Source organism: Aythya marila (assembly GCF_965140915.1).
Source record: "Aythya marila genome assembly, chromosome: 3".
NCBI lineage: Eukaryota > Metazoa > Chordata > Aves > Anseriformes > Anatidae > Aythya > Aythya marila.
The window spans coordinates 22,554,529-22,698,707 of record NC_139044.1 but is presented as its reverse complement, the minus strand read 5'-3'; the positions used below and the strand labels follow the sequence as shown (position 1 = coordinate 22,698,707).

The following is a 144,179-nucleotide window of genomic DNA, read 5'->3' as shown; positions in this document are numbered from 1 at the left end:
GCAGAGTGCGAGGCGCAGAGTGCGAGGCGCAGAGTGCGAGGCGCAGAGTGCGAGGCGCAGAGTGCGAGGCGCAGAGTGCGAGGCGCAGAGTGCGAGGCGCAGAGTGCGAGGCGCAGAGTGCGAGGCGCAGAGTGCGAGGCGCAGAGTGCGAGGCGCAGAGTGCGAGGCGCAGAGTGCGAGGCGCAGAGTGCGAGGCGCAGAGTGCGAGGCGCAGAGTGCGAGGCGCAGAGTGCGAGGCGCAGAGTGCGAGGCGCAGAGTGCGAGGCGCAGAGTGCGAGGCGCAGAGTGCGAGGCGCAGAGTGCGAGGCGCAGAGTGCGAGGCGCAGAGTGCGAGGCGCAGAGTGCGAGGCGCAGAGTGCGAGGCGCAGAGTGCGAGGCGCAGAGTGCGAGGCGCAGAGTGCGAGGCGCAGAGTGCGAGGCGCAGAGTGCGAGGCGCAGAGTGCGAGGCGCAGAGTGCGAGGCGCAGAGTGCGAGGCGCAGAGTGCGAGGCGCAGAGTGCGAGGCGCAGAGTGCGAGGCGCAGAGTGCGAGGCGCAGAGTGCGAGGCGCAGAGTGCGAGGCGCAGAGTGCGAGGCGCAGAGTGCGAGGCGCAGAGTGCGAGGCGCAGAGTGCGAGGCGCAGAGTGCGAGGCGCAGAGTGCGAGGCGCAGAGTGCGAGGCGCAGAGTGCGAGGCGCAGAGTGCGAGGCGCAGAGTGCGAGGCGCAGAGTGCGAGGCGCAGAGTGCGAGGCGCAGAGTGCGAGGCGCAGAGTGCGAGGCGCAGAGTGCGAGGCGCAGAGTGCGAGGCGCAGAGTGCGAGGCGCAGAGTGCGAGGCGCAGAGTGCGAGGCGCAGAGTGCGAGGCGCAGAGTGCGAGGCGCAGAGTGCGAGGCGCAGAGTGCGAGGCGCAGAGTGCGAGGCGCAGAGTGCGAGGCGCAGAGTGCGAGGCGCAGAGTGCGAGGCGCAGAGTGCGAGGCGCAGAGTGCGAGGCGCAGAGTGCGAGGCGCAGAGTGCGAGGCGCAGAGTGCGAGGCGCAGAGTGCGAGGCGCAGAGTGCGAGGCGCAGAGTGCGAGGCGCAGAGTGCGAGGCGCAGAGTGCGAGGCGCAGAGTGCGAGGCGCAGAGTGCGAGGCGCAGAGTGCGAGGCGCAGAGTGCGAGGCGCAGAGTGCGAGGCGCAGAGTGCGAGGCGCAGAGTGCGAGGCGCAGAGTGCGAGGCGCAGAGTGCGAGGCGCAGAGTGCGAGGCGCAGAGTGCGAGGCGCAGAGTGCGAGGCGCAGAGTGCGAGGCGCAGAGTGCGAGGCGCAGAGTGCGAGGCGCAGAGTGCGAGGCGCAGAGTGCGAGGCGCAGAGTGCGAGGCGCAGAGTGCGAGGCGCAGAGTGCGAGGCGCAGAGTGCGAGGCGCAGAGTGCGAGGCGCAGAGTGCGAGGCGCAGAGTGCGAGGCGCAGAGTGCGAGGCGCAGAGTGCGAGGCGCAGAGTGCGAGGCGCAGAGTGCGAGGCGCAGAGTGCGAGGCGCAGAGTGCGAGGCGCAGAGTGCGAGGCGCAGAGTGCGAGGCGCAGAGTGCGAGGCGCAGAGTGCGAGGCGCAGAGTGCGAGGCGCAGAGTGCGAGGCGCAGAGTGCGAGGCGCAGAGTGCGAGGCGCAGAGTGCGAGGCGCAGAGTGCGAGGCGCAGAGTGCGAGGCGCAGAGTGCGAGGCGCAGAGTGCGAGGCGCAGAGTGCGAGGCGCAGAGTGCGAGGCGCAGAGTGCGAGGCGCAGAGTGCGAGGCGCAGAGTGCGAGGCGCAGAGTGCGAGGCGCAGAGTGCGAGGCGCAGAGTGCGAGGCGCAGAGTGCGAGGCGCAGAGTGCGAGGCGCAGAGTGCGAGGCGCAGAGTGCGAGGCGCAGAGTGCGAGGCGCAGAGTGCGAGGCGCAGAGTGCGAGGCGCAGAGTGCGAGGCGCAGAGTGCGAGGCGCAGAGTGCGAGGCGCAGAGTGCGAGGCGCAGAGTGCGAGGCGCAGAGTGCGAGGCGCAGAGTGCGAGGCGCAGAGTGCGAGGCGCAGAGTGCGAGGCGCAGAGTGCGAGGCGCAGAGTGCGAGGCGCAGAGTGCGAGGCGCAGAGTGCGAGGCGCAGAGTGCGAGGCGCAGAGTGCGAGGCGCAGAGTGCGAGGCGCAGAGTGCGAGGCGCAGAGTGCGAGGCGCAGAGTGCGAGGCGCAGAGTGCGAGGCGCAGAGTGCGAGGCGCAGAGTGCGAGGCGCAGAGTGCGAGGCGCAGAGTGCGAGGCGCAGAGTGCGAGGCGCAGAGTGCGAGGCGCAGAGTGCGAGGCGCAGAGTGCGAGGCGCAGAGTGCGAGGCGCAGAGTGCGAGGCGCAGAGTGCGAGGCGCAGAGTGCGAGGCGCAGAGTGCGAGGCGCAGAGTGCGAGGCGCAGAGTGCGAGGCGCAGAGTGCGAGGCGCAGAGTGCGAGGCGCAGAGTGCGAGGCGCAGAGTGCGAGGCGCAGAGTGCGAGGCGCAGAGTGCGAGGCGCAGAGTGCGAGGCGCAGAGTGCGAGGCGCAGAGTGCGAGGCGCAGAGTGCGAGGCGCAGAGTGCGAGGCGCAGAGTGCGAGGCGCAGAGTGCGAGGCGCAGAGTGCGAGGCGCAGAGTGCGAGGCGCAGAGTGCGAGGCGCAGAGTGCGAGGCGCAGAGTGCGAGGCGCAGAGTGCGAGGCGCAGAGTGCGAGGCGCAGAGTGCGAGGCGCAGAGTGCGAGGCGCAGAGTGCGAGGCGCAGAGTGCGAGGCGCAGAGTGCGAGGCGCAGAGTGCGAGGCGCAGAGTGCGAGGCGCAGAGTGCGAGGCGCAGAGTGCGAGGCGCAGAGTGCGAGGCGCAGAGTGCGAGGCGCAGAGTGCGAGGCGCAGAGTGCGAGGCGCAGAGTGCGAGGCGCAGAGTGCGAGGCGCAGAGTGCGAGGCGCAGAGTGCGAGGCGCAGAGTGCGAGGCGCAGAGTGCGAGGCGCAGAGTGCGAGGCGCAGAGTGCGAGGCGCAGAGTGCGAGGCGCAGAGTGCGAGGCGCAGAGTGCGAGGCGCAGAGTGCGAGGCGCAGAGTGCGAGGCGCAGAGTGCGAGGCGCAGAGTGCGAGGCGCAGAGTGCGAGGCGCAGAGTGCGAGGCGCAGAGTGCGAGGCGCAGAGTGCGAGGCGCAGAGTGCGAGGCGCAGAGTGCGAGGCGCAGAGTGCGAGGCGCAGAGTGCGAGGCGCAGAGTGCGAGGCGCAGAGTGCGAGGCGCAGAGTGCGAGGCGCAGAGTGCGAGGCGCAGAGTGCGAGGCGCAGAGTGCGAGGCGCAGAGTGCGAGGCGCAGAGTGCGAGGCGCAGAGTGCGAGGCGCAGAGTGCGAGGCGCAGAGTGCGAGGCGCAGAGTGCGAGGCGCAGAGTGCGAGGCGCAGAGTGCGAGGCGCAGAGTGCGAGGCGCAGAGTGCGAGGCGCAGAGTGCGAGGCGCAGAGTGCGAGGCGCAGAGTGCGAGGCGCAGAGTGCGAGGCGCAGAGTGCGAGGCGCAGAGTGCGAGGCGCAGAGTGCGAGGCGCAGAGTGCGAGGCGCAGAGTGCGAGGCGCAGAGTGCGAGGCGCAGAGTGCGAGGCGCAGAGTGCGAGGCGCAGAGTGCGAGGCGCAGAGTGCGAGGCGCAGAGTGCGAGGCGCAGAGTGCGAGGCGCAGAGTGCGAGGCGCAGAGTGCGAGGCGCAGAGTGCGAGGCGCAGAGTGCGAGGCGCAGAGTGCGAGGCGCAGAGTGCGAGGCGCAGAGTGCGAGGCGCAGAGTGCGAGGCGCAGAGTGCGAGGCGCAGAGTGCGAGGCGCAGAGTGCGAGGCGCAGAGTGCGAGGCGCAGAGTGCGAGGCGCAGAGTGCGAGGCGCAGAGTGCGAGGCGCAGAGTGCGAGGCGCAGAGTGCGAGGCGCAGAGTGCGAGGCGCAGAGTGCGAGGCGCAGAGTGCGAGGCGCAGAGTGCGAGGCGCAGAGTGCGAGGCGCAGAGTGCGAGGCGCAGAGTGCGAGGCGCAGAGTGCGAGGCGCAGAGTGCGAGGCGCAGAGTGCGAGGCGCAGAGTGCGAGGCGCAGAGTGCGAGGCGCAGAGTGCGAGGCGCAGAGTGCGAGGCGCAGAGTGCGAGGCGCAGAGTGCGAGGCGCAGAGTGCGAGGCGCAGAGTGCGAGGCGCAGAGTGCGAGGCGCAGAGTGCGAGGCGCAGAGTGCGAGGCGCAGAGTGCGAGGCGCAGAGTGCGAGGCGCAGAGTGCGAGGCGCAGAGTGCGAGGCGCAGAGTGCGAGGCGCAGAGTGCGAGGCGCAGAGTGCGAGGCGCAGAGTGCGAGGCGCAGAGTGCGAGGCGCAGAGTGCGAGGCGCAGAGTGCGAGGCGCAGAGTGCGAGGCGCAGAGTGCGAGGCGCAGAGTGCGAGGCGCAGAGTGCGAGGCGCAGAGTGCGAGGCGCAGAGTGCGAGGCGCAGAGTGCGAGGCGCAGAGTGCGAGGCGCAGAGTGCGAGGCGCAGAGTGCGAGGCGCAGAGTGCGAGGCGCAGAGTGCGAGGCGCAGAGTGCGAGGCGCAGAGTGCGAGGCGCAGAGTGCGAGGCGCAGAGTGCGAGGCGCAGAGTGCGAGGCGCAGAGTGCGAGGCGCAGAGTGCGAGGCGCAGAGTGCGAGGCGCAGAGTGCGAGGCGCAGAGTGCGAGGCGCAGAGTGCGAGGCGCAGAGTGCGAGGCGCAGAGTGCGAGGCGCAGAGTGCGAGGCGCAGAGTGCGAGGCGCAGAGTGCGAGGCGCAGAGTGCGAGGCGCAGAGTGCGAGGCGCAGAGTGCGAGGCGCAGAGTGCGAGGCGCAGAGTGCGAGGCGCAGAGTGCGAGGCGCAGAGTGCGAGGCGCAGAGTGCGAGGCGCAGAGTGCGAGGCGCAGAGTGCGAGGCGCAGAGTGCGAGGCGCAGAGTGCGAGGCGCAGAGTGCGAGGCGCAGAGTGCGAGGCGCAGAGTGCGAGGCGCAGAGTGCGAGGCGCAGAGTGCGAGGCGCAGAGTGCGAGGCGCAGAGTGCGAGGCGCAGAGTGCGAGGCGCAGAGTGCGAGGCGCAGAGTGCGAGGCGCAGAGTGCGAGGCGCAGAGTGCGAGGCGCAGAGTGCGAGGCGCAGAGTGCGAGGCGCAGAGTGCGAGGCGCAGAGTGCGAGGCGCAGAGTGCGAGGCGCAGAGTGCGAGGCGCAGAGTGCGAGGCGCAGAGTGCGAGGCGCAGAGTGCGAGGCGCAGAGTGCGAGGCGCAGAGTGCGAGGCGCAGAGTGCGAGGCGCAGAGTGCGAGGCGCAGAGTGCGAGGCGCAGAGTGCGAGGCGCAGAGTGCGAGGCGCAGAGTGCGAGGCGCAGAGTGCGAGGCGCAGAGTGCGAGGCGCAGAGTGCGAGGCGCAGAGTGCGAGGCGCAGAGTGCGAGGCGCAGAGTGCGAGGCGCAGAGTGCGAGGCGCAGAGTGCGAGGCGCAGAGTGCGAGGCGCAGAGTGCGAGGCGCAGAGTGCGAGGCGCAGAGTGCGAGGCGCAGAGTGCGAGGCGCAGAGTGCGAGGCGCAGAGTGCGAGGCGCAGAGTGCGAGGCGCAGAGTGCGAGGCGCAGAGTGCGAGGCGCAGAGTGCGAGGCGCAGAGTGCGAGGCGCAGAGTGCGAGGCGCAGAGTGCGAGGCGCAGAGTGCGAGGCGCAGAGTGCGAGGCGCAGAGTGCGAGGCGCAGAGTGCGAGGCGCAGAGTGCGAGGCGCAGAGTGCGAGGCGCAGAGTGCGAGGCGCAGAGTGCGAGGCGCAGAGTGCGAGGCGCAGAGTGCGAGGCGCAGAGTGCGAGGCGCAGAGTGCGAGGCGCAGAGTGCGAGGCGCAGAGTGCGAGGCGCAGAGTGCGAGGCGCAGAGTGCGAGGCGCAGAGTGCGAGGCGCAGAGTGCGAGGCGCAGAGTGCGAGGCGCAGAGTGCGAGGCGCAGAGTGCGAGGCGCAGAGTGCGAGGCGCAGAGTGCGAGGCGCAGAGTGCGAGGCGCAGAGTGCGAGGCGCAGAGTGCGAGGCGCAGAGTGCGAGGCGCAGAGTGCGAGGCGCAGAGTGCGAGGCGCAGAGTGCGAGGCGCAGAGTGCGAGGCGCAGAGTGCGAGGCGCAGAGTGCGAGGCGCAGAGTGCGAGGCGCAGAGTGCGAGGCGCAGAGTGCGAGGCGCAGAGTGCGAGGCGCAGAGTGCGAGGCGCAGAGTGCGAGGCGCAGAGTGCGAGGCGCAGAGTGCGAGGCGCAGAGTGCGAGGCGCAGAGTGCGAGGCGCAGAGTGCGAGGCGCAGAGTGCGAGGCGCAGAGTGCGAGGCGCAGAGTGCGAGGCGCAGAGTGCGAGGCGCAGAGTGCGAGGCGCAGAGTGCGAGGCGCAGAGTGCGAGGCGCAGAGTGCGAGGCGCAGAGTGCGAGGCGCAGAGTGCGAGGCGCAGAGTGCGAGGCGCAGAGTGCGAGGCGCAGAGTGCGAGGCGCAGAGTGCGAGGCGCAGAGTGCGAGGCGCAGAGTGCGAGGCGCAGAGTGCGAGGCGCAGAGTGCGAGGCGCAGAGTGCGAGGCGCAGAGTGCGAGGCGCAGAGTGCGAGGCGCAGAGTGCGAGGCGCAGAGTGCGAGGCGCAGAGTGCGAGGCGCAGAGTGCGAGGCGCAGAGTGCGAGGCGCAGAGTGCGAGGCGCAGAGTGCGAGGCGCAGAGTGCGAGGCGCAGAGTGCGAGGCGCAGAGTGCGAGGCGCAGAGTGCGAGGCGCAGAGTGCGAGGCGCAGAGTGCGAGGCGCAGAGTGCGAGGCGCAGAGTGCGAGGCGCAGAGTGCGAGGCGCAGAGTGCGAGGCGCAGAGTGCGAGGCGCAGAGTGCGAGGCGCAGAGTGCGAGGCGCAGAGTGCGAGGCGCAGAGTGCGAGGCGCAGAGTGCGAGGCGCAGAGTGCGAGGCGCAGAGTGCGAGGCGCAGAGTGCGAGGCGCAGAGTGCGAGGCGCAGAGTGCGAGGCGCAGAGTGCGAGGCGCAGAGTGCGAGGCGCAGAGTGCGAGGCGCAGAGTGCGAGGCGCAGAGTGCGAGGCGCAGAGTGCGAGGCGCAGAGTGCGAGGCGCAGAGTGCGAGGCGCAGAGTGCGAGGCGCAGAGTGCGAGGCGCAGAGTGCGAGGCGCAGAGTGCGAGGCGCAGAGTGCGAGGCGCAGAGTGCGAGGCGCAGAGTGCGAGGCGCAGAGTGCGAGGCGCAGAGTGCGAGGCGCAGAGTGCGAGGCGCAGAGTGCGAGGCGCAGAGTGCGAGGCGCAGAGTGCGAGGCGCAGAGTGCGAGGCGCAGAGTGCGAGGCGCAGAGTGCGAGGCGCAGAGTGCGAGGCGCAGAGTGCGAGGCGCAGAGTGCGAGGCGCAGAGTGCGAGGCGCAGAGTGCGAGGCGCAGAGTGCGAGGCGCAGAGTGCGAGGCGCAGAGTGCGAGGCGCAGAGTGCGAGGCGCAGAGTGCGAGGCGCAGAGTGCGAGGCGCAGAGTGCGAGGCGCAGAGTGCGAGGCGCAGAGTGCGAGGCGCAGAGTGCGAGGCGCAGAGTGCGAGGCGCAGAGTGCGAGGCGCAGAGTGCGAGGCGCAGAGTGCGAGGCGCAGAGTGCGAGGCGCAGAGTGCGAGGCGCAGAGTGCGAGGCGCAGAGTGCGAGGCGCAGAGTGCGAGGCGCAGAGTGCGAGGCGCAGAGTGCGAGGCGCAGAGTGCGAGGCGCAGAGTGCGAGGCGCAGAGTGCGAGGCGCAGAGTGCGAGGCGCAGAGTGCGAGGCGCAGAGTGCGAGGCGCAGAGTGCGAGGCGCAGAGTGCGAGGCGCAGAGTGCGAGGCGCAGAGTGCGAGGCGCAGAGTGCGAGGCGCAGAGTGCGAGGCGCAGAGTGCGAGGCGCAGAGTGCGAGGCGCAGAGTGCGAGGCGCAGAGTGCGAGGCGCAGAGTGCGAGGCGCAGAGTGCGAGGCGCAGAGTGCGAGGCGCAGAGTGCGAGGCGCAGAGTGCGAGGCGCAGAGTGCGAGGCGCAGAGTGCGAGGCGCAGAGTGCGAGGCGCAGAGTGCGAGGCGCAGAGTGCGAGGCGCAGAGTGCGAGGCGCAGAGTGCGAGGCGCAGAGTGCGAGGCGCAGAGTGCGAGGCGCAGAGTGCGAGGCGCAGAGTGCGAGGCGCAGAGTGCGAGGCGCAGAGTGCGAGGCGCAGAGTGCGAGGCGCAGAGTGCGAGGCGCAGAGTGCGAGGCGCAGAGTGCGAGGCGCAGAGTGCGAGGCGCAGAGTGCGAGGCGCAGAGTGCGAGGCGCAGAGTGCGAGGCGCAGAGTGCGAGGCGCAGAGTGCGAGGCGCAGAGTGCGAGGCGCAGAGTGCGAGGCGCAGAGTGCGAGGCGCAGAGTGCGAGGCGCAGAGTGCGAGGCGCAGAGTGCGAGGCGCAGAGTGCGAGGCGCAGAGTGCGAGGCGCAGAGTGCGAGGCGCAGAGTGCGAGGCGCAGAGTGCGAGGCGCAGAGTGCGAGGCGCAGAGTGCGAGGCGCAGAGTGCGAGGCGCAGAGTGCGAGGCGCAGAGTGCGAGGCGCAGAGTGCGAGGCGCAGAGTGCGAGGCGCAGAGTGCGAGGCGCAGAGTGCGAGGCGCAGAGTGCGAGGCGCAGAGTGCGAGGCGCAGAGTGCGAGGCGCAGAGTGCGAGGCGCAGAGTGCGAGGCGCAGAGTGCGAGGCGCAGAGTGCGAGGCGCAGAGTGCGAGGCGCAGAGTGCGAGGCGCAGAGTGCGAGGCGCAGAGTGCGAGGCGCAGAGTGCGAGGCGCAGAGTGCGAGGCGCAGAGTGCGAGGCGCAGAGTGCGAGGCGCAGAGTGCGAGGCGCAGAGTGCGAGGCGCAGAGTGCGAGGCGCAGAGTGCGAGGCGCAGAGTGCGAGGCGCAGAGTGCGAGGCGCAGAGTGCGAGGCGCAGAGTGCGAGGCGCAGAGTGCGAGGCGCAGAGTGCGAGGCGCAGAGTGCGAGGCGCAGAGTGCGAGGCGCAGAGTGCGAGGCGCAGAGTGCGAGGCGCAGAGTGCGAGGCGCAGAGTGCGAGGCGCAGAGTGCGAGGCGCAGAGTGCGAGGCGCAGAGTGCGAGGCGCAGAGTGCGAGGCGCAGAGTGCGAGGCGCAGAGTGCGAGGCGCAGAGTGCGAGGCGCAGAGTGCGAGGCGCAGAGTGCGAGGCGCAGAGTGCGAGGCGCAGAGTGCGAGGCGCAGAGTGCGAGGCGCAGAGTGCGAGGCGCAGAGTGCGAGGCGCAGAGTGCGAGGCGCAGAGTGCGAGGCGCAGAGTGCGAGGCGCAGAGTGCGAGGCGCAGAGTGCGAGGCGCAGAGTGCGAGGCGCAGAGTGCGAGGCGCAGAGTGCGAGGCGCAGAGTGCGAGGCGCAGAGTGCGAGGCGCAGAGTGCGAGGCGCAGAGTGCGAGGCGCAGAGTGCGAGGCGCAGAGTGCGAGGCGCAGAGTGCGAGGCGCAGAGTGCGAGGCGCAGAGTGCGAGGCGCAGAGTGCGAGGCGCAGAGTGCGAGGCGCAGAGTGCGAGGCGCAGAGTGCGAGGCGCAGAGTGCGAGGCGCAGAGTGCGAGGCGCAGAGTGCGAGGCGCAGAGTGCGAGGCGCAGAGTGCGAGGCGCAGAGTGCGAGGCGCAGAGTGCGAGGCGCAGAGTGCGAGGCGCAGAGTGCGAGGCGCAGAGTGCGAGGCGCAGAGTGCGAGGCGCAGAGTGCGAGGCGCAGAGTGCGAGGCGCAGAGTGCGAGGCGCAGAGTGCGAGGCGCAGAGTGCGAGGCGCAGAGTGCGAGGCGCAGAGTGCGAGGCGCAGAGTGCGAGGCGCAGAGTGCGAGGCGCAGAGTGCGAGGCGCAGAGTGCGAGGCGCAGAGTGCGAGGCGCAGAGTGCGAGGCGCAGAGTGCGAGGCGCAGAGTGCGAGGCGCAGAGTGCGAGGCGCAGAGTGCGAGGCGCAGAGTGCGAGGCGCAGAGTGCGAGGCGCAGAGTGCGAGGCGCAGAGTGCGAGGCGCAGAGTGCGAGGCGCAGAGTGCGAGGCGCAGAGTGCGAGGCGCAGAGTGCGAGGCGCAGAGTGCGAGGCGCAGAGTGCGAGGCGCAGAGTGCGAGGCGCAGAGTGCGAGGCGCAGAGTGCGAGGCGCAGAGTGCGAGGCGCAGAGTGCGAGGCGCAGAGTGCGAGGCGCAGAGTGCGAGGCGCAGAGTGCGAGGCGCAGAGTGCGAGGCGCAGAGTGCGAGGCGCAGAGTGCGAGGCGCAGAGTGCGAGGCGCAGAGTGCGAGGCGCAGAGTGCGAGGCGCAGAGTGCGAGGCGCAGAGTGCGAGGCGCAGAGTGCGAGGCGCAGAGTGCGAGGCGCAGAGTGCGAGGCGCAGAGTGCGAGGCGCAGAGTGCGAGGCGCAGAGTGCGAGGCGCAGAGTGCGAGGCGCAGAGTGCGAGGCGCAGAGTGCGAGGCGCAGAGTGCGAGGCGCAGAGTGCGAGGCGCAGAGTGCGAGGCGCAGAGTGCGAGGCGCAGAGTGCGAGGCGCAGAGTGCGAGGCGCAGAGTGCGAGGCGCAGAGTGCGAGGCGCAGAGTGCGAGGCGCAGAGTGCGAGGCGCAGAGTGCGAGGCGCAGAGTGCGAGGCGCAGAGTGCGAGGCGCAGAGTGCGAGGCGCAGAGTGCGAGGCGCAGAGTGCGAGGCGCAGAGTGCGAGGCGCAGAGTGCGAGGCGCAGAGTGCGAGGCGCAGAGTGCGAGGCGCAGAGTGCGAGGCGCAGAGTGCGAGGCGCAGAGTGCGAGGCGCAGAGTGCGAGGCGCAGAGTGCGAGGCGCAGAGTGCGAGGCGCAGAGTGCGAGGCGCAGAGTGCGAGGCGCAGAGTGCGAGGCGCAGAGTGCGAGGCGCAGAGTGCGAGGCGCAGAGTGCGAGGCGCAGAGTGCGAGGCGCAGAGTGCGAGGCGCAGAGTGCGAGGCGCAGAGTGCGAGGCGCAGAGTGCGAGGCGCAGAGTGCGAGGCGCAGAGTGCGAGGCGCAGAGTGCGAGGCGCAGAGTGCGAGGCGCAGAGTGCGAGGCGCAGAGTGCGAGGCGCAGAGTGCGAGGCGCAGAGTGCGAGGCGCAGAGTGCGAGGCGCAGAGTGCGAGGCGCAGAGTGCGAGGCGCTTCCCAGCATGATGTCTTCTGCGGAGGTTTGCAAAGGAGTTTCTGTGCTTGCAGGGGTACGTTACTTTAGTTTTGTGGCAATGCAATTGAGTTTTGGAAATTGTCTTGCCCTTTTCTACATCCTTCCTGCATCCAGAGGAGGAGCTGTGAAGATTAACGTCACAAATCTCTTATGTAGATCATAAACCCCACAAAGTTAAGGTAGTTGTTCATCTTGGACAGGGTACGTTTGAATCCAAAACTCATCTTTAGGATAGAAGCAAGCTCTTTATTAAGCCCTTTCTGTTAATAGGAACGTGAGTCTTTCTGCCTGGAGCACAATTCAACAGAGCAGTCAACCAGTTCTTTAGCTTTGAAGGTGCTGAAATGGACCCTGGGTTAAAAAGAACCGGTTCCCAGCCTGCCTCGAAAGGCTTACGCTTAGTGCTAAAATGTGAGTTTCCTTTCTGGTACGTGAACATCCTAGCCTTAAGAGTTTCAGTACTCAGTCGCGGTCCCCAGACTCTCGTGTTTTGAGAGGGATCGTACTCCCCTTACCTAATGTGGGAATCCCGTCTTTGTGCCTCAAGGGTCAATGGTGTAAGGCACTTAGAAATCATTGCGGATTGTGGTTGTTGTCAATTGCCACGGAAATTAAGGCCGTGCAAGTACCTTCTACCCCTTCTTCTTCGCTTTCATTTGTTGTCCGGTTACTACACAATATTACCCATTTGGTGAGGTGTCCTAAAAAAAAAAAAAAAAAAAAGCATTACGTCCTAATGTTAACAACTCCTTGTTTTTCCTTTCTCTAGGTCTGCCAGTAGCTGACAAGGTAGAAAGATGACCTCTTCTCTTTCATTCTTGTGAAGTTAGAGGCAGTGCCCATTTAAACTGTGGCTGAGGCTCTGCGATGGTGCAAGTCTATCTTACTCCTTCAAATTCAGTGATGCTGCCGGAGTTTTCAGTAATGAACTTTGAAGGATTCAACCACTCCAAAGCTTTTGGACAGTGGCAATTATCTGAAAACATTGCTACAGGTTTATCTTCTTCGTCTACGTTTGTTTGCTCTCTCCATCTCATTCAAAGCAGTCAGGACTGGTTTGCTTCCCCCTTCTCTGGAAATTTGCACTAGGAACCATTGTTAGAATCAGAATCCTGATCTGAGAGCACGATGAAAAATGTTGCACTCCAACTTGGACATTGGAGAGGAAAATGTTCATGTATACGTCAGTATGGTACTCAGACAGCTGCTTACACCTTTTAGCTTTTAAACCTGAGAAGCAACAGGTAGTTTCTACGTTGCCCTCGGGGATAGTGTACTCTTTTGTACTTTGCTTCTATACAAACAGCTCAAAATTTTAAAGTCATGTTGTCGCTCATACCACCAAACAACCTTGCACGGCATTGCACGTTCCCCCCCAGATAGATCTTGCCCTGAATGCGTGACCAGACAAGGAAATAATGCCGGCACGTGAAACGAACTCGTAAATACATCTCTTTTTGGCTCGTTTTGTTTTGTTTTGATGCTTTGTGGGGCTTAGCTGTACTTCAGTGAGAAGAATGTCTTCTGGTGTGAACTGAAATTATACCTCTATGCCACAATGTCCCTCTCTTTTTTTTTTTTATTTTTTTTTTTTGGGGGGGTGGGGGGGGGGTAGGGAGGGGAGAGGAGGGTGTTGATAATTCCTTGTGGCCACCTGAAGGAGTTGCAAAATAATAAAATTTAGGTGAAGGAAAAGTTCCTTCTCTTAATTCTTGTCGTCGTTGTTTTTCTTTTCCATCTGGTCATAAAATGAAGGTCCCATTTTCTGGCTTTTGGCAGAGTGCAAGCGTGCTGAAACCGTTCACGTTACACAGACTGTATTTGTCTGAAATGATAATATCATACCTATAGTCTGCTGCAGGCTCAAAAGCAGCCTATGCTTCCTGGACCGTTTTATGCCTTTGCTTTTGTTACTACGCCCTTGTAAGTCTTCAACAGGGAAATGAAATTACCCTATAGAGAAGAAACACCATCCAGAAGAAACTTCAGGTGCTAGGGCCTGAATCTTCACTGAAACCAAAGGCAGGTATCTTACTGACGTGAAGAAAGGGGCTTCAATCTATCCTGGTTTGTTTACTCCTGAAGGAGCGTGAAAGAGATGCATGTCCTTGTCTCTGAAGAGGAGGTGAAGGAACAGCTAGTGCAAGGAACACAAAATTCAGTTATGCCGAACTAACAGGTGGTTGTATCCCAGCTTGGAGACTGCAACACAGAATCACCTAGGTTGGAAGAGACCTCCAAGATCATGTAGTCCAAGCTCTGACATAACACTAACCAGTCCTCCACTAAGCCGTATCCCTAAGCTCCACACCTAAACATCTTTTAAAGACCTCCAGGGATGGTGACTCGACCACTCCCCTGGGCAGCCCGGTCCAATGCCTAACGACCCGTTTGGTGAAGAAGTTTTTCCTAACATCCAGCCTACACCTCCCCTGGTGCAACTTTAGCCCGTTCCCCCTCGTCCGATCACCAGGCACATGTGAGAACAGACCAACCTCCACCTCGCTACAGCCTCCTTTAAGGTATCTGTAGAGTGCGATAAGGTCGCCCCTGAGCCTCCCCTTCTCCAGAGCGAACAAGCCCAGCTCCCTCAGCCGCTCCTCATAAGACTTGTTCTCCAGATCCCTCACCAGCTTTGTTGCCCTTCCCTGGACTCACTGGAGCCTCTCAATATCCTTCTTGTAGCGAGGGGCCCAAAACTGAACATAGTACTTGGGGTGCGGCCTCACCAGAGCCAAGTACAGGGGCACAATGGCTTCCTTAGTCCTGCTGGCCACGCCGTTTCTTGTACGAGCCAGGATGCTGTTGGCCTTCTTGGCCACCTGAGCACGCTGCTGGCTCATATTCAGTCGACTATCCACCATCACTCCCAGGTCCTTCTCTGCCAGGCAGCTTTCTAACCACTCAGATGGCTTTTCCAACCATCTTCAAACTTCCAGATCTAGAGGAACGCTTTGGCTGCAGCCTAAAAGCCACGTGCACGTAAGCTGCCGCAAGCCAGCCGACCTTCTTCCCATGACCTGCCAGGAAACAGCAATGTAGGCACGTAGCCAAATTAAAGCCAAAACTTGCAGCCCAGTCCTTGACCTGAATAGTGAGTGAGGATCCGGAGCCTGGCATTTATGCGTGATAGCTTCTACGCAGCCGAAGTAAATACACCCCGGGTGCCCTGAGCTGGAGGACCACGATGGTGGGAACGATCAACTCCCAACCGACCCTGAACGTGTGCGCGATTTGCTGCTCCACCTGGACCTATACAAGTCCGTGGGACCGGGTGGGATTCATCCCAGGGTGCTTAAGGAGCTGGCTGACGCCATCGCGGGACCTCTCTCAATTATTTTTCAATGATCTTGTGAATCTGGAGAGGTCCCAGTGGACTGGAAGCTGGCAAATGTCGTACCAATTTTCAAGAAGGGCAAGAAAGTAGACCGTGGCAACTACAGGCCTGTCAGGCTCACATCAGCGCCTGGTAAAATTCTGGAGAAGATGATCCTTGAAGTTCTTGAAGCGCACCTGGGGGACAACGCAGTCATTGGTCCCAGCCAACATGGGTTCATGAGGGGTAGGTCCTGCCTAACAAATCTGAATTCCTTTTATGATAAGATCACCCATCTAGTTGATCAAGGGAAACCAGCTGACGTGATCTTTTTGGACTTGAGCAAAGCTTTTGACACGGTTTCCCGTGCGATCCTACTGGACAAAATGTCCAGCATACAACTCAACAAACACGTCATACGGTGGGTGAGCAATTGGCTGACAGGCAGGGCTCAAGGGCTTGTGGTAAACGGGGCCACATCAGGCTGGCGCATGGTCACTAGTGGGGTCCCTCAAGGCTCCACTTTAGGGCCGGTCCTCTTCACGGATTTTATAAACAATTTAGATGTAGGACTAGAAGGTGTTTTGAGCAAATTTGCTGATGGCACCAAACTTGGAGGCGTTGTAGACTCAGATGAGGGTGGAAAGGCCTCGCAGAGAGATCTGGGCAGATTGGAGAGCTGGGTGATCACCAACCGCATGAAGATTAACAAGAGCATGTGCCGGGTCCTGCACCTGGGACAGGGCAACCCTGGCTATTCGTACCGACTGGGTGACGAGATGCTGGAGAGCAGCCCCGCAGAGAGGGATCCGGGGGCGGTGGTTGACAGCAAGTTGAACATGAGCCAGCAGTGTGCCCTGGCAGCCAGGGGGGCCAACCATATCCTGGGGTGCATCAAGCACGGCATTGCTGGTCGATCGAGGGAAGTGATTGTCCCGCTCTACTCTGCGCTGGTGCGGCCTCACTTCGAGTACTGCATGAAGTTCTGGGCAGCACAGTACAAGAAGGACATTAAACTGCTGGAGAGTGTCGAGAGGAGGGCGACGAAGATGGTGAAGGGCCTAGAGGGGAAGCCGGATGAGGAGCGGCTGAGGTCACTGGGCCTCTTCAGCCTGGGGAAGGGGAGGCTGAGGGGGGACCTCATTGCAGCGTACAGCTTCCTCGCGTGGAGGAGTGCAGAGGCAGGTGCTGACCTATTCTCCGTAATCACCAGTGATAGGACCCACGGGAACGGTGTTAAGCTGAGGCAGGGAAGGTTTAGGCTGGACGTCAGCAAGAGGTTCTTCACCGAGAGGAGGGTGGTCGCACACCGGAACAGGCTCCCCAGGGAACTAGTCACTGCACCAAGCCTGTCTGAATTTAAGAAGCAATTGGACCGTGCACTTAGTCACGTGGTCTAAACTTTTGGGTAGACCTGTGCGGTGCCAGGAGTTGGACTTGATGATCCTTATGGGTCCCTTCCAGCTCAGGATATTCTATGATTCTATAAATAGTGTAGTCAGAGGTCACGGGGCTAGATTTAGAAAAGTCCTGCATAAAGAAGGGATCTCAGAGAAGAAAATGTAAATAACATTAATATCAAGAAAAGGAATTCTGATTGCTAAATTCTTTATCTGTCATGACTAGACAGATGAAAATCTACGATGGCAAGTTTGCCTTTAAGGTCATTTTCTTTTTTATTCATTTCTTTTATTTATTTGTATTGATTTTTTTAACAGGCTCTGTACTAATTTTGCTCACAGAATGACTAACAGAAATATGACCCTTGTGCACCTTTTGTAGTTAATTCATTAGGTCAGCTGTAACCACTAAGCCCCTTGTCAGGTTATTTCTACTAGCAATAAGGAGCAATAGACCTTAAAACTTTGAAGCCAGGTAGACGAGCTTATTCCACAAGGTCTCTTGGCTCCACCCTTGTTAAGTGAAACCTGCCAGGTGTGGGTCATTTGACCTTTGCTATATAGGAAGCCTGAGGACTTGTGGGGGGAATTGCCTCCCCAGGGGAGACTGAGGCTTGGGTAGCCTGGGGTGTTTTCCTCTCGTGGTGAATTGGTCTCCGTGTTCCCTACTAGGCTGCTTTTCCTTCATGTTTTCTGCCCTCTCTGTGAAATAGTTTTAGAGACTCTATGAGCTAGTTACGTTGGTGGTGCCTTCTTCAGAAAAACCCTGGTGGCACTCTTTCACTGCGAAGCAACTTTGGAAGTGACTGGAGTTCAGGAGACAGCAGGTAAGTGTTCCTGGGTTCTGTGGTTGTTACTGCTGAGGAGTTTGAGTACTTCCTTCACCTTGTCTGTTTTCTGTGAAATTACTTAGGTGGATTCTAAGCTCCCTTCCAAGCACTGGAAGAAAAAAAACAAACAAAAAAAAGGCCTCACAAGCCCAAGTGCACACAGGTCAGCCTGACGTTGAAGAAGGTTCTTAAGTATTTGGAAGACTGACAAACGGGCTGTGTGAACAAGGTGCCTTAATGTGAATGCAGATTTGGCCTTGTGGTAAGTAGAAAGAGGTTGGGATGGATACTGGTGGAAAGATTGCTACTTTGACTAAGTGGAAATCATGAGAATGTGCTGTTGTTCATAAAAGAAACACTGTTTTCACAAGATGCAGGCCAAAAGCAGCATGAGGAAAGTCTGTCGTCTTCCCTTCAGGCCTGGGTCTCAGCTGGGGACTGCTTCCTGAACAGGTCCAGCACCTTAAAGAGAATTGCACTTCGTCCCAAGCTCTATGAACCCGAGTCTCAGCTATCACGGGTAAGCGTCTTTCTGGTCCCCAGCCCTTTTGCTTCGAGATGGCATCCTGAAGAAGCTGCTCCAATACTTTTCCAGGGACTGAGGTGAGACACTACCTGTTGTTTCCCAGATCTTTCTTCCTATTCTTTTTGATGACGGGGGTCATATTGGCTATCATCCAGTCTGATCGTCTTTCTCCTCCTGGTCTGGAGACCTGTAGTAGGCCCACACTGCTGTGTCTCCCATACCAGCCCACCCCTTGATTCGTATTGACAAGTTCTCCACTTGTCCATCACCCTTTCTCAGCTGGAGCTGGGTACACTAATTGCTCCCTCACATAAAGGGCAACCCCACCCCCTCCCTTCCCCAGCCTGTCTCTCCTAAAGAGGACGTAGCCCTCCATGATTGCGTTCTAGTCATGCGAGCTGTCCCACCACGTCTCAGTGATCCCAACGAGACTGTGGCCCTGCGACTGAACACAGATCTTGAGCTCATCCTGTTTATTTCCCATGCTCTGTGCACTGCTGTACAGGCACTTTAGGGAAGCAGCAGGTACAGTTATCCTGGGGGCTGCAAGAAGAAGATACTGGACGGGCAATTGGGAACACTACGTTCTCTGAGGAGCCCTCAGACAATCCTATGGAAGAGCTCAGAAGTTTTTCCCTGTCTTCAACAGTGGCAGTAGTGTGAAACGTGTTCATCTGATTTGTGTCAATATGGAACAATGCTAGGGCCGCAAGGTATGATGAATGTGACCTTCTGTCCTACAGACCCTTGTATAACCACAAGTCTAAGAAAAACAGAGTGGTTTATGTATATAGTTCTTGTATCTTGCAGAGGGATGTTTTAGCAATTCGTGTCAATAGAGAGCTTGAAGGGAAATGTATTTGTAGGCTTTTCCTTGAAGTCTCTGATATCTGGGGGGATTTTTGTGGAAAAGGTGGTAATGTCTGTGCAGAAGATGGAAGGCTGAGTGCTTCAGCTGTTTTCCTGAAGTTCCGTGGATTTTTGATTTGAACAGTGCTCATTAATAATCTGAAATAGTAAAGTTTGTATGTGGGAAGAAGCGTTTAATCCCAGAGAACTGGGATGTTTGGGAAGAAGATTAGGAAAAGATAGTAAAAACCCGTAGTAAAAAGGTTTGCATGGAAACTGAAACGAAGGACAGTAACTAGTAAGGAATAGTAATAAATAAATAAAAGGGAATGGGAAATCAGGGAAATGAGTAATATCCAAAACAAAGATGTCTTAAAGAAAACCTCCTTGGGTGCATGTTGGTACATTGGAAGGATATTGTTAGAACTGGGGGCACAGAAAGCAAGAGGACTTTCACTAAGTATTGCAATCAATGGTGGCCAATGTATAAACTAAATGGCCACTTCATGGATCAATCAACTATAACACTATCTTGCAATTAATGTTGTTTTTGAGGAGAGAAGGAAAATAGGATGAAATGTGTTATACTGATATGTTGTTCCAGCATCTTAGAGGGAAAAGGAGTGGAACTAAGTTGGCCCCTGACTGAGCCTTTGGTGTTGGCATGAGAAAAGTACAGGCTGGAGAAAGATAAAGGAAGGGTTTAAAGAGTTGTTGAAGGTGTTAAAGGTGTGGCATGTAGTATTTAACAGAGCTGTTTGAAGTTGAATGAGCAGGGAAAGAGTATGTAGGAGTGTTAATAGTTCTGCCTCCACAGGAGGCTGTGATCTCAAAATCACTGGTGTGAGCCCTTTGGGGCAGAGGGACCATGATGGGTGTGAGAGAGTTGTCATGGACACAGAAAAACAACGAACTCTTAAAACATCCTGAGTTTATGAGTGAGCTCAGATTGCCAATGGGACCGCTCAGAGAACTGTTGACAATTCCATTCCCCTGACCGACCCCACACTGAGACTATAGTCACCGCGGAAATAATGAACGGTAAGTACCAAAATCTGGTTAAATTGGGAATTGAGAATCTGTTCCAACAAGATCCAAAAGAAACCCCTGTGGAAGTTTTGGACCGACTCTGAAATGCAATGGAAAACAAAACAAAGCAAACAAAACTGGAGAAAAGTAGGGGCTAAGTTAGAACAGGGAAAATGGACACTGCCAGACAGGCAAGAGATATTGCCAAAAGCTTATGCGAAGCAAATATCGGGACGTTTACATGCACAAACACATTGGGGTACAAAGGCGTTAAGTGATCATTTACTTAAACAATTTGGTTGCATTGGGATTTTGAAATAGCGAAGTAAATTGTACAAAGTTGCTTAACTTGTCAGAAGATAAATAAGAAAGTGTTTCGACAAGCAGCCACGGGAGGGAGAAAAAACAGCTTATAGGCCTTTTGAGAAAGTACAAGTTGATTTAACTGAACTGCCTAAGGTAGGGAGGATAAAATATCTATTGGTAATAGTAGATCATTTAACACAATGGGTAGAAGCTTATCCCGTAGCACGAGCTACAGCAAAAATGGTGGTAAAAATTCTATCAGAACACCTGATACCTAGATATGGGATAATCCAGTACATTGATTCTGATCAGGGCACACACCTTACTTCTACAATAATAAAATTATTATGTCAATCATTAGGTATTCAGTGGGAATACTGTACTCTGTAGCACCCACAAAGTTCAGGGAAAGTAGAAAAGACTGAATCAAACAATAAAACAACAATTGACTAAATTAACCATCGAGACACAAATGCCCTGGATGAGATGCTTACCATTGACACTTTTAAACATAAGAACTAAACCACACAGTGAGACTGAATTATCACCATATGAAATGTTATATGGTATGCCTTATTCTCAAGGGATGACTCTAGGGAACAATGTAGTTGAGGATCGTAGCATCCAGAAATGTATAATTACTATTGGAAGGAGACTACAAGAGCTAAGAGAAATTGGAATGATGGCTCAAACACCACCTTGAGGATTTGCCATTCGTAAAATACAACCAGGAGACAAGGTCTTAATAAACACCTGGAGGGAAGAATCACTGAACCCCCGACAGGAGGGATCGTACCTTGTTTTCCTTACTACCTCACAGCAGAAAGGGGTTGGACCCACGCATCCAGAATAAAAGGACCAGTAACTACTGAAACTTGGAGGGTTGTGTCCACTCCTGGGGCACTGAAACTCAAGCTACAGAAGAACTAATATTCTGGCAATGAGGCTCTGCATGAATTAAGGATGCCAAATAAAGGGGACAAGCGTAAAGGGAGAGAAGGGAGAAGGCAAGACCGTGGCAGGACCCTCCACTGTGGTGTGTATGGTCTACCGAGGGAGGCAACCCCTATGGGTATTGACTGCTGAGTGAGAGGGCCTCGACCAGATTTCTCCCACACTAAGATCGTGTTGTCCCAAGAAAATAACATAAGAACTTTTTTTTTTTTTTTTTTTTTTTAAACGCATATAAAATTGTGATTCGTTTTCCAGGAGCTGGATCACCCTGACAGGCTGAACAGGAACACAAGCCCAAATCGACCCTGAAAATGGGCCCAACCCCTTGATTGAAGATGTTTGCTTATCATGATCCAGCTATGTGGGCAGAAGATGGATCCTGGGGCTATAGGACCCCAATATATATATACTTAATAGAATAATTAGGTTACAAGCTGTAATAGAAATAGTTGTAAATAAAACCGGAGATGCACTTGGATTAATTGCAAAGCAAAATACTAAGATGAGAACTGCTTTGTGTCAAAATAGCGTAGCTTTGGATTATTTGCTAGCACAAGAAGGAGAAGTCTGTGGAAAACTTAACCTTAGTAATTGCTGTTTAGAGATTGATGAGGGTGCTTCTTCCTAGCAGCTGGTAGAATGCTATGTTCTGGCTTAGGATGAGAAGAGTGCTGATAATATGCTGATGTTTTAATTGTTGCAGAGCAGTGCTTACACCAAGCCAAGGACGTTTCAGCTTCTCACTCTCTCCTGCCAGCAGGCAAGCTGGGGATGCAAGAACTGGGAGGAGGGCTGGACTGCTTGGGGTTAGGCTGGGCATCGGAGAGCGGGTGGTGAGCAATTGCATTGTGCATCACTTCTTTCGTACACATTATTACTAGTAGTACTATTATATTCATTATTGTCATTATTATTATTTTCTTGTCTTTATCTCAACTCACAGGCTTCACTTTCCCGTTTCTCTCTCCCATCCCAGAGAAGGAGGGGGGGAGGTGAGCGAACAGCCGTGTGTTGATTAGCTGCCCGCTGGGTTAAACCACAACAGAAAGAAAAGTTGTAAATAAACTTGTAAAAGAAATGAAGAAAACTGCATGTCCCAGCTCAAATTTGGAATGGAATTGATCTAAGAGGATGATGGGAGGGGGCTTTATGGGTGGTGATTGGCTTGCTAAAATAAGGATGGTTGTATTGGGGATATGTGGAGGATTGTTAATAATTCCATGTTTAACACCTTGTATTACCAGACTAATGCACTCGGTTATAAAAAGAATGCAAACATTTGTGGTACCTGTTGACCCAGAACCAGGGAAAGAGAAAACCCATTGCCTGATGACAATAAAAACAAAGATCCAAAATTGGTATCAATTGGTATCAACTCGGCAAGCATTGACTTGATTGGAAAGGAAAACACGAATCAATGCCATGAAAAAGGAGATGGGGGGTTGTGAAATGCGTTCATCTGATTCACGTCAATATGGAACAATGCTAGGGCCGCAAGGTATGATGAATGTGGCCTTCTGTCCTACAGACCCTTGTATAACCATGTGTCTAAGAAAAACAGAGTGGTTTATGTATATAGTTCTTGTACCTTGCAAAGGAATGTTTTAGCAATTCGTGTCAATAGAGAGCTTGAAGGGAAATGTAGTTTGTAGGCTTTTCCTTGAAGTGTCTGATATCTGGGGGGAGGGGGGGGGGTCAGAATAGCTGCTAACTATTATGACTATTGCATGGGACACTACGCAAGTCTCTGGTACCTGGCCGGGAGACTAAGGAGACGGGGGAAGCTGAAGAACGACTAAAAGACAAAGCTTGCAGGGGGCGCTGCACGAGTCTCTGACATACAGCCAAGTTGGACAAAAGAGAAGGACAAGAGGGAGGAAGACTATGAGCCTTCAGCACGAGAGACCCCCCCAGAGGGACCACTGGGGACTGATACGCAAGCTCCAGTAGGAGGGTTTGGATTCCAGAAACTAATTATAATAACCCTGGTTGTTTTAGAAGCAGTAATGAATATGTATTAGCCTAGGAGCATAATAATCAGCTGCTTGATGTAACTGGAGTGCGTCTGGGTGGAGCAGAGTCTCCCGGCGCACCCAGCACTGTTTGCTTACCTCTATTCCTTTAATAAATTGTAAACTTTGATTATAGTCCTATTTTGAAGACTGAGCCATTCATAACAGCAGTGAGGACTTCCCCCAGCCCTTCTCTGTCACCTTTAGCTCCTTTCCCTTCCCCCATCAAACCTAGTTTAAAGCCCTGGTAATCAGCCAGAGAGCTTGCTCCCCAACACACTTGCACCCTACTTGCCCAGTCCTGGTCCCCAGATTTTGGGGACAAGAACAAAGCCTGGGAGGAAGACTATGAGCCTTCAGCACGAGAGACCCCCAGAGGGACCACTGGGGACTGATACGCATGCGCCGGTGGGAGGGTTTGGAGTCCGGGAACTAATTATAATAACCCTGCCTTTTCCAGAAGTAGTAATGCACATGTATTAGCCTAGGAGCAGAAAAAGCTGCTGCCTGATGTAACGTGTGTGCGTGTTGGAGGAGCCCAGACCCCCCCGCGCACCCAGCGCTCTTTACTTGCCTTTTATTAACCCCATAAATAAATCTCATAAAACTAAGTTGACTCAGAATTTATAACAGTATGATGAAAACTGTTGCATTCCAAGTTGGGAAGGGGAGAGGAAAATGTTCATGTACACGTGAGAATTGTACTCAAACAGCTGATTAAACCTTTGCACACACCTTTTAAGGGAAAGCTTAAAACCTGAGAAGCAACAGGCAGTTTTCTACGTTTCCTGATATGATAACAAGATGTATGATATAGGTATGATATCATCCTTTGATATCATACCTATAGTCTGCTGCAGGCTGAAAAGTAGCCTGTGCCTCAGGTACTGTTTTATGCTTTTGCTTTTGTTACTACACCTCTGTAAGTCTTCAAAAGGGAAATGAAATTATCCTACCCAGAAGAAACACCGTCCAGAAGATACTTGAGTTGTTAGGGCCTGAATTCTCAATGAAACCAAAGGTAGGGATCTTACTGACCTGGAGAAAGAGGCTTAAATCTCTCCTGGCTTGTTTACTCCTGAAGGAGTGTGAAAGAGACGCGTGTCCTTGTACGTAAAGAGGAGGTGAAGGAACAGCTAGTGCAAGGAACACACAAATCCGTTGCGCCAGACTAATAGGTGGTTGTCTCTGAGCTGGGAGACTGCAACAGAAACACAGAATTATCTAGGTTGGAAGAGACCTCCAAGATCACCGAGTCCAACCTCTGGCCTAACACTAACAGTCCCCACTAAACCATATCCCTAAGCTCTACATCTAAACGTCTTTTAAAGGCCTCCAGGGATGGTGACTCCACCACTTCCCTGGGCAGCCCATTCCAATGCCTAACAACCCTTTCAGTAAAGAAGTTCTTCATATTATCCAACCTAAACCTCCCCTGGCACAACTTTAGGCCATTTCTCCTCATGCTGTCACCTGGCACGTGGAAAAATAGACCAACCCCCACCTCGCTACAGCCTCCTTTAAGGTACCTGTAGAGAGCGATAAGGTTGCCCCTGAGCCTTCTCTTTTCCAGGCTGAACAAGCCCAGCTCCCTCGGCCGCTCCTCGTGGGACTTGTTCTCCAGACCCCTCACCAGCTTCATTGCCCTTCTCTGGACTCACTCAAGCACCTCGATGTCCTTCTTGTAGCGAGGGGCCCAAAACTGAACACAGTACTCGAGGTGCGGTCTCACCAGAGCCGAGTACAGGGGGACGATCACCTCCCTAGCCCTGCTGGTCACACTGCTTCTTATACAAGCCAGGATGCTGTTGGCCTTCTTGGCCACCTGAGCACACTGCTGGCTCATATTCAGCCGACTATCCACCATCACTCCCAGGTCCTTTTCCACCTGGCAGCTTTCCAACCACTCAGCCATCTTCAAACTTCCAGATCTAGAGGAACGCTTTGGCTGCAGCCTAAAAGCCATGTGTACAGAAGCTCCCCCAAGCCAGCCAATCTTCTCCCCACGACCTGCCAGAAAACAGCTGTCCTGGTTTCAGATAGGGTAGAGTTATTTTTCCTCCTAGGAGCTGGTAGGGTGCAATGCTGTGGATTAGGATGAACACACTGATGTTTGAATTGTTGCAGAGCCGTGCTTACACTAAGCCAAGGACGCTTCAGCTTCTCGCTCTGTCCTGCCAGCGGGCAGGCTGGGGGTGGAGCAGGAACTGGGAGGGGACAGACCCAGGACAGTTGACCCAAAGTGGCCAAAGAGGCATTCTGTACTGTATGGGGTCATGCTGAGCAATATATAGGGGCGCCTAGCCGGGATGGGGGTCCAGCTACTTAGGGTTAGGCTGGGTATCGGTCAGCGGGTGGTGAGCAATTGCATTGTGCATCACTTGTTCCGTACACATTAGTAGTAGCAGTACTATTCTTGTTATTATTATTTGTTTTTTTTTTTTCCTGTCTTAATAAACTGTTTCTGTCTCGACCCACAGGCTTTGTTTTCCTATTTCTCTCCCCCATCCCAGAGAAGGAGGGGAGAGGGCAAGCGAACGGCTGTGTGGTGCTTAGCCGCCGGCTGGGGGAAACCACGACAACAGCAATGTAGTCATGTAACCAAATTAAAGCCAAAACTTTCAGCCCGGTCCTTGACCTGAATGCGGAGTGAGGATCCGGATCCTGGCATTTATACATGATAGTTTATATGCAGCCAAAGTAAATACTGCAGTCAGAGTTTCATGGCACTAGATTTTGAAAAGTCCTGCATAAATAAGATGTTATAAATGAGGTCTCAACTCAATCTGAATTTTTTAATATTTATAAAACAAATATTTCTAAAAGGTATAAAAGGCAAGTAAACAGTGCTGGGTGCACGGGGAGTCTACACTCCACCAACACGCACATACGAACATCAAACATTCTAAATATACAGAACATTGCTTTACATACTAAACCCGAGTATGCCTATACATACGTACAATCAGGAAAGGTAACAAACAATCCTTTAAGTTCCATGACTTAACAGTCTCCATTTTCCATTCCTTTTATTGATTACTGACAAGTCTCCATTTTCCATTCCTTTTGAACAATATGTTTTGCTTTAAGTTGTCAAGCAACTCGGTCTTCAGGCCTTATGTATCCCGTTCTTCCCAGATCAAAGAAAAGCATATCCATCTCCTTTTGAAGGCCAATAGGCCTGGGTCAAAAGGCACGTTCAGGTCAACAGGGGGCGTAACAGCAAATGCCTTCGATGGCTGTAGCAGCAGAGGGGCCCATGGCGTAGCAGTCGGGTCAGTAAAGGAGCCCGCAGCTCCCTCACTATCTGGCAAACGACACGTTTCTGACTGTGGTCCCACAGGGCTCTTTAAGGCCTCAGAGATTGCTCTCCGGGTGCTGAGCAATCCCACTGCAACCTTGTCATTTTTAGTTGCAGAGTCCCACCCCTTGACCTCAGGTCCCATATTTCAGGCTCATAAACTGTCTGATTGTTAATAAGGAGAATAAGCTGTAAGGTTACCAGGACAGTCTTTGTTCTTAAGGACATATGATTCCCCATAATGCGCAACTGCTTACCAGCGAGAGGCAGTTGTGTGCACAGGTCCACTTCTCTCAGCTCGAGCTTCTCTCCAGCTCCAGCGTGCCTATTTCCAGCAACTTTCTGTATGAGCTTCTCTGAGCAGTTTGCTGAGTTTGGCCAAACCTATCTTCATGAGGCGATCAATGTGCCTGTTCCCATCCTGGTCTCCATTCTGCCAGCCTGTTCCTCTTCACTTCTTTTTCCTGCTTCTGTATTGATGTAACTTCATTACACCATGTTGCCTTCCATTTCCTTTTTTTTTTTTTTTTCTTCCTCTTTCTTGAGGGCAGGCTCCCCTCTTATACCCTTCTCTCCACAGCAGTTCTTTTCAAAACAACTTTTCATTGGTCAAACAACTTTGAACGTTACAACAACAGCAAACACCCAGAAACTTCCATGCCTTAGCAGCTGGAGAACAAGCAACCCATCTGGAGAACAAGAAACCAGAGACTGCATGGAGTCTTCTGAATCACCCTTCTTTGTTCCCTCTAAACTCTTTTACATTCCTGATGGCCTCATCTTTAAGAGTCTAATATTATCTCAGCCATGGGGCTTTCCAACCCCCATGGCCACATTCCCAAATCTCCCCTTTCTTTATCAATAATAAATATTAATATCAAAAAAAGGTTAATATCAACCTTTTTCTTGACAGAAATTACCGCTCCATATATAACAGAAGAGATCTCAGAAAAGCAAATTTAAACAACATTAATGTCAAGAAAAGTCTTTCTGATTGCTATATTCTTATCTGTCGTGACTAGACAGATGAAAATCTATGATGGCAATTTTGCCTTTTAGGTAATTTTCTTTTTTCTTTTATTGATTTCTTTATTTATGTTGATTTATCTTATTTTAACAAGCTCTGTACTAATTTTCCTCGCAGAATGACTACCAGAAATATGACCCTTACATGCCTTTTGTATTTAATTCATTAGGTCAACTCTAACCACTAAGCCCCTTGTCAGGTTATTTCTATCAGCGATAAGGAGCAATTGAACCTTAAACATTGAAACCAGGTTGATGAGCCTATTCCACAAGGTCTCATGGCTCCACACATGTGAAGTGGAATCTGCCAGGTGGGGATCATTTGACCTTTGCTATATAGGAAGCATGAGGACTTGTGGGAACAATTGCTACTCCAGGGGAGTTTGAGGTTCAGGTTACTTAGGGTGCTTTTCTACTGTCATGATGAAATGGACTCAGTGTTCCCAAGTAGGCTGCTTTTTCTTCATGTTTTCTACCATCTCTGTGAAATAGTTTTGGAAACTCTATGACCTAGTAACATAGGTGGTGACTACTCAGAACAGGAAAACCCTGGTGGTGCTACTACCCCGTGAAATTGTTTGGCAGTGAGTCAAATTCAGAAGCTGGCAGGTAAGTGTTCCTGGGTTAAAAATTAGATTTGGGTTGGGGAACTTCAGGAGAATGCTGTAGGAAACGGTGTCAAAAGCCTTGCTGAAGTCAAGGTAGACCACATTCACAGCCTTTCCCTCATCCACCAAGCATGTCACTTGGTTATAGAAGGAGATCAGGTTCATCAAGCAGGACCTGCCTTTCATAAACCCATGCTGACTGGGTCTGATCGCCTGCTTGCCCTGCAAGTACCGTGTGATGACTCTCAAGATGATCTGCTCCATGAGCTTCCCTGGCACTGAGGTCAAACTGACAGGCCTATAGTTCCCCGGGTCTGCCCTTTGGCCCTTCTTGTAGATGGGCATCACGTTTGCTAGCTGCCAGTCAACTGGGACCTCCCCTGATAGCCAGGACTGTTGATAAATGATGGAAAGCAGCTTGGCCAGCTCCTCTGCCAGTTCTCTCAGTACCCTCGGGTGGATCCCATCCAGCCCCATCGACTTGCACACATCCAAGTGCCGTAGCAGGTCACCAACCGTTTCTTTGTGGATAGTGAGCGCCACATCCTGCTCCCCATCCCCTTCCGCCAGCTCAGGGTACTGGGTATCCAGAGAACAACCGGTATTGCTGCTAAAGACCGAGGCAAAGAAGGCATTAAGCATCTCCGCCTTTTCCTCATCTTTTGTAACAAGGTTTCCCCCCGCATCCAGTAAAGGATGGAGATTCTCCTTAGTCCTCCTTTTTGTGTTGATGTATTTGTAAAAAGATTTTTTGTTATCTTTAATGGCAGTAGCCAGATTGAGCTCCAGATGAGCTTTGGCCTTTCTAATTTTGTCCCTGCACAGCCTCGTAACATCCTTATAGTCCTCCTCAGCGGCCTGCCCTTTTTTCCAAAGATTATAAACCCTCTTTTTTCTCTTAAGCTCAAGCTGCAACTCTCTGTTGAGCCAGGCCGGTCTTCCACGCCGGCTTGTCTTTGGGCACGTGGGGACAGACCGCTCCTGCGCCATTAAGATTTCCCTCTTGAAGAGCGCCCAGCCTTCCTGGACCCCTCTGCCCTTCAAAACCGCCTCCCAAGGGACTCTACCAACCAGTGTCCTGAACAGCTCAAAGTCAGCCCTCCGAAAGTCCAATATAGCGGTTTTACTGGTCCCCTTCCTGGCCTTGCCAAGAATAGACAACTCCACCATTTCGTGTTCACTCTGCCCAAGACAGCTTCCGACCACCACATCTCCCACCAGTCCTTCTCTGTTTGTGAAGAGAACGTCTAGCAGGGCACCACCCCTGGTAGGCTCACTAACCAGCTGCGTCAGGAAGCTATCTTCCATGCTCTCCAGAAACCTCCTAGACTGCTTTCCCTGGGCTGTGTTTTGCTTCCAGGATATGTCAGGGAAGTTGAAGTCCCCCACGAGAACAAGCGCCAACGATTTCGCAACGTCTGTCAGCTGCCTGTAGAACTCCTCATCCATCTCCTCATCCTGGTTCGGCGGTCTATAACAGACCCCGACCAGGACGCTAGCCTTGTTGGCCTTCCTGCCGATCCTAACCCAAAGGGACTCAACCTTGTCATTCCCAGCCTCGAGTTCCACAACATCGAAAGATTCTCTAATATAGAGAGCCACACCACCACCCCTTCTGTGCTGCCTGTCCCTTCTGAAGAGCTTATAGCCAGTCATTGCAGCACTCCAGTCATGAGAGTGGTCTCACCACCACATCTCTGTGATGGCAACCAAGTCGCAGCCTGCCTGCTGCATGATGGCTTCCAGCTCCTCCTGTTTGTTACCCATGCTGCATGCATTGGTGTAGAAGCACTTCAGCTGGGCCATTGTTCCCCCTAGCACAGCTCCAACAAGTCTTGTTTCAGCCCCATCCCCCTTCTTACCTAGTTTAAAGCCCTCTCAATGAGCCCCACCAGCTCCTGGCCCAGGATCTGTTTTCCCCTTAGAGATAGGGACCCGTCTGCAGCCATCAGGCTGGGTGCCGAGTAAAGCGCCCCATGGTCAAAAAAAAAAAAAAAAAGATTTCTGTGCTGGCACCAGCCTCTGAGCCATGTGTTTATCAGGTGGGCTTTTCGTGTCCTGTGAGTACCTCTCCCTGCCACTGTAGGGACAGAAGAAAATGCCACCTGTACTCCCGCTCCCTCCACTAATCACTCCAGCCCCCTAAAGTCCTGTTTGATAACCTTGAGGCTTCTCTCTTCAATGTCATCACTGCCCGCCTGGACTATCAAAAGAGGATAATAGTCAGAGGGGCGAACCAGGTTGGGAAGCTTCCTGGCAACGTCCCTGACCCTAGCCCCAGGGAGGCAGAAGACTTCCTAGTCTGCTAGATCCTACTACGGGTAGGGTCAGGCCAACAAATAGGGCCCTCTGTTCCCCTGAGAAGAGAGTCTCCCACAACAATCACCCTTCTTTCTGTCCTGGTGGAGGCAGTCCTGAGGCTTGGAGTTGACTTCCTTGCCCTAGGCATCCTCCTGGGTACACTTTCTACCTTTTCCTCATCTACCGGTCTCTCAATCTCCAGCGCCTCAAACCTGTTGCGTAGGGGCACCTGCGAAGGTGGGGTCAGTGGGGGAGGGCATCGCCTGCAAGGTCGAGCAGGGACCTGTCTCCATTCCTCCTCAACTCCCAGGTCCCCTCCCTCTGTCCGACGGCGACAGGGCAGGGCGTCCACCCCCATTTGGGGTGTCTCACCCCGGTACCTCTTGTTGAGGCCTTGCAGGGAGTTGTTCCACCAGTCTATCTCCCACTCGCACTCCCTGATATCCCTCAACCTCTCCACCTCCTCCTTGAGCTCCGCCACCATGAGGACCAGGTCATCCACCTGCTCACACCTCACGCATGCAGTTTCTCTGCCTCCCGCCGATGGCAGCAACAGGCTCAGACACTCCCTGCATCCGGTGACCTGAACTGATGCATTTTTGAATGGGTAGTCGGTCTGGGTGTGTACCGTCTTTCTAGAGAGTGCACCATGCCTGGTGGAGACCATTGCAGCCTAGCTAACGGCTGTCGTTACAGGAGGTGTTCGTATGGGTGAGGGGGAAATCTCTGCCCTTCCTGCTCGCCCTGCCTGTGCCAACTGCCGCGCCACTCCCTTCTGACACGCCATGCCCTGTTTGCCCACCATGTTCACCGTGCTCGCGCTCCCTAGGGGCAGCTTTTGAACAGCCGGGGAGGGGGCGCTGCTGGCTCCACCTACGCCTCGTTCACCTCCCTCATGAGGGCTGCCGGGTTCTGGCAGCTCCCTCAAGTAGCCTTGATGCTGGAAAAATTAGCCCTGCCTGTCCTATCCCCCGCTCCGCTGCAGAACGCATCTGCCCCGGAGCTGATCGGCTCAGCAAGTGGCCTCAGACTCTTTTTTCAAGCAACAAGCAATAGGACAAGAAGAAATGTCCTCAAGTTGTGCCTGGAGGGGTTTAGGTTGGATATTAGGAAAAATTTCTTCACTGAATGGGTTGAGAAGCACTGGAACAGGCTGCCCAGGGAAGTGGTTGCGTCACCATTCCTGGAGGTATTTAAAAGATATTTAGATGTGCTGCTTGGCTTTAGTGTTAGGCTTGGCAGTGCTAGGTTAACAGTTAGACTTGATGATCTCAGAGGTCTTTCCAACCTAAATGATTCTATGATTCTAAATGAGTTAGAAGCACTTTTCCATGACGAAGGAAAAGACAAGCCCAGGAATCCCATGCACCAAAAAAAAAAAAAAACAAACAAACAAAAAAAAAAAAAAAACAAAAAAACTAAACTGAGAATTCAGTTGTTGTTTAGTGGGAGCTGAGGAATATGTGTACCAGCACTTCCTACTCTCAGCAGTTGTCTAGCCAGGATGACAAGGCTAAGTCTGAGGTAGAGGAGCATTTGCCTTCTCTGAAGTGTTTATAGACCGTCACTCAGCAACAGATACAATATACAGGATTTTCTCACCAAATATACAGTGTTCTCTAAGATACTGTGTCCTGCATTCAGTTAAGAAGAAAAGAAAATTTCTATGTGCTCTGCAAGGTGCTGAAGTATGTTATTATGAAATAAATATGATCAGTTGTAAGCTAGTGTTGAAACTAGTGGTACCAATGGAGGCAAGTAGATGCCATCACAGACTACTTGTGAAACATTATATTACAACAATCCTTTTGGTCATTCTTTGGATCAATGCTAAGACAAATTTTCTCTCTTCAGATTGTTAGCTGCATTCAATGAGGGGCTCCAAGGGAAACACAAGGGTAACTAATATCTCTTCTTGCAGATACTTTTCTTTGAAGAAGAAAAGGGATAAGCAGAGCTCAGGACACACAGTCACTCTGAAGGAGTTGCAGGAATCATCAGATTCCTCGCGACGTGTATCTTCCCAACAGTTACATTTTTACTTTAGGAAAACGAAACATCTGATTAGCACTATTTTATCGCTTGTAGTATAAGAGATCTCCCCTCTCAACAGCTGTTTACTTTATAGTTCCTTCCAGTAAAATTTGCATCTGTTTAAGATAACTGAGCCTAATGATTTAATTGGCACCTGCCATTAGATGTTCTCAAAAAGTTTGATCTGAATTCAAGGTTGATAGTAGCAAGACTGAATTATAGAATTGAGTCTCTAGTTGATGGGAATATGTTTCAGTGTCTCCCCTGAAGGAATTTGGTTATGATTAATGTGGTCATGGATGTATAACAGCTGACAAAGAACAAAGATGGCTTACAGGAGGGAAAATGGTTGTTTGCCATCAGAATTAAATTGCTATCTTTATTGCCTAGACCAAGTATGAAAAATCACTGTGTTACACAGACATAATAGAGAGATACGTGGCCTACAGCAAGGAAATGCTGGCAAAAGGAAGTGTTTGCTTTTGGGTTTCTTTTTAATAAGACTGACTTTCTCCAGGCAAGGTTACTGCACACTTTACTCATTCCATCTCTGTGTTTTGTATTAGTTAAGAGGCACATCCACAGAGGTATTGAATGGTTGACAAAGCCCAGACTGTAGTAGAGGCTACTTTTACATTGAGGTTGGGGAAACATTTTCAAGATAATATGCTTTTATCAAAGCCCCTGAAGTTACACAATGCTGTTAGTAAATCAAGAATTTCTCAACTCTTATATCACCTTGATTTTGAGTACATGGGAGGCCTGGGCTGTCCAAAATAGAAACTGCAACAGTACTAGGAGCTGTTCTAACTTGTGTTCTAGCTCACGTAATCCCACAGCTTCCTGTGTCAGGAAAAGAGATGAAAGAGAGGTATTGTAACCCTCAGCTCTCATTTCTACTCTCTAGTTGCTAACATATGTTTGGGACATCCCCCAAACGGCTCTATTTCAGAGTACATTGAGGTACTACATGACCGAGGCTGATGCTTTGTGTCCTGTCAGAGGGGTGAACAAAGACAATGCATTTGTCAAGGAACTGATTTAAAATGTATGGCTTTACTCAGCCTTTCCACAGAGGGAGAGTAGCTTTGGCTATAGCATTACAGAGGCACTTTCTTATTGTTCTCTTCTGTAGACCATATAGGTTTCATATTTTCTTAATTTTTATTTTATTTTATATTTATTTACTTTTTCCAAATAGGATTTTTGCTATATCAGCCTGTGCTGAGACAGACATAATGCCTCTCAGGGGGACTCCAAATACTGCCCATTCATTAATGCATCTTTGTTTCTTAACAGCAAAACAGGATTTCTTTCTTCACCATCTACCAAACTATCAGTGCAACAGCTCTCACTAACTCTGGGCACTCCTTGGGAAGACCTGTTGTCCTGAAGAGAATTGTGGCATGTCTCAGAGGCTTGTGTCTTGGACTGTCTTAACAACCTGCCTCTAGGCAAAACAACACATGGGTGGAAGAGGGTGCCTATTTTAAAGGCACTGTACAAAATGCTGCATGCAGCCTCTCAAGTTTCATGAGCTTGTCTTAAAACTAGGACTGTATTTGGATCTTATTGAAGTAAAGAGAGGCAGCTGATGCTAGATGGAGGAAGAGTTGTTCTCCTAAAACTCGGTGGAATTTACTTTGGGAGTATTGTTCAGAGGATACATCATGGCTGCTCAGAAGTGGTTAGTGTCACAAATAAATGACAGTTAAATTGAGAAGAAGAAAAATGAGAAAAGAAAGTGTAAGGAATAATAATCAGAGGGTGAAAATCCCTAACGAAAATACAAATTATAGTGTATGTGAAGTATAGCACAATGTTTAGGGTCAGAGTAATTCTATTTTCAGGCCACATCATTGTTAGTAGTAAGAATAAAATGAAGAGATAATGCAAATAGTCTCGGCAGTCTATTTTCATTTCAGTCTTGGTATAAATGCTTGTAATATCACTGTTATCTGAGTACCTCCTGTTTAGATCAGACCCGCTTCTACCTCATTGTTTCTGTCCTTTTGCTTTTTCCACAACACAAGCCTAGTGAGACCTTGAGCAAATCTCCCCCTGCATCTCTGTCCCCTTTCTGTAAAATGTAGGCAATAATACAATAAGCCTGCAAGGAAAAAAATGCATTGGAGAACATGATGATAGTGAGAGCTGTAAATGTATCTTATGTAAATATCTTCTCTGGTGAATCCAGGTTTAAAATGGCTACAAAATTAGGTTGGTCTAAAATTCCTGGTCCAATTGCTTCTGGCTTTTTAGGGTGTTTGAAAATCAGATTCCAATGAAGGACACTGCAGGAATATGCAATGCAATGTGTTTGAGGGCTCACACACGCCGGTTCACATCAGTGCCCTTTAGTATGTAGGTCTGGCTGCTGGTCAAAGACTCCCTTCATCCAAGCTCAAATTAAGTTCATGTTGTTCAGAGAAGCCTGTTCTGCATGCATCTGGTGCTTCTCCTCTATTGTTTAGACTAATGAGGACAGAGTCCGCATGTCTTGTTAAATGTTTGCTGTAGTGTTCATAGTCACATTCTTGGAAAAGCTTGACAAAGAGTTCCCCAGATTAGAGCCAAGCAAACAAGCATTTCCATAACAGTTTTAGATGTGACAGGTGCCCTGAATTTATTACTATATTTGATAAGAAAATGGAAGGCTACATTCACAGAAGTGCTAAATACTACCGCCTGGCAGGGAAAAGGTCACATTCCTCTTTTCTGAAATGATGCAGTCCTATCGATTACAGGGAGAGCTGCAATAGGAAGATTTCATTCAGTTTGCACAGAATGACTAAGCTAAATACTTTGTTGTTTACAGAAATGTTATTTTAAGTGGGATCTTAAATATATAAATATATTTCTTGGGAGCTGCATTATGTTCTTTCCCCTTGATGGGAAGGTAATGCTCCAGACTCAAAGTGAACCACTACCAGTATGCACTTAATTGTTCCTTGTCCCAGACACCAGCAATAACAGAAAACACCCGGTAAATATCACTGCTTTCTTTCCTCTGGGAATATACAGTCAAATCTAGACATGGCAAGAGGAAAAAAAAGAATGTAACAGGAGTAGAGCTATGATGATGCTTGGAGCTGGGAACTTCAAATCTCCAGGCTTGTGCTTTCACACAGTCCTCAGGCTAGTAGTGGATGAATACAAAAAGCATGTGTTCTGATTTTCTGTTATTTTTTTTACCCATTATGTGCCTTGTATGAATGAAATGAGTGTCCACAGCAGTGGAGAACCAGGCCCTAACAGAGACCACCAGTGGAGTGATAGACTTTGAAAACAAGAAGCAAGAGATTTTCTAGCATGAAGGCGAGGAATTGTTTTGTGAATAAGGCTTTCCCTTGTGAAAGAAGAAATTAATTTTGCCTATGGCAACCAATCATAAGGATTTATCTGGTAGATCATTAGGAGATGGGTACCCAAAATTAAATGAGAGGTATGTGAGAATTTGATTGAATAAGATGGGGTAACCAGTGATGGGTTGAACAGCTGCAGCGGGAGAAGACCTTCACAGCAGCATTTTGCAAAATGCGTGTGAAGACAAGGCGAAAAGGGAGACAGGGTTGTGTTTCTCTTTCTGTTAGGTCCAAGGTTTTGTTTTGGTTTGGTTTTGTCTTCACATCAGGGGGTCTGCTGAAACCTCTGTGTCTGAACATGAAGAGATTTTCATTGAAATGCTGTATACCTTTGAAGGAAAACGAAAGCATAGCCTTATATTTCCTGATCTGGTAAAAAGCATAGGAAGAACAGATTTTGAGAAGGGCCATGGCAACCAGACAAGATACAATGAATTTCCAAATCCCAGTAGCCCAATGGGTAATAATGCTGGAGGTGTGTTCATGCAGTAATTTGTATTCAAAGTCTGAATATTTTACAGAGGTTGTTTCTTACACCTGGAATTCAGAACAGGCTCACTATAAATATGCGGCTGGAAGTTAATAAAAAGATGTGATCTTTTATCACTTTATTATGTGACATTAGTCAATTCAAGGTTTAATATTCTCCAAATTATAAAGAGCAATCTACAAGAGGAAGTGAAAATTTCAAAGGTGGGTAAAGAAGGATTATTCACTCTTTCTTATAACACAGAAATTAGTGGGTGAGACATTAAATTATTAATCAAAATAATTGAAAGAAGAACATCTGCACACAATACATAATTAAATTTTGCACCTCCTTTCCACAGGATGTTTTGGATATAGCAAAAATGTGCTGAAGAAGCAATTAGACAGAGTCAGGGAAGAAAGGTCTCTCATGAGCCGTTAAGCTCTGGGAAGCAGAAAAATCATCCAGAAATCCCTAAACCAGTGACTGTTGGTTGAGAGAGGATATAGCAGGGGACGGAGCATGCTGTGCTTATCCTGTTCCTTATGCTCTTTTCCTGCACATCTTTTACTGCTCAGATTCAGAGACAGGATGCTGAGCTAAATGAACCTTTGGTATGACCCTGTGTGGCTATCCTCATGAATTATACAAATCACAATTCCATACATGCTTTGGATACAATTCACATTCATGCAGAGCACTGGCTTCTGGCCTTGCAAATTTTACTGAATATTTACAGTGAGAATTTAAGTAGAAACTAAGTGGCTGAGCTGATGTGTTCACATGATCCCCTTTCACTCCACCTGGAATTACATACTGCCTCTTCTGTGACTGTTTTTTGGCTTCGGTGTAATTTGATACACAATTAGTCAAACATCCTCTGCTGCGATATCTGTCCTGTTGTGTTCAATTAGCACTGAATAAGGGAATACATTCTGAGGCTTGAATCTCGAGGATTCCTGTCAATTTGCATTGACATCATACTTACAAGGAAGGAGCAGACAGCTCCAGCTGGAATTGAGTGTTAGCAGCTACAGAGGCAGCCACGCACCAGCTCACAGACGGTCCATTTCTTGCTCACATTCTTGGCTATGCCTGCCTAGTGTCCTTTTGTTTTTGCATAAGTCTTAGGTAAATTATTAAACGTATTTTAATGTCCAGAAACACAGTTCTTAATGTTTCAGATGAGGGCTAAAACCACAAGCAAAGTTCTTAGATATATTTTAATCTGTGACCCATGGGAAGGAAAAGCAGCAGATTCTTAGTTATATACAGGACATTTTATTCTTGTTAGGGAACAGGGGCCAGCTGGTGGGAGGCTGAACTGATACTGTTTCCGGAGTGGCTGGATTGCCTGAGAACAAACTGTGCTTGAAGAAGGGACAACTTGAATTTGCAGTTTGCTTCTAATTGCAATTCTCCAAAAAATCCTGCTTCCTGGTAACGAATTTTTCTCCACATTAAATGAGTAGCTGGGTAATTTATAAGCTCTTGCAGAAATTATTTCCTAAAAAAATACAAAACCCCTCCAAAACCCACCTTAAACAGAACAATGTTTTCTGGGGGAGCACAAGAAGAGGTCATTGTTTTGGTGCTCAGAGCTGATGTGTTGGGAATGCTATCGGATGCTGTCTTTTCTTAGCTTTGTAAAGCCACTTAGCTGAGTTCTGGAAGTAATTGGCTCTTAGTACTCTGGCTAATCAGTTCCCTTCTTGATTTACCCTGAGCTAATTAACTCTCTTCTCTTCAAATTATTCCCAGTGCAGCTGATCACCTAACAACCTCCCATCTCTGTGCAGCAGCTGCTGTCCATTGCTGATAAGGTGGGACATTGTCTATCACAAGATCTTTTCCAAGACAGAACTAGATCAAAGCACTGAATGGTGCCAAAATATTGCATCAAATAACAGCTTTTTCTGTAGCTGCGTATTTTTTTCCTCTCTAGGGGAAACAGTTTACAATTCTGGATGCTCTTTTTCTATTATAGAGGCTGCAACACGTTACCAGGAAACAAGACTCCATGCACATAGGACAGCTCAGCTTGATCAAGTGTCTTTGGCCTTCAGTGGCTGATGATCAGTGTGTGGTAGAAGACTACAACACTACAAAGGGTGCAGAATGCAACATCATTTTCAAAGCATGAACAGCATACCTGGGTTAAATATTATTGTGATCCTCTGTACCTCTTAAGCAATGGTAGGCAAGCAAGCATCAGTTATTTAATGCTAAAAGATATAATGAAGTGCAGTGTTCTTTGGAAAAGAGAGATCCAAAGCCATCCAATGAGTTTGGGTGAGCATGCTTATGAACACCACCCCAGGGGTTATGTATCTCCAGTGTCAATTGTGAATGGGTCACCATCAGTTCCCTAAAATATTCAAGAGTTACAGAGAAGCTGAAGAAGTTCATTGTCCAGGAAGTTTTTGCTTGTCTTGCTCTCTCTGATCCTAAAACAGAAACTGTAATGTGCCTGTTTTGTTACTTGTACCTCAGCTCCAAGCCTGAGGCTCAGTGTCAGGTAAGTGAAGAAGCAAGGAAATACTGTCTGAAGTTGCTTCCTTGTGAAAGGGTGCTCAAATGATGTCCATTCAGGAGACTCAGTTTCTCTCTCCACCCAGCTGGCTGTGAGAATCCCTTGTTACCTTTTCATGTTACCTTTGGTTACCTTTGCCCAGCATTAAAGTCTTCAATGTTAGAGTCTCCAGCACTGGATATCAGCTTCTGCTAAATCCCTGACACCAAATACAAACTTTCAGAAAAGGCCCTTCCTCTCCAAACCATCCCAAAACTAAGATATGAATGGACTGCTGCAATCAGAAGTGTTTAAAATTTGTCCCTGGATCTGAGTATTGCAGCGTGGCCTCCAAACTGTCCAGTATTAACTTTCTAGATGGCAAGCTGAGGAGACATGCTTCAAAAGGTACAGTGAAATTTTAATTCATGGTCATTGACCTTTAGGAGCTAGGTGTAGCAATCTATTTACTGTGCCAAACATCACAAATACCTTAAGAAACTGCAGGCACTAGCTGGCGTGTTTGAAAACACTTTTTTTTTTTTTTTTTTTTGAGAGAGAGAGACGGACATTTTTCTAATTAGATTTCATCTATCTACTTTGAATTTGAAGTGCTGTTTATCTGCTTTTCTCTCAGTATCTTAGTTCCTGAACCTTCTTGCAGGCCACTTCAAGATGCTTAGATGGTTTCCCAGTATAGATTGATCAGTCTCCAAATCTGTCTTCCAAACTTATTTGTCCCAGGACATACATAGGAAGTTAATGAACTAATTTAGGTGAAACTAATTAAGGAATATGAGTTGATAGTTAAATGGAAATAAGTTTTTAATCTTATATTTATATTTTCTTGCTTACATCCTTCCATTTTATGTGATCTAAAGTTTTAGTCATGAAAATTATCCTTCTGCATGGAGCTTCATGAAACCAATTAGGTTTTAATTATGAACTTGTGGATACTCTGCTGTTTCCATGTCTGTGTATCTTGGCTATGACACGAAGATGTTTATATTATGTTGTCACTTTCTCTTGTCATTACAAGCTTCCTACATGTTCAAATGAAGAATTGTTCTAGGCTACTTTTTGAGTCAGACTCCCAGTGAAACCTCAGACACCCAGGACACTACTGGTAGTTTCTGTGATAAAAAAACCTGTTGTCTCAGGCTTCTTGTTCAGAGGGAATAAGCATTTTCTTTGTGTTTGATATGGCCAGGGTATGTCCACATAGAATTATAGAATCATTTAGTTTGGAAAAGACCTCTAAGATCATCAAATACAACCATTATATATTCTGGTGGGGGTGAACATGAGGTAACTTGTCCAGTGTTCAGAGTTGTCTGAAATCCTGGGTTAATGAAACAGGCCTGGATTATTAATTTCTGCTCAGAGATAACACTATGGCTCTACACTTCCTGATCAGCTTGGAGCATGGCTAGAGTGGGTTCATTTCTGCTTAACTGAGGACCACACATATTCTGTACAGACCTGTCCCAGTTCATGGCGGCATTCTCTATAACTGATGATGCTCTACTCTGTTGCCTTTTGTGACAGAAGCAGCAGCCAGGCTATCTGGTGGAGTGGTGTGGCTTGACTCCCACCTTTAGAAACAGCCACATCCTCTTGAGCAGGCCAACATAATAAATTGTTCAGTGGTTGCTTTACTTCACTTTGTTTCCAGAGCCAATCCAAAGAAGCCTCTTATTCCACATCTTCCAGACACATCAACCACAAGTTTCCCAAGGTGAGTGATTCTTGTTCTTAGGGTTTTGCTTTTAGAAGCACCCAAACCACAAGGAAGCTGTGGGGAGTACATCAGTCTTACTGTAAGTTCTGGGTTGCGTGCCAGGTCTAGTTATCAATGAGGAGAGAGAATTTCTGCAGTTGAGCCCAACCCCACTTGTTGAACACCCACATGGAGGCAATGAGCTCTGTGAAGTATTTGCTTCACAGTGAACAGCTCCACTGATGTAATTTACCCTGCACATTAACTATACTGCCCTTGAAGAATGCAGCCCTGCTAATTTGATAACATGAAGTACATGCTTCATCATGGGTACATATTTCCCAGATAAAGGTGATAAAGATATAATCTGCACAATGTTGTGACATAAAATGGCCACCTGCTCCAGCTACATCTAGTTCCTTTGAAATTACTGGAGGCAGAATCAAATGTGTCATTTAAGACCATTACTTGAGCTCCAGATCTGTAACTAGCTAGAAGATATGAATGGAGAAGATTTCCACTGTCATTTAGTAGTACCCACGAACCTTTGCCCAGAGAGACATGATCTATGGTGAGGGCCAGAGGATAATTAGATTTTTTGCCTTTGCAACTTCTGAGTTGTTATGACTCAGCATGGCCAATTCAGCTGAACTGAGTTCCCCTGCTGTTTAGGGATTCAACTAAAGAAAACTCATTATATAAATGCAAAGTAAAATACATTATCAATTGATGCACCAGCATTTTCCACAATGAAAAGGAATTAATAACTTGCTAGCTCATCCAGTTGTCATTGTATTTAAATGGTTGCAACAACTTTCCTGCTATAAAAACAAATTCATTTAACTGTACCAGTGTGGAATTGCCTATTTGTTCTATTTAAATATAAAAGTCTTGTTCTGTGCCACAAAATTCAGTCATACAGATTTTGAAAGGAAATAAATGGTCTGAGTACTGAGCTAATCAAATTCCCTGCTGTAACATAGAAAAAACATTCATATACACAGTGAGTATCCTTGTAATGGTGGGAACTGTGATACACACTACACAAAACTGGAGACTTGCCTCCTACTCTAGTAAAGTTGCATGGCATTAACAAGGAGGAGATGGAGATCTCATCACAAAAGAGAATACAATCTTCATTATTTACTGTAGACAAAATATTAAATATGAAGGGGGAAAATAGTTAAAATTTTCCAAAATTTCTAGTGATCTTGTATGTCTTTAAATTTTGGTTATTTTGACTCAGACACCTAGACAATATCTTATTCTCTTCCTATTTTTTTCCCCTCTTGTTTTGTTTTGATTTTGTTATTATTTATGTAAGACAGTGTAGACAGCTTGCTAGCTACTGTCTCACAATCAATGCATGCCAGACTACTTGGCAGATGATGACATACCCATTTAGTTGAGACAGATTGGATTCACCGGTAACTATACCTGAAACAACACATAAACCCAAATATTGCTGCACTACAATACAGTCCCATACTTTGTTTTCAGTATCAAACTTACCATTCCACAGTTGAGTTTCTCAACTCAATTGAGAACCTTGAGAATCTCAAGATTCTATGTTTGTAGAGAAGACGAGCGTAGTGAGCTGATGTCAGACCTGGTATCTTTAAAGCATTCTTCTGTGTTGTTTTCATCAGAAACCATTGGATCATTTCTATGATAAGAAGCACATAACTGTTCCTTCCATAGCTCTCTTTCTCACCAGAGCCAAGCTTTCAAAAGAGTAAGACATTTTTGCAAGACATAAATATAAACACTTCAATCTGGCTTGGTTTTAATGGATTTTCTCCTTCAGTATGAATAGGATTGCAGACTCTTTCTCCCACAAATACTGTACAGTGGTCAAGCAGTTCTTCCATCATGCACAGACACTTCTATTTTAATGGTGGCTATGCACAGTCTTTAACTTCCAATTCATAAATCTAGCAAATCGTTTGTGGCAAGAAGCCTTTTTTTAGATGCGTTGTACATGGAAATGCTTACTCATAGAGCCTCTGAGGAGTCAGCAGACTCTCAGTCTTCCTCAGTACCCTCAGTGGCAATGTGCCACCGTCTTCTTGCTTTTCTCTTCACAGCTGGAGTATTCCCTCAAATCCTTAAATAGGTTAATACATCCTTATAGAAACATAATAGAAATTAATTACTGCAGTTTTGGGTATACAAAGCTAACAGCAAAGTTTCCAGTGGAGAGTAGGGCTAGTCTAAATGCCAAAAGGATTCAGACAGAAAGAGAGAGAGACTCTCAAGGCATTAACCAGTTCAGTTTCTCAGAATGCAGGAATTTTGTTTTAGAACTATTGAAAAAAAAAAAAAAAAAAAAGATGTGAAAAACAAAAAGATAAGAATTATGATGACTCCAAAATGATTGTCACATGTGGAAATGTAATGAAACAGCCAGAGGTAATACAGATATTGCAAAGGCTGGGAAGAAAGCCATTTAGATCAAGAGATGTATGATACTGTCTTCCACATGCCTAGAACTATGCTCTGTACAAAGGAGCAGCATCCATAGTGCTTTCACAATAGCACTAGTTTCACTTCAATTCTGATTAAGCAATGTCTTGAATGGCTTTAAAGATGGAGAAATGCAAAGTAGCTTGCTTCTGATCTTCATACTAGAGAGAAAATCAAGAATCACTCTGTCAGAGATTAGAGTTACTCCAATGGAAAATTAGCACTAAACCATCACTGTTCTTTATAATTATTTTCCTGCAAGATTTTTCTTTAATATTAACAACTTCATTTTTAGGCTCTTCAAAGCAAGTATTTGAGCATATTTTAAAATAAATGAAGATTCCATGAGGCAAAATTGACTTCCATTTTCTCACAGATCAGCTTTCCCAGAGTTTTTAGATATTACGTTACTCAACAATTTTAAACAGTACAGCACAACCATGAAAATGATGAGATATGAGGTAGATATGGGTGACAGTCAAAGAACTAAATCTTCTCTAATCCATTTGAGTGTAAATCCACTTATTTCAGGTGTGTAACTCCAGAGAGTGATTCCAACATGAGAAAACAGACCTGAGACTCACTGTACTCCATTTTTTGTTGTCTTCTTTGTTTTTTTACAGTTCGTTACTTATTAGTCACAGCAAAGCACAAAAAAGGTGAACTGTAAATTCTATAGTTATGAAGTTGCTGCTTGAAATGCTGATACGTATACTTATCTGTCATCAAGAATAAGAAGCATGATCATCAACATGACTTGTACGAGTATGAACAGGAGATCCTAAAGATTTGTGTAACTATCCTTTTACTGCTGAAGTGAAAGGCAAATCCCCATGAATTTCAAAGGAGCTGTGATGTAGGTCTCCAGCAGGTAAGTAAAGCTGTCATGGAAAACCTGTCCTTAATTACATACCAGGGAGAATCATAGAATCATGGAACCATAGAATGGTTTGGGTTGGAAGGAACCTTAAAGGCCATCCAGGTTTAACTTCCCTACTATGGGCAGGGACACCTTCCACTAGACCAGGATGCTCAAACCCCCATACAACCTGGCCTTGAACACTTCCAGGGATGGGGCATCCACAGCTTCTCTGAGCAACCTGTTCCAGTGCCTCACCACCCTCAGAGTAAAGAATTTCTTCCCAAAATCTACTCAAAATCTACTCTTTTTTGGTTTAAAGCCATCTCCCCCCTTGTCCTATCATTACACTCTCTGATGAATAGACCCTCCCCACCTTTTCTGTTGGTACTGTAAGGCCACCATAAGGTCTCTCAGAACCTTCTCTTCCCTAGGTTAAGCAACCCCACCTTTCTCAGCCTATATTCATATTCATCTGATCACCTTCATGGCCTTACTCTGGAGCCACTCTAACAGGTCCATGTCCTCCTTGTGCTGGGGACCCAAGAGCTGGACACAGCACTCCAGAATAAGCAAACTTCTGAAGGTGTCTGGACAGAAAACCATCTCTGTAGTAGGAAAATGAACCCACTGTTTCTTCTTCTGTGCATATTGTTTTTACACTTAGAACAGCTACAACATGGTTTTCCACTTCCATTCTCCCTCCCTAGTAACTTTTGAATATATTGGTCAATTTAAAACAACAAGTGGAAAGAAGTGGTGTTGCCAAAAATAAGGAAGTTCCTGTGATTTACATGGGAATCTGAGGCTGAAAAAGGAGGAAAGGCCATGAATCAATGCTCCCATTTAGCAGCAGGCAAGCAGAATTCATCATCCCAGGTTTTGTGTGGTACAGGTGGCAACGGCTGGGATGTTTACAGCCCTGAACTAGCACAGCTGGAACTGCCAAAGGAGGTGCCTGGTATGGCAGGGGGCTTAAGGGACGTGGACATAACAGAAGTCTCCCTGCTTGCAGAACAATTTGTCAATTAATTACAATCATCATTCGGGGCATTCTGAGAAGTCCATGAATAGTTACGACTAAAATTGCCCTAGTCAGCACAGCAGCATGTTAGCATTAAATCACTATTGTATATAATCCAGAAGGTAAAATTTCCAAACCTTTTGAAAGGTTTGTTCTTCTGACCACTAATTTAACAATCTTGTAAGCAGCTGAGATATAACAGCTTTCTGGCAGAGAAACAGAAGAGGCAAAGACAAAAATGTCATGTACTTTTCTGAACCTACTCTACTGTCTAACTTGCATTTCTAATGAATTATGAAAGGTGACATTACTTCTTTCTTTAAGCTAACCTAGGCCCTGACATTCTGATTAAATCTGTACAGAGCCCTGCTCCCTTACATGTACTTTTGTTGGTTATATAGTGCATTTTATGGTAAGATAAAATATATATAATCACTATTTTCATGTGATGTACCTGTTTTGTTTTGTTTGTTTTCCATGTTCTGGACATATTTATGTAGATAACTATGATCAGTATTTGCTGAGCACCTTATTTTCAGTGCACTGTCACATTTCTCTTGGGCTCAGTTTGAGTTTCTCACTGGTTTTGCAGATCAAAAGAATATTTCTTGGGCTTTGAATAACTGAAGGACTAGTCAGTTGGCTTAACTCATCACAGCTCTGCTCCTCTTGGGTGAGGCAGCTCTTAGTTTTGCTTTTCCTATGCTGATATTTTTCCTCAGGGAATTCATTAAGTGTTGCCTAGAAACACCTGTGTCTCAGACATGTGAAGTACAGCAAAATAGCCACAGAATCAGGTATGTGAAAAAAAAAAAAAAAGCCCATCTGTTGCCACTGAACTGAATTTGTGGAGGTAATTCAAATAAATACATTTGTACTAATCAAAATGCTGCTCAATTATTGTTCTCCTCAAAGGTTTTTAACTATGGCTTGCATCGCCCACGAATTTACTAGTCAACCTTACAAATTTAATAAGTGCAAGTGCATTAGTGTAATATTATGCTCACTCCTGAATTGGTATAAGTAAAGGTTTTAATTACTAAAATTATGCAGTTACAAAAATAATTTAATAAAGGTATTCTTTCCATTTGCATTCATGGGCTCCCTGTATTCAGGCATTATGAGACGTGGTAAATTGCACTGAACTGTGGTAAAAGAGCTCTCAGCAATGTAACTCTGACCAAGGAGCATGTACATTAATGGCATCAGTTCTGAGCAAAATCAAACCTCAAGAAAGTACATTCAGAGTATTGCAAGGACAATTAAATGTAATGTATGGCTTTTTTTTTTTTTTCTTCTTCTTCTTTTTTTGATGGACCTATGACCTAGGCATAAATAATGTTATTTTACTGTCATAATCTAAGAGGAATAGTTTGTGATTCCAGTGAAGTCTTTAACATACCATGTTTTACATTTCCTGATGTAGAATACGACCCTTGCAGGTGAAGGTTTCTGGATGATTCCTTAATGCATCCTCTCTAATCTGAACCAATGTCTGTTTATTTCAAAACTAATTATTCCATTATGCTTTCCTCTGCTAAAAAATCTTTGCTGCCTGAATGAGATTGCAAGCTCTTTGGGGCAAAGACCACATGTAATGATATAATGTTATGTTTCCTAAATAATATATTGGGAAAGAAGTTTGTAAATATAATATTGGCTCAATGTTTTTGTTTCAGTTTCAGGTATAGATGAAATTGTTCTATTTATCTCACATTTGCGATCATAAATAAACTTTTTCCTCAGATTCATCAATAAATGAATCAGCTGAAATCCATCCCGCTACCCAAATTGTCACAAATATTAGTAAAATTATTTCTGACTTGACTAGTACAGACCAAACAAGAGCTCCTCAGTTCTAGCCAGTTTCAACAAAATTTCACATATGCAGTTCCCCTTTGCTGCACAAGCTTTGCATATGGAAAGAATTCCAGTGTGCTCTGAGGCTCCTACTTAAAAGGCACTTTTTCTAAAAGTTATAATGGTAACTTCCTAACTTAGAACATCCATCCGACACCAAGTCTATTCTGGACCCCCCTGTGACAAATAAAGTTAATGGGACTAGAGAGTAGTGGTCAGCTAGGGAATGGTATTCACTGCTTGCTAATATTTAAAATGGGCAAAAAGAGAACAGGCTTTTATACCTCTTTAGTAATTCAGAAGAGCAGGTTTCCTAAAGATGAAGAAAAAACAGTGAGACTGATAGAAAAAAAAAATGTCATAAAGAGCAAACATGATTGAAAACTGTGAGCTTTTTCAAGAAGAGCTCAATAAATAGCCTAAAAGCTGTGATTCTAATGCTGAGAAAGATGACAGAGTTGGCTGAAAGACCTTTCAGAATCTGTGAAATTATGAAAGCAGCAATTAGGAATAAGACTTGATAAGTAATCAATTAAATGGGAAACATAACAATCAATTACATAAAATAATTTGTGAAGTGTGGAAAATGGAGAGTGGGTGAAAACACACAACAATGAATTCTTTGATGGCTGGGCACAAGGCAGCTTTTATTAGAAGCAAAATATGTGCAGGACAGTGGTAGCTCCCTACAGAGACAGCATTGGGGTTAGTGGCTGCCATCACTCAGCACGGAGTAATCACTTTGAAAAGGTGACTCTGCAACTACCTGAAAGGAAGCTGTGGGGAGCTGGGGGTCAGCCTCTTCTCACAGGTAACTAGTGATAGGACTAGAGGGAATGACCTCAAATGGTGCCAGGGGAGGATCAGGTTGGAAATGAGGAAACATTTATTCTCAGAAAGAGCAGTCAGGCACTGGGACGGGTTGCCCAGGGAGGTGGTGGAGTCACTGTCCCTGGGGGTGTTCAAGGAGAGAGAGGTTGGATGTGGTGCTTGGGGACACGGTTTAGTGGGTGACAATCACGGTAAGGGAGTGGTTGGACCAGATGGTCTTGGAGGTCTTTTCCAATCTTAATGGTTCTATGATTCTATACCAGTTGAGCTGCTGTGAACTTATCCTGAACTTCTTGCACCCCCCCCTCGTAAAAACTGAAACTGTTTCTATTTTGACTTTGTTGGCTTGTTTTGTTGTTGTTTGTGTGTCGTGTTTTGCTTTGTTTTGTTCGATTTTTTTTCTTGCTACTGGAGAATAGCAAATCCAACCTAATCTAGTTTATTCTTCTCTTCAATTCAAGATAGTTGTGCTGTTGCTGTGAATTTCAGGGTAGCAATAACATGCAGGAGTGGTGATCATGGTTCTTCTAGATAGCTTTAGACTTGTTGTTATCTCAATTGATAATAGCTGACAGATACTGAATTACAAAAATGCAGCACCAAAAAAGAGAATGGATCACATGCAGGGAAAAACCTGAACAAACCTGAAGTGTTGCCTGTATACTGAACACCAAATGAACAGTTCTCTGAGTTGGCACAGCTCAGTGGTAACATTGCTGTAGCTGAATTAAGCTATTTTTGTGGCTACATAAGAAAGCAGAAAATAAACAAGGAAATGAGAACAGCCAATAACCTTAAATTCCTATTTCTTCAAAGGTTCTTAATGCCAAGAACCGTCCAGTACATTTTTCTTTCTAGTTTCTTTCTCCTGGCTACACTAATAAACACTGTATGGCTGTTACTTCATATTGTGGATTTTTTTCAAATGTTTTATTCTTTTACAGTGTTTTTTATTATATTCATCAGAACAGATGTGGAAGAAAGTTAACAACATTCTGTGTAACAATGACTCAGTTATCCTTTTTTATAGCTCTTGTCATGAGATGAAGTTAATACAAAACCCTGTATCTCTATCAAAAAAAAAAAAAAAAAAAAAAAAAAAAAAAAACAAACCACAGAGTTGCATAAATATGCAATGTATAAAATGCAAATAAAATGGTTCTTACCAGAGTCATATTTGACCATGTACCAAGCGTTGGGTAGTTAGGGTTGTGCTTGTTATTTGATTAAGATCCAATATAAGAAATCTCAATAACTTAGAAAACCATTATGTGGTGGTAGGAAATTTTGTCATTTTACATTTTTCTGTTATTCTACTTCCAGGATAATAAAGATAAAGATATTTGCACTGGAAGGACTCTTAAACTCTATTCTTTCCAGAGCCTTAGAAAGAATAGGTGTGAAAATACCTGCTTTGTCTCTTTCCTTCTATCCCCTCAGAGGGACTCCTCTCCAATTCCTCCTTCCTCTTTTCTTGTGTCCTGAAGGAATATATTAAGCTGCTCTTTATGGAAAGGAAAAGGTACCACACAATTTCTTACTTTCTAAGTGGTTAATTAAGTACTTTAAGGCAAATGCAGTGTGGGCACACAAGCCCTGCAGTGACAGAAGATGCACAAACTCGAACCCTACCCACCAGGCCATGCAGCCCATTTCTTTTGCACCTGGGTGGAAAGCTCAGCTGCTCAGTTTGGACAAGGGAATGCACTTCCCATCTGATTTGAGACATAAAACCTTATCATAAACATCACTCTGGGCCATCACTAGTTTATGTATTCCTGCCAATCAATCACGTGGAGGTGCATCACATCCTAGACAAGAATTAGGTCCCTGCTGCTAAAGCTGAGTGTGCACCCAGAAAAACAGCCCTAGTCACCTGGGAAACTTTGCAACTAGATAGTGAAGTACCTACATGTTAAATAGTGGTGGAGCAGGGATCCGAAAGCAACAGTTTTGAATTTAAGTGCCCTCTGGGGACTTGGTTGTAGTGTAAGACCAGCCAGTGGTAGGAAGTAATTTGTATCTGTCCCTGTGTGGGTCCTTATTTAATGGGCTGTGTTGCACTGCACCCACACTGCACCCACACTAAGGGTGCAGTGAAAGTCAAATGTGCCTCCCCATTCTGCTGTTGGCTGCCTCTGCTGTACTGGTAGAAAAGGCTGGGAGGTGGGATTTGAGAGCTTTTGCAGTGGGAAAAGAGACAGGGACAGGCAATTTAATTTACACAGACCAGCCTTCTGTGAGTAATGAATTTGTGAGCTAGAGGTGAAAAACACTGGATCCTCATATACAGAACTTTGGGTATCATAATACAAAGAAAATTAACTATTTTAAGCATGCTGTGAGCTTAGAGAAATGAATCATGAGTTTATACTTAATAGTGATGAATACTGTTCATTTTCAGAATGGTGTTGCAAATCAAATACTGCATTTTGTATTTGCTAGCTGCTTCTTGTCCAGTGGGATGAAAAGTACTCATAACTGATTTAGATTGTTTCAGGTCCTCGAATTGTTTCACTTATTCTTTTGCTGGAAATTGCTCTCTAATAAAAACAAGGGCCAAATATACTCACAGGAGTAGCGGCAAGTACAATTTGGCTATAGGCAGAAAAGTACAAAAGCCTTTGTGTGCTCAGCTGAAGAACAGACCCCATAGTATGTGCTGTTCAGTTCAGTTCTCTGGTTAGCCAGATAGCTTTTTTTTTTTTTTTTTTTCTTCTGTAATCTCTTCTAAACCACTTTGATAAATATAAGTTAATTTTATGTTAATTAAATCATGGTTGTCATCAAACTGATCTTTAGGTTGGTAATTTTCATTAGTTATGTAGGCCAGTAGGAAACAAAAGTGTAGTGCATACTGAACCCTCCCTATGATAACATTTTTTTTTCTAATAAAATGTAATTAACACTAATTGGTGATACTACACTGATGTCTCATTATTAATGTTTGTGTATTGGTCCCAGATGTGGCTTTATGGTTGTCAGTGATAATGGTTCAGTGAAGAAAAAACATTTCTCCTTTCATATTATATGTCTTTTTCATCAGAGTGCCCTCACATTCAAACAGCAGTGACTATGTTTAGGAATGGGAAATCTCAATTGCCAGAACTGAGCATCTGCAGAATTAGGTCTCAACTATTTAGGGCTGCTTTTCTCAAGCCACCATAATTGTTAGTGGTTCAGAATTTATCAAAATAATTATTCTCCTAATTGCATACCTGTTCTTGAAAGCACACTTACGAGGCAAGACTCTCTTAAAAGCAATCACCTTAAAGCATTCTGTTTAGAATAATTGCTTGCCTGCAATCCCTGCAATTACTGAAGGGACAATAATCATCTTCTTCAGGATGACATAGGTGAGAAAGCTTTTCTTTTTAGATAGGGGTGAAATGAAGCAATGAAATCAAGATTTCCAGAGAGGTGTAAGGGGGCAGGGTAGCCTCTTGTAGAGACAAGCAAACACAGTGTCACTGTGAAGAGGTGGGTCTCCAGGTGTGCTCTGAGAGGAATGAAAGCACACTTGGAAATAGAGTGGAAAATACTCAGGGACTCATTCACTCACATATATTAACATAAAGATATTGATATTGACTTTTTTTTTTTTTTTTTTTTGAAAAGCAGCTGTGTACACTTACATGGTTTAATGAGGTATGCCTCACCCAGACACCTTATTTTACTGAAATCTAGGCTTATTAATAGTTCTGATTTAAAACAGAAATATAGCATATTCCAGGTACAAAGAAAATTGCTTGAATGTCTTACCTGATTTACAGAGAGGACTTAAACTAAACTGGTAAAGTAAGCAATAATTCATATGTTTGAAAATGTTTGAAAACTTGAGCCTGTTAGGAATACAATAAATATTATATGTTCTTTGTTGTTATCTGCCATAACCACATGACAAGGTCATTATTAAATCTTAGCCCTTAATAGCTTTGCACCTTGCAAGGCATATAGAATTCCTTTTAGTATACTACTGCACTTAATCAAATGATGTTTAAATTATTTTCCTTACTTGTAGAATTTTGCATAAAAACATGATGTAAGTGGGCTGGGAGGCTAGGAAACAATTGTTCCTGTGGCCAATGAAAAAGGAAGCTGGTTTGTGACCAGGATGCCTGGGGGATGTATTGCAACAATACGAACTTACAGCCTGGAGTGATGTTCTGCCAACCAAATCTCAGTACTAGCCATTGCCATGTTAGATTTTAATATACTTAATTGCAGGCTTCTGAGTTAAGCTGTACTTTTCTCCATGGACTGACCACCTCTATACTCATACAACTGCAACTAACCTGCCCTGATGTCTTCTCCACTGTCTCACACTGCCACAAATCTATTCTGTCATTCTCTTCAGCTACCATCACCACTACATGTACTTCACCCTTACTGGAATCCAACTAAAGAACAAACTTCACCTACACAACAGGCACATCACTGGGACAACTCTTTCTGGATTTTTTTTATGAGCAGGTAGAATATGGGTATGGATAAATAAAAAAAAAATACTTAATCTCCCAAAGACACACACTGCAACTTTTTGGATTACATCTCTGCTAGGAAATCAAAGGTGCGCACAACCACGCTTAGGCCATAGGACCGACCAGCACAGGATGGCTGATCCCCATATCATTAAAGTTCTTTACTGTCCAAAAACTGAGAAGCTGTACACAAACCACCACCAGGAAATAGACTCTGGCCCATAGTATCTCCTGAACCAGTCTTGGAACTGCTAGGTAGCCCAACCTAATGCTGTGATAACAATTTAACAATACAGAGAAATGCGACTTGGTGTCCTAGAACTGTCAAATGTACTTATGTAGTTGTACTGTCAGTGTCTATAGTGTCTATACACTGACAAAAGTAAAGAGATAAAGGTTTCATAAAACCATAGAATTATAGAATGATTTGGGTTGGAATGGACCTTAAAGACCATTTAATTCCAACCCCCTCACCCTGGTCCCACTAGACCAAGTTGCTCAAAGCCCTGTCCAGCCTGGCTTTGAACACTTCCAGGGATGGGGTATCCACATCTTCTCTGGGCAACCTGTTCCAGTGACTCACCACCCTTATAATAAAGAATTTCCTCCTTATATCTAACCTAAACCTACCCTCTGCCATCCTCCCTTATCCTATCACTACACTCCCTGACAAAGAGTCCCTCCCCACGTTTTCTGTAGGCCCCCTTTAGGTTTTGGAAGGCCACTGTAAGGACTTTTCCTCCTTGCAAGGCCTGTATGCATCTGGGTGTAAAGTCCCAACACACATTGAAAGCTTTGCATTTTAATCAGTGCAAAACAAGAGCAAGGCTAACTTGTGAGGAATATTATCTTTTGTTACTTTGACTTCTAAAATTAAAGCTATCAAATCTGTAACATAAAAATAAAGACCTCCCTATTACAGGTAATAGAAATTGCTGTATTATTCCTCTATCCTAGCACTTGCAGTAGCCAACAGCTTATTGGCTCAGAAGAAGTATCTCCACCATGTAATTGTGCCTGTGCTGTATTTGCTCAGCTTATGAGACTTATTACCAACCTCTTTGGGCTGTCTGGGAAGGTGAAGGTTCAGGAAATTGTACTTGGATGAAAAGGTTCTAGAGTTTCCAAATTTTCCTGTTCAAAAGGAGCAGCAAAGTGATAAAACAGCCTCAGATGAAAATCTGCAACATCTCCTTTCTTGATGGAAAACCTATATTGCCCTATGAGATGCCCCTTCTCTCCAGGGGAGAGTAAAGAGATAAAGAACTACACTTCTTGCAGTGCTCTTTGAACCAATACATGATGCACACTGATTTGAGCAAAAATCTCTCTTGAATTACTTTAACTTTGATCATGGAGGAGACTGCTACAGGTAGCTGAAATGCTTAAATGCAGCTCCAGCCCTATGCATATTTTTTACCAGTATAGCCTATTAACATAAAATCATCAGGATATACCATGTCCATATATAACTGTTGGTGGGAGCCCACCTATCTTTGGGTTTGGCCTTGCTTTGCTATTTGCTATGCTTTTTCACAACTGTGTAACAAAACCTCGTTCCCGGGTTCCTGCCCCTCGTGTCCTGCTAGCACAGTGCACCTTGCACACTTGGAGGCAAACACGTCCAGGCTGGTCACTACCCCATCCTGCTCAGCCCTCACAGACCTGCCCAAGACTTTGCCACACACCTTCACCAGCTTCAGAAATGTCACCTCTGCTGCTTCGAGGGCGACTCTGCAGCACCCGGCCGAGCTGTTCTCGCTCCACCAGCAGCCGGCGACGGGGGAATACCCCGGAGCTCCGCACGCCGCAGGTGGCGCCAGGAAACGGAGCCGCGCCGCGGCTGCTCAAGCCGTGAGACTGACTCACGGCCGTGAATTTCCCAGATTGACAAAATCCAGCTTCCTAACAGGCAAAAATCGCTTCAGCCGCCAGGCCCGGCCGGGCAGCCGCTGGGGGAGCGCGCTCCGTGCTACACCCCCTCGCTCCCACGAGCCGGGAGCGATGCGGCACCGGCAGCGGTGCTCACCCTTGTCTCGCCCCCCGCCTGCTGCCTCCCCGGTGAAGCTCGGGGAGGGAGAAACGCGCTCCTAAAGCCTCCCCCCTCGGAGCCTCCCGCTCCGGACCCCCTTTAAGCGGCAGCCCTGGCCAACTTGGAGCACCCCCGACCCCGGGGCTCCCCCCGGCGGGTCCCCCTCGCCGCAGCCCTGCCATGCGTGTGCGTGGCGGCCGGTCCCGCAGCGCAGCAGGGCTGGCTCCCCGCGGCCGCGGCCGGGCGGGCCGGGCAGGTGGGCGCTGCGGTTCCCCGCCGCCCCCCTCCCAGGTAGGGCGAGCCGCGCGTGTGCCGCCGCGCGACCGTCCGTCCGTGTGTCTGTCTGTCCGTGGGTCTGTCCGTGGGTCTGTCCGAGGTGCCCCGCAGGTACAGCGGCGGCGGGGGCCGGGTGCGCGCCCCCGGAGGGGAGGGATGGGGAGAAGGGGGGACGGGGGGGGGGGCGGCGCGGGGGCCGCCGCAAGGCGCCGCGCGGGGAGCGGAGGCGGCGGAGGCGGCGGCGGCGGGGGCGCCCCGCGGAGAGCCGGCGCGCAGCCCCGGGCAGCGGCAAAGCCGGCGCGGCTCTCTTCGTTGCAGGCGGCGGCGCCCCGGATGCCCGTGGCGGGCAGAAGATGTGCCATGGGAAGCAGGCGAGCGGCGGCGGTGCCCTCCCGGCGGCGAGGCGGCGGGCGCTGGCCGCGGCGCTGTGGCTGCAGCTGGCGCTGAGCCTCGGCCCCGGGCCGGCGGCGGGCGGTGAGTGAGCGGCGGCGGCCCCGGCCCCGGCCCCCTCCTCCGCACCCCCTGCCCCGCGGAGCTTCCCCGAAGCCCCGGCCCGGCGGAGGGGGAGCGGGGAAACTTCCTCCCCCTGCGCCCGGCGCCCTCCGAGGGGAGCGAAGCGGGGCTGTCCCCCCTATCCCCCCAAAAAAAAGCCTCGCCCCCGGGCGCCGAGCATCTCGCTGGGGACCGCAGCCTCAGCCCGGTCCCTGCTGGGGAGAGGTTGCGGGCGGGGGGTACAGCGCGGTTTTGAAACAGCGCGTTCTGTTTTTTTTCTTTCTTTTTCTTTTTTCCTTTTTTTTTTTTCTTTTTTTTTTTTTTTCTTAAATTAAAAACCAAACAGCCTTCCCCCAGCCCAGTCCCACTCGGACATCTCCTCGATCGCTCGCGGGGCAGATCCCCGCGCGGCTGGGGAAAAGCAGAAATCCGGGGATGAAGCAGGCGATTTGGGTCTAAAAACTGAGCGATTGGAATGTCCTTCAGCGCTCTCCTCGTGGAGGAAGGGCCAGTTCTTCTCTGGCCTTTTTCATTTTAATTACATTTTCACGCAGTCGTTTTAAATTGTTGAGCCTCTGAGATATTTTGAGCAGGTACATTTAATTACAAAATTGCTTGAAATTGATTCCATAATTAGATCTGGATTGCTGGAAAAGTCTTAAAGTAAACTGCTCTGCTGTAAAATGAACTTAGCTGTGATAATGAGAGCAGCTTCCTATTTCTACTCCGGCATGGCATTACGTTTTTGTATCGGGGAAATAAGCCATTTCGTGATTGAATCACATCACTAATGGCAGGCAGAAATCAATATAAAAATTGCACGGGCTTCTTCTCATGCCAAAGGCATATGCCAAAATTTTCCAACTTGAATGCCTGAGCCCAAGCAGCTCCAATCCACATGTGTTTTCTGCCACTGAACATGGAATTGCTGAAATACCACTGAAGAGGACCTCAAGAGGTCATCTTGTCCATCCCCCTCCTGAGGGGGGATGGACAAGTCATAATTTTCTTTCTCAAGACTGTAATGACATTTTCCAATAGAAATCCCATGACTGCAAATGTGATTCCAGCTAAATAAGCTTTTAAACTGTTGCAGTCTCTGGTAATCCCTCTTTAGAAATCAATGGCATTTTCTGCAACTGCGTTACCCTTGGTTTCCCGGGCAGCTCACATTTCAGCATGGTGATGACATTCTTGTGCATTCCTTCCAATTGTAGTCAGGTGAGCTCCTGTCCTTCTCTAGCTTCCTTTTTAAGGCTTCATTCATAAAAAAAGAGAGACTGGCCCAAGGATCCCCTCCTCCCCAAAGCCATGTATATACTACTGTTTCATTGTCAACATTTATTTAGCTGATCGGTGCAAGAGGTTCTTTAAAATACAGTTTATGTTTCCCTTGAAAGTAGTAGTTTTCTTCACAGCCTGCAATACATTCTTCTGTGATGTTGATTGACGTTACTACCGATGCTTTTCACCTTGGCAGTGTAGCTAATTCTCTATCAAATTACATTTATAAGGCTTTTTAGGCTCATTCAAGAAAAAAAAAAATATTGTCCAGAGTCTAGGAAAAGGTAATACACCGAACACCTGAGCATGATTAAAATAACCAGTGAAAAAGATTTATTTCTCTAAGTTATTACTGCTATTATTTTCTAGTGTGGTTGTACTGGGAAGTCATGCACTATATAAATACCTGTAAATGTACAGATCTTTCATGTGGTTGATATATGGTTGATGGTTTTTTTTCCATCTTGAATCATTTGAGTGGTGAAATAATGAGCTTTGTAATTATAGCAGAGGACTGCACATTAAGATTCCTCCTATTTTATGCTGTGTTGTGTCTGTGAGGAAGCTTACTGTGCTTACATAGCTCCCTGTGAAGGCTCAGCTTTTGAGTCTTCAGTCTGTGACCCAGAGTTTGAGAACTAAGCAGCTGTTATCATCAACCAAAGTTGTGGTTTCCCAGGACCTCTGCAAATTTTGTTTCTGCATTTTATGGATTTGTGTATCTAGATGGGAGGCACACAGCATTACTGACTACTTTGGAAAATGTAATCCCAAATTTCTCTTTATATCTTCTCATTATCCGTTAAATAAGGATAATAGTACTTCTCTCAGAGATTTGAAAAGAGATTTGATGACATTTAATGAAAATACTATGGAGGTGGAAAAAATTTATTTCAAAAGCTTTAGAAAAACAGCATTGACAGGATGCTAAAATAAAAAGCATCTCACATATTAAAAATGAAAATGAATAGCTAATATTTTTCTGTAAATCCATCTACTGCTTATATTTTGGATTTCATTTATAGCTTCCTCCCTTCTTTATTTGATATCAGAATTTCATTCCTGTAATAATCCTATCATGACTTGTGTGACTCCTTCTATTTTCTGACTAAGCCCTATTGATTGTCACGTTCCACCATTTCACCCCAAATCAATACCACTTACGACTCCTTTTTTTTTTTTCTTGTCAATAACCCTACAGAGAATAACTCTGTTTATTACATTCTGATGTTCTCAAAAGTGGATCTAGCAGAAAATTTGCTATAGAAGTGAACTCAAATGAACAAACCTTTCAGATGTCAATATACCTCCTCATTCCTCCCTCATGTATTTAACTCTGCTGACACCAAGGATAAAGTAAATCTCTCACACTTCAGCTTGCAGCTTTCATCTAATCATCTTTGTTTATCTTGCTTTTTGCTATTATTCAGTAGTGAAAGAAAAAAAGAAAAGAAAGAAAATAAGAAGGATCAAGGTGGGAAGGCTAGTAACAGGAAAAACAGAACACATGAATGGATGGAGCTGATGACACGTTATTTTGGAGTTTTTAGCCATGTGCAGAGTTCACTGTGGTATTGAGAAAATAGTTGCAAGAATATATTTTTACATTTATATCAGATTCCTGGAATTATATTAAAATGTCAGGGGGAAAAATCTAAAAGGAAAAGGAGAAAAAAGTTCAGGAAACTTCTGGTTTTGTGGTTTGTTATGTGGCCTTGGAATTTTGTCATTGTCCCTGGATTGTCTCCTGGGCACATTCCTGTTTCTTTTTCCTAGGTCAGTGGGACACAAAATGTTCTTCTGCAATATTGGTCTTATGCATGTCTCCATGGAGAGGCTCAGGGCTGCGTGTCTGTAGGCTTGAATGGGGCCTTGGGCTATCACTTGGTCTTATCAGCTTGCCTCAAGCAGGGTCAGGCGTAATACTGCCCTTCTGGACAGATGTTTGTTTAATCTCATTCTCAAAAAGTTTTTCACAGCAGACATTCTGTGTAGCTGCTGCTTCTCAGCTTTGTGTTTGCCTTTCATGTTTGGTCTTCTGCTGCAGACCGAATATCTCCTGCTTCTTCAAACCTTTCTTACATCTATCTGCATCATACTTCATTCAGACCCAGTCTTGCTGACCCTCATCACCATGAGATATGCTGCCCATGTTTTTTTCTAGACCAAAGCTGAGTTTTTATAGCTTTGTGATTTTATTGCATAGCACTGAAGTCTTGGTTATGCCTGCCTTTGGATGTAGTGGCTACCAAAACCATATCCCTCAGGTTTTTATGGATGGGGTGCTTGTTTCCTTGGGGTAAAATATGTTTTCTGTGTGGTAATGAGGCAGACCCAAACTAGGGCTAATTTTTTGTCTATCTGCAGTTGCTTTCAGCAACAGAAACCACCCAAAGATTCCCTGTAACTTCTTTACATAAATTTTTCACATTATAAAGACTGTTTTCTGAAAAGTCTGAATGTTTCCTGATACATTAAGTCTGTAGTTAGTGTATTTTACTCACTCCTTCTTAATGTGTCTGCTTCACCTGTCAAACAAAATAGACATTTTGGCCTAGAATTGCCTGCACATTTTGCAAAATCATCAGATACTTTGCAGCATTGTTTTTAACATCCAACTTATTGGAGGAGCTGGATATTTTGCAAGGAACAAATTTCTCACGCTGCCACATCATCTCAGTTCAAGTCCTAAATCCCATGCAACTTCTGTTCCCCTCTTTGCAGACTCAGGTTGACATTTCAGTTCCATTTTGTGTCCAGTTTGTATCCAAGGGGCAAAGCCAGCCACATCTTAGCATGAGAGCTCATCACCCATTATAGGGGCACATCCTCCCACCTGCAACCTTGGAAGAGGTGGGCATATTTGATGGATGAATCTCAAAACCAGTTTCTTAGCAGCTTGCAATAAGGTTTGTCCCTGATTTACTGTAGGATTAGGAGACCGAAGTCAGCTTCACTTCACCATTTTGCTCTCATTTCCAGAACCACACCAGAGTATCTTTGATCTCTGTATTATGGATGATTACAACTTCAGAAGAATGAGTTAATTACTCTTTGCTTCATTATATCATCTGTAAAGTAGATAAGCAATTTATTTCATGGAAATGTTATGAGACAGTTGAAGAAAATGTGACAGGAGAGAAATATGAATTTTAGCAAAATATAAACTAAAGTAGTTCACCACAGTGAAAAGTTATGTAATATTTGTAATTTTTTGTTGTATGGGTTCCTAATTAAATAGTCTTAAAAAGATTAGGAAGATGTTATCTCTCTCTCTCTCTCTTTTTTTTTTTTTTTTAATTTTAGAGCTTTGTATGGATTTTTTTTCCTATGGCCTGGATCACATGCTCTATTTTTTCCCCAAATATTATCTACCTCTGAGTGAAATTCATTATTTTACAAAGAAATACACAGTGTTCAAAGAAGTAAACTTTGCACTTGTGCTGTGCATTTCAGTGAGGATTTAGGCATGAAAAGGACAATGAAGCATTGTCCAAATTCATATTTGCTATATGCAAGTGCTTCTATGAACAAAACAAAAACAAATCAAAAAACCATGAGCTGCATTTGGAGGTTAACATAAACTGGTCAGAAAATGAGTTCAAGGGATAAAGTGGTGTAGTGTGTACAATTCAGTTTAGTAAGTGTAAAAATCAGCTTTGCTTACATATTAAGGAGGAAGAAGGTACATATATCATACCAAATTCAGCAGTTTAACTGTAAAACAAATATCTCTTCACTTGGTTTTACATCTTCCTCTCAGCTACTTTCTTTGATGTCACACAAGCAGAACATAATGAAACATCTTCCAGGTGGTACATCTACTCGATTTCACAGCGGAGCTGTGCAGTGGTGATTTTCAATGTACACACTTGCACCTTCTGACAGTCTTACACTCCCAATAGCAAGGTTGCCCGTGTGATTTGTCCAAGCTGAATTATTTCTTTCTCCATGTATTCAGGACAGTGGAAGAAGTTGTTGATGCCATCTGCGCAGACTGAGCACCTGCTGGTACAATGCTCTTGTTGGGTCACCCTTGAATCATGAATCCTTTTGGCTTCTCATATCAACTTTCAAATTGTATAGCACCCATAACAGGTTGTTCTTCTGCTTGTTAGAAAGATTCAGTGACTTAAAGACATTTCACGTAAGAAACAGTTCTTTCCATAGACTGAGAAGAGATCCTCTGGATCTTAGTCCAGCATTTTGTTCTTTAAATAGAACATGGGGAAATTCCTAATCTACATTTGTATGATACAGCCTTCATAGTAGGAATTTTTGGTTGTGACTCTCCTATAACTGAAATGAGCAGCAGACTTCACGTAAATTGCTACTTAAGCAAATCACAGAGGAAGCTTTTCCAGTGTAGTTTATTTGCCTTACTCCTTTATGTCTGAGATAGCACAGGGCATTTTTCCAGATGCTGAAAGCCTGAATCTCCTCTTATCATTCTCCTGAATGATAATAAATAAATAAATAAATAAATAAATAAATAAATGTTGTAAGTTAGGTTTCAGCACTGAAAAGTCGTATCACAAGTTTTCTCAGAATGAACAGCACATATTAATAGAAATGATATTTCTGCTTTGCTCAGTCATGTGGTTCATGATAATAGTTTACACAAAAGCACAACATCAGAACAGTGTTACATGCACTTTTTAAAAAATTCTACCATACTTCAGTAGTTAGAGGAGAAGAGCTCTGCATGGCTATGAAACTTTGTGCAGACTGTGGCATGAGTGCTGTTGGGTTATACTACCCATTGCAGTTTAGAAATCAGTGGATACATGGGGACACTGTAAAATATAAGTTCAGATAACAACTGTTTGCTGATGAAAACAGAAGTTGTAATGTGAAGAACATAAAAGGATGAAATAGAGATAGTGACTGGTTCCGCTCTGTTTAATTTGCTTACTGCAGGTGGTGAAGCTGTGTGAAACATAGAGATGAGAAGCACACCAGGGCTAAGGGTGCAGCAGAGCTGTGCAAAGCCAAGTTCTGCACTTAGTAAAAAATAACAAAATCTTACAAAAGCTTAGGTTTGCTTGGGAAATGAAAAGAGGAGACAGGGCTTACAATAGACTAAAGAAGAAAATAGGTTAGGTTACAAAGGGTTAGATTATATGGAAGCTGGCTTATCAACAGGATCATGAGATAGTGTCCTAAAATAATGTTTTTTTACTCTGGTAAAGAAAAAAAAAAAGCTAATCAGGGGAATTGCTATTTTGCTGGACTCCCATTCCTGAGAGTTGGAGAATACAGTAAAGAGAAGAGATAGTCTTTGAAAGCACAAAGCCTTTAGATCTTTTTTTTTTCTTTCCTTTTTTTTTTTTTTTTTGGTAGAGCACAATGGCAGCACGTAAAGTTGTTGACCTGTCAGGAGACTGGAGAGATTCAAGAGAAAAGCTCTCGTACATGCTGGGAAAGAGAAGATGCTCAGACATAGAAACCAGTAAAGTTGTATTCTGTTCTCACTTTTGTCATTAACATCTGTGAATGCAATACAGTTAAAAACAAACAAATAAATGAACAAACAAACAAAAACTCTGGCACAAAAATGTGCTTTCTGTGTTTCTGGAGGTAGGACAATAAGCTTGAGAGGAGAGTCACAGATATAGGACTGGAAAAGACCTCAGAAGCAGTTGTAGATCGTCCTCCAACCCAGAACAGGACCCACATTTATATCCTCACTGTCTGGGATACTCGAGGGATTTTGGTCTCTTGTGGAATTCCTAAGTGCTACTTCCTCCAGTGTGCTGCCTGTCAAAGTGTGCTAGTGCTGTGTCCATGGCCAGCCTGAGCGATGCTACCACTTCTGTGGCTCAGGACTGGAAGAATCCTGACTGCTCCTACCCAGCAAAATGTCTCTGAAAAGCTAGATGTTAGTTAACAGTCTGACAGCTAAGGTATGGCTGCACATGCCCTACATACATTCATATATTGCTGCCAACACAGAAAGAGATTGTGATTCTTCATGGTTTAAGTTAATTTTTTCTGGTTTAGTTAAGGTCGCAGCTGAGATTGTATTTAACATTAGATCAGAAATCTTGGCAGCAGCTTTCAAAAAGGACAGGTTTGCCTTGCCATTTTGGAAGAAATTGCAAGGATTTTCCAAAGTCACATGTGGAAAGAATCAGAAATAAAACTTGGGGATCTCATATTAAAAATGCCTATTTGCAAAACCTGTTATCTTCAGGGACATTAGACCAATGTGCACATTATTTCACTGTTTATCTCCACTTAGACAAATAGTTGATATTTTGAGGGATATTTTTTACACATTATTTTACTCAGAGAAAACTCAAAAGACCCACTTAGAACTGTAAATAAATAATAAATAATTTGGTCTCCTGTAAATTGAACTTATAAAATAGCTTGATTATGATTACTAGCTTTGCAGTAATCTTGAAGGAATTAAGACAAAATGATGCTATTATGAATAATGGTAAAAAATGAGAATACACAGACTTTTTCTTGGTCTTGTAAAATGCAAAACATCCTTCTCTCTTCTCAAGCATCCTCCAGGACCCCAGAAAGTACGGTGCCATAGCTGTTTTGAAGGAGCATGAGACAGCTGTGACCACAACACTGACTCCTGCTCTATATTCCCCTTAGCTTCAGAGATAACCACCCTAGGCAGTCCTTCCCATTGTTGACTCTTACGAGTACACGCTCCCTTTTTTTGCACGCCTTTTTTTTGCTTTCTTCTGTGAGGCATAAAGTTCTTCTCTGAGGCCAGGAAAGATGCATGGAAGATCTTTTCACTATATGTAGCTACAGTTAATAGCACCTGGAGTTACATGGGGAAGCTGGAATGCATGATGTGGTGGCAGCACAGCACTCTTCCTGCACCTGGCTATAGCTATCCCAGAGGTGCAGTCATTTGTAGTCCTACCTCTTTCTGGAAGCATTAAGCATGCATATTTATCTGAAACAACAAAATCCTTAATTTACACACCTTATAATGACTACACCTTTTTTTTTTTTTTTTTTTTTTTTTTAACATCTTTTATACCCCTATACAAATTACTCTGCTGTAGTCTGGTCTTCTGGCAGCATTCAGGTACCAGTAGCAGTATAATATCCACACTTTAAAGCTCTCTCTCTTCCTCTACCTATATGACTCATATTCCAAAAAATAAGGTTGTTGTTTCAAGCTTCAGCCCCTTATCTTTTTGAAGAATGGCACTCAGAAATGATTGTCCAGATGGAAGAGTCCATCTTTCAAATACAGCAGAGACATTCACTGCTGATAGCCTGTGCCACTGTTGCCCTTATCCACTGTGTTTATCTCAGGACCCAGCACACGAGGGATACTCTCTACTACTCATTTCGTCAAAGTCAGTCTGATTCAAAGAAGCCTGGCTACCTTAGTACAACGTGAAAATCCCAGTGAAAGTATTCACCAAACAGAATATGCAAATTATGGCAAAATGTGAGCAGCTGAAGTGCAGCTCCATCATATCTGTGATTTCCTTGAAACTGGGTCACTGTGCAGCACACTACTGCATGCTGCCTGTACAAAGTGCAGTGGAAGAAATTTCAGGAAAGGACTCACAGACCAGCAGGAGTATCTGGTTATACAGGGAGGGCACATAACTGTCTTTGTATACACTTGTGCATTAATGCACTCAAGTGTGCCCATATTAATCTTACATGCAGATAGCTAGCTAGATGCATGCATATATGGTGGATATGAGTAAGAAACTCAAACAAACAAACAAAAGAATAAAAAAAACAGCAATGAATTGTTAAAACATGCTATTCTCACTGAGACTCATTTCAAGGTTCTTATGCTTCTTCTTACAAGGTTGGTTTTCATACTGGAAAATAGATGAGTGTTGCCTTTAGTGGTTCCATTTGTGTGCGAAGGTGATACTGAATGGAGAACAGAATAGAGTTGAGTGTATTTAGATTCTATTTCATTTTTATTTCATATACAGTAATAGTAAAGAAGGGGTTCTTCATTCCTCAAACCTATTCCATTTTGAAGAGAAATCCATAAGATAAATCACATTCACTGGGGGGGGGGGGGATTTTGTCAAAAACAGGCTGAAAATGCCTTTTAGAAGTACCCTTAATGTGATGTGAGGTGTCTTTCCTAGATGCTACTAATAGACATATTTTCCAACTCTGGGTTCAGCATGTGTGAATTTTTTTTTTGGTTCTTCCCAAAAGCTCTCCGTGAGACCTTGTACATAGAGGAAATATATCTATGCAGTTCAGAAAGCTGCTATGTCAGCCAGGCCAAGTTTATGGGGACCTCATTTGAGAAAGCAGACTGAAAAAATTGTATTTAAAACATTCTTTTAGAATTTCAGCGTTATTAAATTATAAAAATGTAAGGTGACACTCATTCAAAGAGGCTCGGGATTATGTCAGCTAAAAAGATTTTGTTGCAGTGCATTAATATCTCAGGTAAATGACTCATTACATTTGCCTTCCTGGCCTCTTTAAAATGGTGATTTAAAAATGCAGAGTTCCAGAGGAATTAGTTACATGTCTGATTTGAAGTCTGAAAATTATTTTTTTCCAAGGAAACAGTGTAAGAGCCCCCAGTTACAACTGTGTAGTCACCTTAACACTTGATGTTTATGGTCACTTTTTGACGTACTTAATCTCAGTTTAATTCTTTGGTTGTTTTATCAGAGGAAAAAGCATCATTTGCTACTGTATCTACATAGATACTGTTAGAAAACATTCTTTTCCATATGCTGATTTTTTTCTGTCTCTGCAGTCAAGTGATTCTGTTATAAAATCTACAAAACTAAAGCAGCACAGGGAGCTGCTGCAGAATTTCAGAAGCCATAGAGAGTGGCAGCATACCGTGAATAGTAACACAATGCTGCTATCTGCTAGCTTGGATATACCATTTGCTGTTGTTTCCCCGATCTGAACTTTTTTGGAAATAGGGTGACGTGGGGATTTTCCTATTCGTCATTTTTCCATTTCTCCAGTGAATTTCCTTTCTCACTCAGAAGCAGTACTTCAGTCCTAGAGGGCTCTGATCAGCCAGCATTACTTCCAGTACCCACAAGCGCAAATTTGGATCTTCAACTTTGTCTCCTAAACCTGACCTTGACAAATGAAGAGGTAGGGGTCTGTAGAGGTTGTATAAGGTGAAGAGATTTGGCCTTATGAAACTGTTCTCAAATAAAAGAGTACAGAGTTCAGAGGCATCTGTCTGACCTGGATGGGCAGTTCTCCCAACTGAGTCAGGAAGTTCAGGTACTTCCTTCATGTACTCCTGGTAAGGCTGGTTTTTTTTGGCACCATGCTCAGAGTCCATGTCCATGTTCCCATTTGGTAAATTTTTATGCTGCTGGGCATGTGAATGAAATCTTCCTGTCCTAATGCTTAGTGAGTAGACCTAACAGGGATGTGAAAAGGCCACAAGCTGGGAGGGGATGCTGGCTTCAACTTCAGACAGCTCTTTGTATATACTAGTAGGAGGATTCTCATTTATCAAGCTAGCTCACAGCAAGCTGGGAGGTCAAGAATTCTTTCTTCAGGCACTCTGAAGACCACTCATTCTTGTCCTCCTCCTTGCGAGTCGTGTCAGTCCAGAGTTATCTCCTCCTCTGACCTACTTTCAAAAGTGCTTACCTGAAAATAAAATGAACAGTTGGACAACTGCCTTTTCTGGGAGATACTTCTGGAAAGTTACAAGGCACTTTAACAATGCTTAATATGCTTCTTTCATAATTTGGCTGCTGTTCAGCCTTCTACATATTATTTGGTCTATCTGTCTAGATCAGCTAGCTTTTTAAAAATTCTTTACAAACACTTGATAACTATTTTAACTTGATCTCTAATACCAAAAACAGATAGAAAAAGAAAAAGAAAGTAAGAAGACAGGTTGTCTGCAGCAAATGGGGAAAGGCAAAAAAAAGGAAAACGAAGGTTTAAGGGATATGCTACTTGGAGGGTTATATATATCTTCCTTTTCCTTCCCAACAATGGTAACGGTAATTTCAGTCTTGACTCTCTTATTGGGCTTGACTGGGTTATTTTTGTTTATTCCTGAACTATCATGTAGAGATTTGAAACCAAGAACAGGTAGGTGCCCACTTACTTGTGCTTGTGTTCTTAATAACATTTTGTGTGTAGCAGGAAGAGAACGATTCTGTGCATATAAGCCTAATGACCTGAATTTGTAAAGTTAAATAGCAACATTTCTGCTGGCATGACTCACTATTATTTTTAGCTCTGAAGGGGAGATAGTGGATCAAAGGTTCATCTTTCCACACCAGTTGTGACTTGTTGAACAATCTGATCTTACTGAGAGGTTTAACCTTCCTGCTTCTGTTTTTAATCAGACTTCTGCAAGATGCTATGCATCTGTTCTGTCTCTTTTCATAATAGCCTCACTCTTTGAGAGAATGTCTCTCTGCTCCTCTTGTGTGGTAGGGATCCTTGCTTAGTATTTCTGAGGACTGTGACTTTGGAACATGAATTGTTGCTAGAAACAAAGGAAATGGTAACTGATGTAACTGAAACAGCAACAGAGAAGTTTTGCATGGGTTTCATGCTAGTCAAAGCATTTCCATTCAGAATGCTAGCTGTTTTATTTTTAAAGAATATTTTTCATGGGTAAATATTTTGGAGATGATGACACAATAAAGAAAGAATTATATTTTCCCACGTGATAACCGATCCAGACTCAGCTTGGAAAATTACACTTATTCTGAAAGCTTTTGTTACTCGCTTTATACATGAAAATGTCGGTCCTCCTCCCGAACACTGGCTACGTGTGTTGAGGCCCTGCTTCAAGGACGTGGTCAATCATCACTCATTTGTGGGAAGTAGAGAGTAATTTCTTTCCTCTGCACTTCCACATAGCCTTCATTTATTTTATTAGTTTGTTTTCCTCCCTTCTTTTTATTTTCCCTTTCCCCCTCCCTTTTCCCCTTTCCCTTTTTATTTCCCTTAAGTTAAATTGTTTAGTTCATAATAATATTTATTATTATTTCCCTTTAATTAAATTATCCTTATCTCAACCCATGAGTTGTTCTTTTCTTTACTTCTCCCCCTCCTCATCTAAAAGAGGGGGAGTGAGAGAGCGGTTGTGGGGTTTAGCTGCCCAGCATGGTAAAACCACCACAGTCCTTTGCACAGATCAGCAGGTTGTGTGGGCTCTTTGTTCCTACTAGGCTTACCTGGGAAATGAACTGCTCATTAAAATCCACTGTTGCACCCAAGCAACGCTAACCTTGAGTTTCTAAGTAAAGATGAGTGAAGGGTGCTAGCAGATTTGGAAGAGAAAAAAGTTAAGTGACTTTGGTGGCTAGGAACTGTTTTAGAATTGGTTTAGGCACTTACGTACATTTAAAATCTATAGACTTTCAGTGAAACAAAATTTGAAAAATGCCTTTGTAATTTACACTGAATTATTTTCAGAAAGCATCACCCTTTCCTTTTCTAAAGCAAGGTGTAAAAGATGCTCACTGAGTCACACACTGAAGTTTTCTTCTTTCTAGTCTAAAGAGAGTTCTTCTTGGGTAAAGCACCCTAGATGCCTGTAGGTCCTTCACAGTCAGCACTACAGATGTCTTTGGAAGTTTTTCTTTAAGCTCACACTTCTTTTGCTAATGAACAGGGAGCTCAGAGCTGTGTGCAGAGATTTCTATTCATTATTGTGAGTAGATAACTAATTTTATTACTTGAGGAGGATACAAATCTTGAGCTAGTCTGAGGTATGGGATGGGCAAGCAACATGCTGCTGCCTTTCAGATACTTGCTAATAGGATGACCAAAGCAAAAACAGATTACATGGGGTTTAGGTATTTGACAGTAGCTCATAGTGGTTATGCAGCATATTTGATAAGGAGATTTCTGCATGTATGTACATGAAAGTGAAGAAAAGAATTTTTATTTATTTACGCTTTTAATCATAGTGGAAAACAGCACATACTGAAACCTTTTACTGGGGAAACAAACAAACAAATGTATTCAAATCTAATTTGAATTATTTCCTAAGAAAGACATATAATGGTGAATATGAATTGAGTGATACTAGTCTGTCCCCCATAATCAAAACTCATTCTGCTACATATGGAAGATTTATTGCAACCAAAGAGGGCTCAGATAAAGGGCAGAGAAAAAGGAATACAGGGGAAGAACGTGCCTTGCATTATCAAGGGACTGCAAACTTAGATAAAGTAAGACACGGACATTTTGTCAAATAAGTTGGGTATGTAAGTTTAAAGCTTGCTCTAGGCAGTTTTAACTTAGCCAGCACTAAGAGCAGCTGATAACCCAAAGTGACACTGACCTTGGCAGACTCACAAGGGTAAGCTTTGCATAGGGATGAATTATTTCTTGATCAGCTGTTCAAGTATGAGAGGCACTGTCCAGTTTTCCTTCTGTATTGATTATGGATCTTTTATCCCAGAGCAGACATTGACTGCAGATAGTGGAATTAGAATCAGTCTATGTTTATTTGAGCTCTTCTGTATCCATTATATGATAACCTGGGGCACAGTGATGCCACTGAGCTTTCTCTGCACATCTCCTCCTTTTTTCCCCACTATTTCTCTTTAAAGCCACAATGCATAGAATAGGAAGCATGGTTTTGTTCAGCAACTACCTGTACAATCAAGCTCTTTTGTCTGGCTATTGTTGGCTTTTTGTTGGCTTTTTTCTTGTTGTGTTCATGTCTGAAGGATGCCTCATGACCTTTGCTTATGGACATGTAATTGCAGTTGCAGGGGTTGTTTTCAAGTATCTTATGTGGCTGCTTTGGAATTGTCAGTGTTTAGAGATGCAGTGGAGGCAATTTAGCCACATTGATACTATTTTTAATCCATCCTCTCTGTGCTGAATCACTGTACCTCTTGCTAAATATGTCAGGGTCCGTGGGTGTTGAATGCTGCTGGGATGTAAATCCTTTTTCTTATGAGGAGCTATCCAGGCTCAGGAAATAAAGTGCCACGATGGGAACAGAGCTCATTTGTACCCTCCCTATGCAAACTGCAGCATTTTCTAGTTGCTGAATAGGGAAGCTCTAGAGTCACATTATAATCCAAGCCCTTGTCTGGAAGGTCATAAACTGCAATCCAGTGGGCAGAGCCTTTTGTTTTCATGGACTAACAGAATGCTGTCAATGCCAAAAGCCCCACAGATATTCTCATTTCAGGTTTAATAGATTAAAATTAAAATGCCTGTGGTAAGTATGTATATGTATATACCCAAGGGTATCAGATAATATATATATATATATATTATATATTATATTTATATAATAAATATATAATAATAATTTATAATAATATATAATATATAATATATATAATAATTTAATATAATTATATATAAATATATATAAATTTTATATAATATATAATATATATATTTATATATAAATTAATATATAATTTATAATATATATTATATTTTATATAAATTATATTATAATATATTGTTATATATTATAATAATTGACATATATATTGATATACTACGATATATCATATAAAATATTATATATATATTGATATAATTTATATATATATTATCTGATACCTTAGGGAATCTGATGGCTTCCCTTCTATGCATTTTGTTGAATGACTTGCTGGGGTCAGAGATATTTTCGCACATGCTACTTTGCCCACCTGCTCTGTATGCTTTCTCAGATCCCCTGAGTAGTCAGAGAAGCAAAACTCAGAGGACATCTGCTCTCTCTGTTCTTCAGAGAAAAGAAATTGTGTCAACTACAATACTCTGCTTGGATGCAAGAACCTGAGCTGGCAATAAAAAATGGATAGTATAACTGCCATGTAAGGCTGGTTGCAGAAAGACTCCCAGTCACCTAGGTTTTAGTAGTGGTCATTGAGCTACAGATTAGATAGTAATGATTTTGGACAGCTGCATTTTTTATTTGTTTGTTTCTCTGTTAGACATTTAAATAACGGATGTAATACTGTGATGTGAAATGGCTTCATTTATAAAATTTGCTTTAACAGCATGACCTTTAAGACACTAGCACACTGCAAGATGCAAGCTCTTTATGAGCTAAATCTCTGTTGACAGCACATGATGGATTCGACTTTGCAGATGGGACAGGTTTCCTTACCATGCCTCAACCTGTCTTCTGATTACTTGCACACAGATCTAGCCACTGACTAACCAAAAATGTTAGTATGTTACTATGACGAACCAAAAAGTTAGTGCTCAAACATACCCATTTACACATATGTGAACGCCCACTGCTTGCTGAATTGCTTGAGCAAAAAATATACTTGTACACAATTATCCTGCTTTTATACTTGTGTAATACAGAATGCAAAGTTATGCAGCCAGAAATAGGAGCAGGAGTTTGAAAAGCTGACTTGTAAAGAAAAAAAAAAATCAGAAATGAGTAGTGAATTGGTGTATATTAAAAAGAGGGCTGAGTACCACAGGGATTTGTACTTGTCCATTGATCCCTTTCCCTTCAATAGGTCATCACTTGTTAGCTCCAAACCTAAAGCTGCTTTCCCCTGAACACTTTCTCTTACTGAACTCTCATGGGATACCTATCTGTCTCATAGCCCCAAGTCACTGATGCTGATTACCAATAATTACTGTCAGTTTTGAAGGGAAAGACAGCACATGGGCAAAGAGACCGAGCTGTTTTCCTGTCCCTGACAGTTTTACATTTAGCAGCTAGTTGTCACAAGGCTGCTGCTGTGGCCTCTCCTATGTACTTTCTGAGTGTAAAGACAATAGAAGATACACTTTAGGCTGCATCAGAAGCAAAATGTCAAAACTGAGTACGTAGAGGAATTCAGTTTTAGATTTTTTTTTTTTTTTTTTGGTTTATACATGGACTTCAAACTGTACAATATAGACATTGAAAATATTTTAAAATATAAAATCTAGAACATTTTTTTTAATCTTTATGCCAATTTTAGGAATTGTAGTAGGCTAATGCCTAACATGACACAATTTTTCTGCCCTACCTGATCCTGTAACTTGTAAAACTGAGCAGAGGATATGGTTCCTCTGAAGGCTATATGGTGACTACAGTTTATTTGGGCAACTGATGACTTGCATTTCTTTTAGGTCCCAGAGTTCCTTCATTTAATTCAAAATATTTGCCTGAGGCTGAGCCCTGACACATGAGGTGGCATCCCAAGATTGATTATTAACATGAAAAGAAGCACTGGGGAACAGAAGCTTAATCAAAGGACTTAATTTTCACAGGTGGTCTACTTCAAATTTCTAGTAAATGTCCATGAAAGCTGTGTTTTCATACCACCTTTCAAAACTGGACAAAACCTAAGACACCTTAATTGTATGACAGCATTATCGAGGAATATCTTCTGGCCACAGTACTGAAATGTCTTTAAAAAGTGAACATCCTTCCAGTGTTCTGCAAAGGCAGGAAATATTAAATACAGACTACTGTGACAGCTTTGGATTCATAACACAGCCAAATGTGACACATTACATTTACAAAAAGGATGTTGAACAGAATTTATGTAAAAGAAAAAAATAAATAGCAAAATAGCACTTCTGAACTATTTTACCTCTGATTGAGAATATTAGACAAAAGAAATGTATTTTAAAAATACATTCAGTACAAATTTGCACTGAAATGGTACTGCTGTTAAAGGGTTTGTTATAAACTGCTATGTAAATAATCTACTTTTAAGCAGGTTCAAAATATCTATTTATGCAATATAGCAGTTAGAAAAATTAGTACATAGTTTAAGACTGACAGTAGCTTACTGTATTCAACATCTTTGGTTTATATGGCAGAACATTTTTCACTTAACTGCATATTTAAAAAAAAAAAAAAAAAAAAGCGAATACCAAGAAACATACTGTGCACATGCAGGGAAGTTCAACTTGCATAATGAGTCAACTACAACCAGGGAATTAATTACTAAATCTGACAATTTGTAAGTAAATGTTCTCCTGTGCCTCTTTGTTATACAGGTTATTTATCGATAGATAATGCTATATATGCTATGAAATGAGTGAAATAAGACAAAAAAGTTTCTAAGTAGATGAATTTCAAAAACTGGAATGACACACTGGAACTACAGTCTGATCCCCTTGGCCAGACCCAAGGAAGGAATCATCTTCTGTTCAGCCACACTGTTAATTGCTGCTTACTCTGTCTGCAGAACTGCTTACTGAATAGGGTGCCTGCTAAACAAAGGCAATGCCTATGTCATCTTGGTCTTTTAGTGTCTCTCAATGATGTCCCCTTCCTTCTGAGTCCAGTTCCTGAGTCTTGGTTTTATTCTCAGAGTGCTGACTCTGAACTGAGAAACTCTACCATGGCCTTTGGGTGAGATCATGTATTCTTTGCAACCAAAAAGAAATGCACCATATGAGTGCATTCACCTCTTTTCCTTGTCTTGTTCCAAATGTCAAGTTTAACATTCAAACTGCAGTTATTTAGTAGCCAGTTAAATAATCTTAATATTGTTCCAGGTTTGTGTTTGTGGGGATTTCATGTAGTACACTCCTGGAATGGAGTGAAATGTATTCTACCTACCCATTCTTCAGTTCTTCATGCCAATATGAACTCAAGCGTTTGCTGGAGGCAATGACTTCTTAAGTCAAACAAGTTATGTTTATTTAAGCTTGGATATTCTATCCACTCCATGAGAGCAAGTTTTGAAGTGATTTTTAAGGATGAATACCTCTCTCTTATTCAAAACCTGAGTGAATGTATCTTCTATTCATGAGTGAAATGGTTACCACACTCACTCACAGGTATTGTCCCTGCTGTGGCCTCGACACATGGCTTCCTCAAGCACTGCTTGTGCCTGTATGTACTGTTGGATTCCCTAGACATGGTTTTGGCTTTCTTCTTCTAGTTCATATGACCACATGGAAAAGCTGTTGTGTGAATCAAAGGCAATGCCTGTCCATAGGGCACTTCAAATGAGTTGAGCCACTGGTATTCCACTGTATGTTGGACTTCTCATGCAGATGCTACTGAGATGTCTCTGTGCATCCAGGACACAATGGCAGGATTCCCACTCACATCCCACTTGCAGTGTGAGTTTATTTCAAGGGTGGAGACCTGTGACTTCTTACTGGAAGTCTGAAGGCATAAATACAGCTGAAGTAGTTGTTACCAAATTGCACTTGTATTCAGTTTTGAAAGTGATATATTATTTTTCAGTGATTTATTAGCATTGCTAGAATGGACAACTCAGGTAAAAGATCTTACAGCTTCAATATGGTAATGTTACCATATACATATAGTATGTGGAAAATTATAATTCGGGCATGTGTCTATGTAGGCTGAAGAAAGCAATGGAGCTGGTTTTCTGCCTCAGTTTTCTCAATGTCCTGTGTGTATTTTATAAAACACTTTGGTTTTATAAGCAACCATTCACACATTCTGTTTCTCTTCCGATCACTTGTAGCTTCCAGTATGTCCTTGTACTAGGTACAGTCCTTTGGGATGCAATAGTGATTTATTGATAATAAACCTTGTATTCATTTTTTCAAACAAAAGAATCAATTTTACTAATTTTCAGCCAGCTTTTGCATTGAGAGAGAACTGCAGAACTAATGGGAACTATACACTTCAGCTTTCACAGTTCTAAGCTGGTTGTCCATGTGCATCTTTCTAATCTGTAAACAACATGTCCAGTATTAGAACTTTCTCTGCAAAAAAAAAAAAAAAAGTCAAAAAAGCAATCAACTTGACAATGGAAATCCACCCTTTCCTCTACAGTACATTAAACAAAACTATAACATGGCTACGTTTTTTTTTCTTATTGCTTTTTCTACTTGTTCTCAGTGAGAAAATCACTATTGTAAAAGCTAGACTATGGCATGAGTCAGGTAATTATGCCAGAAGGTGAAAAAGATGTAGTGTGCTTTGGCTATGACTTGTGTGGCTTAAGTCATACATGACTTAACAGTGGAAGAAGTATTTATCATTACTGAAGCCATTTGGTTATCAAGTAAAGAATCCAGAAGACATATCAGATGGTAACAGACTACCTATCACTTGTATTTTATTGAAAGCAATCTTAATAATGTAGCCAATTCTTTAAAATATTTACCTTTTCAAAGATTCACTTCTTCCTTGGCTAGACCTGAGAATCAAGATAGCTCAGTGAGAGTTTCATCTGTTTTGGAATGATGGATGTACAGAGTAGAGGATCCGCTGTGTTTCACAGAAGACACAAAACCTCCTGGCATTCACTAGGAATTTATCATCTCTTGTTTTACAGGAGAGAATTGAGTCTTATCGAACTATACCAGGGAGACTAGCTGTCTGTTCTGATACTATATGAATCTCTGAGAGGAATATTTAAAGTTAGGGTAGTGCAAGCTGAGTTCTACACTTTAAGTCTTATATTTGATTCATCAACACTTCATAGTCAGCTGTAAAAAATTCCACTGCCTGGCCTAGCCTGAAGTGTCTTTTGTTGCTATGTGTGCATCCACATCCAATTCTGGGGTCACGCAGGCACACATTTCAGAGGTGAGTTTGTTTTAAGATACTGAGGAATCCTGTTAGTCAGCTTGGGGAAAAGCAGCTCTGCAGAGAAGGACCATACGGGACTGGTGGAAAACAAGCTGACCATGAGCCAGCCACATGCCCTTGTGGCAAAGAGGGCCAACAGCATCTCGGGTTGCATTAGGAGGAGTGTTGCCAGCAGGATCAAGGGAGGTGGTCCTTCACCTCTATTTAGCACTGGTGAGAGACACCTGGAGTGCTGTGTCCACTTCTGGGCTCCCCAGTTTAAGAAAGATTAGTTAAGAGAGTCTCTTAGTTAAGAGACTTACAGGAGTGAGTCCAGCAAACTGTATCAAAGATGATGAAGGGACTGGAGCATGTTTCATGTGAGGAGAGGCTGGGAGAGGTGGGGCTTTTCAGCCTGGAAAAGAGAAGGCTCGGGGTGGATCTTCTCAATGCATATAAATACCTGATGGGAAGGACTGGAGAAGAGGGAAGCAGTTTCTTCTCACTGGTGCCCACTGACAGGACAAAATCCCATCTGATTACAAGAAAAAAAAAAAGTGTTTTTTTTTTTTTTTTTTTTTTTTCTCTAACTGTGAGGGTGAACAAGTACTGAAATAAGTTGCTCATAGAAATTTTGAAGTTGCCATCTGTGGTGATATTCAAAACCTGACTGGATACAGTTCTGGGCAAACTCTTCTGGGTTACTTGAGCTGGGGTATTGGACTAGATCTGAACGGACTTCCAATCTGAACAGTTTTGTTATTCTATAATATAACACATATCAACAGAAAAAGCCTCCTTATCAGCCGTGTCAAGAACAAAGGAAATGTGTGAGGCTTGCTCCACTATACAGACTATATGCAGTTGTATAACAACTGAGCATGATGTGCATGTCATGTCCAAAGCACATGGACTTGAGACAAGCTGGGTGTGAGGCTGCAGTGTGTTCCTAACATAAAGAAGCAGCTGAAGATCTAAGGCATGCAATTTGAATTTTTAACTGCATCCAACAGGATTTATATATATAGCCCATACGTGGACATTTTTGCTCATATTCAAGAGCCTAAATGATTCCAACCTGAAAATATCACCTAAAACCCACTTACTTTTGGCAGCATGTAATCTACCTTTCCTCCCCTTTCTTTCATATCTCTTATAACTTTAGTACAGGACAAATGTAGTACTTGATCAAGATGAAACAATTTAGCAACACTTTCAATACAGAGTTAAAGGTCTATAGTGCAATGTAAGTAAAGGGAGTGACTGCTAGAAAATAAAAAGCTATAGAGATGTTATGTACGGCAGTGCTGTTGTGGTCTGTTATTACTCTTATCATCACTGTTATTGCTATTATGACTGACACAGTTGTTTTTAATACAGTCTGGCTACTATCCTCAGCTGAAATTAGGAACAGTTTGTTGCATTGGTGTCTTTATGAACACCCAACATGACCGTATGCTGCCTTGGCGCAAATAGGACCAAACTGTTAGGGCACAGCTCACATTCTTCAATGTCCTTGTGTTGCTGCTTTTATTATAGGAACAGATGGCTTAGCAGGAGTGTTTCTGGCTTGGTTAAAACAAAGATGCAGAAGGTCATAAGAACTGGCTTTTATTGGAATATGCTGGCTATTGCAGTTAGTTGTTATTTAACAATCAGTCCTAGATGTACATCTCCACCATTGCACAGACAGGATCAAAGGTTTCTCAAGTGCAGAAAACATGTACAACAGAGAGATGAGGTGGATGGTTTTAAGAAATAAGATGCAAAATAACAGATTTCATAGACATATATGCATTTTGAGATACTTCTTCCCACATCTGATTCTGGACATGTAGTGAAAATATTTTGGTTATGTAGCAGTAAAATCACTGCTCTGTTGCCAGCACCTCATAGTTTCTTGCATAAAAGTCATGACGGCCTTGAGCCCTTGAATCTGCACAGAGGGATAAAGAAACAGTTATATTTTAAGCTCCAGATTCAGTGACCTTAGTTCAACAGTGACGGAAGATTGCTGCCATCTAAGCAGGTATTAAAGGACCTCACAAATGTAAAATGGATTTTTCATTTGCTCAGGGATCTGCATTACACATGCTCTCCTCATGACCTTTCACAGATCCAGCAGAGATGCCGGTTTGGGATGAGACACAGAACTGTGCTTGGTTGTAGGAGTTAACCATCTGGAGCTGGAAAGGTGCTGCTGGGGTCATGGAAGAAATTTGTATGCCCCTCTCCACTAAGCATACTGATGATTTAGTTTCACACACTTTACCTCCATGCCAAAAGGAAAATCATTTTTATGCTTTTTAGGCTATATTCACTGATGTTTGTTCCCTGTATTTTGGCCTTGTAGCCAAGATGTTACTAGAGGTAGGCTAATGTATGTCAGGCATATGATCACTTGCTGTACTTGTTTCCTGAAAGTAGGAAAAAGTAAATGCTAGAAACAGGTCTGAAAAGTGACTTTGTCTCATTTTCTCCTTTATCGTTGATGCATTAGATTGATCTACAGTCTTTTCTTTGTTCTGACATGTATTTCTTCATCTCTTAATCTTCTGCCTAACACTTAAGTTGTTACCACATATATATATATATCAAAAGGGGAAAGATATCAGTGAAGACAGTAGTGCCGCAAAGGAGACGGGTGTTTTTGAAAATGTTTCTTACTAGATTAGATTTCACTCCTGATTCTGAATATGAAATCTTTCCAAACTTTAAATTCCTGAAACCTTGTTATGTTATATTCTCAATCAATTGAATCTTTTTGCCAGCATGTCATTACATGAATTTATCTAGGTTTTAATTGTGGTATGAACAATACAGCAGAATTTGTGAAGAAAGCCTCGCATGTCTGTGAGATGGTCTATTTTTAATAATTATCTTAATTGGTCCAGTAAAATATATTTATTTTCCTTACAAATATTGCCTCGGTGCATACTGAAGGCGATCACAGATACAGCAATATTACTACTGTTCTAAAAGTCACAGATGAATATGTCAGTGGGAGTCAGAGCAAAAGGTGCAATAGAAATGTTATGAATTATTATTAAGATGCATGAGAAAACTCCACAGGGAGGATCTGGAACATCTTGGGAAATGGTCTGCAGTCAGCCAGCTGGGAAAGCTGGAGACAGAATGTTAATAGAAATGTTGTTTTTCAAAATCACCATGACATCAACATTTACATCTAGTACTGTGTGCTGGGGCTGGTTATATAACTGTGATTATATTAGGTGTGATGAGCAGCTGTGTAGTTGAGAGAGGCTGTGATGTGTTTGGGGGAAGATGGAGTTGGTGGTGACACCTGTGCTAAAGCTGCTTTGTAAGGAATCCTTGTTTTCAGTGCTCTACAACGTTATAATTGTTTGGCCGAAATTTTCCATGCTTGTTTTATCTCTGCCTTCTTAGCTTTGGATTTCAGGAAATGTTAGAGCAAGATTTAAAAACATATGTAATTATGCCCAATTAAAGTTACTTTTTTGCAGTAATTAATTTGAAGTGTTCCCATGTTATCAGTTTTTAGAGCAGAAACATAATTTGCCAGGGTGAGAGATCTCAATACTAGAGATATGTTTTATTAACTGTAGAAAAATGTGCCACGATTGGATCAAATTACAGTGTTTGGTGTATCAAAGTTCATAAATGCTCAAAAGGCATTTACACATGCTTGCTAAATTATCTCAGTATTCCTACTCCACATGTTATCCTGTCCTATTCCCACTCTTGTTATCCTGCCCCACATTGGACTGCAAAGACCTTCAGATTACAAAAAGCTGAAGTGAGGATTGCTCATCTGGCCATTCTTCCAGTCCTCTGAGCCCATTTTAGACATTTCTATCTTTCTCAAAGCAATCACCTATTTTAACCCAGGTTGCCTATGCAGAGTTATTTTAGATATGAGAAAGAAAGACAGTTTCAGATAATCATTGTTACCAGAATGGGTTCCAGTAGGATATTTACTTCACTTAAGGAAAAGAAAAATCCGGAACTGATGTCCCCTAGCATACAAGGAAAGCGTCTTGAAAGAGTCTGGTAAGTACCATGCATCATCTAGCAAAACAGTCTGGTGTTTGCTTGGCAATATTTTCCTCCATTAGTAGGAAGAGAAAGGGAAACATCCCAGTTCCAGCCTAAGTAAACTAAAACATAATTTCTTGTTATTGTAAAGTAAAATGCCTCTGGCAAAATTTCTTGGTTAGAAGGATGATAGTTAAGAAAAACAACACACAGAGTCTTTATATGGCAAGCATCTCCTAAAAAAAATGGCATAAGCAATTCAGGAGTAGTTCAGGGACTAGAAAAAGTGATGAATATTTAAATAAATGTACTGTTGGAGATACCAGACACAAACACACTGTATCCTCTTTCATCCTTTAAGCAATATATGCTCTAAGACAGATTTCTTCTGAAGAGCCATTGAAAGAATAGGATATAAAACACAGGTGCCACTCTGTAGCAGAGTATTTTTAATATTTCATACTTTTAATGACATCTTGAAGGTCAGCTGTCGAGGGAACATGAGAGGGATTGTGCAAGATATTGAGAGGTCTGAGAAAGCTCTGCTCTCTCCTTTGAAGAACTCTGCTTTCATCCATCTGCTTGGCAAGACAGCCATGATGCATACAAAACCTGTATACACACAGACTTCATACATGGGAAAAAAACCTGTGTATTTTCTTTTGAAAACACACAAAAATCTGTTGAAAGATGTATATCTAAATTTTGAAAATTTGATAGTACTTTACTACCTTAATATATTTCTGTCTTAATAGCCAGTGGCAAAAGGCTAGCTCACTTGAGTAATCTGCATTGCCTGTAGCAACTCACTGAGACTGAAGAGTTACTGAATTTTCAGATGAGGCAACTGTTAATCAAAGTTGGCCTGCTCACAGTCAGATTCTTGTCCTTCCTCTTGCTTTCCATTTTTAAGGGAGCAAGTTATACTATAAATTACATCTTTTTACAAAACCTTACACTGAAATAGAATTTGGTCTTGAGGCAAAACTGCTGCTTCTCGGAACTCAATTTCTCAACTATAATTATTTCCATTAATTTCTCTGTCACTTTCAATATCTTTTAATTCTGTGTAAAGCTATCAGAGGCTCCCTCTGGTGGCTACATTAACTTAATTTGGCTTTTGTTTTTAAAAAAATGGGAGGGGGGGGGGTTGAGGCAAAGACACACAGTGCCCATAAGACTGGAATTCCAAACCAAAAGAAGCAATAATAACAATACATCTCTCGTGCAGGAGCAGAAATGTAGATCCATATGGAGGAAGAAAAGGTAATTTCTTTCAGGGATAGTTGAAGGATTTGCAGCACACTATGAGCTTTAATTTAACACATTTCATACACCACTGCTACGGAGCAGTACATTCAGATAGGAAAAGACCATGAGATTTACTGTTTGAAAACACAGCCTCTGTTTTTGATTATTTAAAAAATCAGATTTGTTATCTTGCCTAGCCTGGGAAACTACTGTAAAGTTTGACTTTTCTTAAAAATAAAAAATAGAATTGTTATGTACAAACATACTTTGAAATAATGATGTTGCATTCAAAATATGTATCACTCAGTTCCTATTCGTTACTTCTTTTGTATTTTTTTCCCAAGCTTTTAGAGCATATGTAAAATAATTCAACAGCTCAGTCCTGTTGTTTGCTAGGAATCCATCTGGCAAATAGTCTTGATGAAAGAAGTTAAACCTAATGCATTTCATCTCCTGGGTGAAGCACATGCACAGTCTGGTGCTGCAGCTGAGCTGCCATGCACTACTGTGTGAAGCCACAATACCTTGGCTGTATAGGCACCAGTTTAAAGGAGCTTCCAGGGATCTTATGGCAGTAAAAGGCGGGCTTGACATCTCCTCTATATGCCAAAGCAGAGGCTAGTTTTAAGCAAGGCCATTCCTGTTTGTACTCAGGGAGCTTATACTATCCATCCACTTTCTGTAGGCCATGAGCAAATATTCATAAGATTTCAGTCTGAATGCTGTACTTGTCTGGTCTTCACAGCCTGCTGTTCCCCTTCAGCTACTGAAGTCTGCCTCCAAACAGCACAGTCCTGAGTTACTGCAAAACAACTTTAGATGGCCCAGTGGATGTTATTCAGCAAATTCCCACTGGCTGGTGGAATTTTGAAGAAGTGTTTTATCTACAATGTAAATAAAACCAAGATGGAAAGGTAATTGCAGGTTATTACCTGATTTATATACAGGCCTGATACTCATGAGGATTACACAGTTTTGCTGAACGGTAAATGAGACAGATTAAAATACTTCAAAAGCTTACTCCCAAAAGTGAAAATGTATTGCAAAATGTCATTATAAAAAGACTGTAACTCTTCATTACTGTTATAAATGCCACTAAACAATTTTCTCTCTCATTTGGGTATGTTATATTTCAAAAGTAAGTGTAACTAGATGGGATTTTTGACTGTTAGATTAAGTTTACCTGATTCCTGATTAAATGACTTCCAAAAAAAAAAAAAAAAAAACCAATAAAAAAACCACACCAATGCTGAATTCATCCCAGCTCAGAGTATCTGTTCTTGTAATTCCTTCATACTTTATAGAACAGCTGATGGAGTTGAGACAGTATCCCTTGCTACCTAAGAGAAAGCTGAAGTGTTTCAAGACTGTAATGTTTACAGAAACTTTAAGATGTATGAGAATTCTCTCAATTTTTCCATGGAATACAATCCTTTTACCTCAATCTTCACTCCATTTTCAATTAGGCTTATGTATTGTGCATGTGATATACAGTAAGCATAATTGCATCTATAAAATGGGAAACGTGCTGAGTTTTAAGACGCACAAGGACATGTGTAAATATAGTTATTTTCATTAAGATAATGGAGCTGTGAGGTGTCACGTCTAGTAAGGCATCAAGAAAGCTAAACAATGGATTGTTTTATGAAGTGCTGAACATGCAAGAGGAACTTATCCTTTTGTATTTTCCTAGGAGAATCAGGAAATGATTATAACAATGACTTTTCAACTGAGATTAAGAAGTTAAGTTTACGCATAATATAAATGAATTAGCTAGGCAGGAAGAAAGGTGAAGTCCCTAAGCAAATCCTTCAATACTCTGGTTTCATTGAAGCTACGGCTCAGGATACACATTTACGCATGTGAACCTGCATGTATGCATGTGGTGTACAGGCTCTATCCTTAATCACACCTCCTTTCTGAGCAGCACGTGGGACATACAGATTTGTGCACACTGAGCCAGACCTAATCTTAATGTAGCAAAGCATTTAGGTTCCTCCTCATAGAGACTGGTTTGAGAAGGGTTAGTAGGTGGCAATGGTCCTTTTCCTCTTGGCTGAGGAATATCTGGGCTGAAGGGGTAAATTGCACTTCCCAGCATGGGCTGCTGTCCTGGAAAGCAGCCTTGTCCGAGATTTGGCCTGTTTTACATGGTACCTGCTGGTGTTTTTTACCAGGGCAGTGGTCTGGTGCTGTGAATGCCAGGGTGATGAAAACTATCTTCAGTTCTGCAAGCTGAACATCTTTGGAAGGGATGTTAAGGGAGCTACTAAACAAGAGATTAGCATTTATGCCTTTACACTATTGTATCTGTATCCTTTAGTCTTTCTTTTAGTCTTAAGATAACAATGTGAAGCTGTTTCCCTATAAATTTGCCCATTAGCAAGTTTCAACATGACTCTAACGGTGCACAGGACACTGCATTTTAGGAGAACAGTAGGGCTAAACACGTGGAGGTCAGTCATGCTTTGTGAGTGGGAAGGAGCTTTAGGTCAAGACATACACTTCACGCCATGTAGCACCATCTCAGTGTGGAAACTGCTAACAGGTTAGCTGGTTGTGAAGGTAAGTCCTGCCTGGTGTGTGGTGATTGATTCACCTCTGGTGAGCAGCATGTGGGCTGCATAATGGATCAAGTCAGTAATAAGGACCAGAGGTACTTCTTTTCATACTGGGAACAAGTGTTTCTTACCTCAGCAATAAGGCACATCAGACCAGTAGCAGTCTCTCTGTTTGTAGGTACAGCACTGTATTCATTGGAAATTAATGGCAGCTGGAGAAACTCCAGAAAGTGCCCGTGTTTTTTTGTAAGAAGACAGAAAATTAACTAAAAGATGAACATTTGTGGGCTAAGATAGGACAGACTATGTAAGAGACGACCAAGTGTGGAAAGATGCTTTCTTTCTTTGGATTTTACAGCTTAAACTCAAAGGCCTTATAGAGTACAACTCTCAAAGGGAAAGCAGCTAGGTCTGGCACCAAGAAAGGACAAATGAGATAAGTGGGGCTTTGAGAAGGGGTTTAAAAGACAACTGGACATGCATGGAAAGAAATGGCGGATGAGGAGGTGTCATAAAAAGATAAATTCAAGCCTGAGAAAAAAAGCAGCTTAAAGCATCTCCTGGGGAGAATGCAGAAGAAAGGCACAAAAAGGTAGGGCAAAGAAAGAACTGGGAATAGAGACATACATTGTCCCTACTTCAATGAATAAGGACATACATTGATGAGGAACAGGGTGAAGAGTTCACAGAGAAAAGAAATCAAAGCAGAGAAGGGGACTGGGGACATATGTGGCCTGCGTCAAGTGTCAGGGAGCAGTGAGAGCAGGGCTGCTCCACAGAGTGGGAAAAGCCAGGAGCTGAGGGTCACCCCACCGTGGTAATACCCTCAACAACCAGGTCACAGACCGACACAGTCTAAGCCAGAGGGGCAAAGCTGAGTGCTGGTGATGGGGTCTATCAACAGCCTCAGACGTAGTCAGAGAATCACATCATGGGGCCACCCAAGAAAAACATCTAAAGAGAGATTTTTGGAAAGCGGCACCCAGCAGGTAACTGGCGACTAGTGCAGGACCTACATCAATGTTCTTCCACCATCAAGTTCAGAGTCTTAGTATGAAACTATTTTGGAGCTATTGGAGGCAAAAAAATACCCATTAATTTTGTACAGAATGAAAGAAGGTGTGCCTAACGCTACAACACCTAAAGAAATTTTCTGAACTTCCGAAAACAGTTCACTTCTGCTCTCAAATGAGGCTCAGGACAGTGTCAGATTACAAAAAAAAAAAAAAAATAATAATAATAAAAAGAAATCTTTTGAAACTGAAAATTACAGTATATATAGGTAAGTCTTTCTCACTTTTAACCTTAAAAAAGGTTAACCTTAATAAAGCATGTTGGACAAAGTTCTGGCTGACAGGGAGTTTGGCTTTCTATTCACCACTAGGCCATTAGCCCATGCTGGTTTTGACTTACTTCTGTTTGTCTCAGTGTCCTTTGTGTAAACTGGTAATATACATGCCTGTCTTCATTATACAGTGATTTCTAGTATGGAAAGAGGAGTAAAAAAAATAATTTATTATCATAAGATTAGCACTGACATTCTGTAGTCACAATAGCTACTGAAAGGCCATGCCTACTTAATAAGCTGCTTAACTGACTCAGTATTTTGGGTCATGTTTACAGAAACAGGATGGAGACGTAAAGTGTAGATATAATACTTAGGAAGAACATAATTGTCCAAATAGCCCAACTGTTCTTGCAAGTCCTGAAACTTGGTATGTTTCTTGTGTTAGTAGAAACTGCAATTCATCTAACACTGGAAGGCAGGCCTGAAAATCTGTGCTATTATAAAAAGAAATGGCTCAGCCAAATATTCTGTAAAAGCAATGTAAGCTTTGAAACAAAAGACCCTGAATTAAATCAGGCAACCCATTACGTGTATGGCCGGAGACTACGGTGTAAGGCAGGAGCCAGACTCCTGCATTTATTTAAGTCTGCTTATTACATAATTCGGGGTAGTAAGGTGAACCAAGGATGAAGCATTAGCTTCAGCATGGAATTTTTATTCTGATCACTGGAGCCTAAAGTTATTAAAAGAACAAACACAATTATGACATCCTAGGGGACTGGCATACATATAAATCTGGGTATGCTGCCTGTTTCTAGCAAAGCATATGTATGGATCTGTGTACCGCCTGCTTGTTATTTTAAGTAGGTTTGCTGCAGCTGTTACTCTGAAAAGAGCCATTTAACACTCTAGGGAAAGAGAAACTGCAGAAATCCTCAAATTAATATCTATTAAGAAAAATAACTTTTAAACAAATTGATTGTTTATGTGGTTAAAACTCTTATCCTTTGAATAAGAACAAAAAATCATTTCTTTGCTAGTTCCAGAACTTTCCTAGCTCCCAGCTAGTCAATTTATGGTGCCATAAAAAATTAAATAACAGCTTATTCTTTCTCTTCCTCTAGTCCTTCAAAATGATGAGAATCTATTTTCATGATTGGAAGGGATGTGAACACTTTCTGAAGAACAGATGCCCATGGTCTTTAAATTTAACCAGTATATGTGATTTTCATATTGGTTTTTATGGAAATATTTTGAGCATCAGATAGCTCAGCATTATCTATTATCTGTGCACATCAATTCCATAACTCCCAATCTTTCAAGTACCTAATAGCAGAGTGTATACATTATATAAAGTGCATTAGATTTCATCTGACAGTCTCAACTTCTCTGTTGTCAATGCAGAGTACATTATGGAGTATGTAGTTTTTAGAGTCATCAGCAGGAGGAAAGGCAAGGCAAGGCAAGGCAAGGAAAGGAAGGGAAAGGAAGGGAAAGGAAAGGCACGTCAAGTTCTTCTGTTCCAAAAGGATAGGCCATTAACCCTTGAGAAGTCTCTCATGGTATATTACCAACCTCCAAATCTGTCCTGCCTCTCCTCGGTTTCTTCCTGTCATTGAACAACTTGTTTCAGGCACTGCCCTTCCTCTCAGCAACACTGTCTGTGGCTGAGAGTTCCCCTTCTCTTCCCTCTTATGCCTTGCTAGGTCCCCATTTAGCTAACTGGGAACCCTGCTAGGCTTCTTCTTGTGTTCACGCCTTCATCCCTCTTCTCCCTTAGTGGTAGCACCACCCAAAAAGCTGTCAGGCAGTTTCCAGGCTAACATATTTTTATAAGTCAATACATCCCATCTCTGTGCCTTTGCCAAGTCACTCCTGCGGCTCCTCCTCCAGTTTCTCTTCTGTCCTCAGCTTCCTCCTGTTCTGCATAAGTTCACTGTCATATACATAACTGAGGGTGGGAGACTTCCAGCGGTGCCCTAAGACAGTATCTGTAAAGCCCACAGATAAAAACAGAAAAAATATAAGTCTCCATGATCTGGGCAGCCTGGCGCTTTGTTTTCTCACTTCAGTAATTCACAATATTTTAGAATTTTTCTACATTATAGAAATTAAAAGTCTGGGAGGTACATTAAGAATGATATTTTTTAAAAAAAGCATAGATATATTAAGAAAGGTTGTGTCAGACTAATTGGTTAATCTCCTGAGATGATATCAAGCAAGGGAAATGCAGCAAATATTGTCTGTCTTGACTTTAGCAAACTGCCACCAGAGAAAGTCTATGTGAAGATTTGGATTAATAGAAGAACTGCAAAATTGGTAAGAAAATTACAAGAGAAGAAACATTCTGTTGAAAGGGGAAATACTGGGCCAGGGAGATCTTCACACACTGATTATTAGTAAAGGATTTCACCTTAAAAATCTTGTTACAAAAATTGAGAGTGTGTCTGTGATGTTTGTCATTGAAATAGTTTTGGAGGTGCCCTGCAGAGCAGGTCCAATTATTGGATATGTCAAAGAGAGGTCTAGAGGACTATTCATAATAATAGCAATAATTGCAAGATTAACTGTGACCTTTATCAACGTGCAAAGTCACTCCATGAAGGTGTGGTTTTGTTGATTGACCTGGGCCAATCTGAATGGAAAATGCACCAGAAAAATACTTCTTACACCTTTGCTCCCCACTGCACATTCCACTCCTGCCCTTGTCAATGTGCTGACTGTGCTCAGATGGCCAGCACGATCAGCACAGCCAACAATTTGCATTGCAAGGCTTGTTTTCAGCCAGTTCACCCCACTGGTACCAGGGAAGGAGTAGAAAGACGTAGTTGGGAGGAGAGGAGGGTGCAACTGTTCCTACTTGTGTCCGCAGTATGGCCATGAATACAGGGGCATTTTTAACAAAGAAAGCTGTGAAACTAAATTATCTGCTGCTATAGTCCCATTCCCAACCAACTATTTAAACAGAGTCTGGAACAAATGTTAAGGTTGTTTTTCCAGGGTCATAGGTGTGTTTCTTTGTTGTTGTTGTTAGTTGTTGTTGTTGTTGTTTGTTTGTTTTGTTTGCTTTTGTATTTACTGAGGAATTAGATTGAGTCAAAAGGAAAAGAATAAATATGCTTCTGTATCATCTTAGCCTACCTCTGATTTTTTTTTCCAGTCTTTTCACTATGGACAGAATAGCTTACCCCAGAGCATTTAAAATGAGTAATGTTAAATAAAAATTGTTTCAATATGATGACAATACTTCATTACTTGTGCCAAACTGGGTCCCTGCTTCTTTTCTATACCATTTTATGTTTTTCTCTCATTCTTTTAAAATAACAAGCAAACTTTGTTTCATTTTTCTTCATTTAATGCATTCTGGTGAAGGGAAACAACAATCTAAAATCTTAATGCTAGCAGTATTAGCAAAACATAGGCACATGAAACCACTTTTCAATATAGAAAGAAATCAGAAGTTTCCCTTCCATATAGGAGCTAAAATCAGTCAGTGTTTTTTTGGTTGGTTGATTGTTGTTGTGTTGTTTTTTTTTGTTTTTTTTTTTTTGTTTTGTTTTGTTTTCCCCAGTGGATATTATCTGTTTCCTTTCTGAAAGACTTATTTGAGTATAACTTTTACAGTGTGATCTGGAACAAATTTGAAAAGCACAATTATTTTGTAGATATCTGGTGAACCAGCAAAACCACCTTATCTTTCTTTCCATCTTCTTGATATAGAGGTAAATAATGCCCCAGCTTCACAAGGCTAACCAAATAAGTCACCAGCAAGAAAAGCATCTGCTTCTTGCCCTTTTAGTGATTCATTGTTCAAATCTTCTCAAAAGACAAGCTGATGAGTTCTGCATTATTGCAGACTTCCAGATATTTCTCAAATAGGACACATTAGAAAATTCAGAGGAAAATACAAATAAAGAATGGATAACTGTGATGAGGCCTACATCTAAGAAGAAAGGTCACAGTTTCATGGATAGGTGTATACAGAATGTAATACTGCAGAAGGGGTGTCAGAGTATCCAGAAGCATCAGAGGACTTGTGATAATAAATCAAGTGCAAAAGCTGGATATAGTGTCTGTCTGCTCACCTGCTTTAAGTATGTACCAGCTTTTTAAATCCCTTGTTGCTCAGTCATCTCTAGTGTACACTTTATTAAAAAAAGTTTAATATGAAAATATTCACACATTAATCCTGATTGTCCCAATATGTCCCTAATATCTGCCTGTTCTTGGGAAAGTATAAAATCAATTTCTATTACACAACTGAAAAACAAAAATTGTTGAATTACCATACTAGTGCATACAATAAAAATACAGCATTATATAGGGAAGTCTGTAACTGAATAAAGGATAAATATCAAGCCCCCAGCTCATTCTTCTGTGTATTTGATTTCTGCATCTTGTAGAAACAAGGATCTCTGCTGAATGGTGTAAGTGACATTTCACTGCTTTGGATTTGCTATGATGAATAATATTCTATGCTATTGGTCGAGGAGAGTATTACTATAGTAACTAGCTCATGATTCATTCTTTATGGTGTTTTTTATTTTGTTTTTGTTTTTGTTGTATTTCCTAAGGGATGCATGTCTAGACTAAAAATGTTTAAACTAACTCTCGGTAAAGGTAATTAATTCTTTCCAGAGTACTGAAAATATGGGACTGATAAACAGCAATACATAGATAATGCTTTTTAAAAACACCTCAGGCCAATAACATTCTTAAAATTATGGGAGCATATCTTTACTTTATTTGGCACTTTTTATTAGTAGCTTTCTGTGTTGTTAATCCTGTTTAGTGACCTAAAGCTGGATTCCCTCATCGACAATATTGCAACTCTAATGAAATCATTAGACATATAATATATAAAGCATTACATATGAGGATGGAAATATAAGTGGGGTTGGTTGATTTAAAAGAAAATAATGAGCTCATCTATTTATTTAAATCATTAAAAAGGAAATCTTGGCATAAGTGATGTATTAATGTTTTGTATTTGGGGTTTGTACATATTTAATTCCTTATGATGGTTTTATGGGTCGCCAGGAAACAAACTCACATTGGCAAGTATTACCTTTATTACAGTTCCTTAAGCTGAATAGGAGAATGTGTTAGGTATTTGTCCATTTATTGAAGCACATAGAGAGCTTAATATACATTTACTGAATTATTGGTTTCAGTAGGCTAAAGGGTTTTGATTGTTGTTTTTTCATCATTCGATTATTTTAAAAGACTCATAATCTAGTGTTTTTGTCTGAAGTTCTAATTCATTGATACTCAGGGTTCAGATAAAAATTATGGAAATAACATTTTGAAGAAGAACCATTTATAAGTAGTTAAAATTAACATGTATTATAAATATGCACAAAAGTAAGTTTATCTAAGCATATTTTATATTTAAAATGTACTTATAAACCTGAAATATTATCTGTAAAAGAGAAATTGAACGGGAAGTTGTCACTAATTCTCATGTGATTCTTTTTCACACAATAGAAAAGAAAAACATAGTTTTAAATTTTTTGAACCCCTACTAGAGTTTGCAGCTTGAACTGTGATTGTTCAGTGATTAAACTGAACTTTCTGAATAAACGGAAAAGAATAAGATATTTACATTATATATGCAAAAAGCTGAGCAAGCTCTGGTTTCAGGCTTGTAGTTATTTCTGCCTAATGCTTGAGTTCAACAGGCCTCTAGACCTCAGCATGGAGGTGTAATCATTTTAGATGGAGTTGTTCAAAAGCTAAACATCCAGTTTAAAAATTTAGGAACTGGGAAGAGGTTGTGGGATTTTTGTGACAAGTTGACTCATACCCTAGGACAGATAGGGTAAATTTCTGTAACAGAAACATAAACTATACTGCCAGTAGAACCACTGGCAGATTTATTTTCTGCTTTTTGATTTTATTTAAGTGATGCTAGGTTCAGAGGACCACAGAATAGCATGTGACATTTTGTAAGGATTCATAAATTATGCATCCAGACTTGTGAGATTACAAAAGGCTGTAAACAATAAGTGCTTCTTGCATTATAAATGAAATGGCTTATTTACAAAGATGACATAGCTATATTAATTGCAAGGAGAAGATATGATTAAAGGGACAGCCTTGTGCTGTTTAAGATATTAATTAGAAGAAACTCATTTTCAAGAAGAAACCAGTGCATTTTTCAGAGATTCTTTTGGGATTACTGAAGCGTTCCACTAATTTTATTCTACACCGTCTTCATTTTCCAGCAATTTTAAGTAGCATTTCCTTATGCATTACCTTCATGTGGAGGTAACAAAAAGAAGAATACTGTATCAACATTCACATTCTAAATTATAAATTGTCATCACCTCTATGGATAGAAAATTTTGCTTGTTCTCTTCTGTTTTATGCTGGTCAGGCAGCAGCTGAGGTGTGCCAACATCCCTGAGTCTGGAAGTGTAATTTGAGTAGCTAACTGGAGGCATGGCCACTGAATTAAAGGTGTTGTTATTACATTCTGCCCTGTCGTCAATGCAGGGCCCTTGAACCTGCCATACGTATGCAGCTCCTTCGCTCTTTCCTCCTGCTGAGTTTCCTGAACAGCAGCAGCTCCAGCACGATGCTTGGAAGACCTTTCCTGTCCCCTGTTGTTGGTTTGTCCTGGCTGCAGCTCCTCACCTTCCCTCCCCTGTGCCCTCTCTGGAGGGAGTAGCGCTTCTGAGGCTCTCCAGGGAGATGTCAGTTTGGTTTAGCACAGGAGTGCCCAGGGACTTGTCATGCCTGAGTTGGGATTTTAAGGTTGAACTGACCATGGCTCTTAGGAGCATCTCTGCATCACTGCTCCATCATTTTGCTCCTCCAGTGGGACCACGCAGCAGAGTGTCCGGCAGCAGATGGGGGCTGCCATCCTCATGAGGAGGGAGGACCCCATGCGTCCCCACAGTACAGAGTGAGCACTGCTAAACAGAGGCACAAACACCCGACATGGTGTGAAAGGCACTTCACGGTGAGGTGTATGTGGTGGCAGTGGTGGCACCAGGATCTGTGCTCTGGCTCAGCGTGCAAAACTCAGCGGAGGGGTGAGCACATGGGTTGGGTGTCCTTGTCTGGGGTTGTGAAGGGGAGCAAGAGAGGTGGTGAGCCTGACAGGGTATAAGATTTCGGAGCATGGAAGACTTAATAGGAGGGTGCAAGGGCAGGTGGTGATTTGGTTTGGGGTTAGTGAGAGGGAAGGAAGCTTGAGAACACAGGGATGGGCGAGAAGAGGATATGAAGTGGAATAATAAAAATGAGGTATTGCAAATGAGAAAGCCTTTCATCCTTTTCAGGAATTGGTTGCCTCTCTTGGACCTGTTGCCCCTTGTGCAGGGCTTGCATATTCATGTTTTTATTGCATACGAATGGTTTTGGTGCCCATGAACTGCATTACACAGTGATTTACCCATTTTTCTGCTCTCACACTCCTGGGTTATGAGGGGAAAAAAAAAAAGAAAAAAAAATCTTAATGGTGTTCTTGATTTTACAGACTAACTTGTGACTTAAGCAAAGTATCCACCCCCAGAGCTCATTGGTAATTTGAACAGCTCCCTTTCTTCAGGTGGGTTGCTATGCTGCCCTGGATAAGGCTCAGTTGAGTAAGAAGGGATATTCAACCGCACTGAAGTTGTGAGCGTGTTCTGCAAGGATAGCCAGAGAGGTTGTGATTCACATCTTAAACAGGGCAGAGTTATACGAGGCTGCTGAAGCCTCGGGGAAGCTTAAGCACCAGTGACCCTTAAGGAATCAAACAGAGTTTAGATTTTAGCAAGCATTTCACTAATGAAATTACAGGTTTATAATTTTGTTTGGCTTTCAAGGCTAGATGCTAATCTAAGCACATCCTTCCTTTTCTTGTTACACTAGTATGTGGATAGTTCAATTAATGTCATTGATGGCAAGGAAGCATAAACAGCCACAGGCACAAAATGCTGTGCCTGTGTGGCTTTCACATAAACAGGGCAGAAACTGTTAAAGGAATGAAAATGATTTTTCCTTTGTATGAGACGAGCAAGCCCTTGGCATGTTTGCACTTGTGGCCCTTCTGTTTTATTCCTAATACAGCTTTCTACTCAGAGCTGGCCTAAGATATCCCACTTCTGCAGTGTTTACAGGCTCCTTATAAAACGTGTTCGCAAGCAATCTAGTCCTGTCACAAGCTGTAAAGCCTCTGAGTCCCTCTAGCACCCCTGAGATAGACAGAATTTGCTGATTTAGGGAGCCCCAATACATCTTGAATATTATTACACATTATATATCACTTTTCCTTCACAGTGTGTATTTAATACACTGAAATGAAAGTGGTATCTCTGTTCAGGAGTGAGTGCAGCCATTTCTGAGGTAACAAGCATCAACAGTTTGTCAGCGAACTGCTATATAGCAACTTTAGAGGCAAATAATTGCATCGAATCTTGATTAGAAATAACTTCAAAAGCAGCATGAATTTACCAGGTGTTATAAGGTATCGAGGTGAGGGGAGGGAAGACTGAAACAAGGAAAACAAAAGATGAAATTGAGAAAAAGATGCTGAGAAATGCAGGATGATGGGAAGAGCTGAAGGATTCTTCCTCCTGCATTTCTTTAGGCACATCTAAAATTCAGTTGTGGCTGTGATGACTTCATGTGATCACAGATAAGTTATTTACCCCTGTCCTTTCTGTCCACTTGACTTCTGTTGGCAGTGCTCTTCTAGTGTTGGAGAGTGACTGTCTTTGCTGCTCACTTCAGACAGAACGAGCTGCTCACAGACATACAAATGTGGTTAAACGTGTCTATATGGTTCTAGCAGTGAGGATAGGAATAGCTCTATTTGTCAACAAACAATTTGCCAGTTTACAGACTTCATAAATTCTGTTTTCCAATGGAATAGTCGGTTAATGGCGATATTCACATTGAACCTCTGATCAGAATATTTTATTAAGACTCTGAGCTGATATAAGTCTGCTGGATGGATTTGCAGTAGGAGTGAAAAAAATACAGAAGTATGAAGAGCTGTTATTTTAATTCAGAAGTGAACAGGATTTGGAAAGTTACATCATTTTGTCAGATAACTGGTTTCTGATATTTGGGGCTTTTTCATTAAGAGATGAGATGAATCATTTTATGTGAGAGAACAATGCAGAATTCCAATACTACATTCCATTCAAACGGACAGTAATGGTCCTTTTTACACCCCAAGGAAAGCACTGCTTGTTTTTCAGTCTTCTCATTCATTTGCCATCATTTTTATCTGACTGACTATAGCAAGTAATTTAGGTAAGTAAAAACCCATATAAAATACTTGTGCTTTATCCAGGTAAAGAGCATTGCTGTTTTGTGATGACCTCCTGATGGTCCAGCATTAGAAATATGGTAAATACCACAACCAAAATACATTCTGTATCAACTACATGTTTTACTGGTGATAATGAGCTTGTGTACTCCTGAGTCTCATCAGAAAGCATTATTGCTCACTTTATTTTAACCCATATTCCTTAAAGATGCCATGATACATAGAATCATAGAATCATAGAATCATAGAATATCCTGAGTTGGAAGGGACCCTTAAGGATCATCAAGTCCAACTCTCGACACCGCACGGGTCTACCCAAAAGTTCAGACCATGTGCCTAAGTTCACAGTCCAATCTCTTCTTAAATTCAGACAGGCTCGGTGCAGTGACCACTTCCCTGGGGAGCCTGTTCCAGTGTGCAACCACCCTCTCTGTGAAGAACCCCCTCCTGACGTCCAGCCTAAATTTCCCCTGCCTCAGCTTAACCCCGTTCCCGCGGGTCCTGTCACTAGTGTTAATGGAGAAAAGGTCTCCTGCCTCTTGACAACCCCTTACGAGGAAGTTGTAGACTGCGATGAGGTCTCCCCTCAGCCTCCTCTTCTCCAGGCTGAACAGGCCCAGTGACCTCAGCCGTTCCTCGTACGTCTTCCCCTCAAGGCCTTTCACCATCTTCGTAGCCCTCCTCTGGACACTTTCCAACAGTTTCATGTCCTTTTTATACTGTGGTGCCCAGAACTGCACACAGTACTCGAGGTGAGGCCGCACCAGCGCAGAGTAGAGCGGGACAATCACCTCCCTTGACCTACTAGCGATGCCGTTCCTGATGCACCCCAGGATACGATTGGCCCTCCTGGCTGCCAGGGCACACTGCTGGCTCATATTCAACTTGCTGTCTACCACGACCCCCAGATCCCTCTCTTCTAGGCTGCTCTCCAGCGTCTCATCGCCCAGTCTGTACATGCAGCCAGGGTTTCCCCGTCCCAGGTGCAGGACCCGGCACTTGCTCTTATTGAACTTCATGCGGTTGGTGATCGCCCAGCTCTCCAACCTGTCCAGATCCCTCTGCAAGGCCTTTACGCCCTCATTTGAGTCCACAACTCCTCCAAGTTTGGTGTCATCAGCAAACTTGCTCAAAATACCCTCTATTCCTACATCCAGATCATTTATAAAAATATTGAAAAGTACCGGTCCTAAAATGGAGCCTTGAGGGACCCCACTGGTGACCGCCCGCCAGCCTGACGCAGCTCCATTTACCATAACCCTTTGGGCCCTGCCCGTTAGCCAATTGCTCACCCATCGTATGATGTTTTTATTTAGCTGTATGGTGGACATTTTGTCCAGTAGGATCCTATGGGAAACCGTGTCAAAAGCCTTGCTGAAGTCCAAAAAAATCACATCAGCTGGTTTCCCTTGAAGTCTGCTAGTTAGATTAAATATTAAGCAATTCAGATTACTGAAGTAATCGGTTTCAGCACTAATTGTGTAGTCCTTAGGGATTTAACACCATATGATAGCATCCCATAAAACCATTGATAGTGATACAGTGCTAATTATGAAGATGGCTGCTGATCTTACTAAATTTTTGCTGTTGTAGATAGCATGAAAATCCACTGCTTCATTTGACAAGTGTGCTGTGTAGTTTTTGTCTTGTAGGTGCTGATAATTCACTTTTGCCTCTTTTTAACCATGAAGACAGTCCAGGGGACAAAGTAAAATTTCATTCTATTCACCCTAATGACTCATTGAAGAAATAGAATTCACTGTAATTCTGTTATTTTTTAACTTACTCGATATACTCTTTCCTGCTAGATAACACCTTTCTGCTATAAACAGAAGATTGGTTTTCCTTTTTTTTTTTTTTTTTTTTTTTTTTTTCCCCCAAAGTTTTATCTTATAGATCTGTCTGGAAACTTTTTCTTGGCTGGTTTCTTCAAGTTCTAAAGGTGGCAAAGAAAAGATTTCCAGTCTGTTATTTAACATTATTCCTGCTATTAAAAATAAATAAATTAAAAAATCAACAAAATCAACAACAAAAAAAAACAAAGATGCAACCTCATATCCCTATATCAGAATTCTGAGCAGCTGCTCTTAAAACATTGAAAAGGGAAAGAAACTAAAGATCATGAGAAAAAAAATATGTAATGTACCAAGATCTATTTTATCAGAGACATGCATTCACTTATTTTTTGACAAGACAGAGTTGAGCTTAACAAAATGAGATCATATAGAAATTACTGCAATGTAAAGGACCAGCTCTGGTCTCACTAAGGACAACTGGACTGCAGTTGAATCTTTTAGCATTATTGTTCTTGAATATCGTACCAGAGGCTTCATACTTAAAATGAAAAAAAAAAAAATAATAATAATAATGATGGACTTAACTCTCAGCCAAATAAGGTATCGAAATACTCAGCACACGCTATTGCATATGCCAGTTATTCCATGAAACTTTTTCCTTTTTCCTTTCTTCAGGAACAAGCAATGGAAATACAGTGATCCCATGCTAATTCCATGTGTCGTATATTATTCTGTAGCTGAACAACAGCTGACTGCTGGGTTTATAGAAACTAAGGGTACATCATTTAATTCTTCCATTCATGTTTCAGTTCCTTCTTGGGAGTTCCCCTAGGGTATAGCATTGTCTGCCCACAAAGTGTGCTCAAGAGAAAAGCAACCTAAGAGATCAACTTACTGCAAAATGATCCCTAGGAGGAATGAAAATCTTTGCTTGTGAAAGGTCACCAGAAAAGTGGCAATAGGGTCACCGAATTAAGCTGCACCAGGGGAAAAAACTCTCTAGCCTTCCATGTTGGATTTTGTGCTGACAGTCCCAAAATCTCTAACTTTGATTTGAACTAATGAAAACTCTGCATCGCTGCTCCATCATTTTGCTCCTCCAGTGGGACCACGCAGCAACTCTTTTTTTTTTTTTTTTTTTTCTCTGTAAATTGCATGTGATCTTAGCACAATTCTTTTTGTTTTGGTTTTATTCTTATTGTTGTTGCAGAGGCTTAGTGGACAGTTTGTGTACTTTTCCCTGAAGCAGTTAGTAAAAAAAGATCAAGGCAGGTTATAATATTCTTTGCCTGACTGCAAGTTCTGAGGTTACCAAAGTAACAGAAATGAACTAAATGTCATGTTATCCCTTGGCTTAATGGAAAATTAATTAAGATCATCACTGACTTTATTGAAAGATGTAAGTTTGGTGCCCGAAGAATAAGAGGTTTCTTTTTAATCTCCAGTAAAAATGTGTAGCACTTCTCTATTATTAAGTGTTGTATACAGTGTATAATCCTGAACATGATGACTGTTTTTCTCCTTCTTCATCATGCTAGCAAATTACAGAGTCTTGGGCGGTTTGCACTGGAGGTTTTGGTCCATTGGCTGATGATTAGACATAAAGTTCAGAGATTGGTTTCACTTGGCTATTGCATTGACCTTTCTTTCCTTCTGATAAACTTCACTGGATGGAGGAGTAAAACCAGATAAAAGCAGGTGCTCTGAAAAGAGGGGACAATAATGACAGCTCTTTAGGTGAAGTAGCCCTGATATAGAAGCACTGTGGAGGGGTAGAGGCTGGGTGTAGGTGATGGCTCTCTCTGGCATGCAGGCATTCAGACTTGGCTCTGGCCATCTCAAGTCTCAGGTCACCTCCTGGAAATCACAGTCTGGTGGGGGCAGTTCAGCACAGTGGACTTGACCCACATACAAGCAGCTGTGGTATGGACGGAGACAGAAAAATGCTGTCCCCTCTGGTTGACTTTTTCTGAGCCCTTCACTGGACAGCATGATTTAGTCTCAGGAAACAAATTTATTTTGAAAAATAGTCGACTGTAATATATACTCCCTGACTGTACTACACTTCATGCTTATCACCCAAGAAGTAGGTGAAGCTCTCTGATGCCACTATCTTAAAATCAAACCATTAATGCCAAAATGTGATGATTTACAAATTTTCCAAGCATCCCTCCCCTCCTACCAGTATTAATTGCCCCTCTGCTGTTCCTCCTGCTAAGATATTTTGCTATTTTAGTACACAGTATTTGTTGAGTACTGCACTAAACATTTGTTGATTTGCAGCATAAAAAAGCTTCAGTTTATGCAAATGACATTGAAATGGTTTTGATTAAGTGACAAATAGTCCATTTTATGATTGCAACTCTTGGCTTTTTGTTTGTTATTTTACAGTTATTTTTGTGGCTATAAATGGCTTTACAAGCTCCTTTCTGGCATTAATGCAGCAATACAGAACTCCCATAACAGTGTTTTAAGAATTTAGTAGGGTCACCAAACCCACTTCATAGGAGGAACACATATATATGCAACATCACATTGTCTTTTTTTTCCTGTGGTAAATCTCCCAGATAAATCAGAATCTCCCTGTACCTAGCAGTTTATCTTCTGTTTTAGTTACTGTGTCTTTGGATGACAGTTAGGCTTCATGTCCTTTTCTTTATTTCCTCTTCCTCTCTGCTTCTGACACATTATTATTTTTTCCAGTGACTGTACCAGAACTCCAGAATCCCATAGCCCCCAAGAGTAATTACAGATACATTACTGAGCAATCCCCGCAGGTAGGTTGGGTCAAGTGCTTTATGTTTTTACAGGTCAGCTATCAAGGAGTGTGGTTGACCTTGCTTCCTCCATAGCTGCCTAACAAGATGGAATTATTTGTGTCACCCAAGTATTTGTGCAGTAGCTGGAGGTTGGTCCTCTCCCAAGTCTGGAGCACGTAGTACCCAAGTAGGGTTGATAGTGGTCATTAATGGAAAATGTGAGGCCCCCAAGAAGATTAAAAATCAAATGAAAAAGCCTAGGATGAGTGTGACTATGGCTGCATGAGGAGTGAAATGAACATAGTTTGTATCTTTGTCTGATATAGGGTTCGATGACCTACATGCTTGTGGTGATCCTGGAGCTCCTGAACATGGATACAAGACACCCAGTGCAGGTGTCTTCTTTGAAAGTGTGGTAGTCCGGTTTCATTGCCAAGAAGGATACAGGCTTAATGGTACTTCAAAAAAACTTTGTGTGAGACACTTTAATGGCTCCCTGAGCTGGAAACCAAGTGATAAACCTGTGTGCCTACAAGAAGGTAAGTCAATTTTCTTAAAACAATTCACCAGTGTCAGTGCTTCACACTTGTACATGTATCGTGTCCATCTGCACAAGACATAAAAGACTGGAATGTATTTTATTAGGTCATATTTGATACACACTTTAGTTTCCCATACATCCTGTCTGTCCATTGAGTTTGTACTGTGAGAGGTTTTGTGTGTCTGTGTGTCTGTGTGTTGAAAGGGACATAAAAGAATCTTAAAAGAAAAAAAAAAAAAGAAAAAAAAAAGAAAAAAAAGAAAAAAAGATAAAGTTCTACTTTTACAGTAGTTACAAATTGATGCAGAGACAAAAAAAAAAAAAAAAAACAACAACAACAAAAAAACCTTCCATGATCAGCAAACTGTTTATAACTATTTGTTAAAGCCGTCTGCATAATACTGCTTTCTGTAATATCTTACTAGGAAAATATAATTAATTTCCAATGCTACTACTCCTTTTAATGAGAAGTTTTAAACAATTGTATTTTATGGCATTTTATGGCATGTGCATGATTCAAGTAAGTACATCAAATATGCATGGAATGCAGAAGTTTAAAGTCATTGGAGAAATTTACTTTGAGGTAAATCAGACTGCTATGGCATAAAAGAACTTATTTTTATTATAGTGTGTTTTGTGTTCTTTTGAAATTGTATTTGATTTTAAATATTTAGGGCATTAAATTACTTTCTTCTTTGAGGAATTTGATAGAAGCAATACTAATCTGAATATCATAAATACACTTTTTGGCCAAAAACACCCCCAAGCAACATGAACGATTTATTTCACCAAGTATATTAAAGCTATAACTTGTTCTTTAGGTTGACTTATTTTGGTCAATAGATCTATGAAAATCAACAGACATGAAAAGCATTACTTAAATTAAGTGTGTATATTTTAGTATTGTGACACCAGCACAATTCACAGAACTGTTTGAAGATGTGAAATCATTAGCAATGCCTCACTGATTTCAAGGTGGAGCAAGATAAACTCTATTTCAGGAGGCCTTCCATCATTTAAAATAAGATAAATGCTCACACTTCATCCAAAACTAGACACTTATGTGGCTCATAAACACACTTACTATATCAGATTATGCATCTCTCAGTGTGTACAAAAACTGCAAATACTTGTTTATGGTGATAGGTGGGTAAGTATGAGAACCCAGTGACAGGACAGGGGCATGTGAAGGTACTTTCCACAATAAGAGCAAGCAAGGCCTGGGGAGATGAGGCCAAGGAGATACATAGGAAGGGGTCACCCCTGAACAGTGGTCTGCATGAAAGCGATACATGAAATATTTTAGAGGGTAGACAAAAATAGTTGGTAAGTGGTCCATCATCTTTCAGGTAGCTGCTCTGTTGGACAAGCAGAGGTCTTGGTAAAATATAGATTTCTGAATGTACTTGAGGCCACAGGCAACAGAGTCATAAGGGACACAGTCTTGAGCTGTCTTGTAGTATGCACTGAGACTACAGGTAATTTGTAGAACATAAAGGCAAGCAGGGCTAATAACACCTGCTCATAAATTGTGTGGGAATGTGCTGTCAGCTTTGAGGGTGATTATAAAAAAACAAGCCTAAGGGAGATTGAACAGTACAGTTCCTAACTGATGGAGTAGCCATCTGGGGTAGAACCCGATATGGGATACACATGTCAGTGCATCATTCAGGCAGGACACCTCTTCAATGTGCCTTTGGGGAGCTACAATGCAGTTGTCTTATCAGGAATGTTCCTGGGAACTTCTGGAAAGTATAACAGAAGTATGACCCATCCAAAATTTGCTAGGAGAAATCATTGACACGGAGACCATGACACCAGTTAAAAAGCTGGATCTACTTTAAAATGAGATTTAACATCAGAAAAATCGACAAACAGGTTGGTTGGAGAAGGTGCTTGGAGGGAAAAGCTAGAGTTTAGGGGAAAGTTGTAGGAGGAAGTCCAAATGACAATTGTGACTGCTGCTCGCAAGAGGGAACCAGCTGTGCAGTGCAAGCACATCCTGTGGTTAATTGTCCTACTTCCAGGACTGAGTGACTTTCACTTAATTTTCAAAGATGAAATTACATGTGATTTTAAGGAAATTCATAGATTATAGCTGACAGAAATTACTTTGATAGGAAATAAGGGAGCAGTAGTCATTTTAACAGGTGATGCTGGCCAAGAAACTGATACTTAGACTTCAGGCACATACATAGATGGGATGAAATCTTGGCAATTGAGCACAATTCACAGAATTATTTGAAGATGTGTTATATCCTATGTCAAAACTAGTGCAACATCCTACCAAAACATGGGCATGAATTACCTGCCTCACTAATAAAATGCATGCCCATTGAAAATTGTGCCCTCAATTCACGTAGCCACAAATATTATCAGGCTGATAAAAAGAGGAAAATGGTATCAAGGCACAGGTACATAGGAGCTTGAACACTGTGCCATACCATGGTACAATCCATTAACAAACCACAAAATATAGTGATGGAGTTACTAAAATAGAACCTGTATCAGCCACTGCAGTTGTTACAGTAAGCATTAACACACTTTATTGAATATTCATTGAATATGGCCACTTCCCTTTTCCCCCTCAGAACAGTGGAAATCTGTGGGAGAAAATTCAGATCACAATGCCATCAACAGCAAAACTGCCACTAATATCAGTGTGATCAAAATTTGATTCAGGTGTTTTTAAAAAAGAAAGAAATTGGAAGATGAAGATGTGATGGATGATGTGGCAACAGCTGCTTAAGAGATAATCATTGATTTATAGCACAGAACACTTTAAAACAATTGTAAGCCAAAGCTCTGATCAAGCAAAGTACTTTAGCTAGAGCATAACTGTAATTATGTGATTAGTTATGTTAAAGTTCTGTGCTGAAAATTAGGCATACACAAAAATACTTGTTATTATTGACTGAAGAGGAGCCCCTGATTTAGGAGTTAGTGAAGCAATTGGATAAGTACGTTCCTGATTAGTGGTGCTTCTCTCAGGTATTATTAAAACAATCCTAGGGTTTAACACTGGAAAAAAAAAGAAAAAGAAAAAAGAAAAAAAAGATAGAATGAATTCTTATTTCCAATGCACGATATAATTATGGACTCAACAGAAATACTAAGCAGAGGTTCAATGAGCCCTAAGCATTTACTGAAGTGCTTTTAGAGTGACCTTTTTTTGCACTGGGACCAGAATCATGAGGAAGGAGCATGACATGGAGGTGGTCAGCACAGGAGTGTGGTACATCTGCAGAGCAGCCAAGGAGGAGTTACAATGGTGTTTAATTCTCAGCTATCTAATGATGTGCGTAGAAGTCCTCATTGCAGAAATTCTGTAATGATATAAGAAAAGAAATTTGAAATTTGTAGCAACTACTGGTGAAGTAGGAAATTAACATTTTAACATTTTTTGTTAGCTATCTGGGGATGAAATAAACTTTATATTATATTTTCCCAGTTAAGGCAGAGATTGATTGCCATGTTTGCTGTAGCACACTCTACATGCCTCTGAAGCTATTACAATACATGTACATGTAAATGTCATATACTGCCATCTGATCTTGAACAGCAAAAACACTCCATACTTTGCAGTTCATTTTAAGTCAATCTCAGGAGTTTGCTAAGGGTAGTTACATGTAATTTTATAGTTTTATGTTATGTGCATATAATTGTCTTTATCTGCTTACTAGAGCAGTATCACAAAATAATGCTATTTACGAGAGGAAGAAAAACAACCCATTTCAGAATGCAATTTATCTTAAAAGTGCTCGTCATTGAATTAACTTGATTTTATATGTCTGTCATTTTTTGTTAAGTGGCAGGAGATTATAAGTGTCAGTACAAGAGTAAAGTTGCATGAGCCGGTACCCAATAAATGCACTGTCAGAAATCTGCGTGCTTAGAGTTATGTTCTCATGTTGATTTACAGCCTGTTGTGAATGTAACTTCCATCAATTCTAATGTGGCTATACACATAAATGCCAAAGCTCTAAGGTAGGAATTTTGTATTTACTGTTTAAAAGGAATATGTCATGTTGTTCACACTTTAATCTAATCTTCTCCCACTGTGATAATGTGGCTGCTGAGACTGTTGCCCTACTTGGAACAAATGCTTCCTCTTTCCTATGAGATTGAATCTAAATTTTCAGTCTGTGTGGGGACAGCAACTAAACTAAGAGCTCTACCTTGCTCCCCCCCATGCTTCCACAGGCAGACGCCTTCAAGATGTCCTCAGTGCCCCATTCTCCCACTGACAGGGATGATTAACTGGCAGTAAAAGTAGTGGACTAGAGCACGGTTTAGCTACAATTTTTCTGTAGGATCTTTAGCACTCATTTCTCTTTGCCTTTGTCCCTGGATTTGTGAGATTATTTACTAGTCTATTTATATATCTCCATCTCTTAACTTTCTTGCCCGGTGTTTTCTGTCAATTCCTAATCCTGGCTACAAATGTCCCATGATTCATGTAACCTGTGCTTACTGCAAGGGCCACTACTCTTAGGCAAAGCTGCTGTACGCTGTTGGGGTACAAGCAAAGTCAATAAGGAGAAGGCATTGTTTAATATGCACTGAAATACTGTATTTACCATCTGCAGAATGATCGTACTAACACAGTACTGTGCATTTAATACTACTGAAAGGAAAGAGACAACCTGAATTTTAAATGTTTGTTTTTAAGAGGGCAGGGTCCAGACAAGCTGTCCCTGCATTCAATGCATTCTTCATGACATTCCTTTCATCCTTTCTCCCCATTCCTCTCCATTCCAGCCTGTCAGTATTGATGCTGGATGTGGTGAAGGCCAATTCAGAGGCCATTCCACAAACACATAGGAGCACTGGATCTCTTTGGATTTGAGTTCACATATAGATTAGTAAAATAAATGGTGCTAAAGCACAGGCAGGGGCGCTGTTTTGCAATTGCGCATACTGTTACAGTGTTAGAAATGTCCTGATAAGGTTTTGGCCAACACCAAGTAGTACTCCCTAAGCGATTCCTATGAGGACCTCCTTGTTTAGCCTGGACTGAGGGTAATTCTGGGAGGGTAAGAATCCACCTGCATAGACTCAAGCCATGCCAAGCTAGCTGGTACCCATGGATGGTTTGGCTATCTCCATTGCATCCAGGTCATGCCTTTCTTCTGGGTTACCTTTATGCTCTAGGTGCTCTTTTGAGGGTAGAAGGTGGTCTTCCTTCCCTGTGTCCTGGACAAAACAGCTTTGAGATGATGCACATAAACTGAAGCATTACAACTGTAGCATTTAACGAATTTTACAATTCACACCAAAAAAAATATCCTCCTGTGACAGGTGGGAACATGGGTCCCTGAAGTCAAGGAGTCCTAATGTACAAAGCAGCATCTTCATCTTTACAAGTCCTATGAGGAGCGGCTGAGGGAACTGGGGTTGTTTGGTCTGGAGAAGAGGAGGCTCAAGGGAGACTTTATTGCTCTCTACAACAACCTGATAGGAAGGTGTGGGGAGCTGGGGTCAGCCTCTTCTCACAGATAACTAGTGACAGGACTGGAGGGGATGGCCTCAAGTTGTGCCAGGGGAGGTTCAGGTTGGAAACGAGGAGACATTTCTCCTCAGAAAGAGCACTCAGGCGTTGGGACAGGTTGCCCAGGGAGGTGGTGGAGTCACCGTCCCTGGTTGTGTTCAAGGAGAGATTGGACGTGGTGCTTAGGGACATGGTTTAGTTGGTAGTAAGGGGATGGCTGGACTACATGATCTTGGAAGGCTTTTTCAACCTTAATGATTATGTGATTCTATGATTCATGAAAGTTAGGCCAAGACGATCATTGCAGCTGGCAAGATACAGGGCCTGCCAGCTACCCCTACCCAAGGACTGCTGCCTTTGTGCCTCTGGAAGATAAGAAATGTGTTCTTAGCTAGGATGTGCACTTGGCTGAGACATTGTAATATTCCCACATTAGATACAAGCAGTTCATATAAAACTCCCAGAAAATAATGTAAGTCGTAGCCATTGCTGTTTGATGCTGGTTAAAGACTGTGTACTCCATTAAATTGTTTAGCAGCCTTCATGGATTTGTTGAACAGTATTTAGAATAAAGCAGTTTATTTTCTAGGACAGGACATTTTAAAATTCAGTCACTTATCCTCAGCTTTTCCAAACGGAATTTGTGCCAGCTAATCCAGTTGCTTGCAGAGAGAGGGCAACTGCAATTTATTCCTGGATAAGTGCTAAACAATACAAATTCAGCCAGCAGGAAACCATTTGCTCACAAGACATCAGGAAAAAGAGCTGCAATATTGTCCTATGTTAGTCCTGTGCTTATCTGGGTCTTGTAATAGACCTGTTATCAAAACCATCCAGGACACATCCTGTTCTCCACCAACATCTGTCTGATTAAAATAGTTCTATCTATAGCTGTTATTTGGAACAATGAGAATGAAGTCACTGTAATAGATCTTTGTTACAGAATCAATTTCCCCCACTTTGAAAGTGAAATCTCAGATGTTACTGCAGTGTATATATACTTCTTTATTTATTTGTGTAGCAACAGAAAGCTGCTGTGCCAAGAGAGTGAGCTGTCCATCGACATTATCTTCTGTTATCCATCTCAGACCTCCTCCAGAGGGGTTACACAGCAGGATCTCCATACATCTTATCCCAGCCTTGTAGGCACCCACGGCAGGATCTGAGGGACAGCATCCAAGGCTTAACATCAGGCATTTCTTATGGGGCATCCTCTGCTGTCTCCTCTGCTGATTAACTTGCCAGAGAGAGAAAAAAATGTCCAGTCTTTGAAGACAATGCTTGCATCCTCAGCCTAGTGCATTTTATAACTTTCTGGTAACATACACATCCTCCCAGATTTAGCCATTTATAAATGAATACACTATACTACAAGAGAAACAACGACATTTTTGACTAATATATCCAGTCTCCAAACTAAAATTTAGTAGGTACGGTGTATTTTAGAAACGATCCCTAAGTAAAGGTACAGTGGAAAATATATTTTAATTGGGGAAGCAACAGTCCTCCACTTCATATTAGTAAAATTTTTGATTGAGTCTCATAACAACAACCTACTTTTTGCCTAAATAAATGAAGACATTATGAAGCATATTTGCTTTTGTTAGTTTGCATGTGCTATGCTAAATTACAGTGTATCTTGCTTCAAGCTGTGCTTCTAATCAAACAAAAAGTTGTTTCTATTGCTTTACTTTGTGCATGCTCACAACTAACTGCTAAAAACAAATTTAAGCTACCTCTACTTCTTTAGAAAGAATTACCAGTGAAAATAGCAGAAACTTTCTCTTTCATGCAAGTCTCAAAGGACTTCTGAAACTTTTTTTTTTTTTTTTTAATATATATCACATTCCTAAATGAAGATAATTGCCTCTTGTGGTAGAATTATTTGAAAAAAAAATCATAAAACAGGCTTATAATATTTTTATTTCCTTGCTATTATTTGAACCACTGTGGGTTTTGATGCCTGGAAATTTTTATCATCATCTGTGTCATGGATTGGCTGCTGGCAGACATACAGATAATTCTGATTATATTTTCCCAATATTTAATCCTTTCCTCTCTTCTGTTTAATCTCACTTTGCATTTATGAGGAAGATGAATCTGCAGTAACCTGGACTATTTCTTCATATCCTCTTGGCATATCTCTTAGTTGTTCAGTATTAGCAGAATATTTTTAACTGTGCCTCACCCTTTCCCTCCACTTCCCACAACATATTCCATTTTTAAGTCATCTGGATTTCATTTTATACTTTGGTGTCTTTGGCACTGGCACATAGTTTGAGTTGCAATAGTGTAATGTAATAGATTCATGTATCACAGACAGGTAAGAGAGCCCATACCTCCCTTTTTGAGAGTATTTTAAAAGCACAAGCACTTGAGATGGTGCTGAGTGCCTTAAAAATCACACCCTCTAAAGGCATATGAATTCAAGCACATAAAATTACCTGATTTAAAACAGAATCAATGAGATTAACATGAAAACATTCTCATAATGAACTCCGTGGAATGGAGCTGGGTAATCCCTTCTAGCTGTACCTGATTTTCATTCTGTCTCTCCACTAACAACCATTTTTCCTTTGTTCCTCATGCCATATCTGTATTTTATCTCTTCTTTCATCCTGTCCTTGGTGCTGTCAAAGAGTTTGACTTCATATGGACTGTCGTGTAGTCAGACTGTGCTGTGTAATTTACAAACATGATGAATAGAAAGAGAAAATTAAAAACAGTCTTCCTAAACTCTCTTAATTGTGTTTGTTTGAAAACATCTGGGGTAATGATCCATTATTGTAACACAGCAAATTCTAGCATCATGATATAGACTTTGTAACTGATGGTTAACTAGGGAAAGTATATATTAACTGAAATGCATTTTGTCCAAATGGTTTAAGCAGAGCACTTACATTAACTATTAACTTTTGCTTAAGAGTTTGATTATTGAATAGCTAGACATGTTATTTTTAATTAAGTTAATTTCTTTCTTTATGAAGTCACAGATTGCCTTGTTCCACATGTTGAAGATGCAGAGATTCATAACAAGACTTACAGGACTGGAGATAAGTTAATAATCAGCTGTCATGAAGGATTCCAGATCCGTTACCCTGACTTAGACAACATGGTTTCAATTTGTCAAGACGATGGAACTTGGGATAATCTGCCCATTTGCCAAGGTTTAGTACACCAGAACATCCTGTTTTATAGCTCATGCACCTCGTGATAGCTTGCCAATATTTTTTTCATACAGTTGTAAGGATGTCAGTGGTCTTATAAATCCCACTGTACAGTATTTGAACAGCACCGCTTTTAAGATTTTTTTGATTTCTCCTCCCCACTGCTCATGGCAGGAAAGAAGATGACACTTTAAGAACACAACCATACTTGAAGTATTACTTCAGGTATTGTTTTTAATTTGATAGTTTAAAGTCTTACACAGATACATTGCATTTTAAAAATAAATCAAGTTTAAATCAGAATATCAGCAAAAGATCTGATGAACAGCTGACATGTTTGTACAAATTAATTTACGGAAACATTCAAGTTTCTAACTGCAATTTACCTTTGTTTGTCTTGTGCAGTGGGCACAAGTAGAGGAGAGAAGATGCTGGAACCTGTTTGTCTCTGTGAGTTTTCAGCAGAATTGTTAGATTCACAGTCCATTAAACTGATAGGTATTGACTGAAAACAAAGGGTTTGAACAGGAATGATTTTGGCCAGAAAATCTATTCATAGTTGAACTTGTAGTATTAACAGTTTGAGAACCCAGCTTTGCTTAGACTGAGAAGTGCTAGGGTAAGCCAACTTTAGTGAATGAGAGCTGAATAACCCTAGTCTGCTATTATTTCACATTTCTGACATGCCTGTCTAAGTACTTTAACCTATTCAAGTTTGGCCAGCTGAACAGCATCAAAAGAATTTAACTGTCTGTGCTAAGGAGAAGACTGGGTTAACAGGAGCTTTCATTTCTATGTGACAGTTCCCAATAGGCACTTAAGGACAATACTGTCTCCTGCAGCAGGGAAGCTGAAACACTTCTCAGAAGTGACGGTGGCAGGGTGAGACGCAGTTTGGTGTGTCAGCTGAAAGGTGATAGGATTCATGGGTGCCACCCAGAAGTTACAGGAGCTTACTTTTATGTGTGTCCATAGTTAGGACTGTCAGTTTGGGACACATCCACCTATGTCCCGTGGTGTTCTTTTAGACTGTGGTATGTGCATGGAGACATTTAGGCACATTAGTTCTGAAGTATCTTACTAGCAGTGACATAGTGTGTGGCAATAGAAAGAAAGCAAACCATTTTTGAGAGTAGGTTCACCTTACCTCATCTCAGGGGTTGCAGCATCTTCACAGGCCAGTTCACCATTCCCTAAGACAGACACTGAAAAATAAGACTTTAGGTAATTTGGGTAGGTTAAGACTCCTCTAGTTAGGTGAGGTGAACACTCATAAGATGGATTTGTAAGTACTGTATTTGTGAAAGGTTCAGGTGGAAATTTCATGATAACCAGTATTAACTGGGATAACAGAACTACCCCCTGACTTTTTATTTTCTTCTGTGGCTGTATTTATACTATAAAACACAATCAATTGCTGCTACTCAATATTCAATGTCAATTGCTTTTAAAAATAATGGCAGCACTAATAAAAATTACAAAATAATTGCACAAGAACAAAGTGCTTTAGCTACTAGATCGGTACAGAATAGAAGATTTAGATTCCAATATCTGTCTCATTTTGCCAAATTCTATAATCCTATTCCAGAATTATTTCCAGAATTTTCTTTTGGCCATATTAAGCACTAATACTATAAAAGTCATTCGTATGCTTGCACTTAGTAGGCTGTTAATTGCATTTACATGGCCATTTGATTAAATAGGCAGGAGTTTTATGACACTAAGACATTTTTTTTTCTGGTTGAGCAGTGGGAAAGGACTGTAGAGCATATAGGAATCAAGCCTCAAACTATTTTTGGCATGAGAGAGTCATGATAATGACTCTGGATAATGAATCTGGAATGATGTGAATTTCTTAGCAAAAATTGTCAAAATGGAGTTTGCAGCACCTGGGGATGTTTGGAGACCTAGGGATTTTCATAAACCCTTAGATCTCTTAAAAATTCCAGTAAATCTTGGTCCTGCACTGCAGAGACCCCAATAAGCGTTAAAATTTTGAGCCAATAGGGCAAAACCTGCCTTGATACAGTTCAGAGGACAGCAAGCCCGGTCTTGCTTGGGCAGTCAGCATTCCTTCCGTCTGTACCATTGTAGGTTGCTTATATCTTCCTGCTCAGCAGACTGCTTGGTTTGGCATGTTACGTGTGGGGCATATGTAATCAGGGGTATGAGCAGTTACCAGCAGACAGAATGCCCAAAGATTTATTTGAGCAGGGAGTAAACTAGTAAAAAAGTTGCCGAAAACATTGCTCTGATAGTATAGTGTACTTGAAAAAGCTTTCAAGCGTTTTCTGTTTGCTTTTGCTCTTGACCCTCTTCCTCAATTGACCGTTGCAAGGAAATAACCACATAAAGTGCTGCAGAGACTTTTTCTTTATAGATTCTAACTGGACATCCATGGTAGTGTTAGCATCTTACAAGAGGTTCTCAGACTGATTTTTTTTTCCGCCCTCAGACATAAATTATGTGAATTGCTCTGTGTTTATCATGTGACTGCTCATAGTAAGTGACATCGCTTTACACTTTCTCGAATTGGAACTTCAAAATCATTAATTCTGTCTGAAAATCTTTTACAATTGTGTACACGTTGTCAGAGAAGCAGTTTTAATATTGAAGAAGGTTTACATGACTGCTTTAGGAGGAGGAATAAAACTTGTGGTTTATATAGGTGACAATCTTTATTTATTAAGGATACTAGCACAAAAAGAACAATTGCCATCTGCTAAAGCAGTGAATGTTTGTGCAGCAAAATACTGTAATTTTCAGTAAACCTTTCTTGAATTTGCTGAGACTGAATCCCACACTAGCAAAATGTGGGGGTTAAACAAGAAAAGAGTTTGAAACAGGGTAAAGAAGCATACGTATCTGAGGGAGATTATGCAGCCATGCCATTCACAGAAGAGAATATGAAGGAATTCTTAAATCAAAGGTTTATTATTATTATCAGGATGTGTTAAAATGACTAAGATAAGCACCTTATAATAAAAGATACCTCCCTCTTCTTAATTTGCAGGTTGCCTGAGGCCATTGGTTCTTCCTCATAGTTACATTAACATATCTGAGTTCGAGTCCTCCCTCCCAGTAGGAACAGTGGTGTATTACCAATGCTTTCCTGGATATAAACTAGAAGGGGCAGAGTTCCTTGAGTGCATGTATAACCTTATCTGGTCAGATAGCCCACCTAGGTGCCTTGATGTGGAAGGTAAATGTCTTATTGTTTGTTTATCTTGCTTTTAATTTTGCAAAGCAGCATGCTCACTATGACTTTAATGCAGGGCTATGGCTGCACTTCCGTTATATGTCTTCTTTCTGCAGGCCATGCAGAATGTACCTTTTTTTTTTTTTTTTTTTTTTTTTTTTTTTTTTTTTTTCCCCGCATGCAGTCAGTTCTGGCTCACTGCACAGTCAGCTGTTGGGGTTCTCCAGCTAATGGTTCTTCTCTTGGTGTCCTCAGTGCAAGATGGGAAGTTCTTAACAATGGTCATTGCTTTGCTTTGAAAATGTGAATTCTTTGCAGCTTTTCTAATGAAAATACTGAGGGAATTATGGAATACACATTCATCTACAGGTGGTCAGTGGTTCTATAGGTACAGACAGATTTCCATGTGAAACAAGAAATGTTCCATGCAAACTTGGATTGGGCTGTGTCAGCTGCAAACATTATTCAGTGACACATGATGCTGCACACTTGAATATTTGTTGTCTCTCATAGAAGTTAACCTTAAGGATTTGCAACCACAGTGATTGACTTTACTGATTAGGAACATGAGAATTGTGGCCAGAGTGCATTGGATCTTACCAATCCAAAAGGAATAGTCTGTAACTACAGCTGCAGTGCTGGAATGTAGGATATTGTAAGGGTATTCATATTTGTATCCCATACATTTAAAACAAAGACACTGAATGGACTACTCCATACGTGAGCAAAGCCTTTTGGATTACCTTCTGCCATCTTCAATCTGCACCTCAAATAAAATATCCCAGGAAGTTATCAGAATCCAAATACATCCTCTGCATTTCATGCACCTAAAAAAGGTATATTTTAGCTGTTTCAAGCCTGTAAGGTAGACATCTATAAGTAGAATTTAGCTGAAAGCAGTAATAGGAATATATGTGTGGTACCTTTGTCAGGGAGCTAAATGCAAAACAACCTGGGAATGCAAAAATTTGCCAACAGCGTCAACAAAGTGATATACTACATAAAAGTAATACAGTGATTCCAAACTAAAAATGCCTTTGCAATTTTGGAATGATACAATGATTTTTTGTTTGTTTGTTTTCTTTTGTTTGTTTATTTTTATTTTGATTTAGCATACCATAAAAGATTAATTGCAGACCAGATCTATGGAATCCATTTTTCAGAGGTTTGCTTGTTGTTGTTTTTTATATCACAGAAAATATGTAACTTGAAGAATTAGAAAGTCCCTTTTAGCCTTGATCAAGCAAATGTAATAGCTTTGATAAATAATGACAACTCTCTAGTTAGGAAGATAAGAGCATTAAAATACAGAAACACCTGCTTATGAAACAGAAAATGCTGTGCCAGTGTGTTACCCTCCTTTAAAACAGGTGAGCATTCCAGCTCTGATCAAAATATCTTGGAAAATACATTAGTTGAGCCAAGCTAGGTTCCAAGTTTGTGTTCATTACTTATTGCTTTGTATGAAAATGTCATGGAGAGGGTCTTTTTTATGGTACCTTAAAATATGAGATAAGAGCTGCTGCCCTGAAAGTCCTACATTTTAAATAATATGTCAGAAGTTGTTACCCCAGTCAGCCATGACAAACTGTAATAAGGGGATCTGTGTGTGCCAGCCACTGGGTCAGGGCAATGTGGGATGCCTCTTGAGTTTTGCATTAGATCCAGCCTTCCTTTTATTTATTTTCTTATTGCTCTCTTTTATTGTTACAACTGACACTTTTTGTGGTGGTTTCATATGGGGTCCCATCAATGCATGTGTTGAGTGAACCCCAGGAGGCTGAATTCCGCATCTGTAAGCATACCACTTGCAAGGACAGGTTCTCCTGAGACAGAGAGCTGCTCCTGGTAGAATAGAGAGCACCATCACTAAAAGGCCACCACCACCAACTCCACCTGTGAATGATATTTTAGGTAGGCTTCAGCTTGTATGCAGAAAATTTTGACATTAAATCCATTAAATCAACATTAGATTCTCTTGTTTGAAAGTGTTAAAGTGATTTATGCAAGGAGCTGCAGACTCCAGGAATCTTGCTACAACCTACTACTCTAATTAGAGAACAAAACTCCCTTTCCACATATTTTTTTATTCTGCACCTTGCATACTAATGTCAAGCTCATTTCTCGGCATTACTTTTATGTGTGTTGTATAATCTCACCAAGAAGTATTTTTTAACAGAGGAAATCTGCAAATATCAAATTAATTCAATTTATTTCATTCCAGGATCAATTCAAAATTTATCCTAATAAATTTTCCTTTTCAGTATTTTAATATGGTAATGATTAAAAGTAAATGGTTGTTAGGAAGCTACAGTAAAACATTTTAGAGTTTTTATTCTGCTGTAAGCAGAATTTTTCTTTCTCATTTATATATATATTCTATAAACCTTTACAGAGGGAATGTCTTAAATGTATGTGCAATTGCACAAATGCTATCTGTCAATCTTTTGAAATTTTGTCTCTTTTTGAAGCCAAATTAATTCTGAATGAAGAGCTTCCACACCATTTAAACGCATGGTTATACCAGGGACCACTTGGATTACTTTCAACTTTGTGTCAAGTAGCTGTCTCTCTAAAGCAGTTGTATGTATGCATTGGGGTTTGCTACAGTGATCTGGCAGCATCTATATGCTTCACATATAGAGTCAAAATAAATGAAGATTGGAAGGAACAATCAGTTCATCTCATCCATCCTTTCACTCCTACTGCATGCTTTCTAACAGTCAGCCCAGTCTTGTTCTCAATATCAGCAAAAACAGAGCTTCCACAAACTCTTGTGAGAGGCTATGTCATACTCAGGAAAATTTTGATGATAGGAAAGAAGACATTTCTGTATAAAAATTGTGTTACCTGGTGCTGATATGCAGCCAACATTGCAATGTTGTGCAGTGGCTTCTCAGAAACAGCTGTTGGACCTGATCAGGGAAGTTGTTATAGCTCAGGCAAATAAGGATGCCGCTAGCTCAGATTGCCAAGTATTTACTGTTATGAGATCCTGTTCTTAAATGTTTGTAACTTTGCCAAATTTAAACATTCAGATTGATTTTTGAGTGTCTGCCTCAGGCTGAATCATTTGGGAAGCTTCAGTTGAAATGGTTCAGCTATCTCTGAGAATGATGTTAGAGGAAATTGTGTTGTTTTACTGGATTGTTACAGTCATTTAAGGGATAAGCTGAAACATCTTAACATTGAATTTTCTACTACTTTTATTCCTTGATTTATGTCTTCAACTTTCTTTATATCTCCCTCCCCCCCCCCTTTTTTTTTTTAATTTCATTACTATGCAGAAGTTTTGTAAATATTCTTTTGTACCTAAACTTGTTAGACAATTCTAAGGATACGTGAAAATCAAAGGAAAATGCTAATTTATTAGTATGATTTTTGAAATGCCAGTTTGGGGTTAATGATCCATCTGTAGAAATTAATAGAAGTTATTGATTGCTTTCTGTATAATCAGATATGTAAAAGATTGGGAGGAAAAAGGACCTTAAATTGAAGATTTTGCCATATGTAGTATAAAAACTTCCTGAAAAATTAAATGGCTTCCCAAAACATTGGAGAGCAAGCACCTGAAAACATACTGGTAGGGAATTCCGTGAAATGGAATGGACAGCCAACTGCTAGTTTCTTCTCCCTAGTAACCAATGACAGGGTGCATGGGAAGAGCACAAAGCTGCACCAAGGGAGGTTCACGAGGAAAAGGTTCTTACTGTGAGGGTGGTCAAACACTGGAAAAGGCTTCTTAATGAGGTAATTGATGTCCTATGCCTGTCAGAGTTCAAAAGGCAATTGGATAATGCCCTCCTTAACAAGCTTTAACTTTTGGTTAGCCCTGAGGTGGTCAGGCAGGTGGACATGATGATGTTTGAAGATCCCTTCCAACTCAACTCAACTCAACTCAACTCAACTCAACTCAACTCAACTCAACTCAACTCAACTCAACTCAACTGTTCTGTTCTGTTCTATAATGTTAAGATATTAGGGTAAGCATATACTGAGATCCTGTTCTATGCTTACAACTACTGAGCATGCAGGCAGAAGGGAGAATTAAGTAAATATTGCAAAATACATCATCTAAGTTAACTGAGTTGATATTAACACAAGACATAATAGCCTTGCTTTTAACAAAACTGACCGCAGAGGAGTTTTAGAATATACTCAGTGGCCCAGAGAAATAGTTCTCACAACTCAGAAATGATAAGCAACAGTAAATGCTCAAATAGCAGCAACAATGCCTATAAGCACTGTTACTTGGGCAATGCCTTTGCATTGGTGACTCCTTTAGTACAATAGCCAAAGACTGAAATAGGCTGATGGTCTTTCACTCTGGGGTCTTATGAGTCATATAAAGCAGGTGTGATGTATTTACACACAGTTTTATTGAAAAAAAAGACATTCAATAATTCTAAGGGTTGTTGACTGTAGGTTGTTGTTCGTTCATCACCCAAGGCTGTACAAATGGTACATATGTCCAGATATGTTGTGCAAGTGTGGAAGTTGAACACTTTCCAGAGCTGCTCATAGATGTCTTGGAATGTCTATTTTTATTTATTTATTTATTTATTTATTTATTTATTTATTTATTTCTGTTGGAGGATTCTGACTTTCATCTGTAGATCTTTATCCACAGCTGAAGAAGTGAGGAGATGAACTAAAACCAGAAAGAGCACAGTGACATAAAATATTCACCAGACAAGTCATATTGTTCTATGGTTGTACTGCTTAATAATCATCAGATCACTTAATTGCAGCACATGCACTGTAAAGTAGAAAGAAAACTAGACCATATTTGAAGACAGAATGATACATAAAAGTGGACATTGTACAGCTCTTGTTGGGGGTGGGATGAAGGGATTGAGAGTTTAGAGAACAGTCTCCAAGTTGAAAATGTTGTATGAGAATGATAAATACTATTATATTACTACTCTTTTTTTTTTTTTCATTGCAGAAATCTTCATTGATCTTTGTTGTGATTGAAATAGATACATTCCACACTAGTCTTAGTTTTTCAAGTAAACAACAGAAGAACAACTAATCTGTTTCTTTTATGTCTTCTGTTTCTGCCTGATACACAGGAGTGTCAAAATAAATCGTTATTATACCTTCACAGGTACACCAGTGTACCTTTCAGAAACTCCTTAGCATTTCCAGAATCAGCCAGACATCCAGACTCTTTTATAGAGCCATAATTTCTGCTCTGAATTTCCATGTTAGCTGCCAGATGCACTTAGTATTTTATCCAGAGTGCTTTAAATATACTGAGGATTAGGTAAGGGAAAGCAGACAAAATTTATCCCTGAGGGCTGTTTTATAATATTAATCTTTAACTTTATATGGCAAGGCTCCTCAGAAGGGAAAAACACACTGCATTGTCTAGCTTGAAATCAAATCTCTCTGTGCTTTATGGACGAGTTCATTAAATTTGGCTACATAGTGCAGTCACAGGACATCTTCCACAAAAAATGGGAAGTGTAGCTATAGACTCTAGAAAGTCTACTTGCAGTGTAGGTTTGTTCACTTTCAGAGACAAAAACCAACATTTAAATAGAAGTAATTTCACCAGTGGATAACTTGATAACTACACATAAATAACAGAAACTAATATTCTTTCATACCTCCTTAGTCTTGTAAATTGGTTTTGTGGCTTTATCATCCAGTTCTCCTCCTTCCTTTTTTGTTTTTCTTAGCATCATTCCAAGGGGGATAGAGCCTTGTGATTTTCCTTCTCCCAGGAGGTACATTTTGACTTCTTCAGCCTTCAGCCAAGCCTTAGGATATGTCTCTTTTATCCCAGCAAGTGCAGCTGGATTTGGTATTCCTTCTTTTCATCAATATCTAATGATGGGTGTAGGTGACACCAGGCAGGCTCAAGGGATTGTTTCTTATAAACAAAGAAGAAAAATAAATTAAAGAGAGTTATAATGGGATAACCCTGGCTTATTCAGCTCACAGTGAGCACTGGCTTCTTCAGACATCTCTGATGGCTGTTTTTACCTGTCTGGGCTTCTTAGACAACTTCCCAACAGTTCTGTCTCCCTGTTCCACCTCCATTCTACTGCTGAGTACTTTGACCTTTTTTTTTTCTCCAACCTTTACCAGGTTTGGGGTTATCCTGTGACAACTGTCAAATACCCAAGCCTGGCTTATTTTGCAGCTCTCTGATTCCTTCCTGTTAGGTGTCTGTGCAGTCCCCAATTAAACTCAATGAATGCAGTCAGCCCATAAGCATCCCAATCACAAGTTGATACACAATAGGCATAGTTTATTATAACCATCAGATGCAGTAAAAGCACTGACCTGAGAAGAAAAGAAGAATGGTCTTTCCACTATCTAACTAAAGTTTTCATTTCTGAATATTTCTTTAACAGGAATCCAGCCTCAGCATTTATCTCTGTTTCTTTTTTAATGTAGTTGTTAATGATAGGTCACTGGAGTACAGTACCTGGCTGCAGCTGGAGCTCAGGCAATCAGACACCTTAATGGCATCAATTCTATACAAAAATAGTCGCAAGCAATTGGCTCCACATTCAGAAATTAGGCCAAATATTCAGCATATGCTTCTCAAAGTCTTAAAAAGACCATTACTTATCATAAAGTCAAGCACTCACGGGAAAAGGAAGAAACAAAACAAGGACTGAGAGATGAAGAAAGCTAAAATGATCTGCTGTAAATGAGACCATGGTGTTCCAAGCACTCCCATGTGAATCATTAATATAAATATTTCCCTGAAGATAATTATGGGTGTCTTGCTAAAAGAACCCTAGCTCTCCATTGCGGCAAGTTCATAATCAATGTTTGCAGTTTAAACAAAAATCACATTTTTGAACTTATAATTTACAGGTGAAAGCTCACGTGGGATGTGTTTCATCTCATACATACTGTGAAATGCATTTGAAAATAAAGGCTTTTGCATTAAGATCAATAGTTTACTGCCAGTTATGCTATGAATGGCAGGATTGTTGAGGGTGACGGTGAGTTCGGTCTGATACTCATGTAGGAGCTCAGCTGACTGCAACTGTGAAATGGTTTCCATAACTCCAAGTAATAAACAAGCTCTACCTGTAAGTGATTGTAAATCACCTTCTGTTTCCCTTTGGGAATCAATTAATGCTAAACTATTGTTAAAATAGGCTTGGAATAAGTTTTATAATGCTTCATTTAGGCTCTTACAGCTGGTGCCAGTGATAGCGATTTTCAGCAAGATGGTGTTTGTCAGAACTAGACCAGAGAAACAGATTTTCACTAAAATCTTAATTATTCAATTCATTTCACACTTTGTAGAAGGTGAAAAGTGCTTCCTACTGTGTGCACATTGAAAGATTACTCTTGTAATTTTAGTGGGTACCAAATTAAAGCATGGTTGTCTAGGAGTGGGAGCAAGCAGTCTGGGAGTCATGAGACCCAAGGTACAGCTGCCAGTGACTTACTGAATGGTCTGTAAGGAGTTGCTTAACTGCAACCGAGTGTCTTTTCAGAGGAAAAAAATGTAGGTGGCACTGTGAAGGTTAAGTAACTGGAGATGGAGAAGAATTTGGAAATTATTGGCTAAGAATACAGTATTTTGAATAATCCTTGCTGTAGGCTTTCAATAAATAAATTTACTGGAAAATTCAGGGTTCAAAATAATAATCTCGTATCTTTATTCCTTTATATTACGTCTACTGTTGAGCTTAGTAGGAGTGACTTTATATACTTAGTTGTTTCCACCATTATTTCCGTTTTGGTAGTACTGTTCATGCTGTTGCTTTGCTGTGGGAATAATCAGGAAAATTCCTCAAAACATGTCTTTACTTTCAAAATGCAAATTCAGTGGCCACAATTTTTTTCTCACTTACTCCAGTACAGCTATAATGTGCACTAACTCTCCCTTCACAGGACAGGAATTGTTGAGTTATGTAAGAAAGGTTTCTCAGATGAGTATTTTATTCTGAAGGTCTGAAGGGTAATGATATTGAAATAACCAAGGAACTGAGTTTTATTGGCACAGTGTTTACAAAGAAGGAAAAGGAACAAACATAACCTTCATCTTCCATGTTACTGTAAAAAAAAAATAAAATAAAAAATAATATTTTTCAAAGTCTACATACACAAGGATATGTTTGTACAATGGCAATATAGGAAAAAAAATCCTTACTAGGCCATCCTGGATGGGAAGTCAGGTTTGCCGGTATGCACACTGCTGCATTTTCTTGCCATAAACGATGGCTCGAAGTAAAGAGTGGTTGGAAATGTAACTGAATATACATATTCAATATACCAGAACTGAATTATGGATTGTAGCAGTTCTGACATGAAAATACCATTTTGTGAAAAACAATTCTATCTCCCAACTGCACTCTCCCATCTGGTGATCAAGCACAGCACCATCAGCTGGCCAGCTGGTCTCTTGGCTGCATGCAGGGCAAGGATGAGAGGGCTGAAAGGCATCCAGCTTGGGGAGAAATATATATAGGTCCCTCAGTGGCTTTTTCAGGGAATTAAGACCTTATGTTTTGGGGGAGGAGACAGCCTTTACTGAGTGCCCTGCTCTTGCTTAGCACATACGCGGAGCTAAGGATGCCCCATGCACTGCAGCGGGATGTCTACCTCAACTGAGTACACTGCAGACAGTTACATGAAGGTAAAATTGGCAAGGTAGAACAGTAGTAGTGATGACTGAAGGCTCCTGGGCGTTTCCTTCACAAGAAAATTGAATGTGATTAGGAGGTGAATTTGGAACAGAAGAGAAACTCCCCTGGGTTTTCCAGGAATATTCACCTTCCAGAAGGTGTTCACCTTCCTTGAATGCAGGCAGGCTGGGACTATACTGTCAAGAAGAGACTTGCAGTAGCCAGAGGACAGGTGCCCAGATTTCTGATGTTACTTAGTTTTGTGACACATACAAGAATGACAAATAAGAATCAGGAGAACCCTTGTTCTCTTCCAGCTTGTGCACAAACTAGATGGTGTGTCCACCATAGGCAAGCCTGTGCTTTCTGTACCTCTGATTACTATCTGGCAATATACAGCATTGTTTCCCCTCTGCATTGTAATCTGCAGTTTTTCATCTGTGTCTCCCTCATCATGAAGTTTCATCTTAATCTTTTATCATTCTTTGCATAATAAGCAGGGATTCATGGTGTGTTTGGAAGAAGCTTTATTTTTGATTAGTTGCAAACGTCTCTAACACTGTCCATCCCTGTGTGCAACACAAAATGGCTGGCCTCACACTGGATTTTTCAGTTAAACCAGCTAACCTAGTAACCAGAATCCTACATGAAAGGTTAGAGAAAAAATGTACTATACAAAAATTCAAAGCTAGAAAATCAGATTCTTGCTTATTTGTGAGCATAAGTGCCCTGTATTTCACAACTTTATTACATTTATTGTTTGGCTTGTGTTTGGCTCATGGCTAGGCAAAACCTGAATAATTTACATCCTGCTTATTTTGAGCAAAGACTAAACCTACTGGCCAGAATGCCAATGAACTGACTGGCCAAAAATTAAAATTTGGAGCACTGTAAATAGCTGCAACTCCACTTCCATCTCTCTACCAATGGCTTTTAAAAAGTGACATGACATCTTTATTCTGTGCCATCAGTGTTAACCGAGACTATGCTAATGCCAGAAATTCTTACTCCCTCCTACAGTCTCAATGTCAGCAGTGCAGAATTACTGCAGTATCCTCTGGGCAGTGTTTAATAAGATTCTTGACCGTAATGGGTAGAAAAAATGACTCGGTGAACTCCATTTATTGTTCTAATGTGTGAGTGCTCACTGCCTATATCCCCCTGGCAGGGGCTCTGGTTGGCAACACCAGGGGGAAAGAGCCACCTTTGCCTTTTGTTGGGCTTTCCCTTGCAGAGAATGTTACAGATATTTCTGCTGTCCCTGGGACATGAGCACAGCTGCAGATACTCAGTGTGGGTTTTCAGTTCAGTTTGTGTGGTTTGGGACAGCAGTTACTGGGGATCACACCAGCAAGCATAGAGGGCACGGTGGTGGCTTGATGTTACTCACTGAGCGTTTTTGTACCAAAAGTGCAGGAATCATTTTTTATTTTTATTTTTTTTTTTTTTGGAAAAGCTGAGGAACCTTAATTTCTGCACCATTTAGCCTGCCATTAAAAATGCTTTATTTGTCAATAAACAGCAGACATGCATGGACATTCCTACAGTCTGGTGGTTGATAAAACGCAGTAGATGCTTTGGCAAAGCCTGATTGCTGCCCTGGGTTGTGAAAGCTGTAGCTCAAAAAGCAAAGCCTGTGGCCTTGACACCTCATGAAAGGGAGAGCTACCTGCAGGCATACACTAAGGTGGGAAGTATTCTGTTGTCTTTTGTTCCAAAAAAAATAAATCTGTAAGCCTGAAGTAGGTCTGCTTCTCCGAGGCAGCATGTGACTGTGTTTGAAACATAAGGACTGAATTGAAACCCAGGTTTTAAGCTCTTCCTCAGAGTACTAAACTTTCATTAAAATCAGCCAGAGAAGAAAGCCCATAGCTGATCTCACAGGAGAGATCTGAGCTCCAACTGTTCCTAAGAGCAGGAGGAGGTGGCTGTCAGATCAAATCAGGAATTCCTTCCTTCAGCTTCCTTGAGCATTGGTAGTCCAGAGCATCCCAGAAGAGATTTATTTGTGATATAAACACATTTGTTCTTTCTTTTTGATTAATGATTCTACATTTTGGCTAAGAATGCTGTGCTGTAAAGTCCCTGTAAGTCCCCTTGCAGTCTGTGGCCAATAAAGATGCAGAGATCCTGATCATGGGCTGCAAAATGCCCAGCAGGCACTACCTGACTTATGTCTGTACTTCAGACATGCTCCAAAGGTTAATATTATCTGTCTGAAAATACTGCTGGATTATTTATGCAGGATATTATTATTAGTAGTACATTAAAGACTTAAAAGATTTATAATGTTAAAAAGATGCTGAACTCTGTTGGTAATAAAAATTTGGTGTCACATTTAAGAACGGCATGAAGGATTTTTTTAAGAACTTCCTGAAGTAGAATTCACTTATCTCTGATTATTTATTATCCATACTCCATTCAGCTTTGACAGTGAAAATTTACTTGTCAAGAACACTTTTATTTTAGTCTGTTTGTGGTTATTTTCATTCTGTGAGTTTGATGCATTTGTCTGAAATCCACGGCCTGTAATTTCCAAATACACCAAGGGATGATCACTGGAATTGCAAAAATTTTAACTTCCCTAGAAAACTTCAGTGGACTGAATTTTGCCACTTGGGTTTTATTTCATATTTGATCTGGCACATTTCTTTAGTATGTGTAACTGTTATCATACACTGGTATCTAGCACAATGCTAAGTATCAGTGGTGAGGGACAGGACACTTACAGTGTCCTGTAAGACAACTGACTCTTCACTAAAAACCTTCTGTCTATTGAGAGCCAAGAGTGCTCAGCAGCCCTCTAGACTAGCCAAAATCTTGCTCTTCTGTGATCAAAGCTAAGGCCACTTCATTGCTGTCTTTCCACTGACTGTAAATGATCTTGGGCAAAGATGATTATGGAAATGGAGTGAGCTGAGAAAAGAACTAGGTGTATGACTAACTGCCCAGAGATGAAAACAAGTTCATCTTTGACTGCTGCTGATATAACTCACCTGATTTGATTTCACTTGGAAAAAGAGACTCTGAACCTGAGTTTTACTGATCATTAATCACTATGCTTGCAAAGGCACTTGGGGACCAGTTTGATCACACAGCTGTTAGAGGGTTCCTTAAACTGGGTGAACAAAGCGTTTACAGGAGGTGATGAGGGATACCCCATGTGACTGTAAAACCCAGATTCTGACACCCTACCTGACATAAGAATAAAGCTTTGATACCATTGAGCTTAACTCCTTCATTTGCAAACCTGCTCCATTGCAACTGCTGTTTGTTGTAAAAGCATTTAATACAAGCGTTGTTTGTAAGCACAGACATTTAAATCTTTAATTCATGGCTAACATAGTACAGTGTTTTAAAGAAATGTTTGCAGACATTTCCAGGAGGCATCAGTACATGATCATTTCCCTTAAAATATGGAGGATGCCAGTATATGGAGTGGCAGCCATTTTTAGCACTAAGTACATATCCTACACTAAGAGTAATGCTCTTGTTTTCAGGTTTTATAAAACACATCTCCATTTGTAAACAGACTGGCAGCTCCACATACGGGTTGTACCCACAGTACATTGTTTTTAATCTGACTGGAAACGGTGTCAGTCTGAAGCTGGGAGACCAGCACTGAGGCTTTTTTTTTTTATTATTCAGAAGGCTGTTTTGGCCCTTAATGATGTTAATAGGTTAGGGAATTGGAGTGTCAGGAATGGCATCAGGTACATTTCTGGAGAGGAGAAATTTATTTCTCTGAGCGGTTGCTCCCTGTGATAAGATGTGCTTCATTTTCCTTGTTGCTAGGAGGATAATGTGCATCCACACATCTCTTGCAGCCTGTCTTAGTTTGCCAAAAGTCAGTTGCAAAGAATTTTAAATTGCTATCTTGGCATGCTATAAATGTAGATAATAAAAATATACCAGGTTTCCATGCCTGGTTTTATGCTTTCACTGATTATTCTCTTTTTAATAAAGGAATGATCCCACATATAGACAAAAGGTGCTTTCCTGCTATTTCAGACTGACACCTTTACCCTATTAAGAAAATTGTTTTCAATATCAATTTGACCTCTCAGTAAACCATTTCTATTTCTCATGGACCTAGAGACTTTGGAAAGTGTGCAGAGTATTGAGGATGTGAATTTCTATGTGAATTACTTGCTCTGATTTCAAGTTATTATTAAGCCTTGCCAGGGAAAATGCAAACAAAACCATGTCCCCAGGGGATGAGGAATAGACATTGCTGCACATTGTAATCAGCCTCTCTTGAAGATTCATTTAATATCTTGTGTATTTTTTTTTTATGAAATGCATTATTCATGTAACAGGATTCACAGAGAGAAGCAGCTGAATTGTAATTTCTGGGAAGATTCTTCTTCAGAGATGGCATTTTCATTATTTAAATCAATGCAGTAGGGATGGCCTGCACGAGAGAGGCATGAAGTGAAGGGGCCAGGCAGCCTGCAGATGGGGGACTGACGCAGTTAGTTTACTGTATCTGAAGGGGGATTAAAAAAATTATAAAAAAAAAATAGCTTACTGAAACACTGTTTAGGTCAATATGTGGCCACTTTAGACATCATTACACTTAGTGGATTTTTTTTTTCCTCTGTGTTAGGAGCAATACTTAAGAAAATAATATTCAACTAATACTTATTCAGTAAATAAACATCTTCTTTCAGAAAAATACTGCTTGCAAGCTGCTTTACCTGCTGCTGTTTCCTAGAGACTGCTCCTTCAGTTCTCTATTGAATTCATCTCACAGCAATGTGAGAGGGCATTTCTTCTTGTTTCTGGGTCTACAATAAAAGTTCCACATGTTTATATTGCAATTCAATCTTATATACATAACCTTATGTAAACTACTGTACTTAATTAACACAAGCTTAGTCTCTGTTATATTTAATACCTCACTCCACCAGCAATCCCACTGGAATCAGTAGGGCTGTTCAGAGATAACAAAACACAAATAACACCTGTGGAGTCTGAGCCCAGCTAAACAAAACTTCAGTTGTACAACTGTAGTTGCTTAAGTGGTGTCATGTGCCATGCACCTCCTCCAGCACTGTTGATGGCAAACTCATCTTTAAAAGTGATTATTTCAGAATTTAGTTAGTGCATATAACCAGTCAATTATGCTAATGAAAAAGATATAGGATCATACAGCTGAATTTGAGATATTTCATTTGGAAAAAGATTCTCTTTGGCTGTCCCCCTGCATTCCCATATAGTTGTCCTACACACCCATGTGCCCCCTTCTGTTTTCCTCCTCCCCTTTACCCCAGAGGCTGGAAGGGTTCACTGATACCATCTGTCATATCTTTAAAAAAACAGGTGACTGCAGTGCTTTCTGGTGTAAGTGTGAGCCAAAAACTTCCTATGAAGTTTTCAAACTTCACATTTCTGCAGGAGGTGTATGCACCCGTTCACTGGCATGGACAGGAGTGTGGTGTTCCAGCAGTAGCGGGTTGGTGCCACTCAAACATAGCGTCCTGAAATGGCAGGGAGCCTGGAAGGGTGTTTTGATGCACAGTGGCAGGTGGCTGTGTTTAACTTCTTTCTCCTTTTCTCTCTGTCTGCCCAAGTTTGTCCACTACCTCCAATGGTGAGCCATGGAGATTATATCTGCCACCCACGGCCTTGCGAGCGCTACAACCACGGGACAGTGGTGGAGTTTTACTGTGATCCTGGTTACACCCTCACCAATGACTACAAATACATCACCTGCCAGTACGGAGAGTGGTTCCCCTCCTACCAAGTCTACTGTGTCAAAACAGGTAAGGGAGCAGCAATGGCATATCCTCTTATAGTCCATCTCCTTTAGATCAAATCAGTAGGTTAGAAAAGCCTGGTGAAATTCATTTGTTTTAGGCTTAAGTGATTAACATTGGTTTTTAGATGCCATTAAATACTATATATTTTATTCCTGAATGATCCTAAACCATCTCAACAGTTAGCTCTTCAGATGTACTTTGGAATGTCTTGTGGCTTTTTTAGTATGTATATAAGGCAAATTCAAGATTGCATGCATAAAAGAAACATCAAGGGGAAAAAACAAGGTCTAGCCTCTGTGACAGTTTGCTGTTAAGGCTGTTTGTAAATAAAACACATATGTAAGAAATCTCACACCCTAACTGGCACTTCTGACTATTGTTGCAGAATTAATATAAAATAGCAGCAGTAATAAGCACAATTGTGGTATTGTTCTCTTTTTGTTACAGAACAAACTTGGCCAAATACACAGGAGACCCTCCTGACTACATGGAAAATAGTGGCTTTTACTGCTACCAGTGTTTTATTAGTACTTCTACTGGTCATTTTAGCCAGGATGTTCCAGACCAAATTTAAGACACATTTCCTTCCAAGGTTTGTACTGTTTTTTTGTTCGTTTGCTTGTCTTTTGGGGTGGTGGTTTGGTTTGGTTGATTATTTTTTGTTTTTGAACACTGAAACCCTTAATTCAGTTTTCACATTCAGTGCTCCTTGCTGAGGAAGCAGAATGGCTCCTGAGCATTGCAGATACCTCCTTTGCACTGAACAGAAGTATCTGAACTACCTACACAGACAGGCACCCCTGGAAAGCCACTGTAGTTCCTTCTGCAACTAAGATAAAAGCCAAAGTTTTCCAGATTCATTCTGGGAGTAATTGCAGCTCTACTACTGAGAATTGCTGCTTCTGCATATAAAAATATTTGACAGTGCTTTAAAATAGTCATTTTTGGGTGCCAGGGGAATTCATTTTTAAGTACTGTGGGTTCAGTAATGTAAGTTTTAAGAAAGAATTTCTTTTTTTTTTTTTTTTTTTTTTTTCCTTCCTGTGGACAAATTTATATTAGAAGTTTGCTTTCCCTTCATGAGTATTATTTTCATCATGATTCATGAACATCTCCTACATCTACCTTTATTTCCATAAAATACTGTGCAGCTATGAGCATTTGTCATTGATTCGCACAGCACTCCTCAAGAGACAGGTAGGTGGGTACTATTATTATTATCTTGCAATGGGAAAAACAAAGGCAGGCATGCTATGGTTTAGGTAAAGCTTGTTATGTATCTAGGTTTAGATCTGTCTCTACATTTCAGCCTGTGCTCAATTTGCTATGGACCTTGACTGGGTGACTCTCTCTTTCTTTCACTTCTGTGTCTTTACCACACACAGAAAGGAAAGGTAAAAAAACTGTATGTCACTAAATATATCTCTATGTCAATGCAGGAGAATGAATTTGGCAGACTTACTGTTAAATAAGTACGTGTACCTGAAAGTATATGGATTGTATCATTAATGTGTATGTTAACATATATATCTACAGTACATGGGGAGGATACATATATGTATATAACTAGGAAAACCTTTAGGGTAAAGGATTGCACCACAGATATCTTTATAGCCTGGATTCATCTCAGTTATTGAAATGGCTTTCTGGCCTATTCTTTTCAGATGTTTTCATGTCCTAAGGGGATCTGGGACTAACTCCTTCCTGCTAGGATTCTGTTGTGATTTAATTGACTACAAAAAATATACTTCAGGGTTTATCAAATCTTCCCAACATAATTTAAATAATTTGTTTTAAAAATAAACCAATCTAGTGCTGGTTAAGGCTTGCTTCCTTTGAAAGCAAGACCTGAAGGATGCCACAAATCTGGCCCCCAGATTCCTGTCATCCGATAATAGCCAGCTCAGTGCCTGTACCTGTGCTGTAAACACTTTTTTGCTCTAGCCCACATCTTTCCAGGGGTTCCAACACTCTTGACTGGTGAAGCGCACTTGTGATCTCATATCCATGATATCTTGTCTGTGTGGCACAACAAATGGTGCTCCTTATCTCTTCCAAGCACCTGTTTTCTTTCCCTTCTCTAAACTGTGCTTCACATTACTTGGTTTCATTTATCCAGTTGTAACAGATTCTACCTGACTGTCAATCTGAACAGATTTTTGCAAAAGTGTGAAGCAAACATTTCTGTGAATGTTAATGACCCTGTAGCATCACTTTACGTGATTAGAAAGTGTTGTGTTTACTTGCATTCAGCAGTTGCTCCAATGTGCTTCTGAAACACTCTGGCTCTCTGCGATCATTTCTCTGTTTGACTTAGAGGCAACCAGGAGGGCTCCATGGGTGACCCTGACTTTGTGGTGGTGGATGGTGTTCCTGTCATGCTGCCTTCCTATGATGAAGCTGTAAGCAGCAGCTTGAACGCTCTAGCACCTGGATACACAGCTACAACAGACCAGGGGCGTATTTTGCAGACAGAAGATCAGAGTCCTCCTGCTTATCCTGGCCCCAGGATTACAGACACGCTGCCTAGTGAATCTGAGACCTGTGATAGTCAATCAGGCTCCTCTGAACTGCTCCAAAGTTTGTACTCATCCTCGGCGTGCCAAGCAGCAGCGTTTTCTGGGTCAGATCGAACTGATGTGTCCCGTAGCACTCCTGGAGAGGCTGTGTCCACGAGTCCACGGATTGATATTACAGATGGTGAGTCTTACATAAGCGAGATACGTGAGTCCATAAGCAGGAGCCATTCATTTGTACAGTCAGAGCAGGAATAAAGCCAGCTGACCTGCTTTTTACTTTCTCCATATATTTGCAGAGTCCGTACCTTAATTTGGACATTCTTAAAACCATGCTACTGAGCTTCATGTCCATGATATGTCCTTGCTAACTGTGGTGCAAGGGATTTGACTCCCTGAGGGTAGGACAGGCCAGAAGGCTTCTCTCCAGACCAGGCAGCAGCAGTCTCATCAACGGGGATGACGGCGTGTGCCTGTATACAGCAGCAAAGTCAAACATCATCTTGCCTGTTCTGGTCTGTTCATCTGCTCCTCAACTGCTACATTCTTAACTCCCTTATGTACTGTGGTTTTCACAACAAAGAACATGATTTTCTCCTTAAAATGGAAAGAAAATCATATTTTCATGCCCAGACAGAATTAGCAGCCTTTATTAAACAAGCTCATTGTGTCTGCATATATGGCAAACTATTCAGTCTAAGGCATGTATGCATTTACATACATTTTGAGCCTTGGACGTGGGAGTCACAGCATTAAGGGGAACCTACTCACAGGACCATGTATTAGAAGGGAGATCATCATATACTATTGTCTGCATTTAAATCATAAGCATGCATTGATATAATTTCATGTAGTTCTAACAGAGCCTTATGGTTTGTTACTTAACATGTTAAGGGAACTACGTAGCTTTCTTCAGAGTCATTTAAATGAGAAATGTGTGTGAAGCTTAGGTGGAGGAAATCTTCCTGCTTCATAGGGTTGGGGCTAACTTTTAATGGCATCACAAGTGGAAGAGGACTTCTGGAAGGAGGTGGGAGAAATGATGAGGATGCCAGTAGAAGTCTCTGCTTACTCTGAATGTTGAGTCAGTCTTTAATGTAGTAGAAGGGATGTTTGCACTTAGGTTTTGGTGGGCCTAACTTGTTTTAGAAAACATGGATAGTCTGAGTAGTTTAATGTTCATATAGCTGTTAGAGCATAAATGGGTATAGAATTGGAGACACTATATATATTGTTCAGATTTTACAATGCCCATTTATATTTTTTTTTTGCAGAATTGCTAATAATAACACTCTGCAAAGATCTAAAGGGAAGTTACAGTCAGTAACCAGTACCATTTCTTTTTTACCTCTAGAGATTCCTTTGATGGAAGAAGACCCTTAGCCTGCACGGAGATGTGTCATCATTGCATTACACTGTTTGGTGACATGAATACAGAACACTTAGAGATAGAAAAGACTATCTGTGGATTTGGAGAGGGTATTTTCGTACTTACCAACCTTCCACACGATGATGTCACTAGATTGTGTGTACATCTTAATCCACAGTGGGGATAACAGCATCAACATTTGGAAAAACAGTTTTATGAATGAATCCTGGGGATTTGACGAGAGCAGATGTAGAAAAAGAACTGTGGCTTTTTAGAAATGAAATGTATATCTGCATCGCAGAAAGTCATATGGTTCTGTAGAAATACTATTGGATTTTGATACTAACTGCCTCACAAAAGCATGTCAAAGTATGTAAGTTTGCTTATAAAGACTGCTTTAAATGATCTATGGGCCTCTAGTTTATGAAGAAAGCTTTCAAGATTAAAAGAAATACTACTACTGAAACACACACACAAAAAAGAGGAACAATCCTCTTTGACTTTCGTATGATAACCAGAAAGCTTTTGATTTACTTGTTGATTTTGTTTCAGACCATGTCTGCAGAAAATACAACAGAAATGATGAGATTCGTATAAACTTTGATGTATGATAGCAAATATATATAAATATATATATATATATATATTTAAAAACTCTTAAAGAGAAAGAAAAGGAGAGACTCCAGGTCACATAATGATCTGGAGATTTTTTTAAAGGTAAGGCAGATTTATATGATATACAATATTTAAGGTAAAGTATCAATATTTGTATTTATGCAAGACTTCTGTGACAACATTGCATTTGATAAATCCTGCTATAATATGAAAGACCTAGAAATTGTTAAAATTATGAAATATTTGCTTAAGAAATGTTGAACTGCTATGCTTCAACCTTTCTTAAGCTCTGGCAAATATATATACTAGAGTAATCTACAGTCATAGCCCAGAGCACTGCCTTGTCCCTCTACACTGTGGTAGTATTCTGAGCCATTATTGTAGAATACTTTAAAAGAAAATAAAGTTCAGTTTCAGTTCTTTTGACTTATCAAACTGTGTCTAGTTGGCCTTTTTTTCCATTTCTCATTTCTTTCACTAGCTCCCACCTGAAGGCTGGGATGACAGGAGAACCCCTGGTATGTAGCATGTTCAGCCATTATCTAGTTCCAGTGGGACAGAGTCGTTTTGTTTAAGCAGAGCACATGAAATGGGTGCAGCAATGGCATGATTTGTGTAGATGTTATTGTTGGTTTTTCTCTACTCTATCCCATGCCAGAGCATTGTGCTAAAGACATACATGTATAAATGGTTCACCTTTGTGGTATTATAGGCTATTCATTATTTGTCAGGAAAATTCCTGAGTGCTTCATATGCTTATGGAAAGCTAAGCAGATTTCTCATCTTATTTTTGGTATTGCACAATTGAAACATATGTTAAACCAGCAGTGTTTTATGGAAGAATTCACCATTTGTTAATGACAGAGATTGCCGTCATGTGGGCTAATCAAAAGCAAAGGAAAAAAAGAGACCCATTTCTGATTTCATATTCAAAGTAAACCTGTAATACCTCTATTGCTCTACACAGAGGATCACTAAAAGTTGCTCTGTTATTTTTTTAATGAATAATTATTTATTTGCATTGTGGTAGCATCTAGCAATATCACTTGTGAATCAGGATAACAGTATGATAGACCTGCTGTTAATATTCAAGAATGTGTTTATGAGCACCCTGTCAGCAATGGTATATGGTAGTAAGAAGCAAATGGAGACAAAAAACAGACAGCACTGTGTAGTAGAGAAGCGATTATTAGTATAATCTCAATTATTTCACAGTATCGCTGATGAGAATGTAGTGGTTGGTATTGAATGGTAAGATTGGTGGGTATTGAATGGTAAGATACCTTCTTATGTTGGACCTTCTTCAAGAACGAAATCTTAAAGACACAGGAGAAGACCGTTCCAATACATCGAAAGTTGAGCCAGCATGGGAGAAGACCCCGTGGGGGCTCTCCATGGGCCACAGCCTCCTCCAGGCCACATCCACCTGATCCACTGGGGTCTCCTCCATGGGCTACAGCATGAAGATCTGCTCCATGTGGGACCCATGGGCTGCAAGGGGACAGCCTGCTCCACCAGGGACCTCTCCACAGGCTGCAGGGTAACTGCTGCTGCCTGCCTGGAGCACCTCCTGCCCTCCTGCTGCACTCACCTGGGGGTCTGTAGGGCTGTTTCTCACTCATCTCTCTCCCAGCTGCTGTTGTGCAGCAGTTTTTTCTCTTTCTTAAATATGTTCTCACAGAAGTCCAACCAACATCATTTGTTGGCTTGGCTCTGGCCAGCAGCAGGTCCCTTTAGGAGCTGGCTGGAGCTGGCTCTTGCCTGACATGGGGCAACTTCTGGATTCTTCTCACAGAAGCTATCCCTGCAGCCCCCCTGTTACCAAGCTCTTGCCACATAAACCCAATACATAAGGCTGAGGTACTTAATGTATTTTTTAGCCTCAGTCTTCATTAGTAAGGTCAATTGTTCTCAGGGTACCCAGCCCCCTCAGTTGGAAGGTGGTGACAAGGAGATGAAGCACCTATAATTCAATGGGAGACTGTAGGTGACCTATTACATCATGTGAATGTTTATACATCTATGGGTCCAGACAGGATTACAGACAGGATTACAGAGTACTGAAGGAGCAGGCAGAAGTGCTCACCAAGCAACTTTCAATAATTTACCAGAAGTCCTGGCTAACCAGGGAGGTCCCCGCTGACGAGGTTAGCACGTGAGACTCCAGTCTATAAGAAGGACAGGAAGGAGGATCTAGGGAATTACAAGGCCATCAACCTGACCGTGATACCAGTGAAGGTCATGGTGCATATCATCCTGAACAACATCACACAGTGTCATTATACTATATGTATGGGACAATCAAGTGATCAGAAGCAGCCAGCATGAGTTTATGAAAGGCAGGTCCTGCCTGACTAACTTGAGCTCATTCTATGACAAGACGATCCACTTAGTTGATGAGGGAAAGGCTGGGGATGTTGTCTCCTGGATTTTAGTAAATCATTGGACGACGTTTCCCACAGTATTCTCCTGGAGAGACTGGCTGTTCATGGTTTGGACAGTTGTACAGTTCACTGGGTGAAGAACTGACTGAATGGCCAGGCTCAAAGAGAAAGAGTGAACAGAGTTCAGTCCAGTTGTCGGCCAGTCACCAGTGGCATTCCTCAGGGCACGGTATTAGGGCCAGTTTTGTTCAACCTTTCAACCTTTTTATCAGTGATATGGATGAGGGGATCAAGTGCACACTCAATAAGTTTGCAGACAATACCAAGGTAGGCAAGATTGTTGATCTGCTTGAGGGTAGGAAGGCTTTACAGAGGGATCTGGATAGGCTGGATAGATGGCCTGAGTCCAACTGAATGACATTCAACAGGGTTAAGTGTGAGGTCCCACACTTGGGCCACAACAACCCTGTACACTGGTATGGGCTTGGGAAAGACTGGATTGAAAGTTGCCCAGCAGAAAAGGACCTTGGGGTGTTGTTCAACAACTGGCTGAACATGAGCCAGCAGTGTGCCTAGGTGGCCAAGAGGTCCGATGGCATCCTGGCCTACATAAGAAATAGTGTGGCCAGCAGATGTAGAGAAGTGATTGTCCCTCTGTACTGGGCACTGTAGACCACACCTTGGATATTATTGTGTTCAGTTTGGGGCCCATCACCACAAGAAGTACATTGAGTTACTCAAGCATGTGCAGAGAAGAGCAATAAAACTGGTGACAGGACTAGAAAAAAAAAAGTTATGAGGAGTAGCCAAGGGAACAGGGGTTGATTAGTCTTTAGAAGGGGAGACCGAAGTGAGACCTCATAGCTCTACAACTACCTGAAAGGAGAGTGCAGCAAGGAGGTTGTCAGTCTCATTTCTCAGTTGATAAGTGACAGAACGTGATGATAAGGTCTCAAGTTGTACCAGGGGAGGGTTAGATTGGATATTAGGAAGACTTTCTTCATAGAAAGGGTAGTTAGCCATTGAAACCGGCCGCCCAGGGAAGTGGTGGAGTCCCCATCTTTGGAAGTATTTAAGAGATGTATGGACATGGCACTAAGGGTTAGCCATGGGACTCAGTAGACCAGGTTGATGGTTGGACTTGGTGATCTTGAAGGTCTTTTCCAATCAAGATGATTTTATGATTCTATATATTGCATATTATCTTCTGTTCTTGCTTACATAAGATTTGCCATTTTTTCAGATGAAATTTTCTCAATTGCCACCATAATTTCAGGTTTATCCCAGAGCTGTATCTATTGGGTATTAGTACTTTGTTTGCCACCCCTTTCTTTTTAGGTCCCATGCTTTCCAGAGCTGTTTGCACTACCAGCTGAAGTTCATGATTGTCACCCTAGCAAACGAGCTAAGACTGCTGTAATACCAGCCTTGAAGTACATCTCAAGCCTTTTAGTCAGTTAAGTGATTTTTGTTTCTAATATCATTGCAAAATACTGAACTTACTAGAGGTACTCTTTAAAATATTATGAAATCTGTCTTTGTTAGCCTTTTAAGAATTTGCAGAATTTAATTCCTTATGAAATTTCTGGACCTCTATTCATTAATTTCTGTTATGAAAGCTTCTGGTTAATATTTGAATACAGATTTATAGATTTACACTGCTGTATGCATTGTATTGCAGTCATTCTGCTAAGGGAATCAGACAAGATAACTCAAGGAATTTAAGTTTATGGCTTATTAGACCATTTTTATTTTTAAAAGTGCAGAACTGCATCTACACTAGAAAATATTGATGCACTGATATTGCGTGATAGTCCTTTGACAGTATGATACTAAATATAACTTGCAAAGGTGAAAAAGATGTTTTTTCTCTTTTTTTGCTCATGATGTATAAGACTTATTGATAGGGTGTTTTAATGAGATTACTCATGTGGTTGAGTTTGGGAGTTTTGCATGCTTGAATTTTTCAGAGGTGATTCTGTGACTGTTTCAGTTTTTCTTTTGTTTTGGGCTGGAATTCCCATGAAAATCTGCTGGCCACTGGGTTTGCATCCACACCCCAAGCCACGAGCTGATGCCCTGGGCTGAGGGATGCCCCTAGCTGTCCCTACCCTGCCCAGCTCCCCAGCTACTCTGCCAGACCAGGGACCCCCACAGCCTTGGTCAGAGAGTTCAGGTCACCTTGAGTCCTGAGCCATGGCAGACAAACCTACAGGAAGGTGGATGCTTTGCGGGCCCTTAGGGACTGGAGAGCTGGTACGATCATGACTGTGTTTGCCATGCAAATGAAACCAGATGGGAGGATGACTGCATCTCATGCAGATCATAAGCTGTTTTCTCTTCAGTTGTCTGGATGTGAATAAAAACAAACCCAGGAAAACCCTTATTGGTGTGGGGAGAAGCAGCATGTTAGTGAAGAAGAACAGCCCACATGCTGTCAGCAGAAGAAAGAGAGGGTAGGTACTGAGAACTCCAGGAAAGAATAATAACAAGAACTGGCTTTGGCATGCTCTTTCTAAAACTGAAAAGGAGGAGGAAAAAAGTGAGCAACAAGCCAGCCTAAAACACAGGCTTATGAACAAGGGCTTGACCTGACATGTGCTGGGGGAAGGATGGAAATCCAAGGTCTAGCAGAAGCTCTGCTGGGAGTGAATCACAACCTGAGCATGTCAAGAGGACCTGGCTGTTATGAAAATGTTCAGTGTCAATAAGAGGATGTTTACACAGAACTGTAACTTATAAAATGCATGAAGCAATCGTTCAGCTCCACTCAACACTACTAAGACCTTGGCTAGAGCTCTGTGTCAAATGTTGGGTAACTTTTTTCCTCTTCAAGAAAAATGTGAAGTAGCTGGAGGGAAGCCAGGCAGAGAGAATCAACAATTATTTAAAAAGCCTGTCCTCATAGGTCACATTAGAGACTGTGTAGTGTTGCGTGTAAACAACAGAAAACCAGAAGGGATGCAGAAATTTGTTTTTCTGTAAGAAGCATACTTTGCAAAGAAGGGAATAATCCATATAAATAAGACAAGAATAATAGGATTAATTGTAGCATGAGATACTGAGGTTAGATAATAGGAAAAGCCTTCTATCCGTAGGGATGGTTACAAGCAGGAAGAGATGGTCTAGGAAAATTGTCATAAAGCTTTGTCATGAGAGATTTTTTAGAACATTTCAAATAAATGGGTGCCAGGAAAGACATTGGGGTGGGATGGACTAGATGAGCTCTTGGGGCTTGTTCTGTTCCTGTGTGATTCCCAACTTGAGAACTAAACCTGGCTATTGTTCTGTTTTCCCCATGTATGCTAATTCCAAACTGAAGGTATTGGACAAAATGTTCAGCATTTATCAAAATCACAGCCGGAAATATTTTCTTTTCTACCAACAGAAGCTTTTTATGTAGCATGGGCTGAACTCCAGATAAATCCCATGAACTAAACCTTGTTGCAATAAAGTGACATTGATTTCAGAATTTTATTCTGTGACAAATCCATATTTGGGATTTTCTGGTTTTTGTGTCTATCTTAGGCAGGCAAATGAATGCAGCCCTTCTAATACACCATGTGCATTAGGTGAAGTAAATCCTCTCCTGGCAATTATCTAAAGACACCTATTGAGTTTAAGGAAAAACAGCAGCTCAGGCACTGGAGCACAGAGACCATTTTCATGTTTATGCAAAACTTCCTTCCCATGCCACAAAAGCTGTTCGTTCCTGTCTGTGCTGTGCTGCAGATGTTAGCACAGCTTAGCACATCAGCTGTCAGATGAGGAGTATGGATGAAAGATGCACATCTTTAGCTCCTGTTCTTGGGCTCATAGGCATACTCAAGAACTCTCAGGCAGGAAGAGATAGAAAGCAAGTGAACATCCACCCTAAATGCAGGAGCAACTCCCCTTGTCAAAGGCATTTTCAGTCCCTTACACATAGTTCCCAAAGGAATTGCAAGTGGGGAGACAGACCCTGCTTAGCCTGTCACTTTCCTAGGTCAGGGTGTGCAACCAGAAAAAAAAAGAAAACCAGACAAATCCAAACCAGAAACATAAAGGAAGAAAAAACACATTTCAATAAAGTTCAGAGGGGTACATGAATATGTTCCCCATATTCTCCGATAAGAACAGAGCGAGCTGTTTTGTTAATGAAAAAGGTTCAAAATAAAAGTCAAGAGTCAGGGAGGAAAGACAAGCTTCCTGTTTTGGAAGGTCCAGAAGCCCTTTTTGATCACATCTCCATTTCAATGGTCAGATTGCTTCTGCTTGCAAAATGGTCCTCAGTTGTCCATGCACAAAATGCTCTTTTGGTTTGGATCCATGTTTTATTTTACTGTGTTTGCTTTATGTTCCCTCTCTGTTCATCTTTTGACTCTCCTTCTCTTTTTCTAGCTGTGACCATTGTTCCAGTTTCATTCTGCCATCTCAGTCATGCTGGGATGTGAAATAAGTTGGTTAATTGCAGTGCAGTACCCAGCAGGCAACATACGCTCCCTCTGACGAGGTTGCTCATATTTGCCTTCCTCATTTACGTTCTCAGCAGTGAGGACAAGAAGGGACACAGAGCTCCTCACTCTGCTGACAAATGGTCTGTGGAAATTGTTAGAGGGGACACTAAGGGGAGCCCACATTACTACATGCATGATGTATCTGTCTGCCTAGGCCCCAAGCCTGTCAGCTCACTACCTTTTGTTGGCCCAAAGTTCACAGGTGCAGATGAATGTCCCTGTACAAACAAAATAGCCAAAGACTTGTTAAGGATTAGCTCAAAATGCTAATCTAGATTTTAGAGATTTTAAAGACACCTTCCTTTCCTAAAATGGTGAGCTCACAGCTTCAGAAAATGAGTGCTGATGTACTCCAGTTAGGTAGCACAGGATGTGCAGCAGGTCACTTCATCTGTCCACTGCCTGGTGCTCTGGTACGAATTCCTGATCCGCAGGGTAACTGCTAGAATAAAACAGTTAACAGTTGCTTAGCTGTCAGTTATTTTGGTGTTTTGTTTGTTTGTTTGTTTGTTTGTTTTACCTAATTAGGCTAGATTTATTTTTAATGCTCATTACTACCACCAGCTTCTGACTTCCGTCTATCTACTGCTGAGTACATGCTGCTCTTGCCAAAGCAAGTGTCTTTCAGCAGCTATCTCAGCACCCTGCAACTGTCCCACCCTGTAGGAGATGGCACTTGCCACTGTTGTCTCTCCTATTAATTCCATGACAGCACATGCTATTAGTCTGCCTTGTTTGGTGCTCTAGTGTTAATGAGTGTGCAATTAACTATTTCTTTTGTTAACCATGGATGCCCGTTGTTGATAATTCAGGGTTAATCATTTACTGTAAAGTTTGGCAGAATAATTTAGCTTAGCTTTGCGTGTTCATTGATAAAGACTATAAATATTTGCAGTCTATCACTGACATAGATATTGTTGAAGTTTGTTGTAATTGGCTTTTATGAAAGTGCTGCAACAAAAATGAGGGTTAGCTCAACTACCAAAGTCAGCTGTCTATTGTTTTTTGTACAACCACTTCAGCAACTTAACAGGTTCACTTTCATCAACATTTACGTCATGGCAAGTTTATAGCTTAGATACAGCCCCAGGAGTGCTGAAGCCCAGCATTCAGGACATTGTGGTAGCTATAAAGAGCAAAACATTTTAGCTGAGCTTATGTTGTGCTGACCTGTCACAAATGCATCTTACTGGAGATAGACATATTTACTAAAAGACTTAGATGATAATGTTCTCTCCGTTTCCTGGAAAAAGTGGGGGACGAATCACCAAGTGGAGTAGGTCTAAAGCCACACCTGTAATGATGTCTCTCCAGTTAGCTGGCTGTCCCAGAAGTCTGCTATTCCCTAAAATTTTGAATGTAGGAGCTGCTGCAGACAGGAGGCTCTGTATATACACACTGCTCTCAACTTCCAGTGAAATGGATGGGAACTGGGACTAATGAGCCCGTTTCAGCAACAAGTTATTTCTGAACATGCACTCAGGAGTCCCAGCATCTTGATTCCCAAAAGCAGAAGGAAGACCATGTGCTCCCATCCAAGGGAAGCTGGGGTTTAGCATTACACACATGTAGGGCAAAACTAGATGCCAGATTCTCCACCCAGCTCTCTGATTTCACTTGCGTTACCAGTGGAACTTCATGTGAATTCCAACCCTGTGTGCTTATTGGCGGGGTGCACTGGGCACGAACCTACAGACAACACTATTTGCAGTAAATTGAGGCTGACTGGGTGCATCATACTGCATTTATTTAAGCCTTCACAGCATAGTGCCATGCAACAGGTCAATGAGAGTCTTCAGCAGCAGTAGGCACCGACAGTTGTTCAGCAGGCAGGGATGGTTTCATTAAACCATTCTGGACCCCAAGGTTTCAGGTGATTTCAAGACCATTATCCTCTGAGACACCTTTTAAATTCAGCACAGTGCTGTCTTCATCTTCAGAAGCCAACATATCCTAAATATACCTAATACCTTTGTAAGAAATTATGAGTGAGAAAGTGATTAATTGTTCTGTGACTTTCAGTTTCTTCATCTAGACTGTGTCACCAAACCATATTTTATGTCACTAGGAGACAGCAGATGTAAATCAAATATCTGCCTGCTCTACAATATCTAACAAGAGAGGAAATTACTTCCATGTATTAACACAGACAGATTTTCATGAGAAGATTTTCTGGCTCTCAAACCCAATTTTAAAATGAGACTTTATACTCATAGGTCTGCCTGTTGGTTCCCAGCACAAAGGGCATCGCCACAGTTAGCAGTTGTGGCAAGAACAACCACCTGTCATTCTGTTTCACCTTATAATTGTTTGTGTGTTTTTCCTACAATATAATTTTAAAACTATAAAATATTTGGGAAAAAAAAAAAAAAGAAGAAGAAACAAGATAAATGTAGGTTTTAAATATCTCAGGCAGGAAAAGTCATTACTATCCTTTCTCAAGAAATTAAATGATACCTTTAAAAAGCAGAGTCTCGCCCCAAAAGAAGACTGAATAAGCAGTAAGTAGAAAGGGACATTATTTTCCAATAATGAGGTATAGAGAGAGAAAAGACAGTGGGACTTGGGTCTCTGGCAGCAGCAGTGCTTGCAGTAAACATCTGCACACACTGTAGCCACTCGTGTGTGTGGCACAGGAGAGCTGGGAGGCTGTTACCTTGCATACAATGGGGAGAGAGCACTGCAGCCCCAAGTCAGCCTGGTACATTTACAGTTTGTGGTAGAATGGGTCTCCCATTCAGTAGTGTTTCATAATTTTTTGCCCCTTTTTTTTTTTTTTTTTTTTGGCTTGTTAGATTATTTTTTTTATCAGCAGCATACTATCAGATCATTGTATCAGCATATTCTTCAGTTCCAGCTGTATGAGGTAGTATTGTCAACACTGATGCCAAAGAGAGTGCCATTGAAAACTAAATGAATCAAGCAAATTAAAAAAAAAAAAAATCAAGTTTAGAATTAGGTTTGTGGTCATGTTGACCCTGCATATTCATTTTTCTGTTCAGTGTAATCACGTCTTTGGAAAACAGGAAGCCCAAAATAGGGCAGACAAATCTCATGTTCAAAATTAGGAATGTGATAAATACCTCAATAATTTTCTCAGACAGGGCCTTCTGTGCAACTATTTTATTCACGATTACAATGGCAGGCTTTCTGCAAGCAGGAGCACCCAGCAAAAGCACCCATAACCTTATATTCCCTATTACCCAATGACTGATTCCTCCCATCTTTTCACTGGCTAAGTACTACGGGTTCACAAACTACTCAATGCTTATTACGATACCATATACATACAATTTTGTTTTACCAACCATCAATTTCTCCTTTTCCTTTTTTTTTTTTTTTTTTTTTTCCTTCTTCTCTCGTGACTAGAGGGCCTGTGATGTTTTGGATTTTTTGCTTTGACTGATTTCACACTGCTCATCCTGATTTTCTTGGCTATCCCCTTTATTTTGGGACAGTGGGACCTTCCCCTTATCTGCTTAACATACTCCCCACTGCCAAGCCACTCTTGTGCCTGCACAATCACTTCTGAATATGCAAGGTTAGTGGAATTTTCCACTGCAGAGACATTCTACTGCAAAAACACAACTTTGCTTTGCACAGGAATCTGGAAGAAAAAAACACAACTGTGTTGAAATCTCAAAGCTTAATTCAAGATATGTTCGTAAGTGCTTTTTCTGGAAAGAAGAAACTGCCTCAGCCATGCAATTACATACTTAAGCTCAGTGGAAAAGGTTTGTTTACTGAATGCGAAAGGCATACATCCCAGGCCACTGCTCAGAAAGAGTCACGCATAGTAATCACAAATTGCAACACAATAATTTGAAGACCTTTGACATTTGATTATTTTTTTTCTGTTTTGCAGAGTGAAGAGAGTGGTTTGGACTTTAAAAGGAAAATGAGCTAAAGCTTATTTAGTTAGTGGGGCCGCAGAGGAAGAAATGAAGAACAAGTCTGTGGAGAGCAGTAAGTATATGCTAAAAACGTGCAGAGGAACTGATGCCAAGCAGATTGTGATAGATTTTAAATTCCAAATGTAGATGGACATACACATGGAGATGCCAAACACAGCTGTTCCTGTGTGATTCCAAGAAGGAGGCAGGAAATGCAAAAAGCACAAAATTTTTGATAACCGCGAAATGCTCTACTTGAGCATTGCTCCTTAGTGTGGTCATGGCTCTAATTTTATGCTGCGATAGCCTGTCTGTACTGAGCCTTAACCCACACAATTCCATCAATGCCAAGGCCCTGAAACAGGAAAGTTTCAGTGGTCTTTTTCAGCTTAAAAAGAAAGAGGTAAGGTCTGAGGAGACACTATGCAGAGGACTGGGCCCAGCCTGCTCCACCTTCTCACCGCCACTCTTCTGCCTGCTGCCTCTCCTGGCTCAGCCTGTTGCAGCAGCCTCCCACAGGGGATGGTGTGACAGCCGTGCAGGCACATCAGCCAGGAAAAACAATAGCACTGCAAGGGTGACAAGGCACAAAATGTGTCTCAAATGTACAAAGTAAAGGGAAAAATAAATAAATAAACAATCAAACAATGAAACAGCAACCCGTGGGGTTACTTAAAATGGCAAGCTATTTTCAGACAAACATGATTTCTGAGGTGATGGTTGCTTCATAAGCAGTGAGTCAGAGCCTCTATTCAGCCTCTGTAGCATCCTTCATTTCCTTAGGCAGCACTTTCCATGGCAGGAACAGGTGTAGATAAGAGCAGTACTTTAGGGCCTTTGCTGACAGCACAAAATGAGCAGAAACTGCTGCCACATCAAAACAGATAGGAAAAATCCAAGAAAAGGCCATACAAATGTGAAAAACATTTCATATCAAACAGAGTGGACTCTCAGGTGTGGACGCAGTCAGAAGCAATGGGACATCTGCTGAAGTACCTCCCATTCTAACACCTTTCTCCAGTTATTCCTGTCCAAGAACCTCCTGTCAGCATAAAAACAGCTTAGTTAAAACAGGCACCATGTGAGGAGGAATGAGGGGAAGAAAAACTGCTATGTTTTTCTTTGCTGACAGGTAAGACACCTGACAATGCCATTATCTGCTGTGGGACAGGAAGCTGATTGTAGGTCACTCTCCAGAGAGGGCTGTGGTGCCACCATTGCAGGTCCTGCTACCTACACATCTTCACAATCTATACATTTCTTAACACAGAGTGCGACATATCCACCCTTCCTTCCCTGCCTGACTTTCCTGTAAGGCTTGTAGCCCTCTATTCCAATGTTCCAGCTGTGTGATTCATACCACCACATTTCCATGACAGCAATTAGATCCTAATTTTCTAATTGCACCGTGGTTTCCAATTCCTCCTGCTTGTTTCCCCTGCTGCATGCAGGGGAAAACAATGTAGAGGCACTTCATCTGGACTATGGGCATCGTCACCTTTTTAGAGGAGTCCTTCCTAATTCCTATAGGATGATTCACAGGTGTTTCCCTGCTGTTTTTTAAAGTATTGGCATTCAGGTGTTTTTCTGAATCATTTATCGGTGCATTCCCTTCCCCGCTGAGTTTAAAGCCCTGCTAGTGAGCAAGCCAGCTTTCTGCCCAAAAAGTCCTTGTCCTTCTTGAATCTATGTGGATCACTTCCCATTGATTCTTCGTAGAAATGTGAGCTAGTGTCAAGACTTCAGATTATTATTCTGATGCCTGCAGACATCATTCCATGTGAAAAAAATGCTTCGGCCCTTTTATCTAGGATATGATGTACTTTGCTAAAAAACACTTTGAAGATCCTAGAAAGAATAGTGTTCCTGGAAGTGTAAAAAGTGATTTGCTGTGCTTTTTCTGATGCTCTCCTTAGCCCTTGTGTTTTTGAATGGCACATCATGACATGTGGCAATTCAGCTGTCATTTTCACATTTGGAAAAGCAGTCAGAATGGAGCAATGCAGCCATCCCAGTTGAATATGCTGAAGTTAAATGATAGATGTCTTGAGTGCAAGAGGATTCACAAGACTTTCTTGGAGGTGCCAACTTTTAAATCCTAGTTACATGCAGAAACTTGGCATATTGTCAGCATGTGCAATTTTCAATTTCATGGGACATTTCTTTTGGTGTTAGCAGTGGATTTTGTTTTACCTTTATGTTCCCTTTTTGTTAACACTGCAGGAATTATTTTTTGGGTCTCTCACTTTAGCAGCTGTTTTACCTGATGCTGCGTGCACTGTGTGATTCCTGGGGCATTTCTGTGGGTAGAGACCAGAGCTTGCATGAGCATGTGCATATGTACACTCACATACAAACGCTGGATAATTCAGTAACAGGAAAGTCATCACAGACCAATTTAGTACAGTCACAAAGTCTGACAGGCATTTAGATTAGTATAAAAACAGCTTTCAGGTCAGCTTTTATATTATGCATTTATTTATTTATTTGTTTATTGCAGAAAAGGGGGAAGAGGATAATGTCTGGCTGGCAGGCGTTGCCTGAATGAAGGTCTCCTATTCTGTGTGGCCAGAGGTGGAAGTTACAGCTACATCTGTCTGGTCTGGCAGCAGTGCTCAAAATAGGGATGTGCCCTGTACAACTGTGGAGGTCAGACCATGTGGGCTGTATAGTTTGCAGGCTAGATACTACATTTTTCCTCTTACCATCTACACAGACCTTTGAGAGCATCAGGTGGCAGAATCGTTTTCAAATCACTATCTTTTTCTACATTTTTTGTGCTATTTTTCAGAATTCAAAGCATGGTAAGCACACCTCCGAGCAGTTTTACCAAGATCTGACCACACTAGTTTAAACAGATAAAACTTTGGTCTGCTTCCACTTTTCAATGTATGTTAAAATGAAAATACCCGAATTTTTAAGCTAAAGTGTAATATGTTGAATTATTATAATGTCACGACTGGTAGAGCACTTTTATAAATCGATCAAACTTTGCTGACCTTTCCTTTTTCTTCTTTGCTTATATTAACATAGTCATACTTGGGATTGAACTCAGTGATAGCCAAGGCTATAAAGGCACATAAATACAAAAACCTTCCTCTCTGAAGTCTTCAGTCTCACTAAGAATGGAGCTCACCAACATCAGATCAAAATCAGTGATACCTACAACCGAAAAAAAGCATTTGTAGGTGCTCATTTTGGATCCTTCTTTATGCACAAATGGAGCATAATTATCTTTCTACATGTAGAAATGTATTTTGTCTTATTCTATCCATTCTGTGGATAAACTGTTCAGTTCACTGCTTTGATAAAAGCTTTCTAAAACACTTTAAAAAATTCTCAAATACTCAAAACAGCCCACGCTTTGGCTTTTTTTTTTCTTTAATAAAAAAAAAAAAAAGCAAGCTGGAGGTTTACTGAGATCACAGATTTGGCTGTTTGTTGTGAAATCCAGGTGGAAGAAAAAAATCAAATAATTCTTGGTATTTAACATGATAATTCTAACTGAGACTCATAAGGCAAAGAGACTTAATCTAATTATCTATGCAAGGTATGTAAATGTGAGTATCCAGAAATAATGACTTTATTACAGTGTTGATCTTGTGTGGGTGGAAGACTGCTTTAGAAGAAACCTGTGGGAAATGATCATGTATTTCACCTGCATATTATACATTAGAGGAGAGCCCAGAGGTACAATAAGAAATACATTTGATAAGAGTCTTACACATAAGAAATCACTAATTTAATGCATTAATCACTGGAGTACAATTATAGACCTTAATTTAGAAGGCATTAGTCATTCACCGTACATAACCTTCTGTGGCTCTTAGAATTTCATTGCCTGACTTCATTACAATTGGCAAATGTCGTTTGCATAACCAGCACACAGAAGGGCCACATTTTTTCAGTATTAGATCCACTCCATTAAATTTAAGGGAGAACACCTCTGGATCTTACTTCAATAAAGATTAAAACACAGTTGCTGTTTAGGATGGCTTATAAAAATTGTACGTTATTAAGACATTTTATTAGCATGTTGAAACTGGAGTGGTATACACTGGAAATGTTACAAGCACAACCACAGAAGACATCATAGTTGGTAATAAACCATAACAATAAACAACCTATTGACCTGTTGAAGTCCTTACCAAAATATGAAACAAACGTCTATTTGTTACAAAATCTGTTAAAGCTTTTATTGGATTTCATAAATGAACTTTCATATAAGGTATTTTCTTGAAATTACTAATATCCTTAAAATTAAGTATCTCAGTACTTAAGGTCAAGAAGTTGCAACTATCTAGGACACAGTGAAATTTTGTAATTACTTGTATTTTTGGTGTTTTCATGTGCACAGTGGAGAGAACATCTTTTCTTTTTACATCTTTCCTAATCCGTTATGGTGCCAATGGGATCTCAGTCAGAGTTCAGAAGTGTCTGACTTGAGCTCAGCAGAACTGCAGGCAGTGGCATTTGCACATAAACCTGCCTACTAGGCATCTAGCTCACCACGTGTATGTGGCTTGCATAACACAAAGGAGGAGCTGGAAACGTATCCATACATAGATACAGCAGCAGAAAGACAATTTTTGTTTTAGCTTCAATCATTTCTTGCAAGCGTCTGAATACCATGACATGGTTGTGTAGGTGTTCCTTTTGTCAACAAAACACAACACCTTCATCTGTATCATTACGAATTACATTCCTCTACGGATGAAGGCATTTAAAGATGTCAGCACAGAGCTATGGAAAATACGGTGTGTTGGGGGAGGGGGGGAAGGGGAGTATGAGAAAGTAACAGGCTGCTTTAACAGACAACTTAGCTGTTTCTTTACTCTCTGACTTATACAGGCATAGGAGCTGAATATACTGACATCTTTTACACAGAGTCGTGTGATTTACACATTTTAAACTCAGAGTTTTTTAATAATAGAATCAGAAGGATTTAATCCAGTAGCAAGATTTCACTTGTAACAATAGTCTGTGAACATAGTTCAGTGATAAATCAAAGTCAATGCATCAACCTAAAAATGTCCTAGGTTGGATTTTCAACCAAACCTTGGCAAGAGCTTTCACAAAGTGAAAAATTTGTGACTACTTGTTAGCAGGAACTGACTGTACAGCAAACAGCACTGAATACTATGCCACTATGCTAGAAGCTTCTGTGCTGAAACGTACAAAATATATTAAATAAAAGATGCTTAAAGTCTACACATCCAAGCTACAGCAAGGGAATGATAAGCGAAGTATCCACACAAGAAACAGGGTGAGGTATGTGCAAACATGACTAAATCCTGTCACTGGGTCTTACTGCCACCACCTGCAAAGAAATGCTGTGGTGGCTGGCTGGGTAGACAAGAGACTTAACTACATCCTTACTGCCTTTTCCTATTAATTACGGCTTAGATCAGTACTGAAAATACACAGAACTTCAGGCACCCAGTTCCATCTATACAATTATGAGAGAGAAAAGCAGGACTGAATAGAAAATTAGCATTATGTATTTTGGCATAAGTATCTCAACCATTTCCTCACACTGAAAATTTGCACAAAACAGACACTTTTTTAATATCCCATGTGATCTGCCAGAATTTCATAGGACTTTTCCTAAACTGATGTATTTGGCTTT

The 144,179-nt window shown here is 42.8% G+C and overlaps 1 protein-coding gene across 2 annotated transcripts; it reads left to right on the top strand.

The window, feature by feature from the left end:
• Positions 1-53,320: 53,320 nt before the first annotated feature.
• Positions 53,321-127,974, top strand: SUSD4 (sushi domain containing 4). Of its 2 annotated transcripts, none has more exons than XM_082758183.1 (9): positions 53,321-53,374; positions 53,678-53,833; positions 96,832-97,044; positions 105,525-105,704; positions 108,718-108,906; positions 123,089-123,280; positions 123,725-123,869; positions 125,595-125,977; positions 127,148-127,974. In XM_082758183.1, exons 2-9 carry the CDS (start codon positions 53,713-53,715, stop codon positions 127,174-127,176), a joined length of 1,452 nt encoding a protein of 483 aa, XP_082614309.1. In that variant the 5' UTR covers positions 53,321-53,374; positions 53,678-53,712; the 3' UTR covers positions 127,177-127,974. The 2 variants fall into 2 exon arrangements, with proteins under 2 accessions (XP_082614309.1, XP_082614310.1); XM_082758184.1 differs by lacking the exon at positions 127,148-127,974 and adding an exon at positions 126,093-126,205.
• Positions 127,975-144,179: the final 16,205 nt, after the last annotated feature.

Excerpts from the sequence above, each read along its gene's own strand:
- SUSD4 (XM_082758183.1), top strand. The coding sequence starts at position 53,713 with ATGTGCCATGGGAAGCAGGCGAGCGGCGGCGGTGCCCTCCCGGCGGCG. Across the intron at positions 123,281-123,724 it reads AGTCTACTGTGTCAAAACAG|AACAAACTTGGCCAAATACA; the intron begins GTAAGGGAGCAG and ends TTTTTGTTACAG. Across the intron at positions 125,978-127,147 it reads ACGGATTGATATTACAGATG|AGATTCCTTTGATGGAAGAA; the intron begins GTGAGTCTTACA and ends TTTTACCTCTAG.